This window comes from Zonotrichia leucophrys, chromosome 5 (genome assembly GCF_028769735.1).
Source record: "Zonotrichia leucophrys gambelii isolate GWCS_2022_RI chromosome 5, RI_Zleu_2.0, whole genome shotgun sequence".
In the NCBI taxonomy this organism is placed as follows: domain Eukaryota; kingdom Metazoa; phylum Chordata; class Aves; order Passeriformes; family Passerellidae; genus Zonotrichia; species Zonotrichia leucophrys.
This window is the reverse complement of record NC_088175.1, coordinates 54,175,533-54,313,339: the sequence shown is the minus strand read 5'-3', so window position 1 is coordinate 54,313,339 and position 137,807 is coordinate 54,175,533. Positions and strand designations below refer to the sequence as shown.

At 39.9% G+C, this 137,807-nt stretch overlaps 1 protein-coding gene across 3 annotated transcripts; it reads right to left on the bottom strand.

Moving 5' to 3' along the window:
* Positions 1-46,347: 46,347 nt before the first annotated feature.
* On the bottom strand, positions 46,348-118,452 carry SYT9 (synaptotagmin 9). Of its 3 annotated transcripts, XM_064715686.1 has the most exons (8): positions 118,197-118,451; positions 84,038-84,389; positions 80,403-80,949; positions 54,234-54,354; positions 53,034-53,205; positions 52,313-52,442; positions 51,581-51,737; positions 46,348-50,600 (listed from the first exon to the last, which is right to left on the bottom strand). In XM_064715686.1, exons 1-7 carry the CDS (start codon positions 118,342-118,344, stop codon positions 51,630-51,632), a joined length of 1,578 nt encoding a protein of 525 aa, XP_064571756.1. In that variant the 5' UTR covers positions 118,345-118,451; the 3' UTR covers positions 46,348-50,600; positions 51,581-51,629. The 3 variants fall into 3 exon arrangements, 2 of the variants coding, with proteins under 2 accessions (XP_064571756.1, XP_064571757.1); XM_064715687.1 differs by lacking the exon at positions 51,581-51,737; XR_010440652.1 differs by lacking the exon at positions 51,581-51,737 and having other exon boundaries at positions 50,578-50,600; positions 52,313-52,437; positions 118,197-118,452.
* Positions 118,453-137,807: the final 19,355 nt, after the last annotated feature.

Genomic DNA, 137,807 nt, shown 5'->3' with positions numbered 1-137,807 from the left:
TATTCACTGTTCTAGGTACAAACACAACCCATTCCTTGAGAAGATGAAGGCATAGCAATGTTCTCAGGAGTAATTAGTACCAGAACATTTTGTTTTCTCAGACTCTCGTGTGGTGTTTAATAACCACAATAGGCTGTACATAAATGCACCATGTGACTGTCATTTATAGCTAGGGACCTCAAAATATTTTATGGATGTTAATTGTGAACCTAATCCAGTAACACATGTAGAGAAAGGAAATTTAGTTTAGTTTCATTTCATCTTTCTCTGAGTTTGAAAGTCCTTTTGTTTTTTCACAAGCATCTGGAGGTATTAGGAGCAAGTTTAGTGACTGGGATATTTTTTAAAAGCACTCGTTTGCTTCTCCTCTGTTTTGCTCATGTGGAATGTGTTTGGAAAGTGTTTACCCACAGGTGATTGTTCCATTGGATTCATGTGAGTTGTTTTCACTCTTTGGCCAATGTGTGCCAAACTGTGTCAGGACTCTGGAGAGAGTCACAAGTTTTCATTATTATCTTTTTAGCCTTCTGTAAGTATCCTTTCTGTATTTTTTAGTGTATTTTAGTATAGCATTCTTTAATACAATATAGTATCATAAAATAATAAATTAGCCTTCTGAGAACAGGGAGTTGGATTCCTTCCTTCCTTCCTTCCTTCCTTCCTTCCTTCCTTCCTTCCTTCCTTCCTTCCTTCCTTCCTTCCTTCCTTCCTTCCTTCCTTCCTTCCTTCCTTCCTTCCTTCCTTCCTTCCTTCCTTCCTTCCTTCCTTCCTTCCTTCCTTCCTTCCTTCCTTCCTTCCTTCCTTCCTTCCTTCCTTCCTTCCTTCCTTCCTTCCTTCCTTCCTTCCTTCCTTCCTTCCTTCCCCTTCCTTCCGCCACTTCCTTCCGCCACTTCCTTCCGCCACTTCCTTCCGCCACTTCCTTCTCGCCACTTCCTTCCGCCACTTCCTTTCGCCACTTCCTTCCGCCACTTCCTTCCGCCACTTCCTTCCTTCCGCCACTTCCTTCCTTCCGCCACTTCCTTCCTTCCGCCACTTCCTTCCTTCCTTCCTTCCTTCCTTCCGCCACTTCCTTCCTTCCTTCCTTCCTTCCTTCCTTCCTTCCTTCCTTCCTTCCTTCCTTCCTTCCTTCCTTCCTTCCTTCCTTCCCTTCCTTCCTTCCTTCCTTCCTTCCTTCCTTCCTTCCTTCCTTCCTTCCTTCCTTCCTTCCTTCCTTCCTTCCTTCCTTCCTTCCGCCACTTCCTTCCTTCCTTCCGCCACTTCCTTCCGCCACTTCCTTCCGCCACTTCCTTCCGCCACTTCCTTCCGCCACTTCCTTCCGCCACTTCCTTCCTTCCTTCCGCCACTTCCTTCCTTCCTTCCTTCCTTCCTTCCTTCCTTCCTTCCTTCCTTCCTTCCTTCCTTCCTTCCTTCCTTCCTTCCTTCCTTCCTTCCTTCCTTCCTTCCTTCCTTCCTTCCTTCCTTCTTCCTTCCTTCCTTCCTTCCTTCCTTCCTTCCTTCCTTCCTTCCTTCCTTCCTTCCTTCCTTTCCTTCCTTCCTTCCTTCCTTCCTTCCTTCCTTCCTTCCTTCCTTCCTTCCTTCCTTCCTTCCTTCCTTCCTTCCTTCCTTCCTTCCTTCCCCACTTCCTTCCTTCCTTCCGCCACTTCCTTTCCTTCCTTCCGCCACTTCCTTCCTTCCTTCTCCTTCCGCCACTTCCTTCCTTCCTTCCTTCCTTCCGCCATCTTCCTTCCTTCCTTCCTTCATCCTTCCGCCACTTCCTTCCTTCCTTCCGCCACTTCCTTCCGCCACTTCCTTCCTTCCTTCCGCCACTTCCTTCCTTCCTTCCTTCCTTCCTTCCTTCCGCCACTTCCTTCCTTCCTTCCTTCCTTCCTTCCGCCACTTCCTTCCTTCCTTCCTTCGTCTGGGCACAACCCAAATACAATAACACTGGCAGAATTCTGGGGGAATTGCCCCATGTGGGCACCCAGGGTCATCCAAGGCACCCGAATTTTTACTGACAGACTCTGAGAACTTGGTGTTCCTTTTCTGCAGAAAAATAATAGAAATGGCATGGCTGGCTGAAGATAAAGGATTCAGGGTAGCAGAGACAGAAAAAAAGAGAGGGCTGGAGTCAGCCAAGCTTGAAGAATGTGGGGGTTTTTTTGGTTTGTTCCTTGTGGTTTGAGGGAACAGCTAGTGTCAGCTCTGAAAAGGCAAAATTGAGTGTGGGGGGATATTTTGTTGAAGGTTACACTGATTTGCACATGCCAACAAGGACAGAGCTGGTTTCCTGCACCAAGGCCAGGAAGGTATTTTTCTGGAAATCCCCTAAAATGCACACTGAGTGCAAGACCAGCATTATCTGCACCATTCCCAGCCTTTATGACCTGTACACTCCATTGGAGGGGTAAGTGATTGCTTCTGTGTATGACCAGATGTTTGATTTGCAGACCATTCATCAAGTCTCCCAAGGCAAAAGAAACATTAAGCAATTAATTAAGATACAATACCAGACTTGTGAGAGAGTTCTGACTGCACTAATTAATCAAACCACGTAGGAAAATGTTGTTTAAGCAGCTCTGAAGCACTTTCTGACATACTTCAGAGAAAGGAGCTGGAAGTATTGCAGAGGAGAGCTGAACTATTCAGTACACCCATCTTGTACTCACATCTGCTGCCAATATGATGGATTTTGTGTTTTAAAGTCATGGTGAAATCAAGATTATTCTTTTTGTAGACACAAAGACCTTTGTAATAAGCTGCACTTTGGTGAGACAAGAGAAGCCCACCTTTCCCTCTGCTGAAGCTGAAGATAATTGCTTTGAATTTTGAAGGTGAAGCCAGGCTGCTGTTTGAAGTATTAATATGTAAAAAATATGTAAAGGGGGAAATATGTAAAGAATATACAGTTAGGAAAAGCTACATCATGATTATCCTCATAATTTTTAATGTTTAATGCAACAGCATCTAGGATCTATGATTTAAAGGCCCTCTCTTGGGGACACTGTGCACTTCCTGATGAAGGAAATGTTCCTGTGTCATTAGCAGGATTTTAAAACTGCAGAAGATTTCTTCATGTTTTCTCATGATGGGCGCAGGCAGACTCTTTGAGGTCCTTCAGATTTATATTAACAGGATTCCCACTTTCATTTGGCACTGGAGGCAACAAGAACTGGTCTGTTAGCTGATTCTCATTTGAAAGCCTTTTCAAACCAGCTCTAATTTTAGAACTCCTGTTTTTTGGTCTGTTGTATGAAGGTCCTGGACAAAGACCTCCTGTGGTCAGTCATGCAGGAAATAAAGCAATGGCAATTAGATCAGATGATTCCAAAACTGTATTTAAGAACTGTGACCATTAGGTATGGGAATACATGAGAAAATATCTCTCTTGCCACATTAGCAACTATAGCAAACAGGAAAATTAATGAATTATTGGTGTAAATTTTCAGACTAACAGATAGTAAGTGAATGGATGTATTTTGTTCTTGGTTATTGGAACATATTTTGGTTGGTATGTCCAGAGACTTCCACAAACTGACCTGACTTTTTGGGACAGGTAGTGGCTGGAGAATATGCCTATCTGGAAGGCAGAGAAAAAGTTCATTAATCAAAAAGATGTGTAGCACTTGAAATTGAAAATCGAGAGCCTGCAGTTATTAAAAATTAAGAAGTACAAAGTTTCAATGTCCTGGAAGATCTTTGACAACCGAGGCAGCAGAACGGATGGGGTTTTGCCAGGCTGAGTCAGATGAGAGGGCAGGAGCTGAATTGTGTGGGCTTTGTGTGATGGACTGTGGCTGTCAGCCAGAGGGAGATTTGCAAACTCAATCAAAGCTGAACCAACACCAGCCAGGAACAACAGGCAAGTGGTGGCTGTAGCAGAATTTCTCCAAAACAGGTCAGCATGAGAGTAAAATGTCTTTACAATGGTTAAGAGCAAGATAAAATAAAGGAGCATGACTGGGAGGCTGACTTGGCTATCAGCTTGGGAAAGCAGCCAGATGTATGTTTCCATAGAAACAAAAATGACAGATTTGTTTAAATGGTTGCTTCAGGGCCAGAGCCTTCCTTCCCTCAGTGCCCAGAGAGGGCTCCCTGGCAGTGGATGGAACAGACAGGTGCCAAGCTGATGAAATCATCACTGCTAATGAAACCATTAATTGGGAGGGAAACCTTGCAGGGGAAGCTGGTGCATTTGGAGAAATAAACAAGCAATGCTCATCCATCTCTGCCAGCCTGTCTTTTTGAACTTTGCTAATTGGTCTAATAAAAGGTATTACCTCTGCCCACAACGTTTATCTTTTTGCCATTGATAGATTATCGTGGTCCAAACATTACCATTAACAAAAAAAACGCTTACTATTTAGTTTCAGCTGTTATTTATATAATTCTTTTTTTTCCCTGAGATCTTTAGATCTCTTAGGGAAACTTTGGATAACAATATTCATGAGCCAACTCAAACTGTGACCTGGCTATAGGAGGGCTGTTATAGTTTGTTAGGATATAATTAAAAGAAAACCCAACAAACCACCAAATTTTTTTTATGCAGAAAGATCTCATGCTACCCTTCCTCTCTTTAATATTTAATAGCTTCAGATTTCCAGTCTCAAGCAAGTTTTTTATCTCCTAAATAACAGAATATCAGAGAAATGTTGTACAAGACTGATAGCTGAGAGGGAAGATCATTTTGTGATCATTGTTCAAATTAAATAATGTTGGGGTTTTTTATCACCTATTTCTGCAGTATTTCAAACTTAGGAACATGATAGTGACACATTTGAAGAAGGATTAGGGCATATCTCAAGATAGGAAAGTCTGAAATGAGGGAAGATTGCATCAGGATGTGGTTGGGAAAGTTATTTTCATCACAGCAGACATACACGTCCATACAGCTTACCCCAATTAGTATTTATAAGTTGATTTTTTAAAGGTCATGCATGTTGCATTCTCCTGAAGTTAAATCTTTCATAACATGTATTGGATGGAGCTGCAATGTTCATTATTTCATGTTGAGGCATTAAATTTTTTATATTTTTAATTTAAAGTTTGTGTCACTGGAGTACATTAGTTCTACTGCAGAATATTTATCAGGCTAAAAGGTCAGTATTTTCATATGTTTAAATAGTTTTATTTTTACTCTTCCAAAAATTCTACTTTTTTTTTGGATAAAGTAAAAAATAAATCCATGTAGCACATCTTCAGTAGATATTTATTTCTTTGAAGTGCATGCCATCAAGGAATTACTGCGAATACTTCTCTTTCTGGGTAAAAGGTGGGGCTGAAGGGGAGGAGAAAGAAAACAGGGAAAATCAAATCTGGACTCAGCAAAGTTTGCAGCAAAACTTTCAGTCATGTGACTGGGACCAAAATTTCATGAAAGGTTCTAGGAACATAATGAATAGCTGAATATGATGCCTTTTCATACTGTTTCTATGCTAAATCTGGTCTGCCACCTTGATCCTGTGAGGTTTTTTTTCTGTTATCTTTGATACTACACTGATTTATGTAACACAGTTGACTTTATATTCTTGTACAGTCAAGTTGAATTAATTGATTTTGCTTATAAGTTTAGTAAGCTTTTCCCTCTTACCCTTGCAACATGAAATATTTGTGGCTTTTAAGTGTATACAGCCAATACAAAACCAAAAAACCCACATAAAACAAAAAAAAATTCTAATACAAGAAAAAATTGTTAAGTATAAAAGTTTTTGTGAATTTCATAATGAACATTAAAAAAAAAATTAAAATCTGGTTTATGATTAAAGATTGAGATGATTAAGCCAGAACTACTCTCCTGCTATTTAAATATCCTCCTTCAGTAAGCCTCTTCCATCCTTCTGCAGATATGTTTTTTGTGGTCCTCACTTGAGTAAAAATGGAGATGAAATTTAGTTATATGAAGTTTCTTTCCTTTCATTTTCTCTGATGGCACTGTTGGCACAATTTGTTAGCTCTTTTTTGTTTTTTTACATCCCTTCCCAGCTTTGATGTAAATGAGTGCAGCAGTTGCCACTCAGGTTGGCCCTTCCAGAGGGTGGAGTGTGTAAAGTGAGATGAAAACAGCTCAAATCCCAGTTTTCTCTGGAGGGCCTCTCCAGGAACAATCTTATCAGTCAGATCCTCACCAGCATCCTGACATGTCTAGCAGGACAGCAAATAAATCTGGAATCTCTTCCCTTGTCTCTAGCTGTGAGCTCCGTGCCCCGCGCAGCAGGCCCAGCCTTTCCACCAGGCCGCAGGAGAAACCACAAACCCAAGGGATTTGCATTTCAGTCCCAGTTTGCACACTGGCTTTCTTATGATTTTGGCACACACCAGTCCATTCTGACCTCTCAGCACCTTTCACAAATCCCTGTGAGCACCACAGGCAGATTGCAGAGCAGGAAATGCAGCAGGGCCTTGGCTGGGAAAGGCTCGTGCTTTTGTTATGGCAGATCTCTTTGTGGCCCGCGACTGCCGCCCTGATATTTTCTGAAAAATCCCTTTGCCAAAGTTTCTTCTCATGGGAAGCTGGGAACCTTCAGCTTCTCCCTGTTTTGCTGCTTTGGAGTGTGATTTGGAGAATTCTTTACCCAGCATGTGAATTGTTTTAATTTAATGACCAATCCCAGTCCAGTTGTGTCGGACTCTGGTCAGTCACGGGTTTTTATTACTCATTTTTGTCCAGCCTTCCGGTGTCTCCCTTCTCTTTCTTTAGTATAGTTTTAGCATATAATTTCTTTTAATATAATCAATATCATATCATATCATAACAAATAAGCCTTCTGAGAACATGGAGTCAAATTCTCATCTCTCACCTCATACTAGGGACCTCACAACCCCACACCTGACATCCAGTGCTGACAATTTATTTTGGAGCGAATGAGGCTTCTCTTGGCTCAGTATGTTGGTTCTATTTGGCGCTTTATCCCAATGACTTCCAGCAGATCTTTTCAGGAGGGTAAGCAGAAATCCCCTCTGCACTGGGCTTTGCCTTCTGAGGGCACTTTAGTATGTGCAGGAAACTTCCCAAGATGAGGAAATTCTGGAGTCACTCCCAGTATTCTGTCACTGCAGAAAAAGGAAGCAGTGACAGCCTATGATTTGTCATAAGACAGGAAATTACCTTTGAATATTGGTCTCATTAGGTACAGGCTTGTTGTTATGGTAATGTTATCATCCCAGTTGATGCAGACAACTGAACAGGGTCACAGAACAGTAATTAGAAGACATGTCAGAATGAAAGATTTGGGTAAGAAATAGTCTTTCAGGACGAGATTGCTGGCAGGTTTCCCAGGAAGCTTCTAACACCCAACTCCTGATGCACCCAACTCCTTGATGCAGTCCACAGAGCACAGCAATAATGTGTAATAATAATAAAAAATACAATAGAGATATAAAATTTTACCAAAAATATAATAAACTTTATTAAAAATGATTTTATTTTATAAATTGATAAATAAATAAAATTAATAAAAGTAAAATTATTAATTAAAAAATTGCCTGCTTTCTGAAGGAGGATCTTGGGATCAATAGCATTCACCAGATCCTGAATGCACCATGTTCAGCTAGGAGATTCTTTTCTCTACCTGTCCCATTTAGGAACAGGCAGACTTTAGCCTGCAGGCTCTTGGGGCTCCAATTATGATGCTGAAACCTTTCAAAATGTTCAGAGTTTGTGAATTGGGTGATCACACTGTGTGTATTCAGTGTTTAATACATGCAGAAAGATGGTTGCAGAAGGGAAGATTTTGAAGTTGGTGCTTTTGAAAATCTCAACAGAAGGCATTGAAAAGCAAAAAATAGTTTCTAAAGAGATGGAAGATTAGGGTTGTTAGCATGGGAAAAATCCTTTGCTGTGCTAAGAAGAGCTTTGTTAAATGAAGTAATTTTTTAACCTCATTTAATGAGCAAAGAAAGCATTTAATTAAAACAAACAGCAAGATTTAATTGTTGAGAGTAACATTTATCTGGAAGTTAAATAATATCAGAAATTTGCCAAACAGTCTTGCTCCAGCTCTGTTATGAGCTGTTTTATCTGCTGTTGCAAGAGGCTGTGATGGAATCAGATCTAAGAGTTGTGTGAAAGTTTGGAGATTCTTACAGGCACTAGTTTCAAAGGCAGAGGTGAACAAGCATTTCATGGTTGTGAGGATGCCTCATAAAGCTCAGTGCACTGGTTTTGAAAGTCTACAGCTGGATCCTGGTTAGGTTTGTAGCTAGCCAAAATTAAGAAGCAGCATCCCATTCTCTTCCTGTCCCATTCAGCCTTTCTCCCTTAGAGCAGGCACAAGCAGCATTCACAGCTTCTACAGAGGGCTAAATGCTGCCTAAAATATTTTCCTGACCTTCAGTGAACAAGGAAAATGTTTCTACAGTTTAAAACCAGGCTTAGCTCAACTTTAGGACTTTCTTCTTAGTTTAAAAGAGCTTCATGCCTTGTCTTTCATGCCATTCAAAAGACACAATGATTTGCACCAACAGAACTGGTACAGCAATTTCGGTGCTCTTAGCTGACTGTTTCCTCATTTCCTTAAAAATACCTACATAAAACTCTTATGTGAGGAAACCATGCAGGAGAACTTCTGTGTTGCCACTGTCCCTTTTCCAAGCCTTCCCCATGACACAGGATGTTTAAAATGAAATTTTTAAGCCCCCGGCGTCCCAAACTGACTGAGTCATTGGTTCCTGTGCAACTTCAATTTCAACTAGCAGTGCTTAAATATGTGTAGAACAACACCTGGTGTCGGTGTGCCAAGTACAGGTATTTATCTACAAAAAAACCTTTTTCTCAATTCATGACCACTCAGGATATGTTGATTCTCATAAATTAAACAGTGCCAGGGAACTTCAGTGTTTATCAGAATATTGTTTTCTCTATTGTCACACTTTTCTAAAGGTCTCCTGCTCCCTTTTGGCCTGAGCTCACTGACAGTTTCCCAAACAGGAGCTAGGCAGGATTCAGGCATCAGTGTTGGTCAGGAGCCTTCCCAATCTGCCTGGTTTGGCAGGGAAGGGAGTTTATTAGTGTGACATGAGCCATTCCATGCCAGGTGGCCTGAGGGCCAACCAGCAGGCTTGTGCATATTAATTTATTAGCATAGCAAAGACATTTTTTTCATTTTCTTATTTTTCTTCTTTTTTTAAAAATTAATTGTAATAAAATTCACTTTTAAATTTTCATTTAAAAAAAAAGCATCAAGGCCTTCAGTTTCAAAATGCCAAAATTGAATGTTCCAGCATTAATACACAGCACCTGTCTGTTTTTTTGATGAAATCACTCAAGAATTCATTTGTGTGCAAATAAAAACTCATTTTCTCTGAAATGGCTTGGAAAAATTTTAAGTGCTCAAAAGTCTTTCTAAGTGTGGAAGTGCTTTAGCTCCCACAATCCTTCATGTTCGTAATTTGTTGTATGGAACAAGAAAAAGAGCAGAAATTTTGTATGATTTCCTGTGACATTGATCCTTGGTAAAATGACAAATTCAGAAAGATATGAAAGGATGGAAAAACAGACATGCTGCAGGGGGGAGCAGAAAAACAATCTCCATAACACATTCCACGTGTGCCAAACAACAGGAGCAGCAAATAGAGATAAGAATTGTTTTCTGAGCTTTCTTGCTGCCTTCCCCGTGAAAAATCCTGGAAGAGAGAATTATGTCTCTCTCCGTTCAAAGAGTATGTGAATACCACAGGTTGACAGAAAGATGTGATGGGTTAGGCAAGGTGAAACTCATTAATTTTCATTTTTTTATTAAAACAGCCAGTGAGTCCCTTTGCTCTTGGAATTTGAGGATCTTTAGTGAGCCAGCTCCAAGAGCGTGGCAGAACCTCCCTCTCCAGGGAGCAGAGCAGATTCCTAAATATAGCTGAGTCTGGAAAGTGTTTGGATGTCACTGGGGTAGGGAATGTTTTATGAGGTTTTCATGTATAAATAAAAGATGAATGCAATTAGTCCTCACCATAGGTTACTTCCTTCTATGTGACCCATATTTATTTTTTGCATGGCTTTCAGCAGGAGATGTGCCATCAAATGCTTTTTGAATATCAAAAGGTTTGAATGAGCTGCCATAAGCAGCTCCATAACCTTTTATAACCATCTTTGTGCAGAAAAATTTTCCCTTTGAAATCCATATTGGCCATTCTCTTTCAGGTTATTGCTTCAAATATGCTCTGTAACTCTCTGCTAATTAGTGATTCTAGCCTTTTTGGGTAAGCTGCAGATGAACATGTAAGTCAGGGCTATTTTGGTCCCTCCAGGTCAGGGCTGCAGGCACATTATAAACACTATGGCCTCATCTTTTGGACTCTGCACGCTTTACTTGTGCCAGTGATGGTCTCATGATGATTGCCACAGCCTCTGAATTCAGCCTGGTTTGAATCTGGACCATGGGGTTAATTCAGAGTCCAAGATTTTCATGAAGCTCCTGGTAGCCAGATCTGCTCAATCCCTCCAGTGTCCACGTCTCATTTTCTCCCAGACTGGAATAGGATCAGCAGATTTTTAACATTATTAAACAACTGATGCAAATTCCTGCTTTTACTGCTGTTTAATCATGAAATCACTGGCATTAATTAGAATTGCTTGGAGTCCAAGTGCAAGCCCAGTGTTTTCTCTAGGAGGTAACACTTGGAATGAACACTGAAGGATAATGAGAGCAGTTTGGGGCATGTTCTTACAATTGTGCTCTTCTGTAACCAATCAGTTTTAATAAAATTGTGCACCATCACCCTTCCAGAAGTTCCCAAAGCCCCACTAATGGTATTATTATGCATGAAGTAAAGGACAGCTGCTGGTACCAGAAGGGACATTGACTTCCCTGAAAAGAGCTGGCCTTCCCACTCAATTGCAGAGCTCTGAAATCCATCTTTCTTTGGAATTTCTCTCTTCCTGATGCTAATTCCTTACTTGAAACAATAATTGCCTGTTTCTGGTATTGCCACCTCTGAAGCCTTAAGTAATTATGAGTAAAAAATATAGAGGCAAGGGAGTGTCACATTAAGGAATATTTTTTTTTTCTCTGGATTTATATCCCCCTATAACAGATTGAAGACAGAAATAGCAGGTCAAAACTCAAGCTATCACATGAGAAACAAAGTGGGACATGAATGATTAAGATCCAAAATTTCACTGAAAGGAAGTTTGCATGAGAGCTTTGAAGGAAAATGATGCTGGGTACTGCTGACGCTAGGTGTGGATTTTGGAGTGCCATTATTCAATTTTACAGAGGAAACCCAGAATTTTATGCCATTTTTTGATAAGAAGCAATCTCCATAGAAGCATTACTTAGTGAGGCTGTGCAGTGCAGTAGAAATGCATCACACTGTTTCAGATTCCCAGTAATTGTGCTGCTGCAGTGGAGCAGCTCAGCCTTCATGTCTGTAAATAGTGTTGTCCAATTAATAATCTCAGTGGTTGTGATCCTCCAAAATCCCTCAGGCTGACGGAAAACCAAGCAGAAAAGAATTCCTTCTGTAGTGCTGAATAAAAGAGACTTAAACGGGGGAAATGAAAAAGGCTTTATATAATGTGGAATCATCATCAAGTGCAGAGAGAGCATTTGTCACAATGGAAAAATTTGTATGTGCTGAAGCTTTCAGCCTGTTTCACTCATTGTGTCTCAGCAGTGCTACAAACCCTTAGATACTGCTGAGTAAATTATGAATTTTTATTTGATTTTGCATTTGATTACCATGCACAACATTGTGTATCTCAGTCACCACAATAAAAAGTGGTTCTGGGTATCCACTGAGTCTTCATGTTTTTGAGAAAAGGCAAGAGAGTTGTAGGCTGACACCACTGAACACAGATGAAAAAGTCCGAGTATTTAGACAGGATGGAAACCAGATCAGGATATGCCTTGTGCCTTTTGTGGAAAAAAGAAGAGAAATTGATTATGCAGTCTGTGACTTGCTGAGACAAACTAGTGCTTGTTGCAGAAATAAACAACAAATAAGCCTAAAAACATGCACATTGTAGAGATTCTTTGGAGGTAAAAGCAATTGACCTTCCATAATACCAGTTCTAGCTTGGAAGCACTTGTAAATGACTGAATTTTAACTATCTAATAGACTAGCAAAATATTGTCTTTATTTTTCATCAGTAAAATGGTACTATATTGAGACAAGAATTCACAGCTGAGTGAGATTGTAGCTCAGCTTTGGAGCACAAAGTGTTAACAGTTCCACAACCACTTATTATCTTCACAGACTGTCATATCACTAATTTAATACAATTTATCCAATTTATTTGTATCACCTTGAGTTATGGTCCTGTCACAGCAGTGCTTGAAATTCTGTTTTGTTTCATTAGAACATGTTGGCAGCTTTTGAGAAAAGGTTTGTTTGGAGTGAAGGGAAAGCTTTTTCTTTTTTTGACAAATCCTTTGTGAAATACTGTCAGGCATTTGCTCTTCACTCTCTTGAGGATGAAGCTGGATTTTGCACAAGGGATTCCCACTATATTTTTTCCCCTTTTTTTAATCAATGCAAAGCATTAAATATCTGGAAGCTTCTGGCTTTTTAAAATAAGGTGCTGATTCAAAATGAATTTCTCCTTACCTGCTCTGGGTACAGATTTCAGATTTCCCATTGATTCTGATACAGAGAATGCTTTTCCATTTGACTCTGCTTGAAAAACCTGCGTCCAGTGCTGGTGGGTAGGACTCCCAGCATCTCTACAGTTGTCTGTAATTATTGTATGTTTATGGGAGTTCTTGCAGAAAATCCACCATCAAAACAAAAACACTTTTACATAAAAAGTTCATGTATTTTTCTTTTTTGGATTTTGAACTGAGTGATTGCAATAAGGCCTGTTTTACAGTGGTGAAATTTGTGTCATCATTCCAGTCATTAAAAATGTGCACTTCTGCAAGTTTTCTTCTGCAAGTGACTTCCCAAATTCAATTCCTCCCACATAAACTCAACAGTCTCTTTACAGAATAATTTTTTGTGAGCTTTTAAGAGAGCTACTCCACTGCAGCATTAAACTCTATTCCCACTTTTATTTAAATTAATCCTGATAAATCTAGCTATAATTCCTTCCTGCATCAAGGGGTTTTCTTTCCATTCAATTTATGGCAATTGCAAATTTATATAACTATCTGAATTTCTCTCCCTTAAGGCTGTACTGCTGTTATTGCAATGTTGTAGTCAAATAATTTTGTAGTGTTTTAAATACAAGTCAGCAAGCACTGAGCATCCCTGATTTCCCTCCTTTTTTCTTTTAATTTTGCGTTCTTGTTTGCTCTTTCTCTGCTTTTCAATTTGGGAAGATTCATCACTACCATCATGAGACACCTGCCTTGATTTTTATTTTTTTTTCAGTAAGAAGTTCCAGAATAATTTGCTGAGCAAGTTGTGTGTTTTACATTTATAAATTTTTCTGAGCAATGGTGTGACCATCCTCATTTTGCAAGGCAATGTGCAGTTGAATGGAAGCATCACATATTGGGAATTCTCTCCTAGTGGGAGGTGATTCTGTGTTTGACTGATTGGTACCATCCTGCACATCTAGTCCCTGCAGAGAAGCTTCCTAAACAATCTGGAAAACCTTTTGCTGCCATTTACCAACACAGAATTTCTATTGCCTGATCACACCACTGAACTTGAACTGGTAGATTGAGAGATGTAAATGTGAAAATGAAACCACAGTGAGATAAATAAACTGCTATCATATATATATATATGGCACATATCTTGAGATATATTACCAAAGCACTGTGTTTTTTCATCTGGCATAAATCTGCCACTGCTTTTGCTTTCCCATACTATTTCTAGCATCAGCTGCAGTTAATATGCCTTCCACCACTACTAGATTCCACCAGTGTTCATTCACTTCTGCCTCAAAAAAACCCTGAACAGAAGAAGTGCACTAAGAATCAGAAATGAAACTAATTGAAATGCATGTAAATTAAAAAAGTTAGATTATTAACAACTTTCATCTAAGAAGCAGAAAGAAATGTTTTAAGTTCTGTTCACCAGTGAGAACAGAAATGTAGTTAGCATTTTCCTGTTGTAGCTGTTCTTGATGCTGTCATAAATTATGGGGGCTTTTTTTGGGTCTTTTAAGTGCACATTATAAAGCAAGACAGAGGAGGTTATGCAAGTTAAGCAGCAGAAAGGCTGCTAGCTGTAAAAATCCTGGCACAGAAACTCCCAGGGATTTCAGAGTCAGAGGGGCCAGGAACACAGAGCCTGATCAAATATTTGAGTTAGAAATTCACAGATTGCGGGGCACAAAATCAATGGCTTGATGGCCAAAGTGTGGTCAGAGCAGTTGCATAGAAATCACAGATGAGCAGCTTGATCTCTGAAATTCTTGGCAGCTCCATCACACCTGACAGCATTCCTATGCCCACAAACCTCCTTGCTGTGCATTGCTCTTCAGAATGGAACCCAAACCCAGCCACGCAGTTCATCCTGAAGAGTTTCCTTCAACTCATTTTGATGCCAAAGAGGATCTGTGAAGTAATCAGAGAGCACACATGGATGCTCCTATTTGCCATAAATGGAAAAATTGAAATGATTGGAGGCTGCATTCTACTTTGATTGAGAGCAACGGAGGAAAGAGGCCAAAATTGAAGGGTTCAGTGAGAAACCAATGAGCATGTGCCTGTGTGAGTTAGTCTCTATCTGTCTGAGATAGTCGGCCTCTGGGCACAAAAGAATTGATGCCTTTGTGGCAGGGACCCGAGAAAAGATTCCCTGTTTAAAAATTCATCAGCTGAAAGTAATAGAACATTACATAATCGGATTATTTTCATAAACTATTGATAGCTTAGTGATTATTTAGCTTTTAATGCTGGCTGGCTTTTGTTTACTAAAAATCTGTTAGAAATGCATAGTTCACACCAGTTTCTTTAGTGGCCACAATAATTTTACCCATTCTTTATATTCTGTCTCAATGATGATTAGTAAATGTGCTCTCAGTAATGAGCTTTTGCTGAAGATTGAGACATCACAGAATAATCTTCTGCAATTCTGGATGATGATCTCAGCATTTTCAGAACTGTGAATTCCTTGTCTTTCCCTGCACAACTGTGCTGTTATCTCTGTTCTGGTGAGATAAGGGGAAAAACCAAAGAACATGTCAGTTGAGAGACAGGAAAACTGTGAGGTAACAAGCTTCTTCCCATGGGTTTTTTGCCTCAAAACCACTTTTCCAGCTGACTTCCCCAACATTCACCTGCATCCCTGCCTGCAGGGCTCTGAGACGCTGCACACATCTGTTTTCACATTATCTTACGAGGAGAAGGTGCAGGCTGGCAAATTTTATGTCAATTGTTGAGAACTTCATGGTGGCTGGGGGAAACGGATCCAAAGGAAGGTGTGCTGCTGCAAACGCCCAAAAACTGACCAGGTTTTTTTTTGTGGGTGGCCAGAGCAAAGAGTGCAGTGGTATTTCCGCTGCCTGAGCTTGGCTCTGTGTTGCAGAAAACAGGTAATTAAATTATGGGGCTGTTCAGCACACTGGGTTTCTCAAATGCCTTGGAAGAGATTGGTGGCAGATTGCTATTAGGAGAGCTGCTCCTAAAAATCAATTAGCTGGTCACTGAAAGTGATAGTAAGAGAATGTGAGCCTTTTTTTCCCCCAAAGGCTGTGGATGAAAAAGCCTGGGGACAGCTGTGTTTCTGCAGGTGTCCACCTGGGCAGAGCTAAGGGAAATTGAATTTGGAATTGAGTGCAGGAAACAAGGTCTGGGGTTCGATGTGGTTTGTGAGTATTTTGCAGAAAAGGTAACAAATAGTGGCTTTTAGAGACCTTCCTGAGATCAGATGGAAGGTGACAGCTGTGGTTAGGAGGTGTGATAGATGGTCCCTGTGGAATTTGAGCCTGGGCACCTTCAGAGAACACTGAGGGTTTTGTTCAGCACGTGCCTGTGAGGCAGCTGTAGGTTGCAAACCTCTCTCAGATGTGCTCTGAGCTCCACCAGAGTTGCAGGAGTAGCTGAAGTGAGCCAAACTTATGTGACTGAGAAAAGTGATATCTGAAATAATAAAGTGCTCTCATGGTTAGATAATGAAGCCACCACAGCCAATTCCTCTGGAATGCTTCTTGCACTCAATGGGAATTTATATTGGATACTCCAGGCGTAAGTGCCCAGATGATTTTGATTCCAAATTTAAAGAATGCTTTACGTAATCACTGGAATTCATATGGCCTCTCAACATTTTGGAGGCTATAAAATGCTGGGGTATTCGGTTTTACAAGTACTGTTGAACCTGTTGCAATGAATAGCAATGATTTATGGCTTGGTGTTTGTTGTCCATGTCTAAATGTCCTCGAAGTGAAAGTTTTATTAGAATTCCAAAATCTCTGCCAAAATATGCCTCTGCATGTTTAATTTGAATTTGCTGCTGTGTTATCTCTGTCTATATGTAATCTGCTACGGATTCCCTTAAAATAAAATTTAGAAATAAATTACCTTTATGTCAGGAAGGTCTTGAGGAATAAATCTCATAACACGGTTGAAAGTTTGTCCCACAGAAAACTCTTTCAGAAGCCTTGTATTTGGGAAATCAGTGTCTGGGACCCCAAAAGCAATTTTCATCATTTAGAAATAACTCTGGTAAACAGCAGTGGCTGTCAGAAAAAGTGGCTGGACAAGGCCTGGGGAGGGAGGAGTGCACAGGAACTGCGTGATAAAAAGATTATAAAATGAATCTTAAAGTAAACTGTTTGTATTGCATTTTTTTTGTTTTGTTTTTTTTTTTTTGGTCACGACACTCTGTAATCATTTTTGGTGGTCAGACTCCAGAGTCGAAAAAGCTGGAACTTTTGTCGGATCAGAACCAGCCAGCACCTTCCAGGATCAGCCTGTGAGTTTGCACAGAGCATTCCTGAGCAACTAAAGCAACAAAAAACATTGATGACAGCCTGCAGCAAGTAAATTAATAATACCCATAAACAGTCACATCTATTCCCATGTCCTGTTTTCTAAAGGTTTCTGGTACCATTAATGACAAAGTGATTAGGGCAAGAGAATGAGAGCCATGCCCACTCCTGTGTGCTGCAGGTTTTAATGCTGCAACTCTGAATCACAGTGAAAACAAAAACCACTTTCAAGAAGACAGTGAGGTACTTGGAGTTTTCTGTTCCTGCACCTTTGAGCCTCTTCCCCTCTGTGAAGGTGCTCAGAAAATCACCCTGTAAAGGTTGGTGAGGTGCTCAGAAACCATTGCAATAGGGATTATCTAATTACACCCTCTGAAAACACTCCAGGTCAAAACCATATGGGATATGGGGATGATTTAGATACACACAAAAAGTTTCATGTTGATGCAATATGAACCAAGGGTCCAAGGTTTGGCTGGCTCAAAACTGCTGTCTGCTCTGAAGTTTTCTGTAGTTTGTGCTTTATCCACTTAGAGGCTCAGATGGTCTTTCCATCCTCCTGGACAATGAGGGCTTGTTCATACACAGCCCTGACTTTTGCCGCTGAACCCACAGCGCAAAATCTGCTTTTCAAAGTCTTGTTGAGAGGGAGCGTGTGGATAGAAACAGTGAGAAATTAATCTGGGAAATGGGAAGTTTATTTTAAATGGGAAGTTTATTTTAAAGATAAGGGAGTGTGTACCTGACTAAATACAGAGTGTAAATAATTAATGCTGTATCTGTAGAATAAACAATAATAATGCACATCAGACTGAGCCTGCCTGGGGGTCCTGTAAGAGCTGTGCTCTGTGTGTGTGCCCCATGGGAGCAGGAGAAAACCAGCAGAGGTTCTGCATTTCATTAGAGCTTTTAACAATTTTGTAGACCTCAGGCTTGCTGGGATGAGAGATTGGCCTTACATGACTTTCTCAGATGAGATGTAATGTATACAGGTTTCTTTGGCTGGAGTTCCCTCAGTGTTTTCCATGACACTGGGTGTTCCTGTGCGGATGAGCAGGCAGCTGGCAGCTCGTGTGTGCTCTGAGCAAATGCACTGCAAGGCATCCTCAGCCCTGCTGTAAACTGATAGAGCCCAGGTGTAACAGTGTGCCTTGGTTTGGAAGGACAGGTGTCTGCTAAGGAAGGCAAGAACCTCTCTTGAAATGGAAAATGTAAACCCCCTCCCTCTGAATTGTTATAATTTTGAAATTAAGGGGCTCTCAGGCAAAGATATGGGAGTAGGAATAACAGTTCTTGACTAGTAAAAAACCCCAAACAATTAAAAGAAAATAAAAATGCAGTAATACAAAACAACCCTGCCAGAGTCAGACCCTGCCCTGTCCCTGTGTGTCAGGGGGTGTCCCAGCCCCATCCATGGGGGCTCAGCCCTCCTGCAGTGCCAGCTGTGGCTCTGCTGCAGCAGGGATCCTGCACAAGGGGGGAGTTTTCCTCTGCAGCTCCAGGGCTGCTGCAGATGGGCCTGGGCTCCCTCTGGCCATGCAGGGCAGCAGAAAGCTGCTCCTCTGGCAATGCAGGGGGCAAAGGCTGCTGGGGTGTCCCAAAGCTCAGATTGGATCCAGGTAGGAATGCTTGGCTCCTCCCCTGGGCGGAGCATCTCCCCATGGGATGCTGGGATTGGATCAGCCATGCAGGGACACTCAGTGGCCATTAACCAAAGATAATTAATAATGAATGGCCCATTAACAGCAGAGATCTCCTGGAGGGAGGATTGGCTGTGGGAGAAATAAAGAAAAAACTGCCCCATGAACAGCAGAGAACTGCCCAGTTATGACAGATAGAAATAAAATACACACCCTCAGCTACATCTTGCAACCTAAGACACAATGGTAATATTCTGAGGAAAGTGGATAGAAACTTTATTTTTTGTTTGTTTTGTTTATTTCTGTCCACCCAGGATGCTACAGAGATTATGCCCTGCATTTAGGCAGTTGGAGAAATGTTTCATTTAATTCATGCTCTGGAAACCTGTCAAGCATTGCAGGATCCAGAATCTATAGTCCTCTCTTTGCTGTCTTTTACTTATCTGTTCATCTCATCACTAGAACTTTATACATTTTTCCTGGTCCTGTGTTAGCAGGCCCTGCTGTGCTAAGGAGCTGATCAAGATCAGAAACTCAGGATTAGTTTAGCTAATTTCACTGATTATTTCATGTAGTAATTAAAACCAACTTTTTTTCCAGCAGCAAGAGGAATACAGTGTCAACTCCTATCAGCATTTCATTTTTATAGCAGACAGATGTAGAGGAGACTTTGCTACAGCTTCTGAACATGTTTAAGCTAAAATCTTTGGTTATCTCATTTCAGTTTTCACTCATTCAAAGTCATGATGTGGAAGTTTCTGCCACTGATGATGTCCACAGTGTTAATGTATTCAGCACTGAATAAAGCTAAAATCCTCTTTATGTCTCTCTTTTAGGTGGCTGTAGCTGCTTTTTCATTCTGAGGGAAAGATTCTGTAATTAAGAAATAAATTTTTCATTCTGCTGGTGCACTTTCTTTGGATTTTCTGTTCCTCAAAAGTATGGAATTGCTTGGTAGTGTTTTCAAATTATTGCATCACCCTTTTTTTTTTCTTTTTTAGAGAGATGGTAATAGAGGAATAATTTAAAATTCAGTCATATATATAAATAACACCATTTTAGGTGTTACAACATACCTTTAAACTTTCTGCCAGTGACATACATTTTCGCTTTATTGCTCTGCTCCCTCCTATATGAATTCCCCACGCTTTCAAGGTTCAGAGGGTGGAATTATGCTCTAACAGTGCTCAAGGGGCCCCTGCTAGTCTTTGATTATCTTCTTTTCTGGGTCAGATTAATAATTCATACAATATTTCTCTTGAAAAGAAATATGTTGCCTGTCATCTCCTGTCACCTTTTTAAGGTTTGTTTCAAGCCTCTAACATGACTGAGGCCAGTGTAAGTTCACCAGAGGATTAAATTTCAGGAAAAGGTTAATTACTAGGTTATACAAGCAAAGAGCATTCTTAAGTTGGATTTGTTTTCTGGATCCTCAGCTATCAGATTGTGAAGCATCTTCTCATGGAAAATGATGGAATATCCATTACATGAGGCACTTAAAATGCAATTGATAGCTTCTGATGAGGAAAAAAAATATATCACTGTGGGGAATAAATTTGTTCCACGAGAGAGCTGTAGAGACAAATAAAATTTGCAACATATTTGAGGGAAGCAATGTATTTTTCATGCATCCTTTATCTGGCTGCTTTAGGCCATTTCATTACTCATAAGATCTTGTTCATGTTCTTCGGGTTCCAAAAGTTATTTGATGAAGATTCTATGTGTTTTAGTTTTAAAAGATGGTGTTTGATTTAAGAAATAAAAATTATCAGTTTACCCCAATTTGTAACTAAGTGAGGAAATCCATTTTCAGGAGAGAAGGTAATGTCATCAGCATAGATTTGAACTGAGCACTTTAAATCAGAAGATGATGCTCAGGGATCCTGATTTGGCTCATGGGGTTTTTGGAGTTTGTTTTTTTTTTAATTTTGTTTTTTGTTTTTTTGAGGGTTTTTTGGTTTGTTTATTTGTTTTGTTTGCAGGAAACAGATGAAGAAAAAGGCTTGTCCAGCCCCAGATGTGGCAATGTTGCTGAAATCCTTGTCAAATAATGGAATTTTTTATGACTCTGGGAAAGTCACCATTGTTTTTTATCCCTGCCTACGTGTTTTATATCCCTAACCTATTAATCTGTTCATAACACAAACAAACATAAAGAAATAAAATATTCAAATTAATATCAAGCAGAAGCCTCCATACCAAAATAAACAGATGTTAAAATCACTGCGATCCTATCAGAAGTTTAAACAGAAAATAAGTAGTGAAAACTCTATACCTCCAAAAAAGAAAAAAAACAAAAAGAAATCTCTATTCCCAGAAATATAGTTTTAAAGAAAAATAGTAAAAACATTTACCTTTAAACAACTCATGTTTAAATCAGTACCCATAAGTTAACATTACCCATAAACATGACTGTGAGTAAAACTTATAAATAATAAGAAAAACTTCACAATTACAAATTTCCTCCAAACAACTACTGTTCATAAAAAAATTTTAAAACACATGAAAACTACTCTTTTTTCCTTGTAGAGAAGTCTCCATAACATTAACAAGAGAAACTTCTCTCCCTAAGTAAATTGAAGAAAAACTATTCTAAAAACATTAAACTAACTAAAATTTTAATTTTTGTTTCTTAACAGTATCATTAAGAAAAAGAGAAAAACAGTATTCTAAAAGTTTTATTCTAATTCTTATTTCTCTTTCTTTGAGTTACTGTTTATAAAGTTTTCTTTATGCCCTTTTAAAATTTTAAACCTACTCTAACTTCCCCCTAATCCTACCTCACAACAAAGAATAAATACAATAATAATTAACCAAAGCTAAACCCACCACCCTCATTGATACATTAAGCAAAATATCTCAAAATAAACAAAATCTCACATTAACAAACCAAAACCTCTACAACTCTGTACTAGAAAAATTGGACTGAATGTGTTCTTCTTCTCCTAGCACCATGGCCCTGACATGGCAGAAGACTTCTGCTTCAAAGCTGTCATGCTTCACTCTCTAGTCACAAAAAAAGGCAATTTAACTTCACCTTAAATCTCAATATCCAAGTCTAAAATGATTTGGAGCACTTTGCATCAAATTGAATCAAATAACAGGAGTATGAATAATAATATTGCAAATACCAAGATAAAGTCTTGCTGTCTCTTGTTTGAAAGAGAAATGAATGTATGGAGGGTAATAATGTTAATATTTTCTGCACAGATATGATGAGAACTGTGCTTTTCTTTCACATTCCAACAGCCTGGCAGAGATTAATTTCTAAAATATCAGCATAAAAAATACTGATGTAGGAGGGGCATAGAATTCCTCTCTTTTTAAATGGTGTGGGTATGGCTAAATTGCAGATGAGGGACTGAAACCTTTTAATTTAGCAGTGAGAAAAGGTAGATTGGGCTAAATTACTCTTTGAGGCACAGAGTTCAATAGCACTGCACAATCACACCGAGAGAGTGGCAATAGGACTTGCAAGGGGAGGATTAAGCACAAAGAAATTTCTTGTGGAAACAGAAAGGCCTAATCATATATGTAAGTACTTAATCTGTGCCAGAGCTTGAGACAGCTCTGGAGGAAAAGGAAGTGGCTTTGACATTACGTGTATTACTTTTTTTAAGGAGAACCCAGGAGGTTTTTTTGAGCCCTAACAGCACGTGCTGGTTGGCACGAGCTGGAATTAAAGGAAAACTCAGGAGGTTTTTTTTGAGGATTAAAAACAGGAGCACCTGGTTGGCATGAGCTGGAATGAAAGGAGAACCCAGGAGGTTTTATTGAGCACTGAAAGTAAGAGAACCTGGTTGTCATGAGCTGGAATTAAAGAAGAACCCAGGAGTGTTTTTGAGCACCAAAAGCAGGAGCACCTGGTTGGCATGAACTGGAATTAAAGGAGAACCAAGGAGATTTTTGAGGACTAAAAGCAGGAGCACCTGAGCACCTGGTTGGCATGAGCTGGAATTAAAGGAGAACCCAGGAGATTTTTTGAGGACTAAAAGCAGGAACACCTGGTTGGCATGAGCTGGAATGAAAGGAGAAGTCAGGAGGTTTTTTTGAGCACTAAAAGCTGGAGCACCTGGTTGGCATGAGCTGGAATTAAAGGAGAACCCAGGAGATTTTTGAGCACCAAAAGCAGGAGCACCTGGTTGGCATGAGCTGGAATGAAAGGAGAATCCAGGAGATTTTTTGATGACCCAAAGCAGGAGCACCTGGTTGGCATGAGCTGGAATGAAAGGAGAACCCAGAAGTTTTTTTGAGGAATAAAAGCAGGAGCACCTGGTTGTCATGAGCTGGAATGAAAGGAGAACCCAGGAGATTTTTTTGAGCACCAAAAGCAGGAGCAGCTGGTTGGCATGAGCTGGAATTAAAGGTGTCCTTAACCACAGCCTCCAAAGGATGGATCTGGGTAGAACTGTCCGTGTTTGCTGTGATCCTGGCTCCAAATACTTCCCCCTGTTGTTAATTTCTTACAGTGCTGGGCAGGTGGGGAGCAGCTGCCAGGAGATTTGCTCTGCCCGTGTTGCATCCCCTGAGGATGACTCTGAGCTGGGAGAATCCCATTTCTCAGACAGGTTTGATGCTTTCTGGGGGTGTTTAACCCACACACCTTTGCCTCACACCAAGCAAAACTCTGCCTTGGACTAGATGCAGGAGGAAGGTTCATGTTGGAAACAGTAAAGGATGCTGTGGATGAAATCCCTAGGGATTCATCAAAATGCATGTGTGGGATGGAAAAATGGGAGTTTTTTCACTCTGACCCACCTGTGTCTTTGTTTCCTTCAGTGCCTGTATAGAACTGCAATTATCATAATTTTAAAGTCAGCAAACTCACAGGAAAAGGACAAAACTCTCCCTCTCCCCCCTGCTCTTGGTTCTCTCTTATACAAGTATTTTGGGTTTTATACCAGACATTATAACACTCTTTAGAGGACAGCAACCTAATGATGATTACATGGCTCTCTTGCAGCCACTAAATCTTCTGAATAGATTAGTACAATAATTCCTATAAAAAAAATACAACAGGAGCAAAATAAAGTCAAGCTTTATTACTTTTCTCAGATGACAGCCAGTAAATTACTGAAATCAAGAACCTTGACATTACATAAAAGAGGTGGCTTAGATCACAACTTTCTCCAGTGCATTTTATTCAAAGCACAGTATTTCAGTGAAATACACAAAAGCTTTTACCAGAGCTGCAATTTGTGCGTGTAAAGCTGCACTGAAAAAAAGCTCTGAGCTTTCTCGGTTCTCAGCTTTCTCTTGCCTGAAAATGTGAAAATAAATGAATCAACCTCAGGAGCAATGGCTGAGAGGCCTTCACTCTTTAGAATGCAAAATCCATTTTCAGTAGAGGTGTAATGGTGATCACTACACCACCAATACAAGGAAAGAAAGGAAAAGGAAAAGGAAAAGGAAAAGGAAAAGGAGAAGGAAAAGGAAAAGGAAAAAGGAAAAGGAAAAGGAAAAGGAAAAGGAAAAGGAAAAGGAGAAGGAAGGAAGTGGCGGAAGGAAGTGGCGGAAGGAAGTGGCGGAAGGAAGGAAGTGGCGGAAGGAAGTGGCGGAAGGAAGGAAGGAAGTGGCGGAAGGAAGGAAGTGGCGGAAGGAAGGAAGTGGCGGAAGGAAGTGGCGGAAGGAAGGAAGGAAGTGGCGGAAGGAAGGAAGTGGCGGAAGGAAGGAAGGAAGGAAGGAAGACCACAGGGTTTCTACCCTGCTGCAATTTGTTTTTTCTGACCTGTGCATTTGCTATGCTTCAAGAAGGTTTTGCCATGTGGCCAGTACATCATTTCAGAGTTTCACAGAGTGATCCACAAGGCTCAAACAGTAAATTCACCCCTTAATTGTAATTGTAATGTAGTTTTTCTCTGGAAGAAGCTGCCTTGCTGTGATGTTTAACAAAACTCAGACCATAGAAACAAATAATCCAAAAGAGGTAAAAAAAAACAAGGAATGAGGGGCTGGAGGTGGTTAGAGTTATTTCACAGGAGACCTATAATTTGTGGTTTTGAGTGTAGGCTCAATAGGTTTCTCTGTTTTTAGTCTTTCATTGGTGGCAGTTAAAAAGCAGGTATCTTTTATGAGAGAATATGATCTTATTTCTAATTCTAAAGACTGTCACTCAAACTATGGCTTTGTTTCATTCTAAAATCTATTCTCAGCTTCCACTTGCCTGAAAATGTAAAAATAAAAAAAAAAACCTGAAGAGATGTTCATACCCAATCTTTTTTTGCAGTTGTTAGTGCTTCTGCTTTAGGCTGAGATTCTGGGGTGAGGGTTTTTTTTGGTAAAGGAATAAACTCTGTGTCTGCAGCATTGCAGGGCAGGGAGATGGATGGCAGAATGAAATACATGTGGACCTTCTCTGCTGTGTGATGTTTTGCTTAGTAAAAACATGTTGCTCAAGATCAGTGGGTATAACCCACTCTGCAGAAGAGGAAAAATCAGAATTATTGACTCTCAGCTCTGTCTATTCTTTGATAAATTTATTTGTTGCATGTGTTTATGCTTATTCATAAAACAGGTTTTCCACCCACTCATGATTCAAAAATTCTTGAAATTTAAGTTCTATTTACAAAATTTTATATGAACCTACCAAAAGAGTTAGTTAAGAGAATCCCAGAATAATTAAAAAGTCAATTGATTGTGCACTTGATTTATTAACAAGGAGTACATTTCATAGGTGATGTGCAGTCATAGGTGAAAAAGGAATGCTATTTATTTGGTTGATATTGCTATACTGTAAGGACTGAGCTATGCTCAAAAATTAATTCCTGCTTGAATTTACAGGTTTTGGGTTTTATTTCACTTCACTTAGGATGTGGTTTTGTGAAATTAATTATATTTAATGCTTGCTTTCTATATTTGCACACTCTGTCCTTTGCACACAAGTTTCTGTTTGGACTCACAAGTTGTCTTTTCAAAATTTCACAGCTGTAAGTTTGGGATCAATGATTTAATAGACTTAGACACATGAAAATAAGATATGAATACCTTAAATGCACTTTTAAATTATCTGACACTCTTCATCTCTCCTGGTTTCATTGATGACTAGGTCTGAAAATTTAGCAGATACTTCTTAAAAAAGGATTTGAAATTGCCTTTTAGTTCACATTCTAAAATGATCAGAAGGTTTTCTGGTTTTATGAAGAGCATGTTCAAATGGCAGCAAATTGTGAACAAATTTTAATGATACATTTTAAAAATTGAACTAACCAATAAAGTAAAACAAAATAAGTTCAATAGACTAAGGGGGAATTAGACAGCTCTCCTGTCTAACAGCTAAGAGACAAAAATGTGTATTTTAAAATGTTGGATATAATTTATCTTGGAACACATGTCAGTCGAGAAGAGTTGACACATCTGTGAAAGAGAATATCCAAATTGCTGCTCACAGCATTAAAGCCACAGTTCTGTTCCAGCAAACCTGTTTAATAACTTCCACGAATTATATTTCAGGAAATGTTATGCCCTTATTGATGGTGAATGTTCTGGTGCATAGCTCTGGTCTCCAGGCACTTGGCTTTCATTGACAAAATTTGTTTTGATCCGGTCTTTCCTGTCAAAGAAGAAAATATTTGGTCTCTGACTTCCTGCATGTGTCTGATATGGAAAGGCAAGAAGAAAACAGTGATCATAACGTTGTGTATTTTTATTCTTTACTGAATTTTTCATAAACTTCTATTTTTCTGCCTTCCTGAGCTGCTTATTACCTATTTGATACCATGCTGAAATTTTCTGCAGCTTCTGCTAGGAAGTAGAATAATGTTTAAATTGCAGATTTTGGCGTGGTTGTGATTGTCAGCACTGAAAGCTGAACTCCAGTGCTCTTTGGGGTGCCAGAAGTGGGTAAGTCACAGCAGCACAGACAGAATGTTTGATCATGAAGTAACACACACTCTGATGTGAGTGTGGTTTTGCTTTCTGGTTTTTTAATAATCCTTACTGTTAAACAAACACTGTTAATCATCTTCCGAGATTCTATTTGCCCTTCACAATTAACTGTAGTTAAATCAGGGCAGTTTTCCTGCACAGAACATTTTGTTACCTGACATTTTTTTGCGGTGCGCAAATAGAAAGTTTATCTGTATTTGTCCTAATTAGGATTATTTCTGGAGACCTGTTCTTTTTGCATTCAAATCAGAGCAATATGACCTACTAGCCTGATTTAAAGAAAAGAAAACGGCAGTGGAGTTGCCATTACAGTAAAAACCTCTCAAGAAATACGGGTTTCTTTTGTTTATATGCAATGATATGCAAAGATGCATTGAAGCTAATTGGCTTCCTTTGAGGAGCAGGCTCAGGCGATTAAAGGAAGGTGTAAATTATCAGAAACACAAAGACTTTTGGCAGATCTGACAATCAGGAATGGCTCATTTCATCTGGAGTGTTAAAAGCACATAACAGCTCTTAGCCTGTGTGATTAATCCCTGGAGGTTTCTGTTTGGAAGCACAGGTCCTTCCCAAAAACCTTGCTAATAATAACAATAACAACGTGCCATCCTATCCACACCTCAGCACAGGGATGGGGGCTAAAAAGTTGTTAGAATTATCTCCCCTCACTCCTTAATGAATGCAAGGTGCACAGATAGAAGGGATGGAAGGCTTCAGAAATTCAGAATTCAGCTTCAGCCTGTATAATCAAGCAGAGAGTGGTGTCAAATCAGAAGCAGAGTGTTTGTCTGATGAAACACACTCCTCTCCACAAATCGTTGATTACTCTTTTCTAATGAGAGCTGACTTGGGAGAATAGCCAAAAAAACCCCACTGTTTCCTTCAGTGGAAGTTTAAAGAAAAGCAAATGTCTTTATTCAAACCCATTTGCGGTGCAAGAAAAATTAATTTTTATAGCTGCAAAATCAGAAAGGTTTAAGAGAAAAAAGAGATTTCTTCACTAACTGATGGTGTTTTTTAATCTAGCGGAAAAAAGTCAAAGCCAAAGATTTCCCTTCTATAAATTCAATTTAAAATACCCAAATGAGAGCTATTCCTCCATAATCTTTACTTTTGGACACACATTAATATGTGTTGGCTGAAAAAATAAAAAAAGCAGACAGCACAAAGAATTATTTCACCAGATCACTACACTGCTGAAACTCCAAAAGGTTCAAACTGAAGTGTTTGAAAACCATCCTGTAGGCTAATTGTGTTTCCTCAAACCCCAAGGGAACACATGATGTCTCCATGGCAACTGCTCCTTACTTTTTTATTTAGAAAAGTGTTTGTGCATCATACTTCACATATTGTCAGGTATAGGGAATAACACTGGGGGATTTTAGCAGTAAGCAGCTTTTCTTTTTCCAGTATTGCCCTTAGTGTGGATATTAATGTTGTGTTTTCTGATTACTGTTGTGTTTTCTGACCCTCAGTGCCTTTTGTTAATGAGCTGTTCATTACGTTTTATTTTCGCCTTGCAAAACACTTACCTGATAACAGAAAAAAAAAAAAAAAAGTCTCATTTTCTCATTTCCTTACATTTCTTTCCTCACAAAAGGTGTCTCATTTCCTTATTGCAGTGACAATTCAGCAGGTTTGAAGGGCCCTTCCTGTGTGGCAAGAATTGGCATCGACACCAGATCCCTGCACCTCGAACCAGATTCCTTTTGATTTTTTGATCCATTACCTTGAGATTGGTGCCTGGCTACTTCCCCAACTGCAAACTGGTGCAGAATTAGGTCTAATATGATAATAACTTCCCCTGAAAAGGGAACCCAAGTTCCTGGGAGTGAACAGGAACCTGCTCTCTCTGATGCTCAGGCTGGCATATTCAGGAGATGAACACCCAGAGTCTGTATTTGCCTTTCAAATGAACTCTCAGAATGAATGCAAACAACTCATTTTACCTCTGTAACTCAGCTCCTGCACCCACAGGTGGCATTAATGATTTGTTTTTCCAAAACGCTGCAACATCTGCACTTTTGCAAGGAGATGAATTGCAGCTCCTCTTGCTGAACACGAACCCGCTGGCTTTCTGGAAACGTTTTGCCATCCTCAGTCCTTGCCTGTTAATGTTTATTTACACTGGTGATCCCAGGGCTCTGTGGCCATTTCAGTCACCTGCACAGCTCTGGGAGTCGCAGCCATTCTAGAGACTTGCTCAGCAGTTTCAGTTTTACCTGCTCATTTTCGTCCACCCCCTCCTTTTGCTCCAGCTGCAGAGATGTAGCAGGATTTTATTTCTTTGGGTTTGACTCGGACCAGGTTGAAGAGTTCCTGGCCAGTTGTCACTACCTGGGCTTTAAGTCACAGTTAAAATTGTGCCAGGACAGGCAAGAGATCTATTTAATCTGCTGAGGTCCCCTTCAAACCTATTTTACAGCTTTCTCATACTTTTCAATAAGGAATTATTTTTTTAATTTTTATTTTTAAATTCTTACTTTACTGACAATTTTTTTTCCCCTTCTAACATTTGACTTTGAAGTTTGTGTGCATATACTTAACATAATGACTGGCTTTAAAGCAAGAATTTATTTTTTTTTTATGGAATTGAAGTCTGTCCTCTCAGTGTCCCGTTCTGATTCTTCCCCCTCTCCTTGAGGAATATGATCCCAGAATGATGTGATCATTTCTGTGTGATGACCACACTGCTGTAGTGGTGGTGTTTGGATGCATCAGTGAGGAATATTTTTAAGAACATTTCCTATTCTTTCAGTTAAGCTTCAATAAATCAAGGAACAGCAAAACTGCTGTGTGACCTTGACCAAAAATAACGCACATCAAGGACCTAACACAGAGAAAGCAGTTCCCAGACAGTTTGGAGAGCATAAATTGCTGGTCTAGATTAATCACCCAGTAATGATCACATCTATAAAGAATTTATAATTGTTTTTTTTTGGAAAATATGCAAACAGCACCCTTGCCCCAACTATGCAAGAGTAACAATTAATTTATCAGTGTCATCTGCACAATAACAAGCTGCCAGTTTAAAATCCAGCTTGTCCTGAGAAGAATTTTCAATTCAGAGGAAATCTTGGAAGGCAGATTTAGACACGTATTTTGTGCCAGCTGACCCAGACATTTAAGCTGCCTCCATTCAAACAGGCAAACGACTTGCTTGTGTTTTTTATTTGCACAAAAAGCAGAGTTAAAGGTCTGTGCCTTGCCATGAAACTGAACACCAAGTTACCAGCTGGCAGCAGAGAAAAGTATTGGCTTCCAACATGACTGGTGTAGTATTTTGGATTTATTTTTCCCCAACAGCAGTAATAAGCAAGAAGGTGCTGTGGAGTGACTGCATCCATTCATAATGGCATTGCTTCTCCCAAAACCTAACTGCAACAGCATTGCTGGCGTTTATTGAATGTTTACCTTTAATATCACCAAAGAGATGAGCTATAATTTCCCAGGAATATTACAAACATGTAGTAACAGTCCCTGCTTGAGACTCTCAGACCTTTTAAATCCAATTTTGATTTGTTCATATGCCTGACTTATTGCAGAAGACATTTCTTAATATTTGACATCTCCATTTATGAAGTCTTCCTTTAGATCAGAAGCATTCAGCTTCAGCGTTTGTTTTTTTATTAAAAAAAATAAAGAATGACCTGCTGCAGGAGCTTTTGGGGCTCCTAGAGAAGCCCAAAGAGAACAAGAGAACATTATTTGTCAGATGGGTCAATGTAAAAACCATAATACTGAGTGCACACCTCCTAAAGGCTCATGTCTGCAGGCAGAAAACCTGGCAGGGAAAATCTGGCTGCCTTCTGCTGCATCCTCAGTGCAGAATAACAATAGTGCAAGACAATAATAGAGAATCTGCTCTCAGAGTTAATAGTCATATATCCACTTCAGGTATTTTTAGTGATCCTGATGGGTTCCGCGTCTACAGAAATGCTGGGGCTTGTCCTTTACATTATAGAGGATGTTTCCAAAATGAAAGAAAAAAATTAAATTGTGTAGAAAAGAAGGGAAAATGTGAAGCATTCCAGAATGAATAATCCCCTCCCAGTAACAATTTTAACTCTTTTGGTGAAAATGCAGTCCCAGAAGCACAAACTTGACTTCAGCAAGCACTTCAAGCATTGCTCTTACACTGTACTGAGCCCTCTGGGCCTAACCTGAAACAAAAAGAAGTTGAGTAGTTAATGGAAATCTCCTTTTTTTGAGTAATATTTGTGTCAGGCAGGATTTTTCAAATTAAGAATTTAGATACCAATTATAACATTGGTATGCAAGGTACAAGGAGGAACAATCATTAATGTAAGTACAAATTGAAGGGATGTGAGACACTGAAAAAAATCCAAATTATAATAAATAGGAATATAATAATTTTTTCTAAGCAAAAACTTCTGTGGATTGCAAACAAACAGCACTAAACTTTGGGGCAGTCAATGTGGGAGAGTTGTGAAAGATGGTGACAGGAAAATGCAAAAAATGGACAAGAAAGGGTTGCAGTTTCTTTTATCCATTTATTCGTTTTCTATTCCTTTTGTCCAGGTACAAAATATAAACTGATTTCTATGATTTCCATTGATTGACAAATAGCCTTAAAGAGGCTTGTTAATGTTAGGTTTAAGAGGAGGTTTATGGAAGAAATGTAATTGTGTGGTAACATCTGGATCTTAGCTTGGAAACAGAGCCCCCGAAGGACCTTCACTATTCCTGCCATTATCCCACACAATTCATGGGTGCAGAAACACCAAAGACTAACTCATAAGAAAAAAAAAAAGAAAATCTGTTTTCCATAAATAGACATTCATTTTTTTAAAAATGGCAGAAAAGGAAACACGGAACTCAGAGGAACAGATTGCTTTTTATGGCTGTATTTTTAGCACTTTTCATGAATGACAATTACTGTGGAAAAACAGCTTCTCTAGTACACTTTCCCTCAATATTATGTGTCTGTGAGTACAAATTTACATACAGGGCTAATAGGGAAAGATTTTTAGGGTGGCATCAGTCATTTAGTGCATACAATTAATTCCCACTGAAACTTTATTTGATCATGTCTTTTCATGTCTCTCTAGAAAGTTAATGAAAGATTGTTTTTTTTTCCACTAGTCACAAATATCATCTGCTAATTTAAACCTACCTGGGGTTGTTTATTCTGTACCATGGAGGCACATAAAAGCTGATATTTTTTTGGAAAGAAAGAAGCATATTTCTCCTGGTGTGCCTGGAGATGAAATGGAGAATCAGAAGATCCCATTGACCCCACCTTCCTTTGAAGGTGTCACAGCATCCTGGTGCAGGTCAGGGTTTGGGGAGCACAGCAGAGCCCTCAGTGCAGGATTTGCACTTTTCCCTTCTGAAATGTTCTCCTTTGCCATTGTAGATGTATTGATCAAATGAGAACATTAAGAAGACTTGTTCCTCCTCTTTACCTGCCCAGGAAGAAGCCACTCACATGCTCACTCATTAATTGTATGTAGTCCAGTTAAACCAAGTAAATAATGAATTTGACTGAATCAAGGAGGATGGATAGCATAACATTACAGTGCCCTAGCATCAGAGACCATGGAATCTAAGGGAATTTTCCAGGAGAAACAGACTGGAGATTTTGATGCAGGTTAATCTTTAGAAGCAGTACAGGCTGCATATGTCATAAACTAAAGTAGCATTTTATAAACAGCTATTTTAGTTTATTAGGTAGAGTAGTTTAATTTTGGCATCCTGAAATAACAGATGAGACACTTTGCTCCGTTTCATTTTTATATGAATTGATACGGCTCTGCTTTTTTTGTTTCATTTATTTTGGAGGATTTGCAGATCTTCTTTGACAGCCCATTAAAGCTGTCAGGAATTTTTCTACATCATTGCCTTTAATTCCAGTCCTGTCTCATTTTTTCCCATCACATTTTCCTCCTTTCCTCTCCTCTCCATCTCTCTGGCTGTTGTCTACTTGTTTTCTTTACGGCTCTCTTGCTGCTTTGCTTTCTGATTCATTATTTGAAGTAAAACTTTCTCCACATGATGAAGGATCACAGGCATGAATAACATGATATATTTTTTCCTCCAATGCAGGCATTTATCCCAAATGGCAGCCAGGAGCTTCTGAGTGATGCGGTTTCAGAGCATCTCTTGAATCCCTGTAGCTTCAGCAGAACACTGATTACTTCTCTGATAATGTTGTTCAAACCCAAAAAGACTGTCAGTAATGTAGGAAAGATAAGATAAGTGGAGGACCACTCTGAATTTGATGTGAGGAGAAAGTGCACTGGAACAAAATAAAATCCCTTAAAAGCAAAGCCTCATAAAAACAAACAAGGCTAAAACCGGGCTTGAGTTTATCATGGAGTGTGTTGCAGAGGCTCAAAACTTTGACATTTTTACTCGTGCTCTCTTGAATAGCAGGGAAATGCATCAAATGAATGCTGTTTATATCTGATAGAGACAGACAGATGAATAGATTTCGAATGTCTGGAGCACTGGGAGCTGTTTGCAGTCACGCCCCTGAATTTGCTGCACTTAGATGGGACAAGATTTTCAGAAGTAATGAGTAGCCTTGAGTGCCTACATGCTGATGCCACAAGGGGACCTGCTCTAAGATCTGGCTGTAAATTACATTTGTCTCTTTCCCTACACGTATTCCCAGCTAGGCACCAAAAATAGAAGCCAGCTGGATCAGTAAAACCTGTTAATTTGGCTTTAAAAGGAATTCTTATGGAGAAAATTCTCAATCTCCTCAGCTGGGGATTTCTGATGGGGAAGGGTCAGGATAAGGGGTTTGATCACGAAACAATGGGGCTGGTGAGGAGAACTGGCAGCAGAATTAATGACCATTCCTTCAGTGGTGTCCCTGTGCATTAATAATTTAATGTTATTAAATGTTATTAAATTAATGTTATTAAAACATTCAATAATGTTATCATGGGATAAAGGGACAGAAAGTTGTGCAGTGCAGTTTCCACAGGTATCATTGTTTTTTTAATGAAGGAATGGGACCATTGTTGGCTTAAGCATGATTTATTGCTTAGATAAACATTGGTTTTAGAGGATGTGAGATTTTAAAGGGGTAAGTTGTTGGTTATAGATTAAAGTAGTTATAAGTTTTTTGTTATAAGATAATATATAACTTTCTAGTTTAATGGATAGATGTTGTAAAGTTTATTTTGTTTTTTTAATTTATCTTGATTTTGATTTATTGCAGATACTTTTATTTAATAGGTTGTGGCTGAACATAAACATATATATTTCTATTATAACTTTTAAACTCTTGGCTTACTTTATATAATTTCACTTCTACATTATAAACTTTTCACTATCTTAATATAGATTTTTACTTACTTAAGGTATATTTTTAATTACAACTGTAGAAACATAAGTTTAATTTTTTTTTTTAATACTGAACAAAAAGAAGAACTGCAGCCCTTTGTTAATTTCCTATGTGTTCTGGACCTTGTATTTTAGGTATGAAAATAAATGAACAGGTTAAGCAAAACCATGTGAAGCAACTTGTTGGGTTGTTATTTTATAAGCTGAAGCATCTATTAAACCAGGTTTTATTTTTCTTCATTGTAGTCAATGGCAGTATTCCCAGTAGTGTTATTAAACACAAGAACAGGCAAGAAAGCTGATTATACCTGAATTAAAAGAGGGCAGAATAGATTGTTCTTTCATGAACTTGGAGCTTATTTAAAACATTTTTTTTTTATTTGGGATTTTGTTGTTGGCTTCTGATTTTGTTTTGTTTTTACTGAGATAGCATCGAGCAGTCACTCTTTGCATGAAAAGTGCACTAAAACTTGATTAAAATATTTTAATGAGCCACTGAGGGACTGCAGTGATGCCTTCCTGTGTTAGAGGGACTGTGCCATGCAAACTCAGAGCTCAAATCACAATGTAAAGCTGAAACAGGAATTGTATACATATATATATATATATATATATATATATACCAACAGCAGAAAGGGCAAAGTTTATTAGAAGCACAAATTGAATAATCATAGATCACGTGAAGGGCACACGAAAAGCCTCCTGAAGTCTAAGCACACTAATACAGGTGAGATAATTTACTCTCTCGTCCTGAACATTCTGATTTTCCCAGATGCTTTCTCAGAAACAAAGTGAAAGCTGAGATGCTCACCCAATGTCTTGGTTCTACCTTGACTGTGAGGAAAAATTCTGAACGCACAACACTGATGAAAAAAAAGTGAAATTTTGTTTATTTATTCATTTATTTATATTTATTAATAATAAATTCTTTTATTATTTTAGGATTCTTTTATTATTCAGCAATAAAATTATTATCTAAATTGTCAGTAATTTAGATAATCATACTTGTACAAAATTTTGAAGATTATAAGTTCTTAAGAGATCTTTACAGTCTTATGTAAATGTTCCCTTTTCTAATGTGTTTTTTTTTTTTTTTTTTTTTATAGTGGCTTATTTACAATTGGGAAAATATAATGATGGGTTATTGGAAATATCTCCATTTTCTCTGAATTTGTTTCAGGAGTAATTTAGAAATACGAAAAAGAGGAAACAGTCCTGGATGTTCCTGATTGTACACTGTCAGGTCTTGCTCAAATAATAACAAGTTATACAGGAAATACCATTAAATGACACAAATTCTCTAAAAAAACCATTGCATTTAGTTTTATATGTTTCCAAGTATTTTTAGGATTTCTTTTATTTATTTATTTATTTATAAATTATTTTATTTACTGTATTTACTTATATTTTATTTAATACTTTATTTAATTTTTTTATTTATTATTTATTTATTCATTTATTTATATTTATTAATAATAAATTCTTTTATTATTTTAGGAGTCTTTTATTATTCAGTAATAAAATGATTATCCAAATTGTCAGGAATTCAGATAATCATACTTGTACAAAATTTTGGAGATTAGAAGTTCTTAAGAGATCTTTACAGTCTTATGTAAATGTTCCCTTTTCTAATGTTTTTTTTTTTTTTTTTTTTTTTTATAGTGGCTTATTTACAATTGGGAAAATATAATGATGGGTTATTGGAAATATCTCCATTTTCTCTGAATTTGTTTCAGGAGTAATTTAGAAATACGAGAGAGAGGAAACAGTCCTGGATGTTCCTGATTGTACACTGGCAGGTCTTGCTCAAATAATAACAAGTTATGCAGGAAATACCATAAAATGACACAAATTCTCTAAAAAAACCATTGCATTTAGTTTTATATGTTTCCAAGTATTTTTAGGATTTCTTTTACTTATTCATTTATAAATTATTTTACTTACTTAATTTACTTATATTTTATACTTTATTTACTTTTACTTATTTATTTATTCATTTATTTATGATTTATTTATATTTATTAATAATAAATTATTTTATTATTTTAGGAGTCTTTTATTATTCAGTAATAAAATTATTATCCAAATTGTCAGGAATTCAGATAATCATACTTGTACAAAATGTCAAAGATTTAAACTTCTTAAATGACGTTTATTGTGTTATGTAAATGTTCCCTTTTCTAATGTCTTTTGAAATTTTATAGCGGCTTATTTACAATTGGGGAAACATAATGATGGGTTATCAGGGTAGCAGGGTAGTTATAGATTTAATGGTGTTAGGAATTTACGTTTTAAGAGAGGAACTCGCTGCGGCAAAAAGTCTAAATATGGACAACACTGGACAAATCTAGACTAGCTTTTATTTATTGTTGGCACATCAGTCTCAGAATATTGTTACAATGGAATTAGATGTTAACAGCTCGCTGGCTTACTGAGAAATGACTCAGAAGGTGGGGTAATACAGAATGACATAAAATCATCTCAGTTTAGATTTCAGCCAATCACACAAAAACAAGACATATTGACAAGCTTTCTATCTAACCTTATAAAACATACGTAATGGTAGTTAAAACAAAGACTATTTCATAAGAAAGAAAGAACAGAGTTCTATTCATGCTAACTTTCTAAAGATATACATTAAATAAACTTGTTGCTATCTTAAAGCTAAATCTACAAAGTCTTATTTTTATTTGTCACGTCTACTGCTTGGGAAACTTTTCTGCTGTAACAGAACTTCAGGCCACAGGCTGAGGCCTACATACTCTTTTTTAACTATTTCTTAAAAACTCTCTAACTTTATAGATTCTAACATTGGGTTATTGGAAACATCTCCATTTTGTCTGAATTTGTTTCAGGAGTAATTTAGATTCATGAGGCAAAAATAGCACTTTTAAAATTCATCCTGTGCAGGTGTCATTCTGGGGGACATTTCCTGGCGCATTAGGCAGGAGCAAGGGCAACGATGCTCCTTGCTCAGAAGATGAAATAAATGGCTGATCCTTTGAAATACATTTTTTTTTTCTAGAGAAGATATGATTAGTGGGACGCCTTTTGAATAAATTCTATGTGTCTGAAGGAGAAATACACTTCTAATGAAAAACAGAAATACCCAGGGAAAACCTTCTATGTATGTGCAGCCCAAAGAGTTACAGGAAGGCAGAGGAAGGAGGAAATTGCTTGCAAAAGGATGGATGAAGTAAGATTATTTTGGAGATGAGAAATAGATCTACACTGTACTTTTTTAGCACTTCCCAGGATATGCCCTGTGTTTTTCATTTTATTGGCTTAAGGGAAATGCTTTTATTTCCAGAACACAAACCAAGGCACGCAAAGAGGAATGCCCAGAGTAGGCAGTGCAGAAGGAAATGTCAGGGACTGAAGGCAAAATACTCATATCAGATTGCATTCTTTTGTCCACAGTGATACTGGAATTCATTCATCCAGCTCAGCAAAACCCAAACCTTCGTCTTTCTAAAGCCACCACAGGGCTTTTTCCAGAGACACAGTGAATGATGGGAGGATTCATGATAGAAGAAGTTCATCTTCCTTGGCTGGGCTCGTTCAGCTCCCGCTGCATAATCAGGAGTGATGCCCACCCCTCCTGACACCAGGGTGTTGGAAAAGGTGTTTATGACTTTATTGAATGAAAAAAAAAATACAACACGAAGGAGAATTTGTTTAGAGGATTACCTGGGTTGTGATTTATAGTTAAAGGTAGATCAAAGGAAATACTGCAAAGCTCAATTCATTTTTAAAGATAATATTTCTTGGTCAGGTGGCCTCAAATTAAATATTGCAAAGTCTCATCATTTTCATGTGTAGAAGACACCACACTAGATGGATCTCTATTTTGTCTGGATTTCCCACCCTTTCATTTCTGATGTGTTTACATGAGGGTATTTTTAGGACTTTCTGTTTTCCTGGTTTAGTAGCATCAGAGTGCTGTGAACAGCTTAACAATTCCCTGGAACTTTACAGGACCTTAACCTGAGAGAGCAGCCTCCTAATTATAAACTGATTACTGGGAGGAGATCAAGAGGATACCAAGGATTTGTTTTAAGCTCTTGAAATACACACCAGTCCTTGGATTTTGCCTGACGCACAGCCCTGGGCTGCACAAAAATGTGTTTTTATGCACCCCCCTCTCCTGTCCTGTCCCTTTGGTGAGCAGATCAGAATGAAGAAAGCTCAGGAGTTTTATGAGCGTCTGATGTGTGTGTCTGGTTGCAGGAAAAAAACTTATTGAAAGTCAAAATTGGGATGTCTGGGCAAAATTCTGGAGCAAAAAGGCTCTGCTGCCAGACTGAAGCTGTGATGGCAGATGCAGATTGGTACCCAGAAAATAGGTTTGGGATCAATTAGCTTTTATCCCATGTACCTGCAGTGGCTAAACCAGAATTGAATTTACCCCTCAATCAACAACTTGGTGGTTGTATAGCCCTCCATGAAGAAAAGAGATGAAAGGCCCTGCTTGGAGCTCCAATTTCCATAGAGGAATTATGCTTTCCTTTAGTTATTCAATAAACATGGCAATTTTTCACTTGGAAAAAAATTTTTTGTAGGTTCAGGAATTTAGGAATCTGTGCAATTCCATTTATGAGCAGGATTAGATGGTAATGATTTAATTGATGGTTGAGCATGCAGCCAAACCATGCATAAAAGATCTTTTCAATAATTATATCTTTTCATGGAGCAACAGGCTTTTGTAATTTAGGTTCCAGGCAGTAATTACCAACCAGATGCTATTTTAGGCACAGTCTGCAGCACACCCTTGGTACTTACTAGGAAATTCCAAACAAACACAAAACCACTGCTGGAACACTTGAGGCAGAAAGGTGAATTAAACAGAGGTAACGTGGAGTCACACATGAATTGCTGTGAGAATATTGTATGTATTATTGTGGTAACCTCTATCTTGGGTAGCTGTCATGGAGCTGGTTTGGGTGGAATAATTTTATTTTTAATGTTTTGCATTAAATCTTCTGTGTCAGAAAGTTCAGGTTTTGTTTGCAGGCGTTGGATGTAGAAACAAAGGGATGAATTCTGTCCTGATTTGGAGGTTTGGCCCTGATGGGAGCTCAGGCACCCACAGGAGCTGCTCCCTGCATCTGCCACCACCTTGCCATGCAAACAGAGCACACAGACCAAAACTGAGGCTTGTTTGCAAACTGGGAAAGCCATCCATGTAGCAGGGTGTGAGGGGAGTCTGGGGGAGAGAAATAATGCAGTTTTGGAACAAGGTAATGCCATACTCTGAGAAACATGAGGTGTTTTACTTCTGTGAGGAGCCAGGAACTGTCAGCACTGCATCCAGGGTGTTTTGCACACTGAAGTGCTGCTCACTCCTCTTAAACCCTGAAATGTGGGGTTTACTCAGGCACCCAAAACCAATAATGATTTACAGCTTTCTTTTTTTGCTGTTTTTTTGGTGTTTTGTTCTTTTTATTTTTTGCTTTGTCACAATCAATTACCCTTCTTGAAACTGTTCACAGCAGGTGCCAAAGGGGAAAGGAAATTAATACAGAGCTGTAAGTGCAAATCTCCTTTCTTTAGACATCCTTTCTCTTCAGGACAGCAGCATTAGAGTTTGCCGTGCCTTTGGTTTAAATAAAAATTCCAGAAGATATTTCTCATTTAATTGTTGTCATTTGGACAGCTGGATTGTTGTATCTGTTCCCCGGAATCCTCTGGTAGCTCCTTTTATAAACACAGCTCTCTCACTTGTCTGTTTGCTCTCTGTGTGGCTGAACATTGTATTAGACAGGTGTCACAATGTTCTGACATCTCAGGCTGTGTTATGGCCTCAAACATTTTATTAAGATACGTATTCAAACACCTGAAGACACCAAACGTTTGATGTCTTTAGGAACAGACATGAGTAGCCATTGATTTCGTGATTTGCCGTCACCTTGGATTCTGCAGCATTCATCAAAAGCGTTTCAGGCCTGGCCATTACTATTAACTCATTCAATTGAAAACTGGCAACTTAATTCCATCCTGCCCTCGCGTCCTGCAGCAGCCCTGATGTCCCTGCAATTTTGCACTGTCACCTGAAGGGCAAATCCCACCTTGGTGATGAAGATTGAAGCCCCAAACTGCCCATCCGATCAGCATTTTACTACTGCGCAAGAACATAATTTTGTTATCGAAATGCTTAGGCAGAGCCACAGACTGAAAATCAACCCTGAGCAGTCCTATCCCATTCCCATCCCATTAGCTACTCACGCGACCCCTAACACTGGAGCCATATCCCATATCACCGGCGGGTGGTCTCATGTTAGGTACAAGGGGATTCGCCCCCATCCACACTCAGGAATTGCTGATGATGCTGTATGGCAGGTTATTCATTAATCCGGAAGCAATCCTGGAATTATTGATAATGCTGTATGATAGGTTATTCATTAATCCAGAAGCAATCCTGGTGGATCCTTCTGTTTGAAGTTTGGTAAGCAGGGCAAACAATAAAGAGAGATAGGGATAAGGGAATTGTCGAGCTAAGCATGATCAGAGCTAATAATGTCAAACTGACCCTAAGAGCCGTGCCAATGTCAAACTGACCCTAAGAGCCGTGCCAAGCCATGGGAACCAAGCCAAGTACACCGGGAATTGACCATATTAGGATAGGAGTTCAAAAGTTTAAAGAGGAAGACTCATCAGAAGACCCTCGCCCATGAGGAAGGCAACGAAGGACCACCATGAATAATCCTCAAAATAGATGTCTCCGCCCACGCTCCGCCCACACCACGCCTCTTATGAATATGATGTAACCCTGCACCCAAGACTGTATAAAAGCTTGCTTCTGTCATGAGATAGCTAGAAATCCCTTTGTGATTTCTCCGACGCGTCGTAATAAAATACCTCCTGTCTATGCTGACTTACTTGAGTCTCTTAGGCAGTTATTCTCGCCTTTTGGGGCAAAATTCGGCATCAAGATGTCGTTGCTGTGAGGGGAGTGGCAGATGAAATGTGAGCAAAGGCTGAAGCAGCTCAAGGCCAGCCCTGTCTGCAGGGCCTGGGCTCACACGGGAGGGATGAAAGCAGCAGAACCTGTCCAGCAAAAATCACTCAGGGAAAGGGGGGGAGGGAAAGATTTTGAGGATAGGAGGAGGTAAAACAGCAGGTAGCAGAAGTAAACAACAACAAAACCACCACCACCAACAATAATAATAAGAATAATGAGAATAATGTATTAATAAAGTAATAATAATGTAAATAGATAAATAATAAATAATAGTAATAACAAATAATAATAGTAGCAATAATAACAATAATAAAATAATATATAAACAATAATAAAGTAATATATAATAGTAAATAATAATGATGACAATAATAATGATAACAATAACAATAACAATAACAATAGAGTAATAATAAAAATAATTCTGTAAATAGATAATAGTAATAACAAATAATAATAGTAGCAATAATAACAATAATAAAGTAATATATAATAGTAAATAATAATGATGACAATAATAATGATAACAATAACAATAATACAGTAAATAGATAAATAATAGTAATAACAAATAATAATAGTAGCAATAATAACAATAATAAAATAATATATAATAGTAAATAATAATGATGATGACAATAATAATGATAACAATAACAATAACAATAAAGTAATAATAAAAATAATACTGTAAATAGATAAATAATAGTAATAACAAATAATAATAGTAGCAATAATAATAATAAAATAATATATAATAGTAAATAATAATGATGATGACAATAATAATGATAACAATAACAATAACAATAAAGTAATAATAAAAATAATACTGTAAATAGATAAGTAATAGTAAAACCAAATAATAATAGTAGTAATAATAACAATAATAAAATAATATATAATAGTAAATAATAATGATGATGACAATAATAATAACAATAACAATAACAATAACAATAAAGTAATAATAAAAATAATACAGTAAATAGATAAATAATAGTAATAACAAATAGTAATAGTAGCAATAATAACAATAATAAAATAATATATAATAGTAAATAATAATGATGATGACAATAATAATGATAACAATAACAATAACAATAATACAGTAAATAGATAAATAATAGTAATAACAAATAATAATAGTAGCAATAATAACAATAATAAAATAATATATAATAGTAAATAATAATGATGATGACAATAATAATGATAATAACAATAACAATAACAATAACAATAAAGTAATAATAAAAATAATACAATAAATAGATAAATAATAGTAAAACCAAATAATAATAGTAACAATAACAATAATAAAATAATATATAATAGTAAATAATAATGATGATGACAATAATAATGATAACAATAACAACAATAACAATAACAATAAAGTAATTATAAAAATAATACTGTAAATAGATAAATAATAATAAAAAAATAATAATAGTAGTAATAATAATAATAATAAAATAATATATAAACAATAATAAAATAATATATAATAGTAAATAATAATGATGATGACAATAATAATGATAAGATTAATAATAACAATAACAATAAAGTAATAATAAAAATCATAATGTAAATAGATAAATAATAGTAATAACAAATAATAATAGTAGTAATGATAACAATAATAAAATAATATATAATAGTAAATAATAATGATGATGACAATAATAATGATAATAACAATAACAATAACAATAAAGTAATAATAAAAATAATACTGTAAATAGATAAATAATAGTAAAAAAATAATAATAGTAGTAATAATAATAATAATAAAAATAATATATAATAGTAAATAACAACAATAATAATGATAATAATAATGATAACAATAATAATGATAACAATAACAATAACAATAACAATAACAATAACAATAACAATAACAATAAAGTAATAATAAAAATAATAATGTAAATAGATAAATAATAGTAATAACAAATAATAATAGTAGTAATGATAACAATAATAAAAATAATATATAATAGTAAATATTAATAATAATGAAAATAATAACAATAACAATAAAATAATAACAAAAATAATAATGTAAATCGATAAATAATAGTAAAAACAAATAATAATAGTAGCAATAAGAAGAATAATAAAAATAATTATAATAGTAAATAATAATAATGTCAATAATAAATTATAATAATAACAAGAACAGTAAAGCAATAATAAAAATAACAATGTAAATAGATAATAGTAATAACAAATAATAATAGTAGTAATATTAACAATAATAAAAATATTATATAATGATATATATAATTATATATCATATATATACATATATATCATTATATATATAATGATTATTATATAAATATAATAATAATAAAAATCATGATAACAATAGTAACAAAGTAATAATAGAAAATAATATAAATAGATAAATAATAGTAATAACAAATAATAATAGTAATGCTAACAATAAAAAATATAATAATTATAATAACAATAACAACAACAATAATAACAATATTATTAATATTATTATTATTATTATTAATAATAATAATAATAGTAATAATGCTGCCTCCAGTTGACAGTTAAAATGAAGATCTGTCAGGCACATATCTAGGCACCACTTGGAAGTTATTTCTACTGGCAGTGAAATTTCCAAGGCCAGTGGTCTCAGATCCTGTGGAAAGCTGCAGAAGTTTGGAGGCTCAGCTGAAATTTGCAGGGCAAGGGCAGAAAAGGGAGTGAGTGGGGCAGAGTGGGACTCGAGCTCTCAGGCACATTGGAGGAAATGGAAAAGCAATTCAGCAAAACCCCACACCCAGTCAAAACATGCTCCTGATGAAAGGAAGGATAATTTTTTTTGAGCAATCTCAGCCTATTATTTGGAACAATAAATTTTTATTTAAGATGGATTTATAGTAAGAGTAGGAGGAAGTAACTTCCTGTCCTTCCTCATCAAGGGATGACACAGCTCCAATGTCACACTGGAAATTGCTCCTCCTGTTTCAATCCACTTCAGCTTTTCAAGTAGTTTAAGTAGTATAGAAAGGGAAGAAGTCTTGGGGCATTTACAAACAATTGGGTAAAGATGCAAGAAATGAATTAATTTGGGGCAATCTGACAGAAAGCCTTAGCTCCTGATAAGAATAGCAAAACTTATTTTATTTTATTGTCCAAAATTGTATTTCTAATTGATTCAGGGCCAGACTTAGAAAAGATGTTCTGAGGACTTACTGTTCTTTTCCTGAAACGTGGTCTATGTTAAACCCATTTGAACTGAAAGGAAAATGCCAACATGTTTGGAGAGCTGAGGTTTTGAAGTGAGGAAATACCAATAGCAAAGGTTATCTTCTGGCAGATGGAAGAAATATTTCCACTGGAACAGCAAATATTTGGACTTGAGTTTCACTAAAATACAAAAACTGATTGATGATTTCAGATTTTTTTCTAAGCTATGTGATTATTCTTCAGATGTTATCCAGGGTTTTTTTAAATAATATTTTATATTGGGAATGATATATATTTTTTTAGGAAGACAGAAGTTATGGAAAAGGGTCCAAACTGTTACATTTTGAAAAGATGGTTATTAAAACTATATTCAATTTTCAGGATGGAATGGCTACCTAATGTAGCTGAACTCTATTTAATATATTGCTTTAAAACTGCTTTTGTGTCAGTTACCAGGATATAAATTATAGGATTACAGTGACATTCTTGAAACAGAATTTGCCTGCTAAATTGAAAATTACAAAATAAGGGTTCCATATACAATTTGTTATTGTTATTATTGAGAATGGTTACTCCAACTCAATAAAAATATTTTTATTGAGAGTTTTATCTTTGGGTGAGGATCTAACACTAGGTAGCTTATTGACACTTCTAAATTATTCTTTAATATTAGCTTCATTCAAGCTCTTTGAACCAGACTGTTCAGGCACTTCTGACGTCTTGGAATATTTACAGATTTTCCTACATGTGTTGGTATTGGAACACGAATTCACTGATTGTTTTTTGGCAAGTTATGAAGTGGTTTAAAGCCATGACCTTTGGGATGGCGTGGTGGGCTAGCTTGAAGCGTGTGGTTAATTAATATGGGAATGATAAATGCATGAGTGCACCCAGAGAATTACGTGATTCTGTTTGAATAGCAATGTAAGAATACAAATCAGGGAGAAAAAAACATGTGCTGCTTCCATGAGAAACCTCATGCAAGCAAGAATTGTTTGACCAAAGGTACCTGTGCTTACAGTGATTGGATAGAACTACTGTCAATGTGCTTTTGCTTTGTGTGATTGGGCAAAAAACTTATAAAGTGAGTTGTAATGTTAAGTTCTTGGTCTGCTGCCTGGGATGTGAGCTGATGGCATCTTCCCATTGCCATAACCATGGAATGAGAGTGATGCTGGAAAATAAACCAGCTCAAGGCACGTTCCCAGCAGTCCCATCCTTTTTGTGATTTGCACACAGACCCTGGCCAGCAATAGCTCCTCAGGTTTATGGCTGTGTGGGATGCCTTGCTATTGATCAGGCTTTTCCAGGGAGGATTCCCAAACTTTGGCTTGCAGGCATTAGCAGGCTGGTGCAACCACTGCCCCTTTTCTTTTCAGGCCTCTGGGCTACATATGAAGACTTAAAGGATGATTCTGCTGGAAAAGTGCCTCAGAAGGAGAAACGTGTGGGCCTGTTTTGACAGAGGAAGAGGCTTTTGCTTGCTTAATAACACAGAAGCAGAAACCAGTATTACTGAAAGGCATTAAAAACAATTTTGAAGTTCGTACACCTCCTGTGCTGAGGTGTATTTTATAGTGACATATGGGCCAGAGAGGGATAATTAACACTGCATTCACTGCCAAAATGCCTATAGATGTGTCCCTTGCCAATCATCCATCTCCAATACACCCAGGGCCTAAAGGTGTTCCCACTATTAAAGACAGTACCAAGTTCAAAATTACAGGCATGTTCTCATCTCTTTTCCATGCATCTGTGATATCAGATATTCCCTAGAAGAGAGCAGAATGAAATTAACTTCGTAGTGGCATGGAATATTGTTTTGTGTCTTAGCAGCCCTTTATTAATGTGGTGTGTGCAAGCAGGCCAGATTGCCAAATGAGGAGAGACTGAACTGATCCCTAAAGGCACAAAGAGGTTCTTAATTAGAAGTCATGGACATTTAGGGCTCTTGCTGATGGGTGTATAAGTTCAGTTGGTGTAAAAGAGAAGGAAAAGGACAGGAGTGCTACCTTTTTGGGTGCAGTTTGTGTGGTCATACAAGATATATTTTTGCTCTTTTCCATTTGTTTCTGGGCTCTGCCAGGGAACCTCTCAGAATTTCCTGGAGCTACATGTCAGGTGTTGACAGGAGGACTGCTAATTTTGCCAGCATGCCATGCTAATTACTAATTTTGGTAATTTAACACAATGTCACTTGATAGAAGCACTTCTGTAGCCTCTTGATTTGCTTCTTAATATGAAACACAGATGAGATTCACCACTGACATGTCAAATAATTTTTCTGCCATGATGACTGTGGACATGAGATGAAACATGAGGTTTCAGTATCCAAACTCCTAAATTATGTGTGAGTGCTGTAAAATTAAAAGCTTTTTCTCTCTGGCCTCGTGTACTTTATCAAAACATGTTATCTGCGGAGAAAAACTGAGCAATAACATTTCCAAAGTGTTTTCTGGCTTTCTGAATAATGAATTGAACTTTAATATTTATTAAATACAAAATAGTAATAAATTACAATTGCACAATTTCTTACAGTTTTTATTAAGATCAAAACTTATTTGTTCAGACTAGATTTATATAAATAAATCACAGTACATTTTTACTTGTGTTCAGAAGATTGTAATACATATTACAAAATTAAGAATTTCTTTGTCCCTCGAACCATCACCGCGAAAAGAATCATGCATTATTTCTACTAAACAAACAAAATGCCCACCTAATTGAGAGAGCCTCGATACAGGTACGGCCCTGCTCTCCAAAATTAGACATGAAACATAGAGATACCAGGACTACTTACTGAACAAGAAATAATAAAGTATAGTACAATGCTGATGTGCTACCGAAACCAAAAGGATACCAGAAAACAACACACCTCTCTTCACGCACCTTCGCGACGGGCATCGAGGATGGCAGCTGGCCAGCATGCAAACCCAGCAAAACACCTCAGCTTTACAATGTCTACGTTTGAGCAGAAAGGAGGAGGAACTAAAGAGCCCAGACAAAACAAAGGAGCAAATGAAGAGCCCAGGTGTTGGCAAGTCCTCCTGTCACCTTCCCCTTTGCTCCGCGGGTGATGCTTTCCGCGGTGGGCAGCGCCACTGCCGCGCTCCAAGGAGATGGATGTGCTGCCAGGGAGCTGCAGGGCCCTGCAGAACTCCCAGCTGGGGTTCCCTGCCCAACCCACTGGGCTGGAAAGGAGCTGTGAACGCAGCTCCTGGAGCTAGCCATTCTTGGAATGCAGCTCCTGGAGCTAGCCATTCTTGGAATGCAGCTGGCGCCTGGCGCACGCGCTGCCTGGCTGTCACCTCCAATCGTGTTGGCGCTACCTGCAGCAAGGTTCAAGGTCACCCAGTCTGTCCTGCTGCCCTTTTCTGCAGCACAGGGGGCTCCTGTTAATTTCTACAGTGTTGTGGATTACTTTCACTATATGATTTTTCCCCCCCCTACTAGATAAGAGATCCATTGTTTTCTCTCTTGACACTGAGATGCAATCGTTTGGCAATGCGCTGTTCTAAGGGGAAAAAAGCATTTCATCAATGACACTTCAGATGGAGTCACCTGATCGGCTTGTATCACTTCCTTCTGTTCAAACAAAATGTATTAACAACAAAGTCATTTCTGATGGATTTCTAGCTGGGCCAAACAGATTTTTCGACTGAATTTCCTGGTCCCCCGTTTATTGTTTGTTACTTTTAAACCAAAAGAGTTTTCAGCTATTTTTTTTTCAGTTGCAGACACATCCCCTCAGTGCTGGAATGTTGCTAGGTGATAACCATGTAAATCAATATATCTCTTGTGTCCCTGGCTTTGGGTGCTAATGTTAATATAGCTACATACCATGCTTGGTGTTTAAAACACGTGAACGAAACCAAACTAAACCAAATCAAACCAAACCAAACCAAAGAATAAAAACAACCCAAAAGCCCCCTCAGCAACCATCCCCTCAAGCCAAGAAGGGTGGACTAAAATAACCTCTTTTTTTTTCATTCTTTTGCATTGTCCTTTGCTGTTGTTTCATTTTGTATTGATCCAGGAGTTCCCCTATGAGCAATTGAATTGTACCTCTATGTAACAACTGTCTCACATGTGCTGCTTTTGTGTTTTATGGATCTGCTGGCGTGGAAAACTGAGCCATGCAATGGCTGGTGAGAACAATTTTAACACTGGGCTTTTTATGCTACATATTGTTTTTCTGTTCTGGTAGTCCTTGCTTCCCCAGATTGAGATGAATGTTTGCTTATCCACCGCCAGGGCTTTTTGCAGGGAAAAGCAAAACGAAAGAAAACAGCAATGCTTTTAATGCCCTGTGATTTCAGTGGAAGCAGATACAGAGATATGTGTGCACTCAGCTGCACAGGAGTTGTGCTGTGAGTGTTCTGTCATGGGAATATCAGGGCACTGTCCATGGCACTCGGCCTCACTGTCAGTAACTCTGGAGGTTTTCCCATTGCCACTCACTGCTTTGTCACAGAACAGCACCTGACACAGAGGCTTGTTATGGAAAACTAGAGGTAACAATTTAATAGCAGGTTGTTAAAGAGCAAAATGGGATTAAAATCTTGCTGAGATGCATTTCTGAGCGATTCTCTTTTCTATTTTAGAGTTACGATACTTGCCACACAGTGTAATAATGCATTCACAGCAAATAAGAAAATAAATGAGGGTTTCAGCTTTGAAACCATTCTTGTGAGCCTACTGGTGATTACCACTGAGAATCACAGCTCAGAGAAGAAAGACTGAGCAGCATTGGGACCAGAGCTTTCCCTGGGTTTCCAGTTGAGTTTGTAGCAGAATTATCCAGTCCTTCCAGGCTGTGGTATTATTGTAATACAGCCCAAAGTCAGCAGCAGTCTACTGGCCAACCAGAACCAGAGCAGAAAAATATTTAGGGTCTAGGGAATATCACTGGTTGAGTTTAAAGGTGAAGAGTGAAGTATCCAAATATATAAAATCTCTATCACTCCATAGATGCACTACTATGATAAGGCAGGTATTTGTAAAAAGCACATAGTAATGCCACAGCCTGAGTAACAGTTTGCAAGTCATGAGCAAAAATTAGGAGAATTCAATAAATTTAGCAGGTTTTCCTCATCTCTAAGCCTTTGAAGTCTGCTGGATTCCACTTGAAATGCTCACGGTCACAGAGATATCTTTCTGTGTTTTAGAAGAACTCTGTTCAAAATAATTCTTTTGATACATTAAATAAACTGAGCATTGTAATAAAACAGAAGAACTGCAACCCACTGGCAATTATAATAATGCCACTTTTCAGTTGATGTCCCTTTGAGCTGTTGGCTGATTTATACCTGCAGCATAAATTTACAGCAGATCCAAGATCTCCTGCAAGTTCCAAGATATTCTTCACCCACAAGTAATTCTGATTTTGTGGAAGATCCTCATAGATAGGTTATAAAACTAATTTTTTTAGACTTGAGGCCAAAATGTTAGATATTTCTTCAAATCTGTGCATGCATATTTGTGTCAGCAGAGGTGCAGGTCCAAAATGCTTGGTGAACACTGATCACATACAAGATGTGAAGCAATGTGTGTGCACATAAAATTATCTGAACTCTATCTAATGACCAGGGCTCCCTCTCTGTAAGTACACAGCAGACAGCTGTATTGTATAAAACACACAGATTTTGCATTTGCATCTTTTAAACAAAAAAATTCCCATGTAAAGATGTGAGTCAAGTTCTCTGTAGAAGACACTGGAGGATGAGAGAACTCCATGCATGGCTGAATGAGTGGTGAAAAATTTATTCCAGGGTATCCTGCTTCGGGGTAAAAATTTCATTACGTGACAAAATGCAGCGCTTTGATTCATTTTCTTTTAATGGTCAGAATTTGTCAGAATTTACAATATACCATCATGTAAAACAGCCCTGCTAACTCTACCACAAATAATAAAGGAAGTCTTCACAGGCACTATATATTTGGAACAGCATTTTCAGACGACATGGGGGGGTGTGTGTGTGTGTGTTTGTATGATCCAGCATTGCCACCTGGGACACACTTCCAACAGTCTGCAGTGCCATGGACACGACTCAGAAACGCTGACTGGAAAATCATCCACAAAGGTTGAGGACTAACAACCTCCATGTTATACAGATGGTTATCTCCTCCCTCAAAGAACATGCTGTCATTACAAATACCATATGCATCTTGTTCTCACCCAGCAGAACTTTTTTTACAGTTTTTCAGATTTGAAGGATTTCTGCAAGGAGCCATATTAATTTGTTTTCACGTCAGGTGAAAGGAGGCACCAGCTGAGACTGAGGACGCAACTTGTCATCAAAAAATAAGTATCTGATGGCAATCATTCTTGAAAAAAAAATACTAAGAAAGCTAATCATTCACAATACTGCACCTTTTTTGCAAGTACAAGGACAATATTTGTTGCTGCTTCCCATATTTGTTGGTTTACATTGCTATCATTTTGCTTGTAAACCTGGGTTATTCTACTGAACAGAAATGATGACTCCAATTTGGGTAATGCTTACGACCATACAAATAATCTATCAGTAGCAGTAGTGTCAGCTGGAGAATTAATGCTACAAGTGGATAACATCACGCTATTTGAAACCAATAGCTCTTCACACAGTAGAAGACTGAGGGTCCTATTCAGCAAATATTCAGGGTCCTATGGCTGTGGCCACAGAGGTTCCAGAAGCTCTCGCTGAGTCTAATCCTGATTCAGGAACCAAAATGATATGCTGTGTATGTATTTCTCTGCACAGCCTGGATGCGCTGGACACCCTCCCCCACTTGATTCCTGGGAAGGAAAAAAATATGTCTCTGTTTAGCTTTCAGTGACATGAAAAGCAATCCACAGCAATGAAATCTAAAGAAGTTAGCCAGGCATGTATGAAAAGAACAGGATGCCTGTGAAAAGGGAAGAGCTGTCAAAACCTAATTGTGGGCTCTGGCTGCAATGAAATTTATCAAAGAGGGAAGACAGGTTGGATATAAGGATGTAGACAACTTCTGCTAAGAGACACTTGTTGTGCTCTGGGCGACAGTAACCCTTACACCACACCTCGTGTGCCCTGTCAGGACATTCCTGCCAACACTTGCCTGCAGCAGAGAGCTCCCAAATGCCCAGGTCAGCATTTCAAGCGTGGCACTTCAGCCAGCATCTACCCTGTCACTGGGGGCACAAACACCTGGGCAGAGCTGCCCCACTGCTGGCAGCAGCTGTGCTGAGAAGGCATGGAGCCTTCCTCCTGCCATGGGCACTCCCTGCTCAGCCTGTGCTGCTGTGGCACCAGGAAACACAATTCCCTATGCACACAGGACAAGACTGTGGGATTCTTCCCAGCTTGCAGCATCTTCATAATGCCTGGCAGTCTTTTCTGGAACTGCCTATGGCCAGAGCTCAAAACCAAGCAGGGAAATCTCCAGTGGCCCTGTGGTAGCACAGCTGCACTCTGGTGCAGGAAGGAAGCTCAGAGGGGCTGTGAACTGCCTGCCTCCAAGTATCAGTGCCCACAGCATCACTCCTAAGGGCACTGTGCTCTTTCCTGTCTTTCAACATTGAGTATAGCTCTGGGGCTGTTCATAAACAAGACACTTCCCTTTGACTGGGAGCACTGCCTGACTCAGCCAGTGAGAGTAACAATGGGAGCAAGTCATGGTAACTTTAGGAAGCAATTTAGTTCGATCTTTGATGAATTTCTGTGTCTCATGACTCAGGATTAGTGTTCCCTGTATTGGGGAGAGGATTAGACAGAGGGATTAAAAGGACATCTTTACCCCACTGGACTCTGTGGAATAGCCCCTGAGGATATGGCTAAGAAAGAGTTCAACAGGAATGCCAAATTTCTGCTGAATAGGTTAAAAGGGTGAGGAAGCCTCTTCGGCAGCCATCCAAGCGCAGAAGACCTGCATAACATTCCTGCTGAATAGGGCCCTAAAGACAAAAAACAAAACAAAACAAAACAAAAAAAAAGCCATAGGAACCTTGAAAAGCTTTTCTGATTGTGTCGCTTCTTATGAGTGCCTCAGATCTCCAAAGACACTTAAACATATTTTTGTCACTGCAGTTAGGCATCCTTTGAGATGTGCTAGTGCCATGGATGATATATTGTTACAAGAAAAGAAGTCAAATTAGGTTGTTGTATATAAAAAAAATAAGTCTTGATTGCTCTGTAAACAAGATCCATTTCTTTACATCAATTAACGGTGAAAGTTACCCAAGATCTTATTTCAAAAGCAAAACCAAACCCTCAATCGAGAGTATAATGTTTGGTGTTTTCGTAACTGTATATTACAGACAACAATTACCTTCTGTCTCCCTAAAATTGAAAGCAGCAGACTTAACCTGCGTGTCACATTTCAACTTTAAAGCGTTTCCGAACCCTTTTCTAGCATTCACCTCATGCACGCGGATCTTGGGTTTGCTCATAAAATTTTATCCAACTTCTAAAGCCGTGTGGGAGAACATTTCTGAATCTGCACAGGGGAAGCAATAAATGAGAGCCTTACCTCCACGAGAGGATGCCAGTGAGCGATGGGCTTCCGAGGGTACGAGAGCATTTCGTTCCAGTGGTCGCGACCTAGACTCTCTGCATCGTTGCCTACTTGACAAACTCCAATGACCTCATTGTGACCTACACTGTGAAAATGGTCCATAATATTTTTTTCTTAAAATTTTACCTTTGGAACCACACCAGTTGCATATTTCATTCAGAAACGTTAACCGTGGGGGTTTTAGGATTAATTCTTGCCCGGAGAACAAAAAGCACTAGGAAATACGTAGGCTTGCTCTTTGCACTTCCCACTGCTCAGAACAATTTGAAATATTGAAATATTTCCCCCCTTGTAGCACACAAAAGGTTCTTTGCCTGTGTTCTGTAATTAGCTGCAAAGGCAAACAGGCTCTAAGACACGACTTTATAAATGGAGTGTGTGTATGTAAAGGCTTAGCATAAATGTACAAACTGAACATCAGTGCTTAAATGCCCAGTTACCTCAGTTCTGCCAAACACATCTGCAGCTTAATGATGTCAGTTATGGATGCAAATCTATGTTTTAAAACTTAGTAAGGAAGTTCTGCCTGGTAAAACAAAAAAATTTGGAGACTTCTACCAAGCTCAACCTGACATTAATTCCCCACTTATAGGGAAAAAAAACCACTTTCTTTCTGGGTGCAAATCCAGCGTGCAAGATTCTATCAGCCAATATTTGACAGCTACAGGCATCTCACCGGTCATAATCCATAACAGCTATCGACAAGTTAATTTGGTCAATGTTTTCTGGAGGGACGTCAAAGACTATGGCTTCATTGTAAACGGGATTTAGGGTGTTCCTCTTGGTGGAAGTTTTCCTTTTCTTTAGCCGCCTTCCTTCACACATTAAAGAAACCTTCACGTAGGGATCTGTGTGGGTCATAAGAACAATGTTGATTTTTTTTGACAAATGCAAATGGAAAGTGAAGGGAGAGTTATTGTGTGTCCATACCTGCTTGCAGGATTAATCTCCTGGACCTGACTGGGATTGGAGCTTCTCTGTCAGCATGGAATGCACGGGAGGCAGTGCAGCTTTGAAAGCTTTACCTGGTTGACTGCTCATAATGAACTTTTTAGGATCAAGAAGCTCCTTGTTGTGTACCAACTTCTCAAAGGGTATTAAAATATCCACTGAAGCATGTTATACATGACTATTTTATACAACAGCCTGTGTATCAGCCTATTTATAGCAGCCTAATTACTTGTTAGATTTGTAGGACAGACAGATGATGACAATGTTTTTCACAATGGGATTTACTGATGTATGGTTAAATACAATTCAGAGTGCAACAATTAGTGACTTATATTTCTCAAGAGAATTTTAATTATTTTTAAACTCCTGAATGTATCAGAAAAGAAAGCTATTTCTTTGTAGCTCCTTTCTGAACTCTAAAATTCCCTGCTAGTATTTAAAAGTAATCTATGAAATATTATTTATGTTTACACTTTTTTTTGGTGGGCTTTTGAAAGGGTTGCTGAAAGGATTCTGGGATGATCACCACTTTCTCCATATGCCAGCAACAGCAGAACTGGCTCAGTGGCTCTTGGGGACTGTCAGAGAGGGCCAGTCTGTGTCACAGCTGTAACAGTCTGCTGCACAAACAAATGCCCAGTGTTGGGAATGCATTTTGGCCAGCTTGTTTTACTCTGAATTACAGTGGCATTGGAAATAATAATCTTGCACTCTTTCTGACAGAGCAACTTGTTTTAAACTGTTGCCTGGATCTAAGAGAACTAAAATGTGTTATTTATTTCTCATCAACTCCTGTACTCAAGTAGAGCTCACAGTAAAATCACCCCCCTCTCAAAGACCATTCTGGGATCTGACAGTGTTGAATTCTGTGTCTTCGGAGGGAAACGGGACAGAAATCCACACTGAGCATTTAATTCATTCCTACCTGATGCTCCTGTGATATCCATTGCCTTTAGATTTCTTGCCTTTATTATTGTAATAGTTAGTCTACCAGCTGTTGGAAGGTAGCAGAGCGAAAACATAAGGTCACCAAGATCCACGTTATCCTGTTCCAAGAAAAGAAAGATAATGTGAAGCAATAATAACAATTTTTCTGATCCTAGCAGGATTTAAAGATAAAAATATACCTTTGGGGATCTGCAGTAAAAGCTGAATTCTCATTCTGAAACATATCTGAAAAAGCCAGCCATCCATGTGCATACAAAATTCAAGTCACTCTGTTGCTAGACCACCAAAGTTCTCCAGGGTAAATGAGGTTAAAGTTTCTAGCACTCAGTCCTTGGAGATGACACACATTTAAATGATGAGGTACCCTGTGAGGGACTGGAAAACCTTTGTTCTATTTTATGTATTTCAGTGATTTGCCTGTTTCACTGACAAGCAGCCACAAATGTCTGTGCCTTTCTCTCTGGTCTGCAGGAGGAAAGCCACAGAGACAGTCACAGAAAAAAAACCCCATGGTTTGGGCAGGACAAAGCTTCTTCCAACTCTTAAATCTGCATGAACTCTGGTATGACAGGTCTGAAGTGTCTATGGCAATGGGACAGTCTCCACCAGAAGAAGAGTTAGGGTTATTATTAATTGTTGATCATAATAATTACAATAATAACAATGACAACATCCTGTGCCTCACACAGACAAGCTTCCTTAAGATTTATCCTTCTGTTTCATTGATAGAATAATTTGCAACCCTTTCCTGTGTTGATGGCATCAGGGTTCCAGAAAAATGCTAGAAAATTTACAAACCCTGTTTGCAGCTACAAAGCATCACTGTTTTTTAAGAGGGAAATCCAGCTCCTTAATTAAGAAATTATCAAAGGAAGGATTGCATTAAATTATTTCTTTGTTTTGATTGGCATTTTTTTGACTGAGCAGTGCATTCACACTTTCACAGAACTGCTTCCTGTAACTTAATATTTCATTCTTGACTGCAAAAAAAATAAAATTACCCGATCCTTGCAATTTCAAAGCCATGTTCTAGGTTTTCTAGGGAAGGGAAATGCAGCTGTTGTGGGGTATGTTTATCTTGCTTACTTAGCTTTGTGCAATAGCTTCTCATCTTTCCCAAGCAGGTTCTTTCTCTTTCAGTCACCAAAAGCTGAAGGGTGGTGGGTGACACAGAAGGAAATAAAAATACCTGGAAGGAGCCCCTAGCCTGGGTTTGTGTCTGAGGCAGCTGCTGCCCAGAGCCTGTGCAGTCCCTTTGTGTCACTCCAGGCGTTAGCAGGGGACACAAGCAGGACAGAAAGCATTGCTGGCACACAGCTGTAGAAAAATGTTGTGTCAGAAGGGAGTTCTGCTCAGTGTCCAACCCCTTGCTCAAGAGAGGCACCTTTGCTTCAGCTCACAGCTCATTCAAATTAAAAACCCAACAGGGACAGTCACTCAAAAGTGAGTCCTTTCCTTGTGCTGTTATTTAAGAGATGCGGCCAAAGAAGGAAAAGGCTGATATTATGGGCCATTTGTCAGGAATAACCAGCTTTTAACCTTATCACCTTTTCCATTCTGAAGATCAGTGTTTCAGGGTGGCTGAAAAGTTAATAAAGGCTGGGACAATATCGAGGTGGCTGCTATGACTCAGGCTGTTTAGTGCCTCTTGATAGCTCCCACTTGGAAGCAAACCTGCTGCAACAAATTGTGCCACAGACTCACTTGGTGGGAGGATCAAAGCTGCTTGGGATGCTGAGAGAAGTCCTACAGGTTAAAGAGGTGTCAGCACATCCAGCAGAAATTTCTCTTGGCTAACACCTGCCCTTATCATTACAGGAAAATAACTGACCTCTGAGGTTTTCCCAGTGATCAGCTGGAGCTTGGTACCTATAACCAGGAAAACAGGAAGCAAAGTTTTCACTTGTCCTTCCCAGTGTGAGAGCAACTTCCAACGTGGAAATGTACTTCCCCAGCTCCGAGGGGCTGAGATTCGTAGCTGTGAAATTCTCTCTTGTGCTGCAACTTTAGGGGACCAGAATTTCAAAAGCCATTTAAAGATATTACTGACTGAAGCCGTCTTTTGGGAATTTGTCACTCTTGCAAATATTGATAGGTTGTTTTTCCTGAATTGGTCACTGCCCTTTAGAAGATAGAATCAGTCAGGTTTTCTCTGACCACAAAGGAGCCCATCAAATATCTGTTGTTTTAACTGTGTATTTTGGCATACTTCAATATTGTCAGCTGTGGCATATTTATATGCATAAATATGGACAGCTACTGATTGAGGATTTTACATAACTTTTTTGTAATTTATTTTGTAGCACTTTGCAGTTCATCTGTATTGGATAGGGGTAGGTTTGACTTCAAATGTTTCAGAATGCACTGACACAGTATTTTGGATTTTAGGTAATCACTGAAATAGATATATATGTATTTTATATCTGTATTGCAGAACATCCTTCTTATATATTTTGTACTACATTATGTTAGACATTCAGTACATTACTTGATGCAGATATGTTTTGTGTGTCTGAATACAAAATCCAGAGACATATTCCATATTGAATACTCCATATTCAACTCCAGTGCTCCACATGGTGACTAGGAATTCATTCTGTGAGTACTGTAAATTTACTGCCTCTGCCAAATACAGAAGTTTCCACTCCAACTTGATCATCCTTAATGAACATTTAAAAAAATTATCAATTTTTTATCAAGGAGTTTATAGGTAAATGAATTATTATACATTTGTTTTAGGAACTGAATTCAGATGCCAAGGAAAATCAGAGAATCATAGAATGTCCTGATCTGGAAGGGACCCACGAGGATCACAGAGTCCCATTCCCATCCCTGCACAGAACAACCTGAAGAGTCAAACCCTGCAAACATAACTGCACAAATGAACTGCTTAGGAAAAGAATGGATCACATGTGTTGAATGCAGTGTTAGGAATTAGGCCATAATATACTTACCCAAAAGCTTTGTCTTACAACTGAAAAATAATTGTCACCTGCACGGGGATGGGTTTTTTAGCAAATGCTGTGATATATACAATATACTATATACGATATACTATATATAATATATATATAATATATAATATATAATATATAATATATAATATATAATATATAATATATAATATATAATATATAATATATAATATATAATATATAAATGTGTGATATATATATAATAGTACTTTATTAATGCTTCTTGAAAAACTGCACTGGACATTATATGGGAAAAAACAGAGTTATACTGGAAACAGAGCCTGTGATTTCTTTAGCCTTTTCCAGTTGTACAAGCTGTAGGTGTTGCAGCAATAGGTCACAGATGATTGTGAGAGGGTCTGTTCACAAGCCAATGCCTGAGAATGTGACTGAAGGGCAGCCTGCAGGAAGCAGCAGGGAAAAGACACCTTTTGCCATGTAAATCCTTCTCTCAGTCTGAAAAAGAGGCCTTAACTTCTCATAATTTCATTTCAAAGTCTAGGGAATTAATGACTACTCCATCATACTGGCTATTTGTAAAGGTTTTCTAAAGTTTGGAAAGGATTTTTATGAGAGAGAGAGCCTTGCCCTTTGCCCTGGCTATTCTTCCCTGTTTTCTCTAACCAAAGGGCAACATTGACAATTGTTACAAACAGTGGGTCCTCAAGGTTCATTTAGAAAGGTTTAGCGAGGGAATGTTCTTCAGAGAGCCCCACAAACTTTGTCTGCCCCCTGGGGTGGTGAAACAGCAGCCAAAGGCCTAAAAACAGAATCCTGACTCGAGCCGACATGAGAAAGCTAACAGCTCTTCCTGAGCGTTATCTCTGGCTGATTGATGTATTGTTCTTTGGCTTCTTTATTTACTATTTGTCTTTCTAATGCATCTTGCAATCGCTCTACAAACCGCAAATATGGCTCTGTAGCACCCTGGCTCATGGCTGTGTGGCTTTGAGCTGCTGTGGACACGTCAGCCACTTTCAATATTACCTGCAATCCCAGGGCCCCCAGAATCTGCAGGTGTGTGTTCATCTCTCTGGGGGGATGCAGGCACCATGCTCTGTCACAGGCATCACCCTCACACCCAGCACACACAGGTCTTCCCTGCAAATTCAGCTTTCTAACAGAACCAAAGCCAACGTGTCAGAGCACCGAGAGGATTAGTGCACATCTTCACAAGTTTAGAATCACTGAGCTACACAGCTTAAGCCACGGATTGTCACTAAAGGTGTGCTGTATTAGCAAGGAATCACTTTGAGGAACAGAATTAACAAGGATAGAGGGCAGGATCTTCTGCAAGGATTAGTTCCTGTTTGAATTGAGTGCTTAGGCATTACTGTGTACGCTCCACAAAACGTGGCACTACGGGCATTACACTGCCAGAGGCATTTTGGAATTCCTGCTTAGGAGAAGATTTCATAAATAGTGTAGGTTATCAAGTCATGCACGTTGTACTTTCCAAATTTGTGCCTAACCTCATTCAGTGTGGTCAAAATACCATAATGGGCATGTTACAATGCAACTGTGACAGCCCCAGTATAACCAGACCTAAAGGCTGGTCAACTCAAAAGAAAATAATCAGAAGATAATTAAATTGAAATGCTAATTTACTTACATGTACATGCTCTATATTATTTTTCATTTGGTCCCATTCAGCAGGAAGCATAGCTAAATAAATATCTCTAACAAACATACCACTCTCCCATTGTCCTCAAAACCTGCTCAGGTTCAGAGGTGGAAACACAGCCTTATTTTTAATCTGTATTCTGCCTGTTCCTGTAGTCTAAAAAAAAATGAAACAAGGTTGGGATCAGCTTTGCTTTTGCAGTGCTCCAGGCTTGGGTCCCAGGAGTGCCTTGATGTTGTGAGCTGTGCCTTACAGGGAGCCTCTGATAATCCCACCTGGATTTGTCTCTGAGCCCTTGCCGTGTTCCTGCAGCTCTTTATTCCATGCAGCAAGAGCATGAAGATTCTTCCTTGAAAATGTCCCAGTCTTACCTGGGAGAGTTCAAACCAGAGGTGTAAACCACAAGGTTTGCCTGAAAACTGCAAACAGGATGAATCCCATAATCCATGAAACCACCAGGTAAGTAAGATTGCTGTTAGGAGCATGGAGACATGCCCCCCTCTCATATCAGGCTTCCTTCTTGCTCTGTTCCTGGTGGAAATACTTGATACATTACAAAAGTCATATTTTTTAACAATTTTCTGTGGTTTCTACTGAAAGGGTTATTGTTCCTGCTTTTTCCAGAAAACATTTCAGGTTTTCCCCCCTGTAAAACTACCCCTTTGAAAATGCTGAATTCTAATAGTAACATTATTAGGCTTTTAATCTATAATCACACATGATTTATAGTTTTTAAAACTATTCAATTTTGCTGGAGATTAGCCTGCAGGATAAATCCCTCCCCAGTACTGTGTCAGCAGCTCCATGCTGTTGCTCAGTGAGTATAACTCAGCATATTAAACAGGGCAATGTGCAACCTCAAAGAGGATGGTGACTGAAATGGCCTCACCTTTGATGCCTCTGAGGCTGCATTAAGCAGCTCAGGCTGGATCAAACCTTCCCAGTGAAACCTCCAAGCCACCTGGTTGTTAGGGATATTCTGACAAATGGGAATGGCATCTGGGATCAGAGCTCTCCTCTGCCTCCTCATAAATGCGTTAGAGTGCAGAAAATGGGTATGTAAAGCAGGCAGCAGGGGATGGAAGAAAACAAGACAATTTATATAATTTTGCCTCTGCCTCAGATCTGGAAGGAGATTTGCTGTCCTCGAGTTAGGCATTCATGAGGTTTGTGCTCATTTCTTTGGCAACTTGAGTTTTGTATTTCTGGAGCAGAGAAGCTGTGATGGGCCTGCACCACGCAGTGCCTGTGCCACTCTAATTAAAGCATATGTCTCAATTATACCAGGTTCCTCCCTTCTCCAGCTATAAAAAGACAGACACTACTTTGTCACTTTTCTGCTATGTTGCAAAACTAATTATGGGCTGTGAGGTGCCCACATGTATTTTTATGCATCTCACCAAGCTAACATTAACTGGAGCACTTAGCAGGCACTGATGCCCTTGCTTATTTCCTATTAAGTTGGTAACTCTGTGGAGAGGCTTTTGAGGCAGAAGTGGTTTTAGGGAATTTGCTAAATTTCCTGCTGCTGTGTCAGAGCTGCACAGCTCCATGGCAGCTCTGCATGCTGCCTCCTGCAGCAGCTGCACATGTCTCTGCAAAGGACACAGGAGAGCAGGAACAGAGCAGAGGTGGCATGGAAAGAGAAGGTACCATTTGAATTGCACAGAAAGGACAGTTTGCCACTATTTTATTGAAGGCTCTCTTTCTTCTGGCCCCCAAGCTGAGAAGCACTGGTTGCATTTTAAACAACAATAAAAAAAAATATTCCTAGTTACTTCCAAATCTTTCCTGGAATTAAGGGAATTATACTGTTCCAGTGCAAGATAAGTTTCACTGTACATCATTCTAATATTTGTTAATGAGGGGATTTGACTTTTGCAAGGATTTATTTCAGAGGAGGTTCACTCAGCTAAGGCAAGGATGAGTTAAGTACACTGGGTATATGTGTTAAGCCCAAATGACTTACACATGCTTTAAGTAGTGTTATCTGCTTTTTGGGATATACATTTATTAAATTACTTATCTGTGTTGAGAAGCCTGGAATAAGATTTGAGTGATAAGATACTAATTCTGCTGAGGAACATGGCCAGGACACAAATATTATACAAATGCCATAGACTATAATCTGTTTGGGAATGACAGTAAAACTAAAGTATCTAGCATGAAGAATTTGTGAAGTTAGCTCTACTTTTTTTATAATTTCTTCAGAGTCATTTTGAGTTATATCTATGAGAAATATATACTGATAAAAACTCTTTTGAAATGTTGGATTTTAATTGAATTTGCTTGTGACTAGAAGAGTGCCAGTTGCTTCTCATTACCCATTTTGAGATGAATAGAAAAGATATGACTGGAAAATTCTATTTTCATGACATCTTAAATCAAAGAAATGAACCCTAGTAGAGGAGATATTTATTAATGCCTGAATCAATCCATATCTACAGAGATGTGATTAAGTAAAGTAAGTGGAAAATGGCAATGGCCTATCTTTTAGAATTATTCTTTCAATACATCAATGTCAGGCTATATTTAATGTTTTAAGTTAATTTTCAAGGGGTACCATTTTCTCACTGTAATTTCATTTTTTAAAATTTTGTTTCATTGTCTCAATTTCTTTTCTCTATGCTTTTCTAAAATATGAAAGCACATAAGCAAAGAAGCCTTTTGAGCTTGGTATGTCTGATTTCACTTACTGGGAAAGAACATGAACAAACAATTCAGGAGCTCGTTTTAACTGCAGTGAGGGAATTCAAGAAAGCTGAAGAATTTGATGTAATTCATTCTGGATTTTGCACTCATAGTTTCCTGAGCATTTTGGCAACTTCTCTATAAAGACAGCATCAAAAACAAAGTCAGCACCATATCCTCTGTCTTCTAAATGTGAAGATATTTAATATGGATTTTTAGAGTTTGTATTTTGGGGGTTTTTTTGGTTGTTTCCTCTCCTGATTCCATTATCCTTGTGTCATGACTACTTTTCTTTAATCCAGGCCACATAAGACAACTCTGCTGTCATAATTTATGTCCTAAAAACAAGGTGGCAGTGATTACCTGAAACTTTACAATTGGTGAGCTGCATATCATCCTTGGGATGCATTTACAGGACATATTCGTTCTTAGAGTCATTTAAGACTTCATTGGTAAATTATTCTGTATTAAGATCCTTCTATAAAAGCCTCCATTCCATGGGATAAACTTTATCCCATAGCTGTTCTTAAACATATAAATATATATATGTTCTTAAACATATATATAAACCTAGATATAAAAATATATATATAATGTTCTTAAATCCTGTATGTATTACTGCCTTTGAATCCTTTATGCAGATTTTCAGCTCACAACAAGAACAGTGGTTTGCTGAATCTGGGCCTAACAGTGAATCTAATGAATTATCCTGTAGCTATTGAGATAGAAATAATGTCTTAATTTGTTCCAAACTAAATTGATGAATGGCAGAGATAGTCTGAATTGAGCTAATGAGAATTAGCAGAGACATGACTGCAAAAGCTGCAGCACTTGTCCAGTTTGTGTGTGTCAGAAATTGATTTCATGGGAAAAGCAGAAATGAGGCCTTCTGAAAGTGAAACTTCTGTAGAAAGTTAATAGAAGTAATTTTTAACTCCCTCATCAGTTATTAAGGAAAAAGTATAGAATTGGTTCTGAAGACTTGCTAGATGGCATTGTTGGCCAGAGAGAAAAGTTAATTGAAGAGCAAGTTCCTCCTTGCAAATTAAACTATTCCTCTGAAAGTTCTGTTAGTTTCTTGAACTGTTACTGCCTTTTTAAAAATTATTCTATGACTTATCACTTTCTAGAAAATGAAAATTTCAGTACAGATTTAATCATACACAAATTTCTGCCCTGCCCCTTTTTCTCCAGGCTGCCTTGGATAATTTTGGTTGGTGCTGGGAGGCAGGGTGTGCTTATGGGTGGGCGTAGGACCAGGAAGGCTTGAAAAGTAGAGGAAATAACTGTGCCTTCACGATGGAATGCATGAGAAATGTCATAACCTGTGAGACATGGGTTCACAAGCAAGGTGCTGGGGAGAAATTGGCTCCTCCTTTTCTCCCACCTCGAGGTGCTCACACCTTTGGAACGACACCTCCAGAGCCTCCTGGGGGTGGGGGTTTGGTTTCCCACTCCTGGAGCTCTGGCACAGAGCTGAGTCAGACCTTTCCCTCCGCAGGGAAGGCAGTGGCTGCTCCAGAAATGTTGACAAGCTTGGGAATAGCAATGAAATGCAAATTGCCCTAGACAGGGAAATGTGTTTGGAGGGCATGTGCTTTCTCAAAAGGAAATGAGGAGGGAGCTTCCACGGGGAAAAATAAGAGTGTTGGTGTCAGGTGAAGGTGGTGGACATGGAAGGACAGGTAGGTCAGGCAGACAGGGAATGTTCCACACAGGACAGCGTCACAAACCAGTGGAACGCTGCAATCTGGAAAACTGGGACACTGACTGGATTTGTTCTGAAGCATTCATTGCCTAAATTAAGGACAAAAGTTTTTATGAATGTCCATCAGCATCTGTCACGTGAAACCCAGTAATTTTTCCACAGGCCGTTAGTGATTTGGATTAGAACTCTATTCTTTGTGAAAGAGTGAGACTGAAAAGGCCAAAGTGAAGCAGAGGTTAATGGCATTGTAGTACGCACTACCTTAAACCAGTTTAACCTGGAGGGGACAACCTTGCAGATTAAAAAAGAAAACTTCTAGTGAACATCACAGAGATGGAAAGAGATGAGAAAATAACCCCCCATAGTTTCAAGGCTGAAGGCTGGTTTGCTGTGTGAAGGAGAGGCTAAATTATGTGTTAAGTGTTCAGTATCTCTAGGCAAACATGAGCTTGAAGAAAATGAAGCAGCAAATCCATTCTAATGCATAAAATTATTTCTACCATGAATTATTTGCCAGTTACCCTTCGCTTCCATTCTGACATAAGTTGAAAGATATGTTCAATTATCTCCATATACCACTAATAATGAAAATTTCAAATACATCCAGGAAAAATTGCAAGGGAGGAAGCTGATTTTAAAAGGAAGTTAACTAATCAAAATGTTTTAATCCAAAATGTCTTGCCTGTTAATTTTTTTCCCCCTAGTGTTTTAAAATGAAAATGTCAATTTAAACTAGATCTGTATGCAAATGAATGGATTGGCCTTTCACTCCACCTTGAGTTACAATGGCTGCACGTGAAGTTACAGCTCCACTAAAATGTGAATTTCATTCTGAGTGCAGGCATTTTGTGTTGTGCAAAGCAGCTGTCTGTTCCATCATGTATTCTGAGCACATCACTCTGAGGAGAGAAACTAAGTACCTGGGTAATGCTGCAAAAAGATGGAGAATGTCACAGTATCAGGGGAAAAAAAGTTCTTTTCAGTCTGCAGAAGAACCTGTAATGTGTTGTGGATGTACACATGGTCATTACACTCACATTAGGTGTTCTGTACTGACTTGGCTCCTCAGGCTTAGCAAACTGAGTTCACAAAATGGGTAATAAGGAAAGGCCATTTTCACAAATCTAAATCTACTATTAGTCTAAGTTTTCTCTACAATTTTCCAGAAATCGATACAGAAAAAGAGAGTAGTCCAAATAGCATCGTGCTTGAAAAACAGAAAGTCAACGTCAAACTCTCTGCTGCAGTAGTCTGCCATTCTACACATTTTCTCTGAGTTATGTTTAATTTTTTTATTTAATCAGATGTCTCTTGATAGATTTTTTTCCATCTGCAGTGGAATTCCACTCCAGGTGTGATTTCAGGGGGGAAGATGTGGTGGCCAGTGCAAAGAATGCAGAAGCTGGCGAGGCACATGTGCCTTGCTCCCTGCAAACAGGCAGCAAAGCAGCCCTTGCATCCTGATCCCCTTGGACACACTGTGCTCCCTTCACAGGCCACAAAAATAACTTTAGTGCCATTAATCCATGTTGCAGTGTGTTTTAAACTTTCAGGTCCCTTCCCCAGGTGTACCAATACCCTCTTCCCCTCCCCCCCTCGTCCCTTGCTGAGTGAGTCCTGTCAATCAGGCTTAACATTCCAACAAGGCGTCGTGTGGTTGGTCAAGTTCAAAGGATGCCCCTCAGGCCTGGGGGTCATTGGCCTGTCTAGGTGTCATTCTCCCCTGAGACCCCGCCCCTCTCACCTGGTTGGTGGCTCACCTGTCCCCTCCCCTCCCCCTGCAGCTTAAAAGGTGAATCAGGCCATGCGGCCGGCATTCTGTTGGAGCTGTTCCTAAGATTCAGACCTCTGTAACCATGGAATAAACCTCTGGATATTAAACCCTCCAGCAGAATCCTCTCCTTTTTCTCTTCACCATCGCTTGAAGCCTTCCTCCTGAGGTAAACGGAGTTCCTAACAAGCCTGGACTTGTTTGGCGCCCATCAGCAAGCTAAAGGTGTCTCTGGGGTGATACACCACAGCTGCCGCCTTTGGCTCAGCAGCGAGGGTCAGACTGGCCCAGGCACAATCTAACTGGTAATATTGGGATTCATATTCCAATAAATCCAAACCCTGTTTGATCATTTAAAAATTCTGCTGAGTGGAACAGGCTGCCCAGGGAAGTGAAGGATTTAGAAGACATGGGGATGTGGCACTCAGAGACAGGGATTAGCGGTGGCCTTGGCACTGCTGGGTTAATGGTTGGACTACCTGATCTGCAGGGTCTTTTCCAACCTAAACAATTCTGTGCTATCAGGATATCAAATCCACATTCAATGAAACCCCTGGTGCACCTTTTCTCTGTCTCTCTCTGATCCCTTTTGACTTCTCATCTCACTAAAAAGGTAATACAAGTGTTATTATCTAAGTTGGACTTTACAAAAGCAATATTTTCTGTGAGTAGCTCCTTTTAAGTTCAGTGCCAATTTAGCAGGTGGGGAAAGCAGCATCAGCTTATGAATCTATTTCTCCTACTTTTTATTCCCTATGATTTACAAAGGGATTTTCTTCACTGCTATTAAAAGTTTGGTTTGTTTTTGTTTTTTTATTGTTTTACTTTTCCTAGGCATCCTTGTGATTCTAAAGCAAATAATCAAGTGTCTTTCTGCTGAAATTTCTCCATGTGTTTTGTTTCTCTGGAGACAATTTTGTCACGTTGTGCCATGCATGCCCTCAGGTCAGGCAACAGTGAGGATACTTCACATGAAGAAGTATTTTTTGCTGCCAATAAGCAGCTTCATTTCTGATGCTGAAATTCTGTTACCTTCAACTTCCGTGCTATTAAGTGGTGCCATTAAATACTAAAAAAAAAATAAAAAAAAAAAAAATTCTGATCTGTCACCTGTGTAACAGTAACCTAAATAACAGTAACAGTTATTTAGTGCCAGACTCCAATGCACCATCCACAGAAAGCTTCCTCCACCTGAGAAAAGGTGAAAAGGGATCATTGTGACTCAAAACCAACTCTGAGAGCATTCCATTGGAACAAATGCACAACTAAATTTCACAACATGCATTGTACTAGTGACACTCCTACACAAAATTGCCCACTTTTAAAGACAGAGAAAACGATTTCCACAGAAGTTTCATTTACTTCTTTATATGGGTAATATAGAAAAGAAAATATCTGCAAATTTCAAGGTGAAGCAGCCAAGGTAAAGAGAATACTTCACTGCTGGCAGTATTCTACTAATGGATGGATGCAAAGGCGTGCAGCTGTAGTGCTTTGAGGGTCCTTGCACAGCCATTCCATCTTAACTGCAACTTAAATGGAAGGATAGAATCATGGACTTTAATCCTATAAAACCCACTTTTTAAATATGTCAACATGGATGAAACTCCTACATCTTCAATACTGCAAAATTATCTCATTTCATAACTTAGAATCTCTCTGGTTTCCAAATACAAAAGGAATTAAAGCAGTAGTGGGAGGAAGAAAAGGGATGACAAGAAAATTAATGATGACCAGACAGCATCATTCCAGAAGTGTGGACAAGAGGACAGTTTTCATCCTTTGCTTCTCAAACCATGTTAAAAAGACAATTACACATTTGAATCAGGAGAGATGCTGGGGTTTTGGTGACGGTTTTTTGAGGCATGGGGAGGGATCATGGGAGAGAATGCTCTTCTGTTTCCCTCTAGAGGTGCTACAGACGATTTCATACCAGTCTGCAAAACCTGCAGAGTGCACGTCCTGCTGAGATGATGTGGGTATCTAACCCTGCCTCACCTCCCAAACCACTGCCATGGAACCCATGGTGATCCACTTCCCTCAGGCAGTACCAGGAACATCTCACTGCCTCTTGATCCCTTCACTGCTGGTTCTGCCCAGAACTTCATGCAAATCCTGCTTTTCTACATGGACAGCTCTGGGCCATTGTCATTAAGACACAAATTGACACACGTTGAGATATATGGATCTGGTAATAGAGAATTTATGCTGTTGATGTGTACCATCCCCCTGCCTTACAAATAAACAGAATATTTAAATCATGAAGCTGCTAAGGAGTTTACCAACCCAGCACTACATCTACTTAGCAGTGTGCCGAAAAAAAAAAAAAAAAGAGCTTTAAAGTGAAATAAAAGACTGAGGAAGCTGAAGGAAGGTGAAGAGAGAAGACAGGAATCCATTTTAGAAAATGCAGACTCTGAAATCGAGTGTACCATCCATCCAGGTGTCTGCAGCGTGAGCAGGGGAAGATGTGATTCTGCAGACTGTGATAACAGCTCTTTTTCTGTAGCACTTCTTCTCTATCAGATGTGTTCCTGCCTCCCCATTATATTTAGATGTGCACTGGAGGCAATTTTAGGGCCACCTCAGTGAGCACGTTTTTTCTCCCAAAGAATGCACAGAGGGTAGTGTAAGATGTGAGATAAAGAGAGCACTAAATATAGAAGTGCTTTAGTGCTTTAAGTCCACAAAGATGAGCTGACAGAACCCTCTCCTCCTAGCACATTTTTTTTCCAACTTGTTTTACCTTGCACATGCTACATGTGAAACACACCTAGAGAGGAAAATGAATGTTTTCTGCAGCTTGTTCTGCTGTTCTCCACAGAATTATGAGATGAGTGTGGTGAGCTGCCCAGACTTAGAGATGGTTGTGACTATATTCAGAATAAATGGTATTATTCAGTACATTCTCACTTATGGGTAGGGAAAAAAAGTAGCACTGTTATGCAGCTTGTGACTTAAAATCTCATGGTAACTTAAATGCCTTCTCCAGTTTTCAGTTCATTTGAATCAGTTTGATTCATTTTGTAATTTAAATAATTTGATAGTTTTAGATGAGAGCTGTAAACTGGCTTCTCCTAAATTACAAATATACTTTAGAACTTTGTTAATCTGATTTTGGGTACTCGATCTGATACCTTAAAAGGGCCTAACTTCAAATTTTTTAGGAAGTATAATTTTGAAAGAATTTTGTGTACTTATCTCTGACCTTCCTGACTCAAAACTGTCAGAAAAGAAGGATGTGTGTGCTGATTTAGCACTGAAAGGTTTCCCAAAATAAGTAACTTTTGAGAAGAACATGATGATGGGGATGAAGACAGTGAGCATCTAATGCTATAGATACATTTGTTTTTAAAAATATCTGTATTGTAATGAAAAAGGTATTACTGTTACAGATGGGATGAGAAGCTTTTTATATCTCCTTTTAGGATAAAAGCTCGGTGTCAAATGGAATGTTTTTCATGGCTTCCCCAAGAATGCTGGTGTTCTATAGATTAAGTAAAGTGAAGGAGTTGGGAAAGGAGTTGGAAAATGAGAAACAACGCTGAGCTACCAAGAGAGATGGGTCAGGGTGCTCACAGCAGAAACCTTGGGGGAAAATAATCTGTCTTCATTCCATCAGGATGGCTGCAGCCAGTCAGAAATGAAGAAGCAGATGTTGAACTCAGGTAATTTCTGATGGAGAGAAGCCTATCTGCTTTCTTCAAAACCAAAGCTGATCGCTCACTCACACTTTAATCATCAGATTTTGGGAGAGGAGGACTACCTTCAGATCTCTGTTGAGGAGGTCATTGTCAGATGTTTCTTTTGTAGAGAGGAAGAGAAGGGTGGTAATTTGCTCATAATTCAGTTCTATTGCATTTCCTGATGCACAGCTCAGGCTACCTGTTGACATTATTTCATTTGTCTTTTTGTACTGTTTACAAGATACTATTGCCAGACTACAGCAAGAGGATGTGCATGAAATCTGAGCTTCGGTGGGAATTCTGTCCCTGATTTTACAGTAGAGTCAGGATCTAATCCTGAGCACCACTCATTTCCACCTGCACACAAAGTGTGGTGATCCCAACAGAGTGAAGTTTACAGTTAAATTAGCATTTACTGTAAGATTCTGTGCTCAGTGAAGTGCAGATATTGAAAGGTTCTCATTATTTTAAAGTGATTCCTTTCTTCCTGATGATCATAAATATCTCTCTAGGGTGCTTGAAACCAAAGTCTGCTGTTTTTTCTATCATTTTTGTACACACTTTTGTTTCACTTTACTGCATACATATTTATTTTATTGTTGGGGTTATTCAGAAGAGTTTTCATAATGCAGATCAGATGGTTGATTAAATCACAGCTGGCTTTTAAAAATACTCATAAAACCCCAGCATGCTTTTAAAGAGAAAACATATATAGAGTTCAATGAAATCTGAAAACAGATGTACAAAATACAGTATGGAGAATTGTTCTTTTGTTCTTCAGAGTTAACCTTCAAAGTGTTTCTCCTATTCACTGCTCCTTTCCAAATAATTTTACTGCAGGAAACAGGAGGAGATGTTAGGTAGGGAGGGCAATGACTTTAGACAAACATTATTTCTGAGGATGTCAGTAATTGGTTGCCTGGCAAGAAAGGGGATGTTTCCTGATGTTGTGATAAACTGCTTTTTTTTTAGTTGTCAGGTTTGCCCCAAATACCTGAGTGGGGGATTTTTCCCCAAAAGTTCATATAATCCACTGTGAAAACCACCAGCTGTCAGTTGTTTTCTGCTTCCCTGCCCATCACAAGCAAGATCCCACCATGAGGCAGGAATCCTTTTCCAGATGGTGTATGCAGCTTTAATTTGAAGTTTGCCTGGTGAAGGGAGCAGTGAATGATTGAGCACTCACTAAGGCAAGAGGTAGCTTGTGACTCCTGTTTTCTTGAGTAAATAGAGCAAGGTGTTTAATCAAGCAATGAAGGGCCAGGAGAATGTAGCTACACAAATCTCAAATGTCATGATAGCACAGACATTGCTAATGCATTCCCATCATTTGAGCCTGTCACTTCTCCACAGTACATGGTGTGAAATGCTCACTCTAAATCTCTGTTAGGGAGCCACAGGAAGGCTCAGACACTGCAAAAGCCTCTCTGCCTCATTTACCCCTGTGAATACTTCCAGTAACTTCAGCAAGACTAGCTACAGGGGTCAAAATATCCATGATTTTAGAACTGGAGTGTGCACTGAGCCTACATTGCCTTTGTGAGAACCAGGGCAGAATTCAGAGATTTGTGTGTCTGTCATTTAATCTTCCCCAGGCAAGCACAAAGCGATGCTGCCACGGCCCGTTGGATTTTTTGCGGGCAACATCACACTTTTCACGTTGTTCCTCATACACATGTATTCAGAATGTTTAGAGAAATGAGCACACATGACAGGAAATGAAATGAAACAGTGAATAAAAATGAAGCTCTCTGCTGCAAAGGCGTCATAAGGCTGGGGCTGATAAATCTCCATGAAAAAGCTCTCAGTCAGGTCCTCAGTTCTGCTGTTGTTTCTTTAGCTCAGCTCCCAGAAAAATAGCTCACTTAGCATGAAAGAGTGATGCCTCCTGCCCCTCTTCCCCTGGGTGGTTTGGCTGCCTATTTTTCACAGAGTGAACGAATGGAGGAGCAGAGCTGTGGCTCTTTCTGCAATGACCTGAGCAAGGTTTTCTACAGAGAGAGCCCTCGTGCTCCAAGGGGCTGTGACTGAACACAGCAAAGCTGCCACACACCTCCATGGCCACCCAGGGCCTCCACAATACCTGCAATTCTACTTCTCACAGCATGACAGGGAGTTGGAAAGAACCCACAAGCATCACCCAGCCCAACCCCTCAGTGAACAGCCCTTACAGGGGTTGAATCCACAACCTCAGCATTATCAGCACCCTGCTCTGACCATTGCAGCCAATCTTGCACTAAATATTGGCCTTTGAAGTTCCTACTGTCATTCATGGCAGTTCAAAGTTTCCTGGTGAGGAGAAAAGCTAGAGAATCTACAGATACATATATAGATACATACTGTAGGAGTATTATGTCCTTCTCCTCAGGTCAGCTCCCACTTCAGCTGCAGCTTCTAATGCTTCCCCCCTACAGGGCAGTGGAGAGGCCTGAAGACAGTCCTTGTGTGGTTATTTAGTGTAGGGGCATACAGCATGGGTACATGAAGGTGGTATAGAATGCAATCTCATCCCCTAAAGAGCTGCAGCTGAGCCAATTATTGAGGATTAGGAGCAGGCCTGATGTTAACAGACCACACCTGTAGCCAATAAAAGGAGTGAGATAAAAGACTGGATTGGTGGGAATTGAACTCAGCTGGCTGCTGTGAGGACAAGGAAGAGTCAGTGCCTGGAGGAGCTGCCTACAAGAAACATCAATGAGGTACAAAACTCTGGTAATACGGAACTCTTGCAATGTAATGACAATAGAACTCTTGCAATATAATGACAACAAACAGTGACCCTGATGTGATTCAGGAGAAAGGACTTAAGTACTAAACTATGTGACTTCATGGATTTGGGACTAAAGCTATATGACCCTGTGGATTTGGGAAACAGGACTTAAATACTAAACTATTGGTAAAATATATCAATTGCAGCTATTCATGTTTGTTAAATATGAGTATAAAATATTTTGAAGATAGGTACTTTGTAAACTGAGAAAAGCTGCAAAACTGGACCAACACTCAGAAACATATATATTTGTACTGAAATATGTTGTCTGAGCATCTGTATAACTATTGGTTCTCAATGAAATATATGAATATATCATAATGTTAATTTATTTGAATATGTACTTGTAGAAATGCTGCAACTCCGTAATTAAAAGAAAAAGGGGGAATTGTAAGGGGATACAGTATGGGTAAATGAAAGTGGTATAGAAAGTAATCTTATCCCCTAAAGAGTTGCAATTATTAAGGATTAGGAGCAGGCCTGATTTTAGCAGGCTGCACCTGTAGGCAATAAGAAGAGTGTTATAAATGAGTGGGTTGGTTGGTTGAGGGGAGCTGGACTCAGCTGGCTGCTGTGAGGACAAGGAAGAGTCAGTGTCTGGAGGAGCTGCCTACAAGAAACATCAATGAGGTACAAAGCTCTGGTAATATGGAACCTTTGCAATGTAATGATAATAGAGCTCTTGCACTATATAATGACAACAATTTAGCAAATGGTGCAGTCTTATCGTAATTTTGGCAAGATCTGTAATTTAATCTCATGCCTTCTAGCACTAGTTAGGATCCAGCAATTCCTCCTCTCTGTGCAGCTGATATTTTGTCCTCTGTTACAGATCCTGGAATCCTGAGGGGTGCCATCCTCTAACCAGACTTTGAAGAGGGCCAGACAAAACTTTTGGAGAAAGAAGAGTCTGTGTGCAGTGGCACTTTCTCTCCCACCTGTTTACCTGGGCCACAGGTGAGCTGCAGGAGATGAAGGATGGGCACATCCACATTTCAGGCTGTGTTAGCATGCTGGCTTGCTGGATCTGGAGGTGCTTCCCAAACAGCTCTGCTGTCCCCTGAATAGGGCACCCTTACAGTGAACCCCTAAGGAAACTGGAACAGAAAAAGTCCACTTTCTCTGAAATAAAAAGCCCTGCCAAAATAACATGAGGACTGAGTAAACAGACTGCGCAGAGAGGGAACTGTAAAACTCTGAAATACCCTGTTTGGTGGAGAAAGATGCCTGATGGCTGTGATATCTAGTGGGGATTAAAGGCTAAAAATGGCTTGAGGCTTTTCACATAAGCACAGTATGTTCAGAGGGAAGAATACTTTCAAGTTTGGCTCCAAATATTGAAAGTTAATTTAAAGAGTAGGATTTTGCAGAAATTTTGATAAATCCATAAGCTATTGAAATGCTTTTTGTGACCTCTGCTAGAAAAAAAAAGACGGAGGAAGCATTCCCAAAACTGTTCAATAATTAAATGCGTGTTTGAAATGATTTTTTTCCCCTGCCTGGCTAAATACATGTTTAAATTGAAAGTTATATAACCCTGTAGAAAAAAAGGCTATGGCACAGTCTAATCCTGAATTATGTGCAGAATGGTTACAACCAAGATCCCTTTAATACAGCTATTTTAGTCCCAGCACTGTGCAAATGCTCTTTGCTTGTCTTCAAGAATTGCTGCCTATGAATTGTAAAATACTGGGGGCAAGATTTTTTTTTTTGGTATTTGCAGCACCCACTGACAATTTTGGGTGGTATAATTGAAGGACAGGCTTGGCTGACCGGGATCACAGCCTGACTTTGGTTTATGTGCAGTCAGTGTTGCTGTGAGCTTTTTCTCTCCCAGAGCTTTGCTTGAGAGAGATTTCTGGGGGGGAAAAAAAGGATTGGCAGAGGAGGGTGAGAAGAAAGGAGAAGGGGGACGTGTGGAACAGGGACACTCAGAGACACTTCCACTTGCAAGGAAGCAGGAATTTAGGATGGTGTCTGACCTTTTTCAGCATGCAGCTAATGTGTGGAGGAAATTATTCTTCATACACCACTGCTGTTCTTGGGGCTGTTGTAGCAGGGAAACATGGAGGGTACAGGGACCACGGAGAACTCAAGAAGATGCAGCACTGATGGGCAGGGAAAGTATCAGTTTAGAAAGCAATGTTCTCATCTGATAAGGGATTTTGAGTTGTTTCTGTTTTGAAGCAGAATACCCATCACTTCGCTCAAAACAATTTGCTTTCAAAATATTTTAAAACCTAGTCATAGAAGGGCATTCCAAATGAGAAATCAAAAGAGCTTATTTTGAAATTTCAGTTTTCTCAAAGCACTAACTCTGAAATACCTTTTTTTTCTATTAATTTTTGTTTTAAACTGGAATGATGCCATTTCTACTACAGAGGTTTTGGTTTTATTCTTTTGACTGCTTTAGTTTGCTTGATTTTTTTTGTATGTAGGGTTTTGGTTTTTTTTTTGTAGAGAAATATCCATCCTGAAAAAGCTCCCTTGGAAATTCTGATGGCCACGCTCCTGGGCTCTGTAAACTTCACATGGTGCATACACATGGACACAACTCTCTGAATTATTATTCCTCTAAGCTGCTCCCAAACCCCCAGTAAATGGTAGCTGAAGCCTCAGTGACTTTACAGGATCCATCCTGTTTCTGGCCATGCCTGTGGAATTACAAGGCTGTTTGGAAATGCCTTGCATGAAGCTTCACTCCTTTGAGAGCCAAGCTTGCAGTGCTTGTACCACTGACTTGGGACCAACAGAAAAAAATTCCTTATCAAACCACTGCTCTCCAAGGCACTTAGCTTTTTTTTTTTTTTTTTTTTTTTTTTTTTTTTTTTTGCCCTGACCCTTCCCAAGTTTTGCTGTTTATTACTCTCACCATCACCCATTTGCCCCAGCAGAATTAGGCACATGCTGCCTTTAACTTTCTGAAAAGCTGGGAATATTTTATCTCTACCCTGTGTGATTGGGCATAACTGTGTCCTTTGTTTAGCCACGCTGAGTGCTGGCCCCCAATCATTTAAATGCATGGCATTCCTGACAAATCTTCTCCTACAAAGTAATTATTACAATCATTAAATGTACAAAGAAAAAGCCCCCAAAAGACAAAAGGAAAAGCCCAGTTTTGAAAATTAATGCATATAAATAGTAGTTTAAAAAGTATTTAAAAAGAAAAACACTGTCTGCAGCAGTTCTCTACTGTACACTGAGTACTATACCTGTTGTGCTGATGCTGAAGCCCAATTAATTTCTATTTCCTCCTTACTGTGGTGACCCTTAGGAATTGGAAGGATTAAAGATCTTTGACTTTCCAGCATCTTTTGGCTATGAAATGATTCATTACACATACACTTTCATTTTTTGTCTGCACAGTTGATTAAGAATAGACAGAAAAAATCATGCAACAAAGGGTGACCTTGTGACTCAGGAGAAGATGAATATCCACTAATCTGCCTCTCAAAGGCAATTATGCTTTCTGGTTTTGGTTTTGAGTACTTCTGGTCTTGATTGTGGTTTTTTGTTGTTTTTTTTTTAATTAAAAAAAATCATTAAACAAGGTGAATCTTATCCCGTGTGTTTACTGCCTTAAAATAGCCATAAAATAGTTGTTGTTGCTGCTAAGATTTGCCATGTTTTTAAGATTCATGGGTTTGCAAATCTGTCTCTCCTAAAGAGACTCATATTTGCAAATCAATTAAATAGGTACATCTCCACAACCATAACTGGTTGCTTCCCTGATGCCAAAGCCTAAAGAAATAGAACACCAGGTTAATACAGGATAGGTTTTCCGTATTAAAAAAAAAAAAAAAAAAATTAAAAATCAACTTTTGTTTCTCTTTTACTGACACAGAAAAAGTAGATATGGCACTTGACATTGATGAGTTGGATTCGAATTCATAAACAGAGACTTGGTTTGTTTTTGTTCCTCCTCAAATTCAAAAGTTCTGTTAACCACTGTAAATATTTTAAAGGCTTCTCTGAGCTCTTGCTCGCTGCCATCACTTCTCCAAACCCTGCAAGTTGCCAGAACAGGGATTTCAGAAACACTAGCTAAAACATCTTGACAAGCTAAACAGTTTTTAGAACTGGAGTAGGTGGACTTAGCTGACTTCCTGCCAGCTCCAGAGTCTGCACACTGTCGAGGGAGATAAGCAGCGCAAGCGGAGCGGATTAAGGCTGGTGCCAGCACTCTGCAGATCCTGGGCCTGCTCCCATCCCTGCCATTAGCAGCGCCGTGTCCTGAGCAGGCCCTTCCTCTGTGGGTGAGCTAGGGGCAGGATTTACCTATTTCTTTCAAAGAATGTTTGTTTTCCTCCATTTTTGAGGGTTTAAGCCCTTGGCCTTATGACCTGCACCTATTCATGTGCATTTGGCAGATGCTGAACTGCTCACAGCTCTTAGCAGGAATGGACTTGAGCAATGCAGCCTTTTCCAGTGCAGACTTCAGTATTTTGTGCTTTTATTATGCTTTCCATGAACAACTGACTGAAAAATTTAGCCTCTTTTCATCTCTCTTGCACATATACTGTGGTTGGTATGAACATCTCCAAAACAGGGAACTTGAAACTTCCTTCTGGTGATGTTATGATTCCAGTTGCATCTCAGTTATACAACAGAAATGCCTAAAAATACAAATTCTCAAATCTTTCTTGCTTGGGCAAACTCAAGAACAGCAGCAGTGATCAATTAGCATTTTTTAGAATGCAGAATTTAAAATACTTATAGACACCCTAATTTTTAACTCTCTCCTTGCCAAAACATTAACATGCATTTCAACATGCATCCTAAATTAAATTTTTTTCAATATGCTTTTATTTCCTGAATGTGTGCAGAAGGAATCCAGCATTGTCTGATATACTGTTGTGTTTTTGACCTAGACCCTAAAATAGCTTGAAGATTCTTACAAACAGATCAAATCAATTTCTTGGCTTTGAAATTTCTGGCATACGCCGGTTCTCTCTGGATGTCAAAGTGAACAATTTGATATACAGCTCATGTCTCTTCACAGCTTTGAACTATCCATAACTCTCTTTTGGATTTTAGTAAACACATTTCTTAAAGTCTGTGGCATGTTACTTCTCAAATTCTATCTGCATTACCCAGGGTCTTGTTTCTGTACTCGTTTCTCTCTTAGATTCAGAAATATTTCCCTGTATTTCCATTTCAATTTGCACCTTGATCTATTGAGGCTATTTGAGATGAGACAAAGCTGCCAATGGGGTGTTAGGAATAGGATATTTTTTAAAGTGTATATATGAACTTAAACATTCAGAAAAAAAGGAGCAGTTTTTGTTCCATGCTTAGATATTAAACATAACTATATTTGACAACTGAGAAAATAGCATCAGTGGCAGAAGCTATTACACTCTAAGAGCAAAGCCACAAATTTACCTGCTAAAACGACTTCCTTACTCCAGTTATCCCCCTCATCTAAGTTGAGAAAACTCCTCAAGGAAGTTCACCTGCTTATCTGAGCACTTTGAGAATCCCAAGAGCCAGGAGAAACCAGAGCTGTATTTCCAGCTGGCTCTCTGTGCCTCGCAAGTGATGTTTAACAAGCCACGGATTTTCCTTTCTAGGGACACAGCAAGTTATGAAAGAGGACACTTGGCACCTTCTGAAAGAGAAGGTTTTCCTTTATCTGAAATGGACCCTCTGACACTTTCCTGCTTCTTATCTGACACCTTCTTCTTTCATGGTTTTCCATTTTATCTTGTGACAAAGCCGTGTGGTTTTGCTTGATCCCACTTGAGTTTGGAGATGGCAGCCAAGGAAATACCAACCCCTTGTTTTTTCTCTTCAAACATGCCATCAGTTCGTGAACAAATACAACCAAAAACCCTAACCCTGACTATGTTTTAGATGCTACTAAACAAAACATGCCAACAAGAAAAATTAAGGCTAAAAATCTAAAAATAGAAAGTATCTTTTTTTCTTGATAAGCCAGAAACCAGTGTAATCTGACTGGCAAATAAAAAAAAAAAAACTTATCTTGTTCATTTCATGCTCATGTTACAGTTGATCCACTTAATTATTTCTACCTTTCTACAGCCCACTGCTGCTTTTTTTCTGCTTGGAAAAAGTGTCAGTGTTACAGGAGAGAGATTTTATGTTCAGAGGGCCTTGGATTAGAAGAACAATCATTTTGATATTGGAGATTCGTCTTTGGCACCAGACTGCTTTTAAGCACGTAAAAAATTTTTATGCTGACTTGTGTCTGTGTTACAAAATAATTTCAAACACTGGGATGGAAACAGATGCTATAGGCCAAAGAATGAAAACTGCTGGTTTAGGAAAAAAACATCTTCCAGTGTTATTAGAAAACAGAAGAAAGCACATGGCATAATAGGTCAGTTTAATGGCATTGTTTGCAGTAAAGCTGACATTTCAAGCATAATCTGCAGTGCTCACTTGAAGTAGGACATTTTGCTGGGCAAAGAAGGATTTGATACGTTCTTTTATATTGCTGTGTCAAATTGGATTAGAACACAATAAAATGGAGAATGTAAAATAAAGGCCTTTGGGCTCGCTGCTTAGGAGTGTAATAAGATGCACAAGGAATTAAAATGAATTGTACTCTTCAGAAGTATGTCAAACCTGTCATGTGCAGTTTGTGTGGAGCTTCCCTTTTGCTCATTCATTTCCTAGGAATATCCTTCCTGTGTGCACTTTCTGCTGACCTACATAAAGTGAATTCCCTTCAGTGCCTTTGCCCAGCATTTTTCTGTTCTCCTAATTATTATTTGAAACAAGATGATGTTCAACTATGAATTATTGAAAACCTGTTACAGTTGATACAGTTTTGGTTTCCAACCATAAACTTCCCAATGGGGCTGAAAACTTTGCCAAAATTTCTTTCTGGAGCTGCCTGCTGGCCTGGAGAGCAGCCACAGGAGAATTCACTGCAGCACTGAGTAGCCCTGGATCAGGATCCAGCTCCTGCTGTCAGGCTGAGAGAAATCTCAGCTACACAGACAAGAAAATGGGCTGAAACTTGGTTTCTTAAATGATGCGTGGAGTATTTCTCATAACCTCATGGAATGAATTCTAACCTTTGAAATTTGGGAAATGTTAATTGGTAAGCCGGGTACTCCACATTTTCATTTATCTGCTACTCTTATCTCAGAACTCACATTACCCAAAATTGGATGTGTCTCCTATGTGCCATGAGTCACTTGCTTTGAAAAGGCCTCTGTTAGCTGGAAAGCCAGTGACAAGTCTAGATGGCAGGGCTTGTGTTCTGTTTGGATAAACAGGGTTACACTTCATGGGAGAATTGGTATCAGGAGGAATTAATAAATGACTCATGTTGCAGTCCTGAATTTCATTTCAGATATTACAGAAAATCCGAATGTAAACGATATGCTGCATCGTTTACATTCATTGCATTTTGAAATTTGGAAGAAGTGATTCAAAAGAAAATACCAGAGCCAATCTTCTGCCTAAGTTAAAGCAGGGAAAAATGACCTGTTCACATCAAAGCAGCCCCAGTGTGCGTGCACATTCAGCTTTCAGTTGACTGTGAAAAATGAAGTTGATCTTTGGACACTTAATGCTGTATGAAGGCAGCCTTTCACTTGCAATGACTGTCATCTGCTCTGTCACATCCTTACTTTTCCCTTGCAGCTGAGAAGCAGTAACTTCTACAAAAGCCAGGTTTATCCTTCCTGACACCGAATGTCCGTGCCCCTGCCCTTAACCCCCCAAGCTTGTGCTGCTGCTGCTGCACTTCCATCCTCCTGTGGGACAGGATTGTGCAGAGACTTCTCCTTAAGGCCAGGAAAATATCCATTTTCATAAAGAATTTTCCAAGAAAAAATAATAAATGAATCAATTTGGTCTTTCATACGGCATGTTACCAGGCCACAGAGGTATAAGGTGAGGGTCTGAATTCAGGCAAGCTATTTGTCTCAGAAAATCCTTTCCTTTTCAATGACTTCGTGTTCTCAGCTAAGCAGATGTTTCAGTGCTTTCCTGAACCGAGGTCTAACAAACTTACCCTTTGATCTTACTGCTAATGATGTCTGGTTTATTTGACTCTAAAATGTGCACTGCACTGGAGTGTGGTTTGACGCAGCAAATGAAATGTTTCCTGACACTTGGCACTGGTGGCCTCACCCCTGTGGATTCCTGCAGTGTATCATTCTCACCGAAGGTCTGTCCTCCCGTGGGTGTGTGGGATTCATCTCCAATGGCACTACAAGGGGGTTGGCTCCTGCTCTGAGTAGAAAGCTCCTTCTTTTTTTGGAAGTTATTTCCATGATTTTATACCTAATTCCTGTTTGGATTCCTGCATAGAACTTGATAACAGAGACTTTGAAATACAGACTTCTAAAATACATTCCTCGTTTCCCTGGGAATATAGTGATGCCAAACAAAGAGTTAACCAATTCAGTGTGTTAAACCATTCACTGCTTTCATGGAACAGCACTGTCTGAACTCTGTTTGGCTGGATTGTAGCTCTGGGGTTTTCTGACTTTATGAGAATAAAGTCTTCAGTCTTTTGAAGAACCGAAGATTGCTACATAAGAAATGTTGAATCTGCAGTTCTGGCTGATTAGTGTGCTGTAAGTTACATAAAAAATCATGCAAAACAGGAAGACAGGCAAAATAAGAAAAGTAATATTTCCTTAAGTAAGTTTCAGATTAAGTAAGATTAAAATATTCTCCAGCATTTCTGCCCTATCAGCAGGGCAATGACTAAACCCACTGTCTCCTACATAAAACATTCTTTAATATATCCAAAGAACAAGAAATGAGGACTGAAAATGTACTGTCAATTTCCCTGGATTAAGGTCAAAGCTTGAGAAAGAGAGAGAATAGAGTATTTTCCTTCACAAATTCAACAGACAATTTCAGTTTTAATCAGATTAGGGAAATAAAGTCAGAAACTAATAAAATTCAAAAAGAAGAATTATAATACTTACATTGGTGACATATTCAATATCCTTCCAAATATTACATTCCCTGGGAAAATCTGCCAAATCTAAAAAATTATCCACTACCACTTGGCCAATCAAGTCGTGCCTGGAGAATCTGTCAAAGTCATACACAGAGAAATGGAGTTTCCTCGTGTTGAGATCATTGTAGGGGACAGTAAATAAAAAAACTTCATCAAACACTGGATTTAGGGTCTTTCTGTGCACTTTAGTCTGGTGCTTCGTTTTCCTGTCGGGGAGCAGATAGATCTTCACGTAGGGATCCGAAGTTCCAGAGAAGTCCTTGGCGGGCAGGTTGACGGCCTTGTGGATCTTCACTATCAGCTGCTCCAGGTCACAGTCATACTTGAGGATGAAGTTGAGTTTTCCACAGGCCTTGCTGTTGCTCCTGCGGCCGTCATCCGTGTCCAGGGATCTCTGCTTGTACAGCTCGGGCTTGATGCGGCCGATGCCCGTCAGCTGCTCCTGCTTCTGCACCTGCTGGATGTTGAAGTCAGGGTTGGACAGGTTGAGCTGCCTCCGCAGAGAGTTGTGCCTTAAAGCCAAAGGGAAAGAATTGAAACAGGCTGTGCACACACACACGCTGAAGATCCCGCTCACCTTTGGTGTTTCCGTAACGTGGGGTCGGGTTTCTGACAAAGGGATGAACCAGCTCAGCGTTTGTGGGAGCTGACCTTCAGTGTCTGTTCCCATGTCTCAAGCTGGGCTGAAATGGTTTGCTGATCACCCCAACAATTGTTTTCCTTTTTCCCTCAAACCTGATGTAATAAACTCTGTGGTACTTTAGGCTGAAAAGCTCCTTTACTTTCATTAGCTGAGGATAAGAAAGTTGCTTTTAGCTTTAATAATTCACACTTACTGTGACTGAAATTTCTCCCTCATGGATGGTAACAAAAATCAAATTTTCAATCCCCGTTGAGGTGGGGAGATGGGAAAGCAGAATTAGGTAAAAGCTTAATCTTCTATGAGTTCCATTTTATTGTCCTATTCATATGCAGCAATCACTCAGTGTATTGGAGCACCAGGAGCTCAGGTTGAACACAGAAAGAGCATGTGGAAAATGCCAGCACAGGATTAATCCAAAGCTATCTATATTGAATGTAATCAGCAAGAGTTCCTCTGCTATAATTGTTCATTCATTCCTGGTAAATATCTGTTTACCCATGCTTACAGCAGGAACAGCCTCATATGTGCTATCCTAATTTTTTTTTTCTCTTGTTGCATAATAAATACATAATCTTATGACTCTACATTAGTCATTTCCAGGATAAAATATTATCATGTCACCAAAGGAAAAAGAAAAATTCAACCCTTAAGCTCCTCATGGCAGTGAAAGGCACAGAATATCCTGTGGAGGAATAAAAAGAAGAGGCTAGCAAAGAGCCACTGGGCTAGTGCTGTACCTTCTCCAGCTGAACAGCATCTGCTTTGACTCAGATATTTACTGGCTCTTCACATGCTGATCCTTATTCTTGCTGTATGAAACATAATCCTTTTTTCACCTGCCCCTGCACACACTCTCAGCCTCCCCCTTTCCTCTTCTCTCATGTATTGGTTTTCCAGTTCCCCTGGAGACTTCACTGGCTTGTGCTCAGTCACTCTTCTCCCCAAAGTCATGATTGTGGCTAAAACCTATGAGTTTTTTAATCCTATTTCTAACTCTTGCAAGAGTTTCATTAGCCTGCCCTACTTTTCTTTGGAAAAATCTTTGAGGAGATATTACTGAATGTTCAGCACCAGTGCTAAGTGCAAATGAATATGCTTTACAAGCTAAATCTACGCTGTACTGGTGCTTTTAAAGGATGCAGGGCTCTGTGTTATCCAGCTCCTGAGGGAAAGGCACCAATGAGACAGTAGTTGCGATGTCTTAGCATTTTAGCTTTTATATTTTTCATATATTTGTAATCCTGCAATTCTTTAGTGTGTAACTCTAAACTCTATATCGAGTGTTAGCTACTGTTCTCCCAGTTGGGTCAGGCAAAAAAATTCCTCTCCAGGTCTGGGAATCAAGGACACCTCACCATCTCAGCCCCAAGAGATGTAAAAAAAAGTGAGTTAGGGGCAGCAAACTGGGGGTAAATGGCTTCATTATCTGAAGCTGTAATTGGAAGATTAACCCCCAAAATGCAAATGGACCAAAATTATAAAAGTATGAAAACCTGTGACCTGTCATCCATTTTGGGTATAGGCCCTGAGGGGGGCTTTATCTGCCCAAAATGTACCTGAAGGCCTTTCAATAAATATAACTGCATTTTAGTCCCTTAACTTTGCCTGGCCTCTGTTTTTAGGTAGTCCCAAAAAGGCACCAGTTGTGAGAAGAGTGGAACAGGACTGTGATACAGTCGCTTCCACCTACAAGGTTTGTTGGGAAGGATGAAAGTTTGACAAGAAAGTCTCACAGACATGTGTGCCTAGCAGAAAGATTCTTAAATGTAGAGTCTGATGAAGGAATAGAGTTGGAAGCAAGTTTTGATATAGAAGAAAAGAATTGCTGAGCCAGTCTTACTGGATAACCAAGGAGGCAAAGGGTGTGTTAGTCAGAAGGGGTTTTTATGGCTTAGAGGAAAGGATAAACCCACCCCAAACAAGATGATATTACCGAGCAGAAAGACAGCACAGGGAAACAAGCCTGCTGATGTTGCAAGTAGAAAAAAGGTCTCAGAATTTTCCACTGCAAGAAAACTGAAAAACAACTTCTAGCTTAAACTGTAATGTACTAACTGTTAGTGATTGGAGAACAGTAACATGAATATGGTAATTATGGTAGTGATGACGGGCCATAGATAATAGCTAAGGTATAGATTGGTTCTGCTGTATTAAGATGCTCAGCAAAGAAAATTACATAATGCATTGTAACCTAAAGATAAGTCTATAATGCACTGTAACCAAAACCAAAGGGTCTCCAGGCCTGCCTGCAGCTGGAGCTGACAGCTGTGGGCACAGCTCTGTCACCCACCACCCTGGACTGCTGTAACCTCTTGGATGGAATAAACTGCATTTTGGAGAGCTGCCTGGAGTCCCACATCCCTCATTTTGGCTCTTACAGAGGTTTGTGCCCCTCAGTGAACAACTTATATATATATATATATTTTTGTGTATATATACATATGTCGCAGACATCTTTTATGAAAAATCCTTTCTTTAGGATTTTTCCTCTTGAGAAGCTGAGAGGCCTAAAGAACAAAATGTAAACATCGATTATCTGCTGCTGTGGAATGAAACAAGTAAATCTTTGATTGGCTCACATTAGATGTTTCTAATTAACAGACAATCACAGCCCAACTAGCTCAGACAGTCTGAGACAGAGCCTTTGTTATTGTTCTTTCTTATTCTATTCTTAGCTAGCTTTCTGAAGAAATCTTTTCTTCTATTCTTTTAGTATTGTTTTAATGTAATATATATCATAAAATAACAAATCAAGCCTTCTGAAACATGGAGTCAGATCCTCGTCTCTTCCCTCATCCTAAGACCCCTGTGAATAGCATCACATACATATAAAAAAAAAATCAATATATATTTTTAAAGGAACGTGGCAAGAAAATTAAACCCTTTTTCCGATCAGTGTGCGCCGCGCTTTTTTGGGCCGTATTCACGAACAACAGAGACCAAAGGGAGCTACTGACCGTGCAGACGAGGTGGGCTCGGTGGTCTGGCGCTGCATGCGCGCGTTGGGCACGCAGTTCTCCTTGTCCCCCGCCTGGGTGTCCAGCGGCAGGTCCGGCGAGGTGTGGCTGATCTTCATGGAGGCCTCGGGGAAGGCCGCGGGCTGCCCCAGGAACTCCTCGCTGTAGTCGCGCTCATTGGCCTCCGCGCCCGCGTAGTGCAGCGGCTCCTGCTTGCTGTCCTTGTTCCCGAAGGGCAAGCCCCGCTCCCGCCACGGGATCCAGCACAGCTTCCAGGACACGAACAGGGACACGCCGAACAGGGCCAGGCCGCAGGCGGTGACAACCAGGGACAGCAGGCTTATGGAGATGTCTGCGAACGAGAGAAGCGCATCCCTGTCACTCCGCGTCTCCAGAGCGCCAACGCGGAGCCCAACGCCTCTGGGCTGCAAATTTGCTTTCTAATGAATAATTCTTTCCCCCCAAACAGCTTGGAATTCAGTATAAGACTGTCACTATAGGACACGAAATAACACGACGCGGTCACGCAGCTTTCTCAAGGTGAAGAGAATTTTTAATTTTTGACCCTCTCGGAGTTTAGTTGTTAATTGCAGCCCCGAGATGTGCGAAAGGTCTCTGTTTCGGCCTGCACGTCCAGAGAACGAGTCAGAGCTCTTCAGTTTTCATTCTTAAGTTGTTTATTAATTCTTATCTATTAAATTTTCTTTCTGCCCAGTCAAGATCTGCTCAGGCACTCTGACCGCCCCCAGGGCAGTGTTGTCTTTTTATACTACAAACTACGTATAATGTATTTACACTTAATTCCCAATACCTATCACCCATGTTAGACAGTGCACTTCTACTCTAAACCAATCCCAAGTGCCAACATCACTGCAGAAAATGGAGAAGAACGAGAAGAAAAAACGCTAGACATGCCCAGATTCCTCTATCTTGTCTCTAAAACCCCCATTCCAAAAATCCTAACATCTAAATTTTCACCCTGTGATAATTTTATTATTATACTATTTAAACTTCTGTGACTTTCTGTTAAACTTTTCTGTGACCTCATACAAAGCTGGTAATTTGCTCCACGGGTCATAATCAAACCCCCAGGTGTTCTGGGCTGCGTGCCAGGGTCTCCAAGCCCCTTGGTGGGGTCCTTGGCAACTCTGGACACCCAGAGGGATGCACTGAGTTCTGACATGGCTCCAACATTTACAGATTTCTAAAAGTGACAGTGGATTGGAGGGTGACAGTGCCACCTCTCCAATGACACTGGACAAACCAACAGTGTATCAAATTTCTTTTCTCCCATAAAAGAATGCAAAACAATAAGATATTTGCTGAAAGCGTGTGAGAAAGTTCGTTACAGGAATGTAAACATCAGAAGGCTTAGAAAAACTTAAAAAATCAGGGCGACATAAGACTTGAACCTAGCTTAAAATTACCCTCCACAAACTGGGTGAGATGAAAGGTCATTCTAAATCTGAAAAGGGTTGTTTGCTTGCTCACTCAACTTCCTGTTGATGAAAAAGCTGTGCCTGCAGTACATTTTATCTTTTTGGGTTTTTTTTTTTCTTTTCATATCGGGCATGTCCTCCACCTGTTTTACCAATTCTTACTAGCTTCTCTTCCAGAGCCTGTATTAGGCTTAAACAGCATGAAAATATGCACACAAGCACCTCTGTGACATGAATTTTTAAAGTATTTCACTGCTGTATCTTGGTTTATTATTTTAATTCCATTCCATATAATTTTAGACTCATTCCTACATTTGCAAATTATTTTTGACTATGAATGCATGGCTTGCTCTTCGTAATTTAATTAGGATACCAATATCTCTTCAAAACTGAGGTTTAACTGGATTTTTTAACTCCAAAGGTTCTTTCTTTTCTTTTTCCAAATTTCTGGTATAAAAAGGAATGTGCAGATGAGTTTTCTGTTGTTTTTCCCCACATTTCCAGCATTATCCTACTCCATCAACAGAAATAAGTTACTGGGAGTGGGTTTTGCTATGTTTTGCTTTAAGTTGCAGGTTGGGAAAATGACTCAGTGGAACAGCTGTTTTTGTGGTTACAATGTTTTTGAAATGAATCTCTCTGTGGATTACACAATACATCATGCCTTGAACACAATTAGTGAGGATTCTATTTTACTGCCTTAAATTATAAACACAAGCTGATCAAAGCAATTTTTCACACGGTGTGTAGGTTCAGAGTGTCAGGCTGCATCTCTCTAAGCAAACAGCCAGCCTGAATTCTCAAAGGATGGCAGAAGGTTGAAATGTACTTCTTCTACTAAGACAATTATTTAAAAATGACAATTCAGATGAAACGGCCCGGGTCCATTCCAAAATAAAAATAACATTTTTTTTTAAAAAAAGGGGAAAAGTCAATACCTTCTGCCCCTGCTGTGAGTCTCATTCTCACCAGCCAGCCAGATTAAATTTCCACAGTGGGGGGAGTGACACTGCAATCCATTTCACACAGGAGCTGTCCAGTTTATTTTGCATGCTGCAAACCAATTTCAAACAATTTTAGCCAGCATGGCCCTTTCTGTCCTTCTCCCAGTCATATCAAGGCAAAGCTCATTAAGAGTGGGGACAGCACAGCAGCTGCTTGGAATTAGAGCAAAGAGTTTTTTTAGAGCTAAAATTAATTAAAGAAATTCCTCCCATGCATAAAAGGGAATTTGGGAGAGAGTGGAATGGTAGTTCTTGATAATTTTTGAATATTTATTGGTAAACAAATCTGGCAGTGGAGGCAGAGCACAACCCCTTTTTGATTAAAAAGCTGAGGATCAAGGATGAAGAAGTGAAAGACGGCCTTTAGAATAAAGTAATTTGTCTTGGATTCCCTGGAGAAGAAGCAAGAAATACATGAGAGGTCTGCAAAAAGGCCATTTCTGTCAAAGAACTGATTCAATTAAATGACCCAGCATTGAAAGAAATGAGACATTTGGAGTTATCAGAAGCAGCCAGAAGATTACAAGGTGAGAACAGAAGACTGCCCAATGATAAGGGTGTGTGAATACGAAGGTGAGGAACAATTTGAAAAGCAGACCAGCAGTCCCCTACCCTACCTTGAAGGTGACTTTAGCAGAGAAGTTTTTCTAGAGGATGTGGGATCTCAGCACCTCAGGACTGAGGTGCCGAGTCACCGAGACCACCCTTGGGGGGGCTCGGGAGTCCTGGAATGTTGCCAGAAGTGTCTGGTGGCTGGACTTTGATCCTACACAGGAGACGACACCTGTATGAGGATAGGAGGGTTTCACCGGGGTGAATGGTGAAGGGATTAGTTAATTAGAGAGTGAGACACAGGGTTCAGGATTTCTGTACAGGGGGGTTTAGAGAAGTAAGATGGAGGAATTGGGGCATGTCCTGTCCTTCTTCTTCTTCTTCTTCTTCTTCTTCTTCTCCTCCATCTTCTGTGGTGATGGTGGCACTTTGGGATTGGTCATTACTGAAAGTGCACCGGACAATAAGAATAAAAAGGATTGGGGAAAAATGATAAATATTGTACACGTAACTATGGGTATAAAGATAGGTGACCGCCCGGAGGGCAGGGAGTGTGCTCATGGCTGGCTGCTGAGCAGAGCTCTGTCGGGCCGAGAGAAAATCTTTTAGATAAACAATTAATAAACATAAAAACCGAAAGAAGAACTGAAGCCTCTTCTCGTCCTTTGATACGCGGGCTGCCCCAAGGCCACTCCGGGCCTTTCCAGGCCCTCCAAACAGCCGAAAACCGGACAAGAGAACAGACCCTGAGAGAAGGAACACATGGGGGCAACGTGAACTGTTTTTCATTTGGAGAGTCTGGGGGGCTTTAATAACATCTATAACACCATCATCTCACAGCTTGCTTGTGAGAAGCTGGGCAGTAAGCAGTGCAGTTCACAGCAGGAGAGGGGAGTGTTTATCCATCATCCCGGCTTCACTTCTTCCTGACTCCTTTGTGCCAGGAAGAAGTTTTTGTATGAAATTCTTGTTTCTGTGGGTGGGAAAGAGACCATCACGGATCCATCTTGCTTCTGTGGAAGACAGCAGACTAAAGGGTTGTGCTCCTAGCTTTTCCCTTTCATCAGACAGTAATTTTCACATCCTGTGTGCCTGGCAGGCAATTTTCAACAACAGTGCAGATCCATGGTGAACATCTGAGGTGAGCACAGTCCCACGTGAGGAGATTTTTGGCTGCATCCCTGAGCTGCTTTGCTACTCGCCACTTGTGCTGCTCCATACTGTATTTTCTGTGTAATTTTTACTCCATCTCTCCAGATGTCTCAGTTTTTCTAAGCCTGTTTAGCTGTATTCTCCTGTGGTAGCAGTACTCATCTGATGCCAGTGATTTCCTCTGCTTTGTACTGAGAGCAGGGTAAGGCTTTACTACTTTGTCCTCACAGAAATGAGATCTGCAGCACAGAAAGCGCTCCTCAGAAACCCCTCTGTGAATGCCATGCTGCCAGCCAAGCATCTTGATATGAATCCCAAGTCAAAATTTCATAGTTTTACCTTTGTCATCATGGCTGCACTGAGAGCTGAGCTCCCGAATTCCAGCATGTTGATTATGGCATATTGATTATGGCATGTTGCTGCTGGACAATGTGCTCCCCTCCACCAAAGGAGGCCTCTGAACAGACAGAAAACAAGAGGACAGACCTTTAGGGTGGCCCCAGATGAAACATTCTTGAGATTTGGTAGCTGTCTCTAATCCTTTGTCTGTTGAGGCTGTGGCTTCAGTGTGAGAGGACTCAGGAGGCACTGCCACCATCTCCATGCAGCTCCAACCACCAGGAATTCAGCTATGGTTTCCAGGATGGACAGAGGCTCTCTGAATATCCTACTCATGGCATTTTCTTGCAGATACTCTGACGCAATATTCAATTTTTGACCAGGTTTCCATGTTTCAATCGTTTCAATCCCTCTTATTATTCTCCCTCTTCTTATTCTACTGAATTCCAACTCATTTATCTACTATGCCTATCAGCATAATTTTTTCTGGGTTTTTTTAATCTGTTTGTTTTGTTGTTGTTGTTTGTTCGGTTTTGGTTTGGTTATTTTTTTCTTGTAGCAATCACAAGGTTAAAAATGACGTGGAAAAAACACGCGAAATTGAGTTTTCTACCTGTGGGTCACACCATCAATGGTTACCACAGATTGGAGAGATGAATTTTTTTTCTGTGACAGATTTTATTACAGTCAGTGAGATAAAAAACCCCTCAGCCCTTTTATCAAAAAGACTCAGTTTGGTCATTGCTGAATGCTGAATCTTTTTACATTTTTTTACTTACATTTTAAAGTAGATCTGTTACACAGAAAAGAAAAATCCCAATTTTTCTGTCAAGGAATGTATGATAGGAATATAAATTGCCTTGTCTTCAGATTCTCCTATTAAAGAGAATCACAGAACCTTTGGAGAAGGGACCCTGCAGATCATTTAGTTCAACACTCTGCCCAAGCAAGGTCACCTCACACTGAATATGCCCTGATGAAATTTCTCCAAAAATTCAGACCTCCCCAGCCACTGTGAGCAGCCTGTTCCAATGTCTGAGAGCCACCAAGTAGGTTCATAGCATAATCTCACTTTGGCAGGGATGAAATACTAAGTGGGTAACATTTTTTAGATCACAATTACCAAATGCTGTAAGACACAGCTGCACTTTGCAGATTATCTAGTAAAAAAGGAAATTAAATGATGCTTCTATTTGTATTTCAAAGGTTTTTAGTATAGATCCACTGAACATAAACTTTTATACTGACTTTGAATAAAATCATAGATTGTTCTAGAAGAATTTGAATTGTCTTGAACTTTTACATGGATGGTGCATGAGTGTTGTGTAGATAAGATTAATGTGTAGTGATTCCATTCAAATACTGACAGTACCACACTGCAAGCCTGTGACTTGTTTTTCTGGAATAAATGGTTGTGCTTTACCCTCTAAAACTCTGATGCTGAAAAATCTCACCAAAAAATCAGACAAGCAAAACACACAGAAATGTGTTTGTCTTCTCATATGTGAAACAAGGATTGAAGAATTTTTTTTTCCTTCTTGTATTTATTAAGTTACCATTTGGATTGCTAAATTTTATACAAAATAAAATATCTAAATTAGCCAACAATGGGAAAGGTCAATAGCTAATGCAGATCAATTTATGTGTCTAGACATGCAATTGGAGTTGTGGAGTCAAAAAGCACAAATTATGCTGTTTGGATTTGTCTGCCTCCAAAAGATTCAAATGAGAGCCAACATATGATAAATAAAAAACAACTGAACAGGCAATTTCTCATCATCCAGGCGCAGAGATGACATTTAATCAAAGGAACTGCTGATCAATAATGTAATTATTTAGACAATCAAGTTGTAGGTTGCCTGGATGTGACTGGTGTTCTACCAAATGAACTCCTTTCCCAACAAACTGGCTGTAATTTGGTTTAACTCGAGGTTGAATGAGTTTTACTAGAATCCTAACTGGGAGAGTTCTTTACACATTCTTATCAAAGTACAACAGGCTTTCTTTTCTCTGCTGATTTACTATCATTTTTATTAAAATGACTATTCTAATATTCCAGAAGTATTGTAATACACAGTGGATCTGTTGGGTGAAGTTTGGCTGGCAAGTGGTGAAACAAACCTTAGCAATTCAAAATCTTGCAATACAGATATTTTTAGTCCAAGACAAGCAATCTTTCCCTATTTATACCCAACAAATTGCAAAAGGCATTCAAATAAAAGAATGAAGCTCATTTTTTTTCTGAATAATCATATTACTAGAATATAGGATATATTGAGACAGATCAATCTTTGCAAATATGATTCCATCCAAATTCAGTGGAAATTTCAAGCTGTCATTTTCTGAAGGAAAAAAATACTCTTCTCATTACCTTTTTGTTGTTTGGGGGGAGGCTTTAAGCAATATGTTCAGAAGTCCAGTTTCTTGAAAAACAATGAAAACATCAGCGCCTACTTCTGAAATCCTAGCTGTGCTTTTGACAATCTAAATTGTTTTTCTTTTGTGCAAATACATCCATGGAGGGCTAGTAGCCATCATTCAGCTCAGTAGTTGTACAGCAGCAACAACTGGAGAGGTTTTTTAAACCTAAAACCCTAAGGTTTTAAACCTAAAACCCCAAGTTTTCCATTGGAGAAGGGTTAGGATCAAGTACCCGAAGCAGTTTTAGCCTGGTATTGCACTGTAGTTTCCTCTGTGCTTCACAAGTTTTCCTTAATTAACATAACTGGCATTTGTTCAGGATGGAAGGTGTCCCTTGGCAAAGACTCCTGGGACAGAGGAATAATTCCCAGCCAATGTATTCTTCTCTGAAATGCTGTTAATTATCCTTAATACCACGTTTAGAAACTTTCAGGGCAATTCTTTAAAGGAAGGCAGCTGAAAACCAGGGGAAGGAATCTCAGATTAAATTCATTTTGTAACCCGTACATGCTCCACCTGCGTGTGACCCTGACATTTATGAGTGTGGACCAACAAAGCTGGCCTCAATGAGATCAGTGTCAGGGCTTCACATGGCAGTGACATTCTCCATGCTCTGAAAATGTATTTGTAGCTGGGTCTCACTGGTATTTGAGGCTGTTATTAGCTTTTAGTGATTTTTTTTTATTCCCTGGTTGTGTGTTCTACATCTTCTAGGTAGGCTTTAGGGTATGTAAAGCTCTTGTGTTGGTTAAGACACTGTTCTAATCCTCTGAGTGGCTTGCATGTCTTTTTATTCCTGAAAAGTGTTACAAATTCCACTTTATCAGTGTGTGCCTTCTCTTCATCTGCTTTGCTATGGTTACAAATTTAATGTTTTTTGCAGGTACTGTTTAACATTAACTAAGCCTCATAAATATAATCCTGGACTTCACTAAGGTACTTGTCAATCAGTTTAAATCTACATAAATTTCACAGCACAATTTCAATATGAAATCAGAGTTACTAAATGGCCATACAAAATATTCACAATAAAAAGGGCAAAAAGAGTGAAAGATTTGTTTGTGCAGAGTATTTTTCTAGCAGGAATCACTGTGATACAACTCCAAACTGACATAAGATTGACATAACAGTTTATTGATAAGGTCAGAAGACTAAATCTTTATGCAAAAAAACAAAACCAAAACCAAAAACCAAAATAAACAAACCAACAAAACCTAAAGCAAATTGTTCAATGGACATTAAGTAACAAGAAAAAAGTACTCAAAACACAGTAAATTACACCTTTTTTTGTTTTGCAAAATAAAAGTTTTGCTTATTAAGATGAAAAGTTACGTAAGCAGAATGTCTTGTTTGTAATTCAGGTAAGGTCATTTCACACTCAGATAGTTGATTAATTACAATTGAAATTGTATGTGAACTTGTTCTAAGAAGAATTTATTACTGTTTACACAGCGGATCTCTAATATATTTAGTCTGCATTAATGTGAATATCTTTGACAACTTAGCTGACACATAATACTGTGCTTCAGTTTGTAAGTGACAAAAAAGCCTTCCCTAATCAGACAGCTGGCTGCATGAACAGTGAATTTTGAAGACAGACTTGAGAGGAGTCGTATGTCCAAGGGCTTGCATTCTTCCCTGCCATCCTGCAGGGGTATCTACTGACAAGGAATGATGCTGTTCCTCTGGTGGAAATGAAATCTTCTGCTCCACAAGTGACATGGTCACAAAGTGCAGTAGAAAAAAGAATTTTTCATGTCTGCAGTAAGATTTTCCCAGGTTCCCATGCCTCATTCTTGCTTCTTGTTGCTTATTATTGATTTCTCTTTCAATACACACTTCACACAACTGATAAAATGTGCAAAATTACTGTATACCTGGGGTTTTGTAATGCTGAGTGTAAAAAATTATAAACTGGGGGAAAAAAAATCTATAAATTAAAATATAACAGAAGAGAGGGCAGCAGTTCTAAAGACACCACGTGAGATTTTCAAGTCCTCTGTGTATGGAGATGGCTTTAATGGCTCTATTTTACCCTGTTAGGAAAAATCATGGGGAGTGATGCATCTGCAGGACAGGAAAAGTAGCTGGAGCAAAGGAACACGAAATCTTCTAAAAGCCATTTGGCATTTGAGGCATGGTTATGTTTTAGCTAAAAGGGAAAGCTGGTGATATTGATAGTGGAAAAGAAATTTTGGGGGTAGACACTCACACTGCAAATTCCTGTGACCATCAGTCCTGTGAGGTCCTTCACAGTGAGAAGTTGTGCTTTGTAGGACTTTGTAAAGTTCCTGTGACTTTTTCTGCTTCTTCTTTGCACGTGTTAAATCACAGAATCAGATTATTTATTCCAAGAAAACAATTACTATGATACACTTTGACTTTTCTTTTTCTTGCAGGATCCTTCACAAAGTGAAGCAGAGATGGTAATTAATGTTTAGCAAGTGTTTATCCTGGCTTTTTTTATGGAATGCAAAGTAGAAGTTCCTGCAGTAATTGAAGAATTTAACTTCTCATCTAGTCGAACAAAATGACTAGTCACTTTTGGCAAATACTGTGTATGCTCCCTCATTAGCAAAATGAAAGGTTTTAATAGCAAAATGAATGATGGAGAATGAATAAAGAATAACCTACGAGAAATTTTCCAGTAGAAATTTTTTTTTTGACAAATTGCGCATGTTAAAAATTATGAAACCATCAAGATTTGTGAATATTTTAATGACTAAGCCATCTGAGCTCACATTAATCTTGAATATTATGACCCTATGAATAATAATGAAGAGAAATTGCCATTTATTTCTGTATATATTGCCAGCAGCAGGAAGCCCCCAGGTTATGGAAGAGCAAACAGCTCATTTGAACCATGCCAAAAAGCTCCAGGTTCCATTATAGTCCTTGAAAGCCCAGTAAGCTGCAATAATAGTAAAGTGTTTTAGAGTACTAGAGGAAATGACAGAGCAACATTTCACTTCCCATTTGTATGAAAGTGTACAGTAATATTCTCCCAAAGTGCTCAAAACAACAGCGAGAGAGATCATAAAATCATAGCATGGTTTGGGATCATCCCATCCAACCCCTCTGCCATGGGCAGGGCCACCTTCCAAAATTTGGGAAATTAAACTGATTCAAAGGACTGGGAGATGTAGACAGAGCACTAAAGAATATGAAGGGCTGTTTGAGCTTCCACAACATTTAAGTTTCACATTAATACCTGAAACCTAAATATATACACACAAGCCTATAACCTGATTAATATGATCAACAGATACTTTCTCAGAGACAAATAGTTAATAGGAGCTCTGTTGCTCATACACTTCTAGTCAAAATCTGTATTTTTCTTTCAAACTTCCAATTTTTTTCCTACTAGAAACACTGAATTTAATATACCAGTGGTCTCTCCTCCATAATCTTATTAAGTCTAGTGGAAACCCTTAGCCTTTCTGATTTTGAATAACCTAAAAAAATATCTATTTTTGAACCTTTCTTAATTTTTAGGTGTATTTTGGTTTTGGGGTTTTCAAAATAAATATGTAAGAAATAAGACAGTATTACTTTTCTGGACAATTTACATAGAGTAGAAGTGCAAGCTTCTCTTTAAAGTCAGATTGCTTGCAATGGAAACGAGGTCAATTATTTCATTAGCTTCCTTTTCAGAATCAACGACTCTAAGCCTACATTATGGGAGTCTGGCACTCCACAGTGCTTCAATATTTACAATACTTGCTTTACATTGAAGGAAGAGCCAAAATTCATTTGCTTTCTCTGTACTGACAGATCATAAAAAGGTTGTCACGAGTGTTGAAACCTCACAAGGGACTTCAAGAAAGTTGCCTGTATAGACTGAGATGGATAAGGAGGAACATAATTGCTTGTTGCCATCACAAATCACTAACATCTTAAGCTGATTAAACATCTTAGCCTGATTTTTCTTTTAAGAGGAGGTTGCTGGCACAAAGGGAAATAAAGGCAGCCTTGAAAGCATTTATCTTTCTCAGATGAGGAGCCAGATGTACTGCAATACTCGCATTGACTTCTGTTAAAAATATTTCAGCCACGGCTAATGTATTCTGGGTCTGTTGTTTTTTTGTGAATTAAGGGTTCCCACTTTATAAAAGGAAGATTTTTGGGCTGATCCATAAGTATTAGGGTGTGATGAAAGCCTTACTGGCAGGGATATTTACTACTAGAAAAGATAATGAATTAATAATGTACCATTAAATCATGTCTACTATGAATTCACTGTTAGAAAAAAAATATGGAATATATTTTTTTTTCAATTCATACTCCACTGATAGAGAGCAAAAGAAATAGCTTAAGACTTTCAGAATTATGAGTGGGTAATTCTGGAAGTCATAAAATCATAGAATCATTCGGGTTGGAAAAGATCCTTAAGATCAAGTCCAAATGTCTTGTCTGTCAACAGCACTGTCTAAGAGAAAACTGCAGAACAGATATGAAAACAGAGAAAATCAAGAGAAATCTGAAGTGAAACATCTTAGGAATGCAGCAGCTAAAGAACAGAACTGAGAAACAGATTTGATAATATTATCATTCAGACTGCTCTTCTTCTTTTTCATTCCTAGACATGGATTATTTTAAAGCTAAGATGCTCTTGGAAGCCTTCCTAATTTTGGCAAATCTGAATACAGAAAAGAACTTCAACTTGCTTATTTTTGCAAAGCATATACTAAAGAATGTATGCTTTGAGTAAGATTTGAATATATCTGGATTGCTGTTTTCTTGGGTTTAATTGTACAGCCATGCAAGACATTTTATTTAAAAGCAATCTGTAGAAAGAACAAGAAGCAACAACTCTTGTAAACAGAGCAATTTCTTATGAACTCAATCATTTCATGTTGTATTTAGTAGTGAATATAAAATTGCAACTGGAAAGCTTGAGGGGTTTTTCTTCTTGTGTTTCTCATTCCAATTCTGCAGCTTTCTCAGGCAACAGCAAACTGAAGGTACTGTAGCTCACTGAGGGATGAATTCAGGGCTTTACTCTCTACAGCTGCTGATTTAAGCACTTTGAGCTGTGATAGATTAAAAAGAGGAAGAAAAAAATCAAGATGACAATAAATCTGAGCCATGCACTTCAGCACCAGTGAAGCAACCATGGGATTGCTGCTCTCCAACATAAACGTCAGAGTTCACGGATGGGATGCAAAACTTCTGTCAGTGACTCAGGAAGATTAGAGTATTAATATGCCCTTAAATTCCCTACGTGTATGAATATGCTTTTAAATTTCCTGGGTGAAACTGGGCACCTCTACCTGGGGAAACATGGCCCTGCCACACTCAACAAATCACTCACTGGGAAAAGGGCAGGAGCTGCTGAGAACCTGCTGGATTCATGAGGAAAACGAATCTTTACAAGGAGACAGGTGGGGGACAAGGGACAAAGATGAGACTTGGGTATAACCCCACATGCTGTCAACCCTGATCCCTCTGGTACCTTCCTGTTAGCAACACCCATAGCTTTGGACCCACAGAATAATAAACCAGAAATGCCACACAACAATATCAATCACTAATTCTTTAAGGCTAGAACTCCTGGCAAGTATCAAGATGAAGATATTTCAGCATTTATGAAAAACAGCCCACTTTTGCCTTTCTGCCTCTATGTAAAACCAGACATTTTCCAACAAATGCAGCCCTGCAGAAGGGCCTGCTGTCCTAGAAGTTAATTTATTTTTCATTCATCTTGACATAAAGGTCAAGATAGTAATGCTTCAGCATTTCAGGGTTTAAGGCTGATAGTAGCTTCACCAAGCACATCAGCCTTGCATGTCTCTGGAGGTTTCAAAAGCTGCAAGGGGCCTTGTGGTAGATTTTGCACCTAAGAAAAGCAGGAGGTGTTTTTATTTCAGATATTTAAAATCACTGTGAGCCACAACTCAGGAAACCTCTGAACACCAGAGACTAAGGCCAGAGAAAGGATCAGAAGCTGTTGTGCTCATACAAAAAGTCATTTACAGCAATGGCTGCATGTTGAACTCTATTTAAGGGTATCAACCACTTTAAAGAAGTGCATTAATTTGATGCATGTAAAAATATCCAGCCATTAAAATATGAATTGTTAATATCTTAAAACTGTCCTGAAGATTTTGATCTATTTCCCTCTATGACAATGAACAGGCAGACTTCATACACTCCATTTTTCCAACAATGCAGATGGATCCACACCCATTTACTTTGCTTTGTGTGTTGAGAAGTTTCCCCTTCTCTTTCTATTCTTCTCCCTTTTTCCATCCCTCCCCTCTGCCATACACACTCACACAAGACCATCCCAAGTCTAAGATACATCAGCATGGGTGGAAAGATAAGATTCTGAAGTATGTATTAAATACATATAAAACGACCACTGGCATAAGCTTAATAAATAATATCTATTAACATAAGCCTGGAGGGCTTTGGTGGTCTAAAAAATGACTAATGCTGAGTAGGATGGCTGGAGCCACAGGCCCTTGCTGTGTTTTGATGGAGCTGAAAGGAGCTGAGAGAGAAAGCCAAATGCAATCTTCCCTCCTTGACCTTACAGGGGCTGAGTCTCCCTCCCTGGAGGGGTTTGAAAGGTGTCCAGGGCACCTTGGCACTCAGGGCCAGGTTTTTGTGGAATTCCCAGGGCTGGCTTAAGAGTTGGACTCAATGATCCTAAAGGGGCTTTTCCACCCTTAAATATTCTATGCTGATTCAATGAAGATGTCATCAGTCATCAGTGAGCTCAGAATTACAAAGGTAAACCATCTAAAGCACCTACGAGAGCCCAATTTAAGGACTCATTTAATTACTCTTCAGGAGTGATTAAGAGGAGTTGACACTTTCTTGTCCAAGTCTCCAGACCACCTCTCTGATGCACAGTTACTTCATTAATGTCCATCAATTTACAATATTGACCTCCAGGATTATGACAGGAAGGTCCATTAAAAATATTTTTCTCCGGTGCTTTCAAATATCATACTAATAGGAAAAGATATGAAAATTCAGATTTCTCATCAGAAAGATGTAATTTATAATGTTTTAAAGAGCAATTTGCAAGCTATTTTTTTTCAGTCTTTGTTTAAGTTTAGTGACCTCTGCTATTTATCTGGGACATAAGTGATAGCCTTCTGTCCTTATTTAAATAATCAATGAATCTGCTGTTGTTGATAGGGTAATTATTTTTTTTTAATCAAGATTTACTCATGAAAGCTGTGAGAATGCATAAGAATGTGTCTGGACAGACACAGTTAAAACCACTGTGAATAAATCTGTTTCAGTAGAATGTTAATGGAATGCAAACAGCACAGAAATGTGTTCAGAAACCCTAGTGGATATTTGAAGAATTGTTTGTTTTTCTATTCACAATACCAAGTAGGCCATAGAACAAAGCTGTTAAATTATCTCAGTGATTAAACTGTTAATCACTAAGCAGCTTTTCCATTTATAATTGTCCAAGTTACTTAAACATCTTTTTAGAAACAGGCAAACCAAGACACGGAATGGAAACCCACGACACAGCACAGCTCTCAAGGTGAGCCTCTGGAAAAGAGGCTGAAAAGTTAAAAATGGAACCTGGATCTTCTCACTCCTCACTGTGAGTCTAGCAGCTTTCCAGTTGCTTCTAGAGAAGCGTGATGCAACTGAAGAGAAGGGAGGCAGGGAGCCTGACAAGCACTGCTCAGCCCACAAGCAAGGTATTGACCGCCAGACAGCTGGGACAGCTTTTCCAAATAAAAAATCCGGTTAAAAAGGAGTTAATTAAATAACTGAGTCCTGAGAAAGCTGCCATTTCTCCAAATGCACCTGCTTTCAGCAGGCACACGGCCAACACGTGAAGGACTGAGAGGATGAACAGATTTTGGAGAAGGAAGGTGATACAGGCAGCTGAAAAGCCACGTCACCAACCCTGCAGAGTAAAAAAACCTCATGCTGAGAATCATTTCTTAGGTTGTAAAGCAGAAGGATTTCTCTTTTTTTCCAGACTAGATTCTAGGAAGACTGAAATACCATGAATCACTGATATCACTGAATCATGAAGACTGAAATATCATGAATAGAATGGTTTGGGTTTGGAAGAGACCTTAAAAACCATCTACTTCCAAGCCATCTGCCAAGGGCAGGGACACTTTCCAACAGACCAGGTTGCTCAGAGCTCCATCCAACCTGGCCTGGGACAATTCCAGGGATGAGTCACCCACAACTTCTCTGGTCCTCACCACCCTCACAGCAAAGAAATTTTTCCTAATATCTAATGTAAACCCACAGTCATTCAGTGTGGAGACATTTCCCTTTGTCCTGTCACCACAGGCCCTTGTGAAAAGTCCCTCTCCCTCTTTCTTGTGGGCTCCCTTCAGGTACTGGAAGGCCACATTTAGGTCACCTTCTCTTTTCTGGGCTGAAAAACCCCAATTTTCTCAGTTTTAACTTGTAGGAGAGATGCTCCATCTCTCTAATCATCTTGTTGGCCTTTGGTTCATATCATTCCTGTGCAAACTACAAAGCTCCAAATCAGTTATAATCAACATCGGTAATAAAAACTAAGAAATAGAGGTTTTGATAAGTGTAGCAATTCTGGAAGATCTAAGCAAAAAATCCAAGGAATGGTATTTATGTACAATCTTTAATGATTCCTGCAGTTAAGATTTGTAGTTGTCTTCCATGCCCCAAGTGATACACCCCATTTTCTTGTGGAATATGCAACTGTGTTGCTACATGCAATTGCTGTCAAAGTTAACAGCCTCTTTCAAGTTGGAATTCTGCAGATTTCAATCTTGCTGTGCTTTCTTCTGAAGCAAACTGCAGCACTTCTTTTATAATCTTTTACAATCAAAAGACCATTTTACATATTACATAAGAACCTTAATCTGATAATTAATTGAATGGAGAATAGCAAAATAATTAACAGGATGAAAAGTAAGATCTAAACTAGTTTGAATATCCTGGAAATCAGTTCATGGTATTTAGGCTTGCTTTTTTTCAATTTGCAAGAGTTGAAAAAAAATTCCTTTTTCATCCAGCATTCTGATAAAAGATATTTTTAATGTTTTACATGTACAATTATTGCCACTATTTGTCAAATCCAGACTCTTGGAGATATTTTGTGCTTGCAGCAAGCAGAATCTATACTCCCTACTATAAAATGCATTAGACTGGATTTACATTTTCTTTAATTAAGTTGGATCTGTATCTTGCCTCCTGAAATTATTTTCTCCAGAAAAAATTAGAACAGCTAGTTTCTTAACATGAAGAATTGAAGAGTATCCTCTGCTTTGGCAAGGATAGCAATGAAATTTCTGATTAGAAATTTCCAACCAATCCACTACCACATGAAAAGAGCAGGTGCCCTCATCCTAAAGCTGAGAACCAGACCCGTCCTCCAGCATCCAGCCTCTGGATGAGAGCAGGAGACAACGCAGCTCTTCAGTCCTGGGAAGGAAAATTTTGCAGATTCCTGTTGTTGATCTGTGAGAACGGCTTCCCTTTTTTTTTTTTTTTTTTTTTTTTTTTTTTTTGCTGCCCTAGACTGTTTCTTGGCAAAGCTCTTCATTTTATTGAGGTTTCTAGACAGTCCATGCTAATTCTGGAGCCTTGGCTGCTTAAATAGCAAATATTGCCAGGATAAACTGGCAGAGGAATTCATGTGAGCCATTCAGTGCTGCTTCTACCTTGTGACCTCGAGGATGTGGAGCAAATACATTGCTTTAAAGAACTCCAGTTCCACATGCAGAAGGAATTGCTCTGTCTTACAGACAGCACAAGAACTCGTTAACTTTGGTCCTGGTGTGCAGAGAATCCAGCTCCTCTTGCTGTGTCCCACAGTTTGGTGATGGAGATGGACTTGTCCTGCCTTTATGCACAAGCTCCTGTCCCTGAAGTCAGGGAGATTTCAAGTATAGGAGGGCTGTGAGTTTGGAACGTGGATGGTAGCTAAGTCTCTGTAATTTTCTACTCTGAAGAAAAGTCCCTTACCACAAAGGTCCCCTTATTTTGAGTTGTGTTTTTGTAAGCAATTAACTCACCATTTTTGAGAAGCAAACATCAAACCAGCAATGTGCTGTGTGCCTCAGAATAAATACAGTATAGCAATTATGGTTAATTGCATATGAGATTCTCAACGAGACTGGGGATGAAACAAGGGTGACAAGCAATTTACCAGACTGCACTTTCAGTGCCAAAATCAATTACAACATTCCAAATCCTGTAAACATTAATAGCAAACTATGTGTCATTGTGCAATGTCCAGCATGTACTGTCTGGCTGTGGGGAAGATGCAGTAACAGCTCCTTTAAAAGACAGCCAACAGCACATATTTATAGAGGAAGAACAAAATATCTCCATGTACATAAAAATATCTGCATGTACATATATTGCTCCAGAGTGTTTAGGCCAGCCTCTGGATGTCATTGACAGCATAAATACAGAGTAATAATTAATTAATTTCTAAGCAATGCTAAGCAATGCAGAATGAGGCTGAGCATGAGGCTGAATTCATAGCACCGAGCTCATTATTCAATTTGGCTCACTACTGGATGGTAGTACCAGGGGATTACAAATCCCTCTGGGGGTTATTCTGCAGTGAAATACCACCAGTTGCACAGTATCCTACTTCTAAAACAGAATTTCAAATGTGCTAGCTTCACTCAAGCAATAAACAAGAAAGAGAAGATAAACAACCTTACCAGAGAGAGAAATTATAATCACAGGGTATGGCACAGATTTTTAAGATGAGTTCAATTACAATCAGTGGTACCCTTCTCACATGATGCACGCACCAGGCTCTCCAGGTGGATGCACACAAACAAATGGGATGTAGGGAAGGGATCACCAGCCCTGAAACCTCCTTCCTGCAGACTGCTCTTCCTTGGGCCTGTTCCAAGGGGAGAACCCCTGCTCTCCTCATCTCCCTGCCAGAATTACAAGGAGTGTGAAGGAGATGTTGGTGTCAGCCCCTTGTTCCTAAAAACCACGACACCACTGCTGTGGGATGCTTAAGAGAAGTGGAAACACTTGAGCTTTCATGTCTTCTCTCCTCCTCCAAGACTTTCTCAGCTGGATTGCTCTCAAATCTGGGGTTTTCCTTGCCTTCCAAGAACTTAAAAAGTTCTGCTGCTTGTAAGGGAAAAACAAACACAATGGACGGTAAATTTATAGCCACAGTGTCTTCAACTTCTGGTCTCTAAAAATAGCAATGGGGATTCTCATTTCTCCAGAGATACACCCCACTTTTCTTCCTAGCCGGAATACACTGATGGGATTTGCTAACTTTTCAGCCACTTCAGCGGAATGATTTTAGGATAGCTTTGGGAACTTGGTACTTTTTTCTTTGTCAGCCAACACAGGTAGATAAGGCACCCACCAATATCTACTTCTTGTTCTGGTTCTACATGGCCCCTCAAAATAAATGAAGAAATGAGGTTGAAAGAAGAAAAGAACATCACTCATCTTGATTATATTAGGGGAAACAATACCTAAAACTGAATTACAGGAACAGTACTGTAAATATTTCCTTTAGACTCAGGTGCTTGTACACATCCTTCTCTCAAGAAGTCCTTGTGATCCCATGTCCTTAAAATCAACACAATTCCCATCATTGGGTTGACTCAGATGATTGCAAGAAAAAAAAAAGGAATAATTTTTTGACTAAATGCGAATGTTAAGAAAATAGGAAACTTTTCACTTGTAGGCATGACATTACATTCATTAAGAAAAAAACTGACAAAAAAGAAGGGAAAAGGACCAAGCACTTCCAAGAACTGCATGTTCCAAACCTCCAGACTTGTGGAAGTTTGCTGTTAGTGGGTTGTTGAGAAGAGTTACCCACTGTAATTCCTCTGGAGCACTTTCATGTAAGGGGTGGGTAATTAATTCTGTATGTTTCCTAAACATGAGCACAACATACATTGAGGCATCCTGAAATGAATAAACAAATAGATATCCTTAAGAACAAGTAAACAGAGCCAGTAAAAAGACACTCTTTAATTCCAAATGGGAAGGGGACCCAAACTGGAAATGGGGCATGTTAGAAACATGTCTCTCTCCAAGAAAAAATATGTTTTATTCTGCATTTCTGCTGCAATAATGTGAACAGGATTACCATGACCATATTCCTTTCAGTTTCAGTCTCAAATGGTGTCACACCAAGATGTGCATTTGTAATCCAAGCCGGGCCATGAAAGCAAACACTCAAAACTCTGAAATTATGCTGAAAATGGGGCAGTAAACAGCAAAATGCTGGAATATGCAAAAGATTACCTAAAGTTACCCTGTTAGAGCTGTTGTGGTGTCAGATACAGGCTGGAGCAAGAGGCATGATTTGAGTCTGAGAATGTAAATCCAAATTTACAAAAAGGTTATCATAAATAAATTCCATAGCTGAACAGATGAAACCCAGCACTGAAATAGAAGTTTTGAAATCCTCCTCATGCTTTTATTTAGTCCCATTTGAATGTGTATTCCACAAAATCACTGCCTCTCAATTATGGCTTCCTTGCTGATAACAGAGGCACATTTCTATTTGCTAACCCACACAGAAGGAAAATGTATTCTGTTTATTATTTATAAGAGTAAAGTGCTGAGAGGCCCCAGCAAAGCCCAGGCTCTTATTTCGTGTTTGCTATGAAAATAGAGTGAGCCATATTCAGGCTGGCTACTTTCCACCTAAATCCTTGGGCCCACAGTTTTCTCTTGGCTGCTTTTTTGGCCGTTTTCTGCTCAACGCTTTACTGACATCACACTTGAGACATGCCCTGCTTTCTCTGCTGATTACAGACAGGGCATTAGATGGAATTTTTACTGCATATCACTACTGAAAAAGCAGCTGAAAGGGTAGGGAAAACCAGCACTGAGAGATTTCTACAAGATCACATCTCAAGTGCACAATTCAAAAAAAACACTGAGTATTAGTTTTCACAGTCTCCAGCTAGTAATCTATGGCAGCCAACTAAAGCATGACTCCTGTCTCTAAAAAACATCCCTGAGTCAAACACATTTGTATTAACAGATTGGTGAGTAATACTTGATTAGCAGGCTTTACAGGCAGGCACCTCCTGGGCTGTTTTGTGTGTTCACAGCTCTCCTCAGCTGGGGTGAAGTCCTTCCATTACCTTGAACCAAGTGCGTCAGCATCGCTCCCTCCATCCAACTGCTGAGTCAGGAAATACTCTGTCAAAAGTTGCTTTTTCCCCCCCCCTTTTTTTTTTTTTTTTTTTTTTTTCCAGAGGCTAACAGGTAAGAGAATAAGCAACATTTGAGTTTGTGAAAAAAAACAGTGGTATTAATATTTATCTCAGGATGACCTAGGGTCTATTTGCTGTCATTTACTGGGAACAGTACTTCTTGAATGCTGCAGGAGGGGAGCTTCCCTGCTCATCAAGGCTGGTTATGCAACACTTCTGTATCTAATGTGTGTTTTCTTTTCCTGTCTTAATAAAACTATTTTTATTTATTAGCAACATCTGCAAATTTAAGAACCCCAGCACGTGCTATACTACGTACAAGGAATCCAAGATCTTATGTGAATACCCACTGTGAGGTGATGTTTCCTTTAACGTCAATGAATCTATCCTTGCAATTATTAGTTGCCAACTATGTTTCAAACCACTGGGACTGCCACAAAAGAGAAAGAATTGCTCTTCTTTTACAGCTTGGGAAGTTTTATACTGCTGGAGTCCAAGGACTTACATATTTCCCAGATGAAGGACTTACATATTTCCCAGATGCAGCTGGCTGTTCCTGCTGTCATGCAACCCACTACCCTCCTTTACTGATTGCTTTATCACATCCAGTTTGCTCACATATCTTTGAGATAGCATTTTAAGGCACTAATTTTTCAGCTTTCTCATCTGCTGTGCTTGGTGAGAAAATAAAAAGGGATTTTCACTGGCCTTGATGCAGCAGTGAAGACTTGAGAAAGGAAAAGAGAAGAGGATGGAGGGACTGCACAGTTTCCTTGTCTCTCCATCTCCTGTACAGCATATGTCACAGCAGATACTGTCAACAGGGCTGGGGAAAAGAAGCAAACAATGGAGAAAGAAAGGCAAAAGGAAGAGAGCTGTTAAATTTACCCTTGGCAAAAACACCCCACAAAGGCAGCAAGATCAACCTGAGAGGAAATCCAGAGTGGGAGAAAATTTGGGATGCTGCTCAAGAGAATAAGACCTGGTGAAATAAAAGGCAGTCCTGATTTGGGGTTTTGAATTCCCTAATTCCCCTCCTCCCTGGCTCTCATGATTTTGAATGAAACATTAATACTGCTTCAGATGCTTCTTCCCTCCAAGGCCAATCAGCTGCTCGGCAGGGCGTGAAGCGGTTGTTCATTTGAACAGCTAACGAGGGACTGGAAGGACAGAGCTCATTCTGAGGCTTTTCCAGCACCGCTGAAGCTCACATTTGTCTTGACACACAGGGAATGACCTGAAGAGCCTCTGAAGAAGAGGAGTGGTGTGTTAATTCTGAGTAAACAACCCCGAGTTGTCAGCAGGGATGATTTTTCACGATAGGGCCGTAAACATTCAGTTTTGAGGCTGGAGTAGACACCTCGTCCTGCTTAGTGCCATGGCAACAACTACCACTGTAAATCTTCCACAGAGAGAGAGGTGCAGAAAAAAGGGAGGTAAAACTGCCAAATGACCAAAAAATGTTAGATCCCAAGCTTTCCATTATAACAAAATTACTGCTTCATCTCTCAGTGCGCCGAGCCTTTAGGATAAGAAGTGAATCCCGAGACTGAATTTTGGATGTTCCTGAGGGTGAAAAACTGCTTCCCCCTAATCTGGGAAGGAAAGAAAAGTTGAAGTGGCTGAAGATGCTGCCGGTCCTGTTGCAATTAAGGTCTGCTCTGGTTTCCAGCTCCCAAGAAAATGAGAAAAAAAAGGAAGAAAAATCCATCAAAAGAAGAAAGAGCAGTTTTTGTTCACAGTGCTGGGTCTGACTTGTAACACTACAGAAGGACCTATAGAGTAATCACCATCCAATCTCTCTGGCAAACCTATACCTGTGCACTGCTATTTTGGGAACTGCTTTTAGCCATTTTATCATCACTGGCTCCTAGCAGCAGCAGGAAAGAAATCATCTTGACTAGTCAATTTGCTCTTTATAACACAATGACAACAGAACAAGAGACAGGTACAGAACGAATAAGGTAGGCAGGAACAAGACATTAACTTGAGAATGAGAGCAGATATAAAAATGTTACACCTTCTGCAGCTCAGAAAAGCTGGCAGGAACAGTGATGCTGCTGCACAGGGAAGAGTCAAGGTGACAGCTTTTCCAAAATAGGGGAAGCCAAAATGGCCAAGCCTTCTCTTTCCTCATTAGCCACAGCTCAAATGTCAGCAGCAAATCCTGATTTCTCAGGCTGGCTTAGAAAGCTACTGAACCCACAAAAAACCCACCAGCCAACAAACAAACCTGTGAGAGGACCCCAAGACAGACAAAGAATTTGGACAGATCTGCTTTATGTATTTTTTTTCCTACATCAAACTCCACAAAGAAGCTCAAAAGGCTTCAAAAATCAGCTCAAAAAAAAGGCAAGTTCTAGTGTAATATAAAACAGAAATAGAAATTCTTACAACAGAGGTATAACACAGCCTTTCTTGTCCACTATGTCCCCCCAGGCAGGTCCCCAGAACCCCAGACTTCAACTCTGCTAACTAATTTCCAGGTGACAGCAAGTCTGCTTGGTGCTCTTTGTTCCCTTAGGAATATGAGTTTTATCTCTCTCCTCAGAGGCCTGGATGCCTCTTCTGCTCCTCAGTTCCATCTCCTGAGCAGAACAGGTAACAGGCACCAATCCTGTGCCTGCTGCACCTTTGTGAAACATCCCTGAACTTGGAAAAAACCCCAAACTAATGGACAAAACTGGGACAGCCCCTCAACTTCTGTTTACCTGCTAAGCCTAATTTTTCACCTCTGCTTTTTTTTTTTTTTTAACTCATTAGTCATCTTTAATGTTTGTCAGCTTAAAATGAAAACAAAAAGGAAGAAAGGTTTACATTAGAGTTTTGTTATCATGCCTTAGTGGCATCTGGAGAAATAGTACCCTTTCTTGATGCATGATCTACTGCAGGAGAGAGCACAATCACAAAAGAAAACAAAATTTGAGCAACTGATTAAGATTTGTATCTTGTATTACCCTGAGTAAATTGGTATAGCTTAAAAAAACCCCCAGAATTGTACTGATAAGAGAATTTGCTCTTTAGAGTTTTATATATTTTTGAAGCAATACCAGCTCTGTTTTCTCTTGTATTTAGTTGCTAATGGACCTAAAATCTCTTTACAGCAGGTAATGCCACTGCTACACATATTTTACATCAGCCCTACTAGGGGGAATAGGAGAGCACTCAGCAAGAACAACTCAATCCCTGCTGCATTTCCCTGCAGCCAGGCTCAGGAAACTCTCTTTTACTTTCTGCTGTGCAGAGAGAACTTAGCATAATGAACACTTGAGATCAGCCTGTTCAGGGTAGGCTTCCCAAAAAGAGATGGAATAACTCGGCATCAATCTTATCCATTTCACTTCTCCAGGGGGAAAAAAAGATAAACTCCTCTTTTAAATGGGTAAAACATCTGCTACAAATGCAAACAGAAGATCATAAGACTGCTGGTCTCATTGATCATTTCCTAATTTGCATTGTACATTCCTTTCTGTAATAGTGGGATAATTTGTACAGAATTACAAGTTGCAATTATTTGTAAAATTGGATAGATGTGAGAAACAGCTTTTGGAATGTCTTAATGGGTACTGGTGAAACCATGAACTCCATAGCCATGAACCTCCTGCAAACAACAAAAGAAGCAGAAAGTTTTAAAAAAGAGCTGTAAAGGAATTGTATATACAGACAGATGCCCAATGAAACAAGAGGTGTGTAAGATGGGTCAAACTTTATGTACTGATTGCACAGCTACTGAAGCTCTCACTGCATTCTGAAATTTTACTAAATGTGAGAAGAAAAACAAACTATTTTGCTGAAGTCAGACAACTAAAACAGAGATCAATTAAAGAGATTAAAAACAGGGCTGTAAATAAAATGAGATGCTGCTTGAGAAAAAGAGTGGGAACACCCCAAGGGGCAAACACATGGAACATTGGTGTATATACACATATAATTTCAAAAAGGGATGGAGAAACCAGGCACAAAGTAACCTGGATGGGAGTGATGAAGATTGGTTTACCAGAAGAAATTTTCAGAGATAAATATTAAGTGTTTTGTATACACACAGGAAAGGTCCATCACAGCTGGAAAGGAAATATTTAGGGAGTTTCACAGACTGTGAGATAGAATAAGGATATTCCAAACAACTCCCTGATGAACATGTAATGAACTGAAGGAATTTATATCCAAGGGAAGTCAGCAAGACTTTCTTGTGTGCATGTGAAACTCAACAGGAACAAAAAGAAAGTGAGAAAATATCCTGGCAGGAATTATCCTATTTCAAATCCTCATTATTCTTATTTTAAAAAGAAATCTGGAAGGTTTTTGAAAAAGCCCTTTGAAAGTTTTAACTCCAAAATCATTTGTGCCTGACATTTTTTTTGTCAGCATGGTGGATTTACAGCAATAATCTGGAAGCTTTTTCTGACAGAATTATGGCCTGTTCCAACCTTTAGCTTTGGTAGACACATATCACCCGTAAATTGGCTTAAACATACACACACATGCCAGTTTTGACTGCATCTGCTGCATTTGTGAATTCCAGCTAACCTTGGGAGATGCACAGGATCAAATCCTGCGGTGCACGTGCCTGCCAAAGGAAGCCAAGCTGATCTCACTGGGCTAATGAATGCCTAAATCCAAAAACAGAGAGGCAGCTGAACGTCTTGAGCAGCTTAAGCCACACAATACCCAGCGTGACCACAACAGCAAATGTAAGAAATGTGCAAACCACCACCTGTTATGCACAACACTTTATTTCTGTACTCTCCAAATTAGTGGATCGTGTACTCCCTACTTAACAACACTACAAAGCATGCAGAAAAGATTGATCTTGTAAAATGATGAACTTTAAAAACTGCAGTTGCAACTGACAGCATCTGTAATTAATTATTCTAAATTTTTATCCCTTGGACTAAAATTTTGTTAGCAATATGAAAGAGACATAAAGCTTTAGGTCAAAATAATCTCTCTTTATCTCTCTGGTCCAAATAAAGCCACAGAAGAGCTTAAATGAATGACAAAATACAGCAAAAAAATGCACAGTGCAATGTTCTTAAGTACAGCTTTGCACTACATCAACAATGATCATTATTTTCAGTGGGGGAAGAGCTAAACCCTAGAAATGTGGTTTTAAACAAAAATACGTAAATTGCAGTTTGTGCTCAGCCTCTACATATTGCACATCAAAGCTGGTACAGAGCTGCACAGCCTCGAGACTGAGTTTAAGCAGATCTGCTGTTATGACAGCAATAATTTTGGACTTACATTTCTAGGTCTCTGAATTGTCAGTGTAATTAAACTCACACAAATTAGTTTGGAAAGGAATTTTCCAGAAAGCTATCTGGGGCAACATGTGGCTGATCATTTGTACTTGGGGCACTAAATGTGTGGATCACAAAAATACCTAACAATTCAGTATTCTACCATAGTAAAACCCTAAAAATGTCATTATTGTAGCACAGGTTCATGGGGGTTTTAGGATTAATAACCCATAAATCTCTTACAGCAACACCTCTGCTTAAGCAGTCAGAGCTTCTGGTGACAAATGTAAACTGTGGCCTGTACAAAGATTTTGGGTAAGCATAAGGAAAGCATAATTAGAAAATTATTTTCCCTCTCCCCCCATCTAGGAGAAATGTGCAAACCCCATTGAAATAGGAGGTGTGACAAATGCAGTGATCAAGATTTAGTGGCAAAACCAGTCTGTATGTATAAGGCCTTAATTAACCTACTGCTCTTCATCAGCAAAACTGGCACTTAGGACAAGAATTCAGGTATAAGGCAGACTGTATTCAGTCTAGGCATCCTAATTTTCCAAGGTCATTACTCTTCAGGCCGTTTTCAATGACAGATATTTTTGTTATTCCCAGTTGAAAATAACCTGTTTTCCTTATTGTTCACTGGACACTTGCATGAACTGTGTGGCTGCAGAGATAACTGATTCCTGATTCAGTTAGCATGTTATTCTAACTTGCAGCATGTCTTTACAAATGGACTTGCAACGACTTCAGGAAATAAGTATTATATTTATATATGTGTCGTATTTGAGTAAAAACTTTTATATATATGTCATATTTCAGTAAACACATTTTTTTCTGTTAAATACAAAGAGGTGTAGTTGGCATGAGTCTACTTAACACAGCGTTACACATTGTTGTAGTTCCAGGGTATGAGGCAGACCATAAACAACAAACATTTGGTGAAATTCCCACATAAGGGAGGACTAAAACCAAAATGGGAATGGAAGCTGCCACTTTCCACGCCTGTGGTGAATCTGGATGCAGAGGCCAAGAAGGGCTGGGAACCACCTTCCCCTGGCCTTTTTCTCATAGGCTTGAACCATTTCTGCTCCCCACAGTGTGCAGGGGCAGCCGTGGGACAGCAGGGGAGTGAGGTTTGGTCACAGAAAATCTCATTTTTGGCTGCTCAAGGCAAAGTGCAGCTGCTCTGCATGTCTGGAAAATAGAAACTGATCTCAGCGGAGCAGGGCTCTTTCATATCTGAAGAGTATTTAACATGACTGTGTTCCAGCCTGATCAAAGCTCAGTTTTATCATGAGGAAAATCTTTGTAGTTGTCCTTTTCTCTGGTTCTGAGGAGTAAGTCATAACTTAACACCTATAATTCTTTAGGTTAGCTGCAAAAGAGCAAAAATGCATTCCAGGAAAATGTTACATGTGGTTATAATAAATTAAAATCTTTACTTTTATTTAAATTGATTTATCTTAATTATAGTTTCAAGTCATTATTAAGTGCACAGGTAGTCCCTTTGCTGTGAACATGATTTGCTCTTTTCTACAATTTGTTTCAAAATTTAGTTATCTGTTTAAAACAGATTTCCAAGGAGAAAAACAACATTAAACTCCTCCAGTACGACAGAAAAATCTCTGAGAGCCTCTTTGTTTAGAGGGAATTAAACTAGCAGAGCATTTTAGAATTCAAGCAACAGGAAGTAATTGTTTTTACCTTCTTCAAACTTGTTCTTGACTTTTCAAAAGAGAAAATGAATACCTACTTTTAGTCTTAAATACATGACATCACTGTATTTTTTTCAACTCTTGAAAAAGCACTTTGGTTCTCAAAACCTAAAGGAACTTGGGCCTCACATTTGCTCATTCATTTCACCTCAAAAGAGGAAATATGATTTACACTTGTCCTCTATCCTACAAAGTCTTGCACTAGCAGGGTACATTGAATACTATCAGGAAAAGAAAATTTAAAAATATGGAGAGCAACAGCTCACAGTGAGGAAAATAAAATGAAAAAACACACTGGAAGTTATTTCACCCACTCAAATGTTTTTCATGTCTTTAAAACTTGCAAATGCTTTTTAAATTTATCTAGATGAATCGAGATGTATTTAACATCCTGATGAAACTCCACAGCTTGTTATGCTCCTGGAAAATTTGGGGAGTGAGGTGGGAATAAATCAGGAAGCAATTTAAGGTATAAAAATTTTAAAACACCTTTTCAAGGAACCAAACTACTTACTGAAGACAGGTTTTGTTTTTCAAGTCAGTTCTGAATTAAAGGGAAACTTTCTGAGGTACAATTTAATTGCAAGTGTTAACTTTCTAGGCAATGAGCAGCCTACTGGAACAGCCCTCCACAGAAAACCTGGGCTCTCACATCCCACCAGAGGGATGGGAGGCCACGCTAAAGCCTCTTTGCCTTTCTTTTCTTTGTGCTTTTCTCTGTCCTGAAGCTGAAAGCAGACATGAAAAAGTAAAGTACTGATTCATAAAATGCTTAAATTCTATTGCAAGACAATAACTGCAGTTTCTCATACATTTTTTTCTTCAATATCCATCCCATTTCCACTCACAGATTTTTTAATTTCTTGACTGTCAACTATCTTCACCTCCTTCAAGTACTTAAATCTGGCTTTCTATCACTGTGAAATAATTATCTCATACTTATGACCTGTAAAGCACTTTATGCCATCACTATGCCCACAATGTTCTTCATGTATTCTGTTTTAGCATCTATTAGTCAATTTTAAAGAATGTAATTAAGAGTATTATAAGACCTTGATGGCTCATCCTCAAAATGTGCAACCCAAAGCAACAGAAAACTTTACTTTTTATTTATATTTATATAATTTTTCCACTACAAAATTAATGAAAAATTCACTATGATTAGTAAATTTTGTTAGAACCTTTATTTCATAAACAGCTTTTTTGTCCTTAATCTCCTTTTAATGGTCAGTCTCTCTATCAAGATTTTCTGCTTTCACGATTTTGCTGTTGTTTTTTTTGGTTTACTGGATTTCTCTTTTTTGACACATTCAAGAAATTCTTCTGCTCATTCCTCCTCCACAATATTTGCTTTATCATGTATCATGGGGTGATATTGCGTGATCTTGAGTGATTGTTTTCAAATGCCCATATGATAAACATTGTTTTTACTTGAATCTCTCTGAGAGGTCCATCTGACTCTCCCTTATGAATGTATTACATACCTGATGTGTTCAGACTTTGCAATTCCCCCTCACAAAGCCCTTCAGTGATACAGAAATATTATTGACATTTTACAATGGAACAGAAAACGAGTCAGCTTATTAAGGTATCTAAATGCTTAAGGGTGCCTTTTGGGGATTTTCAAGGTTGCTCTGACATATAACTCTTATTGAACTAATTGAAGATTTTTCACTAAATGCCTAATTTGCATTTTTAGTTTTCTGAAAAGCTTTAAAATCTGACTCACTCGTGTCACCCTTGAAATCCAGTGGACCAGCCTGTTAAACCCAGATCTCATTAACCCTTAAACTCGTGCCCGAAGCACGTGCAGCACTCCCCAACACAGGGGAAAAACACTGAAATACCCTGGAGAACTGAAAATTAAAGATGCGGCACACACCACAGGCACGCACACAGCCAAGGGCATCAGATATCAGGAGAGGATCTCCAGGGATCTGGCTGCTCCGTGCTGGGGCTGAGGGGCACCAGGAGGCTGAGCTTGGGCACAGATGCTGGCACCAGCCTCAGCAGCCCCTCAGCTCCCTCCTTCCCCACCTAGGGCTGGGATTTTCCAGCGTGTCCTGACAGGGGCCAGAGCCAACATCCATGAATGGCTTCAGCCAAGGGTGCTGCAGAACTCTCTGTACCCACCACAGATCCAGGCAAGTGCCTACTTCAGTTCAGAAACACTTTTCAAAGCACATCCCCATGCTCTAATTCCTGCACAACACCTGGTCATGTACCTCATCAGCCACTTAATCATGCACTCTTCTCCACTCTGATGCTGCAGATCTTTTTAGATTGCTGTTTTGGGTGGCCTAAGAGCCAGTTACTCAGTTTGACTCTGGCACATCACCTTCACAGGTGCAGGGAGCTGGAGCAAGGGAAAGCTGCATCTTTTGCCCAGTTCTCCACAATCATGCCAGTTCCCCACAGTCATGCACTTTTCTCCACTTTGATGCTGTAGATCTTTTCGGATTGCTGTTGTGGGTGGCCTAAGAGCCAGTTACTCAAGCACATCCCCTTCACAGCTCGGGGTTGGGAGCTGGAGCAAGGACAGCTCCATCCTTCGCCCAGTTCTCCACAATCATGCACTTTTCTCCTCTCCTTCTCCACTCTGAGCAAGGACAGCTTCATCTTTTGCCCAGCTCTCCACAATCATGCCAGTTCTCCACAATCATGCACTTTTGCCCAGTTCTCCACAATCATGCCAGTTCTCCTCTCCTTCTCCACTCTGAGCAAGGACAGCTGCATCTTTTGCCCAGGTCTCCACAATCTTGCCAGTTCTCCACAATCATGCACTTTTGCCCAGTTCCCCACAATCATGCCAGTTCCCCACAATCATGCACTTTTGCCCAGTTCTCCACAATCATGCCAGTTCCCCACAATCATGCACTTTTGCCCAGTTCCCCACAGTCATGCACTTTTCTCCACTCTGATGCTGTAGATCTTTTCAGATTGCTGTTGTGGGCGGCCTAAGAGCCAGTTACTCAAGCACATCCCCTTCACAGCTCGGGGTTGGGAGCTGGAGCAAGGACAACTCCATCCTTCACCCAGTTCTCCACAATCATGCACTTTTCTCCTCTCCTTCTCCACTCTGAGCAAGGACAGCTTCATCTTTTGCCCAGTTCTCCACAATCATGCCAGTTCCCCACAATCATGCACTTTTGCCCAGTTCTCCACAATCATGCCAGTTCTCCACAATCATGCCAGTTCTCCTCTCCTTCTCCACTCTGAGCAAGGACAGCTTCATCTTTTGCCCAGTTCTCCACAATCATGCACTTTTGCCCAGTTCCCCACAATCATGCACTTTTCTCCACTCCTTCTCCACTCTGAGCAAGGACAGCTGCATCTTTTGCCCAGGTCTCCACAATCATGCCAGTTCTCCACAACCATGCCAGTTCTCCACAATCATGCACTTTGCCCAGTTCTCCACAATCATGCCAGTTCTCCACAATCATGCACTTTTGCCCAGTTCTCCACAATCATGCACTTTTCTCCACTCTGATGCTGTAGATCTTTTCAGATTGCTGTTGTGGGCGGCCTAAGAGCCAGTTACTCAAGCACATCCCCTTCACAGATCCATCCTTCACCCATCCAAGGAAGCTCCATCCTTCATCTTTTGCCCAGTTCTCCACAATCATGCCAGTTCTCCTCTCCTTCTCCACTCTGAGCAAGGACAGCTGCATCTTTTGCCCAGTTCTCCACAATCATGCCAGTTCTCCACAATCATGCACTTTTGCCCAGTTCCCCACAATCATGCACTTTTGCCCAGTTCTCCACAATCATGCCAGTTCCCCACAATCATGCACTTTTGCCCAGTTCCCCACAATCATGCACTTTTCTCCACTCTGATGCTGTAGATCTTTTCAGATTGCTGTTGTGGGCGGCCTAAGAGCCAGTTACTCAAGCACATCCCCTTCACAGCTCCATCCTTCACCCATCCAAGGAAGCTCCATCCTTCATATTTTGCCCAGTTCTCCACAATCATGCCAGTTCTCCTCTCCTTCTCCACTCTGAGCAAGGACAGCTGCATCTTTTGCCCAGTTCTCCACAATCATGCCAGTTCCCCACAATCATGCACTTTGCCGAGTTCCCCACAGTCATGCACTTTTCTCCACTCTGATGCTGTAGATCTTTTCAGATTGCTCTTCTGGGCGGCCTAAGAGCCAGTTACTCAAGCACATCCCCTTCACAGCTCAGGGTTGGGAGCTGGAGCAAGGACAGTTCCATCTTTCACCCAGTTCTCCACAATCATGCACTTTTCTTCACTCCTTCTCCACTCTGAGCAAGGACAACATCATCTTTTGCCCAGTTCTCCACAATCATGCCAGTTCTCCACAATCATGCACTTTTGCCCAGTTCTCCACAATCATGCCAGTTCTCCACAGTCATGCCAGTTCCCCACAATCATGCACTTTTGCCCAGTTCTCCACAATCATGCCAGTTCTCCACAATCATGCACTTTTGCCCAGTTCTCCACAATCATGCCAGTTCCCCACAATCATGCACTTTGCCCAGTTCCCCACAGTCATGCACTTTTCTCCACTCTGATGCTGTAGATCTTTTCAGATTGCTGTTGTGGGCGGCCTAAGAGCCAGTTACTCAAGCACATCCCCTTCACAGCTCAGGGTGGGAGCTGGAGCAAGGACAGCTCCATCCTTCACCCAGTTCTCCACAATCATGCCAGTTCTCCTCTCCTTCTCCACTCTGAGCAAGGACAGCTTCATCTTTTGCCCAGTTCCCCACAGTCATGCACTTTTCTCCACTCTGATGCTGTAGATCTTTTCAGACTGCTGTTGTGGGCGGCCTAAGAGCCAGTTACTCAAGCACATCCCCTTCACAGCTCAGGGTGGGAGCTGGAGCAAGGACAGCTCCATCCTTCACCCAGTTCTGCTAAGGAGACGCTGTCCTTCAGCACCACTTTTCTCCACATCCCTGTTCAGGCCTCTAGTGGCTGGAAAGGGAATGGATCAGCTGCCAGCCCTTTTTAAAGGCCGTTTTGCCGTTGTTAAGTCAATGAAACTCACTACAGACAGCAAGCCGGCTCTGGTCAGTGTTATTTATATTATTATTCCCTTTCACTGCGAGTCGTGTTGCTACATTTTGGAAGTCATGTGCACTCCCTTCTTACAGCCCAGCTAAACAAACCACGTGCACAGCCATACTGGGGTAAGAAACATTTTAATCAAAGAAATAGGAGATTAGGTAAATTAACAAATCCCCGACGCGGCCACCTCACAGATCCATTTCCCAAGTCAGGGTTTATGGGTTACATGTTGCCTGCCAGACCCTCTGAGACCGGCTGCAGCTGCAAAAAATAAAAACGTTCAGATGGAGGCCAATGGGAAGATGCTGCCTGCAGCGTAATTGCTCAGTGTTGTTGCACATTGGCTGGCAAAGGTTAGGGACTGCTGCTCTGTGTAATCGAGCAGGTTCACAACAACACCGGAAGGCTGTTGTGTAATAACAGTTCAAGCAAAACAGGTAGAAATAAACACATTTTTTCTTTTTTTTTTTTTCCTTTCTTTTTTTTTTTTTTTTTTTTAATCATCATTAGGTAGAGGTGAAAAATTTTTACTGAGCACGCCGTGTTTTAAAATCACTCCCAAACAGATGCCAGGTATTCTTTTTGCCTGAGGCTGATGAAAAAAAAAAAAAAAAGAAAAGAAAAAGAACCAGGTAGCTTCTGAAAGAAATCTGAAAAGCTATTATCAAGTGGTGGGGGTTAAAGTCTCCATATGCATTTCAAGTAGTTTTGTATCCAAAGCGAGCACTGATTTAAGCAGATGGCTTTGGAATCATGACCTGATACACAAATACATGACTGATCCTTTAGTAAATGAAAATTACAGAAAATCACAGGTGTCTGTCCTAAAATTACTGCTTATATGAACAAAGTAATTAAATCTGCCTATATGAACCAAACAATTAAGTTTGTCTACTTTTAAAGAAACCCTATCAAACATTGCATGAATCACTCCAATTTGAATATTTTAAGTAGTGAAAAGCCAGAATGGCTGCAAATAGCTTTGGATACAAGCAAACTGAATGATGGAAAATTCCTCATTCATTTGTTGTGACAGCACATCTTTTTCCTCCCTTGAGTATTTTTTTATTTAGTTTTACTTGTTTTCTCCAGGCCTCCAGCATATCCAAGGATTTGTCAGGAAGTTGCACTCTGAGTGTTACTTCGGAATACTGAATTACAGAAAAGAGTGCCATTAGACTGCCCTGTGCTAAATGGACTGATTTATTTCAGAGAATAATGAAGCAAGGATGACTGTGCTGTGATGACTTGCTGATCTAACAGCAAGGCTTCCCAGTAGTGCAAACGTTTATCAACTTCTCTCTTAACTCACTAAATTTCTCCCCATACTTAGCAACCTCAACTTGATGATGTAAAAATAAATATAATAAACGCAATTTGCCCTTCCCTGGCATCCAGAGACAAATCCTCAATCTTTTCTGCTTTTGTCCAGCTGGAGCTCAGCCTCCTTATGAGAAAGCTTCCTTAAGTTAAAGTTTTTAAGTAAGGCTGTTATGCCACGATGTGGAAGCCATAACCCTGACAAACACACACAAACCAACCCAGCGCGCATCCTGTGGGACCCGCAGCCAGCCCCACGTCTGCCACAGGAACGCGAGGAACACTCTTGTTAGCTTGCGACACACGGAACCGGCGAGTTGCGCTGAGCCGCGTTCCAGTCAGACCGAGCTGCGAGGCGCCCGGCCGCTTCACCCCGAGCTGCGGGAGGGCCGGGGGAGCGGCGGGGGAACGGCGGGGCAGCCCCGGCCCGCCGGCACTGCAGCAGAGCCCCGGCGGCGCCGGCCAGGGCGGCTCCGACCCGCTCCGGGCGCGAAGTTGCGCGCCCGCCCCCCGCGCTGCCGCACCCGCCGCGGGCTGGGGCTCGGGCTAAAACCCAGCCCGGCGGCACCGAGCCCGCACCGGGCACCGGCGTCCTCCCCTGGCAAACCCGCCCGGCAAACCCGCGGCCCCGGAGCATCCTCCCCGCCACCTCCTTCCTTCCCTGCGCCGGCAGGCCTCTCCCCGCGGCTCCGGCAGCCCGGGGATGCTCGGGGGAGCTCGCCCTCCTCCCGCAGCCGAGGCCGGAGGGAGGCCGCCGGTGCCCGCGCCCCCGAGGGCGGCGGCCGTACCTGAGTCGCTGAGGCGGGGCCGGGCTCTGTCCCGCAGGTAGTAGATGAAATCGCGGCAGTTCTCGTTCTCCACCGCCCCGACGGAGCACAGCTCGGCCAGCAGCTGCAGCGCTTTCTGGCAGATCTCGTCCTCCCTGTCGCCGGGCATCGCCCCGCAGCATCCTCGGGAGCGGAGCGGAGCCCTGCGGTCAGGCGCCGCGCCGCTGCCCGCCGCCCGCCTGCGGCCGCCGCGCCGCCGCCCGCATCCTCCTCAGCCGGCGGCGCCCGCCCCGCCGGGCCGAGCCGGGCCGGGCCGGGCCGGGCCGCCCGCCGCTCCCCGCGGTGCCGCGGCCGGGGGCGCACGGGGGTCCCACCAGTTGAACGCGAGGGCGGGGAGCGCCGGCGCCGCGGCCGCCCAGCCGCGCTGGCGCAGCGCTGCCGCCGGGGGAGCGGGCGGGGGCCGCCGCGCCCCTCTCCGCCCCGGGGGCAGGACCGGCCCGGGCCCCCAGCGCGCACGCTGCTCGGGGGAAACTTCAGAGGCGGCGCCGGGGCTGGCGGAGCGCGGGTCCTGACGGACAGCGCCCCGTCCCCCGCCTCCCCATGGCGGGCAGGCCCGGCCCTCTCCGCCCGCTCGTCCCGGGCCGGGCGCCCTTGCGGCTCGGTGCCCGCTCCCGCTCCGGAGCCGGCGGAGTGCGAGCGAACGCCTCGCTATCCGGAACGCGCGCTCTCGCAGCCGGCAGGGGAAAGTGTTAGAGATGCTCTTAGCCCGGGCGGAGCGGCGATCTTCGTTCCGCGGATTCGTACGGACGGGTTAATAAGAGTTAAAGCACGGCTGAGAAAGCTGAGGCACCTGAGAGCCAGGCAGAGCCGGAGGGGAGGGCAGGAGAGCCTTGGCGGAGGAGGAGGGGGCTGAGGAGATGTCTGCCATTAGGCATGTTTATCCTGACAAGTAGGAGATCCGTAAGGTGCTGCTTCGCTTTCTGGGTTTGTAGGCTGGGAGGCTGGTGGGTGTCATGAGGGGAAAAGCTGAGAAACTGGCTGCTCCATTTAACTTCATTCCTTTTTTTCTCTCTCTCTCCCTTTTATAATACTTCAGGCAAATATCAAAGGCCACGGTAAGCTCGGGAAGTTCAGACTGGTGTGGATGTTCAGCCTCCTGTTTAAAGACTGCTGATAACGGTTCTAGAAATAGCATCATCTTCTAGTAGACGCTTTTTTTCTTCTTAAAGAAAATGAATATCATCGAAATGAGATGCATTTTGGGAAAGGAGAGGGTATTAATAAGAAAAGTTGTTTACTAATATAACTTGACTCCTAGTGCTTTGGCAACAGTGCTTATGTCTGAAAGGCATTCCCTCCTCCACCTCCCCACCCTTTTTAATACAAAAATTATATCTGTAAAACATGATTGTATAAACCAGGCACAATTCCACCAGTAACCAGGCCACTCGCTCAGGCTGGCTTGTCATTGTTAAGAATTAATAGTAGATAATAAAATAGTGTATAGCTGTTACAGTTGTTACCATTGAAATCATATTTTTGAGGGCCAGAGATTTTGGTGCCATCAGTATGTGTTTTTACATCTAACTGTGTGAAAGTGTCTCTGCTAGTCTCAATAAATGCTGCACAAATGCTCATCTTGGTGCTGGATGAACCAATGTCATTTGTTTGTTTCTCCAAGCATGCAGGGAGAAGGACAATTCATAAGAGGTACTGTCAGTCAGAGCTCTTCCTCTGAAACTAGACTACTGCCATCCTGCTCCTTCTGCAGTGAAGAAGGGGCAAATTTTAAAGAACTTCGTAAACCTAGAGGCACCAGAAGGTCTTTTAGGGAAAAAACAGGTTCAAGAGGACTATCAGATTATTTGTATGTAGGTAAACCCTCAAAGCTGTCAAAGCTATCAGAGATATCTGTATACAAAGCCCAGTGATTGTGTGTGACCAGATTTTTAATTACTGTAAACAATTTGCCTATAATTTTTATTTTATTTTTCATATTATTTAGCTATAATTTGGTAGTTTGGCATTGACCAAGACACTGTGCTGTTCTATAGCTTGACCTCTCTCCAGGACAGACAAATATATCAACTGCAAAGGGATATTAATGCCAGAGTGTGGTTTTTATCCTGTGGGACCACAAGGCCATTGCTAGCTTGGGATTCAGGCTTGCTGCAGAGTGAGCTCTGGGCAGCCTGGTGATCAAGTGGTAATTTCTTTATCCTTCTCCTATAACAAAAATCTTGCTTCATTTTTTTGAATAGCAGCAATTTGAAGGTGCTGAAATGTTTGTAATGCAGGTGCTTGGAGATGGAAATTTTTCAGTCTGGTGGAGGAGACAAACTATTTGGACATCACTGCTTGTAAACAAAGGCATCTATTCTCCAAAGCTCTGAGCTCTAAGTGCACTGTGTGAGAAAATGCCCATGTCTCTGGAGATAACAGCAGTAAATGTAATCAGCTCTGTCTCAGAGCAAGTGCAACATTTCCTTCCTGATCTTGCCTCTGAGAACCGGTTGTATCTGCCATTGTGTTATCATTGATTGCATGTTTGTCTTCTTGCAGGCACTCCTGGTTTGCTCCTGTGTCAGCAGCAGATTTCCCCAGTCAAGGTGACCATGTTACATTTGAGATGCCTAATGAGTGCTGCACTAATTAACTTTGGTCCTAGAAGGTCAATGAAAGTGATGCAGTGGGATGCTCTTATTAACCTTATCCCGAGAGTTACAATCTGCACTGACACAGTAAGTCTATTTTGTTTTTTCCTGTTTAGCTCAACCTGCCCTCACACAACACAGTGTAATCAAAAAAATCCCCAAGCCTGCTACACACGGAGTCAGAATAAGTTTAACTGTTTGACCTACAACAGTTCTGTCATCATCAATTGACACATTCGTCTTTCTTTTCCTGAAATAAAGCTTTTCCCCAGTGTTCTGGCAGCAGCACAAGGATTGCTGGCAATGAAGTCACCTTCAAAGCTGAGGCATTCATGAAACAAATGCATTTCTGGAAGCAAGTAAGGCAGCTTGCATCAGAATTTTTGTTATGGCTGTGCTGCAACCAGAACTTATCAAGTGTTTGTGCTGAGTGTTTGTAATTGCTGGACTTAGATTTGCCCATTTGGGCACGGCTTATCATGGGAGTACCTTTTTCTTTAAAAAAAGGGAGGAAGGGAGGCCAGGGTTGTTTCAGGAAATCAAGAAAACACGTAGAACAGCTAAGTCACTAATGGAACACAACAAGCAAGGCTTTTTATTCATCCCAAGAATTCAAAGTTTGTCATTATACAGAAGGACAAAATGGCTGAAAGCAAGGAGAACATTGCTGTGGTTAAAGGAGGCCATTCCACCAAAGGCAGTCACCTCTAGTCCAGGCTGGAGAAGGGAAATGCCATTGTAGGCCCAAGGATTAATATATCTGTCAAAAATGTTTCTGTTATTGGCTGTGCCAGACTCTCTGGCTCATTCTCCTTCTTATTTACAGTCACCCTTCTTTTCTTAATGGATATATCTTCTGCTGCTGCTGAAACGTAGAAAATGCTTAGGTAAACATACAAGAGAATGGAATTCTGAGTGACTACAACTGGTTGTTGTTTTGAGATGATGTTTTCTGAGCAGTGTCGTTCTTCAGATGAGTTAGTTATTCTTCACAGAAGGTTTTAGGAATGCTTTTAAGGGGAGGTTAGTTAGAAAATAGATATGTTCCCCATATGGGCTTTCCCTCATCATTGACTTCTAGAGGTCATATGGAAACAAGTTAGTGTTACCTGAAAGGAAGGTGGTATCATCCCTTTGATGGTGTTAACCTGAAAAAATAGCTGTCCTTGAGTATAATGGAGTCATTTGAAGATTTTGTGATCAGAATTACATACTCTGATGACAGAAGGGATAGTAGTGTATCTTCCTTATGGTTTTTATAAAATCTTAGGGCTTTTTATTTGAACTCACATGTCATTTATTGATGTGTGCTCACGTTTTTAAAATGTAATGCATAAACCCAGTGTTAAATGCTAGGATAGTACCAATCTTTGTACTTTCCTCTGCAGGAGGCCTGTGAGCTATTCCCGTGTCAGAACGAGTAAAATGTCATTTTGGGGTTTTCTGAATGATGGGAGGGAGCTTTCTCACAGCAGGTCCTGAAGGAAGAGCCAAGTGTCCCTCCTGAGCAGAGGAAAAGTGTGTCAAATGTCTGAGATGCCATCAAGTGTCACTAGAAGCTGTGCTGTACCAGAGCATTAGGAGTGTACATCTGACAGCCAGTGTCCTGCTACAGCTGGGACTCAGATATGTTCCACAGAGTGAGCTGAAGGGGTATGGTTAAAGAATGAGTTGTCTGAATGGAGGTTATCAGCAAAAACAAGACTGCAGCTCATCAGTGAGATTTTTTTATGGTTCCTTTTTTTGTTGTTGTTGTTGTTCAGTTGTTCTTTTCCCCATGCTGCCATTGGACTAAATTTTGCTGCCTAAGGAAAAGTTGCAAGCTCAGAGTAGGAGACACTGCACAGAAGGCTGTAAACAGCTCAACGTGAACACAAGCTTTTTGGTATGATGGACTACTTTCATGGCCTCTTTATAACAGATTACCATTTTTTTCTTGATCTTTCTACCATTCACATTGTTAACAAAGAGTACTCTGGGTGCTGTAGCATGTCACATGCAATTTTAATCTGTTTTAAGAAAGCTTCCTTAAAACCTGAGAAAGAGGGAGGAAAACACATCTCTTCTGATTTGCCTTCTAATTTGACAATCTCTTCCTTGACAGCTTTTGCAAACTCTACTGGGAGAACAAAAAGAAGTGTACTGAATAATTCAGCCTTGAGAGTGAATTGAGCTTGAGGAGAATTGTTGCATTCCCAAGTCTGTGGTTTGTGGTTTCTGTTATTGACTGCTCACATGGATTGAAAGTCTTGTCTCTGCAGTCAGTGGTTTTTAGCTCCCCTTCGGATTCTGCAATTTTATCTGGCTTTCCATCCCTGAACACCAGCTCTCTGTTCTTGCAAATAAACACAAAAAAACCATTGAAGGACCTTTCTGCTTCCAAGGGGAGCCATAGATAGCCTGCTACACTAATAAATCAGAATTTAACTTTGGATCTGAATGTTGAGGATAGTCCAGTGAAAGTTAATGGAGTCATCGTGCTGAGTATGAGGCACTCTTCCTGCTCTCCTCCCCTCACGTGCTGGAATATCCAAATCCTCAGGGAAGGTGAAAGTTTGATGTCAGAAAAGAACCTCCTGAGAATGAGGTATCTTAACTCACCCTGAAATTGGTTATTTATGTTAAAATGCTTATGGAAGCCAGACAATAACAATAGGAGCTGGTCCTGCATTTTATGCATTGGCAGCCAATAAGTAAAAAAACCCCAAGTTAATATCATTTGAGAATTTGTAAATGTATAAAATATAGAGCCCATTTTCTGCAAGGTGAAATGATGATGCAATACCTGTCACTGGAAGTAGCTTGCCCAGAAAAATGTTATAATTGTGAAAATCTAGCCAGTATTCAGGACTCTATATAAAACCTGAACCATGCTCATCATTTCTTAAAGCCACTGAATAAAATAAATGTTATTACCTCTAAAGCATTTTTACCTAGTCCAAAAAGCAGATCCATCTGCAGAAAAAAAAAATATAGCCTGAAAATTGTTGTCACACTGTCTAGTAGAACTTTTATTTAATTAACTCTTATTGACAATCTCACTGAGTGGTATAGTTCATATAAGTAAATATCTGAGCTCAGTCATAATGTGGACTGCTGGAAAGCTCTGCTAATGTATTTCAACTCAGCTGCTTACAGCTACAAATTAACATTTCCTAACCAAAAGAAAGAAATTAAAATGTTTGCTGGTTTTATGATGAATTTTTAAGAGAATGCTAAGGAAGTAACTTTCAGTGAGGAGGATATGGTCCCTTATCCTTGAACTTTAAGAGATAACAGAACCTTAACCTAAAAAAGGAAAAAACCCAAACCAAACTGAAGGTCACACCAAATTCTTAATATTCAAGAAAAAAAACCTCCTTTTTGATTCATGGAAAATTAATGCTTTGTAAAGAGTGGGTTGGTTGGATGAGGAGAACTGGACTCGGTTGGCTGCTGTGAGGACAAGGAGGAGTCAGTGCCTGGAGGAGCTGGCTATGAGAAACATCAAGGAGGTACAAAACTCTGGTAATATGGAACCCTTGCAGTGTAAGGACAATAGAACTCTTGTGATATAATGACAACAGGTGATGACCCTGGCGTGATTTGGGAGAAAAAGGACTTTAATATTAAACTATATGACCCGCAGTGATTTGGGGAAAAAGAACTTGAATATATGACCATGTGGATTTGGGGAAACTGGACTTGAATACTAAACTATTGGTAAAATATATCAATTGCAGCTATTAGTGTTTGTTAAATATGAGTATAAAAGATTTTGAAGATAGGTACTTTGTAAATTGAGAAAAGCTGTAAAACTGAACCAACACTCAGAAATATATATATTTGTATTATAATATGTTGTCTGAACATTTGTATGGCTCTTGGTTCTGAATGAAATATATGAATCTGTCATAATGGTAATTTATTTGAATATGTCCTTCTAGAAATGCTGCAACTCTGTAATTAAAAGAAAAAGGGGGAATTGTATGGGGCTAGAACATAAGTAAATAAAGGTGGCATAGAAAGTAATCTTACCCCCTAAAGAGTTGCAGCTGAGCCAATTATTAGGGGTTGGGAATAGGCTTGACTTTAACAGGCCACAGCTGTAGGCAATAAAAGAAGAGTGTTATAAAAGAGTGGGTTGGTTGAGGGGACTGGACTTAGTTGGCTGCCATGAAGACAAGGAAGAGTCAGTGCCTGGAGGAGCTGCCTACAAGACACATCAATGAGGTACAAAACTCTGGTAATATGGAACCCTTGGAATGTAATGACAATAGAACTCTTGCAGTATAATGAACATGTGCAGGAGTCCTGGAATGCTGCTGTGAGGATCCTGAGCCAGAATCCTTTCCTCAAATCTCTGGCTAAGGATGACAAACTTAACTTGAATCTGCCCAGCTTTTATTTTAGCTGACTTGGGCACAGCCTTGTTTCTGGGCAAGGGAATGACAGGAATAACAAATCCCTCTCATCCTGGTGAAGGAGGAGAGGAAGGAAGCCTGGGGAGCAATAACAAATCCCCCTTATGCAGGTGAAGGAGGAGAGGAAGGAATCCAGGGGAGCTATAACAAATCCCCCTTATGCAGGTGAAGGAGGAGAGCAAGGAATCCTGAGGAACAATAACAAATCCCTCTCATCCAGGTGAAGGAGGAGAGGGATGCTTTGGCCACATTGTGGTACCTCGGTGCAATGTGTGCCAGCCTCCTGCTCCTGTGCAGCCACAGCACCCAGGGCTGTGCATCAATCTGCACAAGGACAAGGAGAATTTTATGGCATCTTGGGCATCTCCCTTCCCAACAGGCTAGCAAACAGCTCCTCTGACCTATTGCAGTTGGAGCACTGGGGGAATAAATGAACTGTGCTGCTCTGTGAGGTTCTTTTGAGGGAGAACCAGGTAAGCTGTTTCTTTGGCAGAGGCAGAATTTAAACTTGTGACTGAGTCCCTTGTGTAAATGAGTTTTTTCAATACATTATAAACACTTCCATCAGCAGAATTGTGTTTTTTTAGAAATGTATCTCTTTGTGATGCTGAGGCAAAAGACACTGCAGTTGACTTTATTTGTTGTAATAATATAACTTATACCTTAGAACAGCTTTTTCTTCCACCCTGTGATCACATCCCCAAACAGCTAGGAGCTATTTTTCCTTCTCTGAGGATGTTCTGATGAAGCTGATGCTGTGTGTGGTAGGTCCTGGCCACCTGCTTTACTTGGTCATGTGAATGTTTTCCTGAGTCATACTCCCAAAATACATTGTTGCCTAAATCTAGGGAAAACTGACAATCGGTAGCGGTTGAACTTTCATATTACAGCAGAACTTGTGTTAAAAATAAATTTTCACAAGTGATTACTTTCTGGAATACATGAGTTGCTTGCTAAGAAACCAGGTAAGCACCTAGTTCACTGTGTGAGAAGGCTTTCTCTTGCCATTAATTACTCCAGGAATTAAACTCCACACCAAAACACTCCATAGGAAATTGAGATAAATGTTCCATACTTTTCTGGCTAAATATTGTAGCTGTCAAAGAAACGTTCACCAGCCTGTGTCAGCTCCTGTCAGCTCTCAGAGCTCATTCTTCTTCAGGCACTGAGGTTTCCTGCTCTGTTCAACCCAGGAATATCCCTGCAGCCAGAAGAGTTAAGGTTGCTTTAGCAAGGCAGAGGGCACAGGCCTCACCTATAAGTTGTTCTCTGAGCCAGAACCTGTGGGGAAAAATATTTTCTGTGATGAAATTACTCCTGGCCTCACCTTTTCCAATGTGATCTGTGTGAGGTGATGTTTTACTGAAATCCTGCTGTTCTGGCTGCTATGAATTTTGATTTTTGGAACAGTGCCTGCCTTTGGGAGAGGGTGCTGGACAGCATTCCAGGTGGCTGCTGGAGCCCACCTTTGAGGGGAAATGTAAAGTGTGGTGCTGGTCCTATTATTCCCTAGGGCTGTCTTCTGCAGTGGTGCTTGGAGTGGTTGATGCCAGCAATCTCCTTGGTCAGGAACAGAGCTGGTTTGAATTCTGCTGAGGTGTGTGCCTGACTCCATGGATGTTGCGTGAAAGTCAGTGGCCTCTTTCCCCCGTATCAGAAAATAAAAGGTGAAGAATGCATAATCCACCCTGTACTTGTGCTGGCTGGAGCAGGGTTTGGATGCTTGTGGGCATAAACAAACAGAGTGAGTTGACAATGTGAGGCTATTGCAAAAAGAGAGAAATGTGACTCTGCAGTTTATGGTGAGGAATATATTGCATGAAAGACAAAGAACATAGTTGTTCTGATTTGAAATTGCTGATGCTTCATCTAACACAAGTTTTGGATACTGCAATTTCAGATATAGATGAGTTGAAGAGTCTCCAGAAAAAAAAGAAAGAAAAAATAATCTTACAAAGCAATGATTTGTAAGCATTTTCTGTGAGAAAAAGCTAAAAGAAATAGGTTTCATAAGCTTTTCTAAAAGAAAATGATGTTGTGACTGTGGAAAAAATTGTTGGCTTTGTAGCCAGATTTTCTGGCTTCTTCAAATAGAAATTGAGTATGATTACACAGAAAAATGGGGCAAAATATAATCAACACAACATATAGGAAAGTAAATGCAGTTTTCTATTCAATAAAAAGTGATCTAACCAAATAAGAAAAGAATTTAAGTGAGAATGCATTTTTGTCTCAAATGAAAATCATGCAAAAGTATTTTTACATTGATGTCTTAAAAGTGGTTTAGTTTAGTAAAATTTTATTTTGATTTAAAATATTTTTTCTTGAGATTCATAAGCATGCCTTGCTGTTGAATGTGTATTGAGTTCAGAAAAAAACCATAAAAGGTTTTTCTTACTGTTCCAAATGCAGCCCATCTCAGGTTATTCAATATCCAGTGCCACTCCCACCAAATTCCTTGGGAAGGCTTGTGGTGATTTTTTTCCACACTGTAAAACAGCCTTTCCTCCCAAAGCTGGGTAAAAGCAGAGTGACCTGGGAGGGTGGCTGTGTTTGGGGTATTTCAGTACATGGCAGCAGCCAGCTCTGAGATTTGTTTTCTGTGTGGGGTCTGGGGGTTTTAGTTCAAGGTGGATCTCAACTTGTTCTCTACATTTGAAGTTCCCACTGTAAATTTTGGGCTCACTTCAGCACTGAAGTTCTGCATAGAACCAAGGGATTAGAAGATGAAACCTTTACAGTTCTTTCTTCTGAATCACACAGTGGACTTCACTTTTCACACTTTCTCTTTTTTTGCTTTTACTCCAAAAATGCGAAATGATTAAACCAGACAGGTATGTCTACTTCTCAGTGTATACTTTATCAAAGCACAGATGTGAGCAAACTGAGGAATGTGTGATATGATTTTTTTTAATTAGTAGTTCTCTTCACTGAACTGTCAATGGTGACTTAAATTTCTCTGTGTTACATCAGAGATGTTATTGGTAATAACTTTGCTCTTCCTTGGCAGACATGCCAAATATCAAGGGTACAGAAATTTAATCTCATTATCGATAGCAACTAGACATTTTTAAGATATCCATCAAAAAGATCTTTGAAACTTTTTGTTCTGTCCAACAACTTTATACTCAGAGAACAAGGAGAAATTATACTTAAATGTGATCACTGCGTTTTTCCAAATGCTCATCTGTCTCTCACAGGAGATTTTAACCTTTGATCAAAGTATCTAAAACTACACAGTAAAGACCTTGATAATTAACAAGTGAAGATTTACACTCAGTTATTTCTCACAACATAAGCCGTATTCGTGTGAATGTGAGACAGTCTCTTCTGACTGGATTTTCTGTTTTTCACATCGAAACCAACATTGATTAAAAAATTTTAATTAACTTACCGTAGCCTTACATAATCAGAGTGTAATTTCTTAAGCTGAGAGTTTCTGACCTGAAAGTTATATTTACAGTTTGTATCTGAATATAACTTTCCTTTTGTTCATTAATGAGATTAATGAGAAGTATATTTCCAATTAATTGAAATTTGGAGGACTTTTATGATAGCTCCTGTTCTAGCATGGGCAGAAAACATGGTTTTTCTCAGAGTGTCTTGGAGTTTTTTGGTTTTGCTGATAAAAGTGGAACTGTCTTCATTGACCAAAGACTGTCCTCTTGGGAAAAGAGCCCCCTGAACCAAGTGCTTGATACCTCCTTCTACGTGAGTTTGCTTCCATTGCTTTATCTAGATGGGAGGAAGGAACAAAATTTTAAATTCTTTTCTCCTTGACTCTCTCAGAAAGTTTATTTTTCTTATTAGCATGCCTGAACCAAATGAAGACACTGGGATTTGCTGACAGGAACCTGTTCAGTTAAAGCCTTCCTGGCAGTTTGTGTTGCTGCCTCTGGAAGCCTTTGGCAGAGCGAGTGGTGAGTGGGACTTCTCTGTTTTGGTCCCAGCATCTGGATTAGGGCTTGCTAACAAGATTCTTCTTCCTCCCTTGAGACCTCAGATGCCTTCCCATTTCTCTGTATCTCTTGTTGTTGGATTTTTTTTGCCTGTGGGTTTTTTTTCATTTTTCTGTGATTGTTTATTTTTTCTCTTGTGTAGCTCATAAAGTCTTTACTCACAGACATGAGGGGTTGGATTACTCGCTTTCCCCAGGAGTCTGAGCTCTTCAGTCCAGGCTCCTTGTTGCCATTAGGTCAGCAGACTGGTACCAGCCTGCTTACTGCAGAATGCCCTCACCCAGTGCAGCCAGCTATTTTTCCCTCAAACCATGTGGAAAAGGAGAAATGATCCATAGCCAGCCATAGTCTTTGTTTTTTTCCCTGCTGTTCTGTTTCTGTTCATGTGCAGGCTTTTCAATTTCATGAAGCAGCTTTACATGGAAGCTGAAATGTAATTGCATCCTCCTGAGTAAAATGGACAATTTCTGTGCTAACCATGTTTTTAAAAACAAGATTACAGTATTCACTCTGCTGTATGCTTTCTCTGCAAGCGAATCCCTTTGCTGATGTAAAGGGATTAAATATTCTAAGACACCAGCCAGACCAATTCTTTATAATTCCATAAGTGTGAAGAAGATCACCTTCATTATTTTTGTCAGGGGAAGAAGAAAACATAACAGGGAGGCCTCTTTCAATACACCTTGCTTTACTCTAGCAAATACAAGTGAGGATTCATTTCAGCCTACATCGTGCTTGCTGTTCCTCTCAGCTCTCCATGTTAACTTACACTATAATTTCCTTGAGGAGTTTTTGGCTTTCTGGTAGGCCTTGTAGAGCTGAGGCAACAAAATAAATATTGTACAGTTTTCAGTTTTTGCTTCTTTGTTTTAAACTGAAGCCCTGGAGTATGATAACATTTGTTATCCTAGGGAAACAAAAATAAAAGGGTGAAGGGCTGCAAATGAAACAATTTCAAATATCTTTTTATGGCCTACTTTTATAGTTTCTAGTACTCTTTGTCTTGCTCATAATATCTTTATATGGCTGTAGGAAACAGGTGGTTTTCAGTATTTTGTCTTTCATTGATTGCACTTGGTAAGATTTCCAGGCTCTACTCATGCATTTTATGTTTGACTATGGGCAGCCATAAAATAGTTTCCTCATAGTTATGTTGTGAGCATGACAGTGGTGCTGCATCTCTCTGTCTTGGAATAATGGATGGATTTCTGTTCTCCCTGCCACATGATGTTGCAGACTTACCAGAAAGAATACTTGATATGAAGATTATGCAGTGTAGTTCTTGTTACCAAAATTTGGATTCCCCATCTCAAACCTGCACCATCCTGCCCTTAACATTTATTCTCTCAAAGCCATCTCTGATATCTCTGAGTGTTGCCAACAGCCTAATGAGGAGAGGCTAGGAAAAATTGCACTCTGGCTGCTTTAGGAGAGGTTTTATTTGCAAAGGTGGGAGGAGTTCCTAAACTCAGAACAACCTGAACTCAAGAGAGGCTGGGCTATCTGGGGCGATACAGTTCCACTTTGGGCACAGCAAAGATAATTGGAGGTATGGTTAAATTGTGAAATCTGGGAGCTGCTGGAGGGCTGGTTCCCATTGCTGGACAGCCCAGCAGATTCAGCAGATGTTCTGTGCCGTGGGGTGAGGGGGTGACAAGCTGCTTCTCCTCTGGTCACAGTCATCCCTCCTTGCTGCTGATTGCAGGACAGACCCTGTGGTGCCACAGCAGTGACTTTGGGAGCGCTGTGTGCTCATCCCAGGCAAACATCAACAGCCAGACAAACCCCAAGGAGCCATTAGAGCCCACGCCTATAAAATAAGATTATGTTCTGAAAGATGCTGAGCATCAACTCTGGAAAAAAAACAGCAAGAGCAGAGAGTGTGCAGGGTGACACAGAGGAACACAGAGGAGGCTCTGTGAGTCTTAGAGCATTGGAACTATGAAACTGTTATGAAATTAAAACCAGTGAGATGCATTTAACTACAGTGCAGTAGATTGGATTATATACCAATGAGAACACTGCTGCTGAGGGGCTTGGGGGAAGAGAATTTGGGTGGGTCATCAGAAGAGCTGAAAATGCTGAGAGAAAGAACTAAAACATCCTAATCCATGTCCTCATGTGATGTCAGACTAATGAGTGAAACTTTAGGATGAGATTGTCATCATTGTGTGTCTGCTTCTGTATGTGGAAATCTAAAGGGTTCTGACAGCCTTCTTTTTAAGGGAATTCTGTAATTCCGTCTTTTTAAGGGAATTCTGTAATTCCTTCTTTTTAAGGGAATTCTGTAATTCCTTCTTTTTAAGGGAATTCTGTAATTCCTTCTTTTTAAGGGAATTCTGTAATTCCTTCTTTTTCTCCATGAGTAATCGTAGAAATTTTCTTTCTGAAATGTAAGGTGCTACAAATGCCATGATTTTTTTCCTTTCTCATTGCAAAGCACAAAAAGTCTGCATTTTCAGAGAACAGCTGGCTATTACTGTGTGTTTACTCACTGTTAACCTTACAAAATCCTGAGAGAAGTAACCATGACTAACCTAATTTTAGCCAAATTGAAGCTACCTTACTCTTCAGTCTCTGACTGAACAAAAGCATGCATCAATCATCCTCATGAGTTCACAGAATCCTAAGATTACAGGCAACTCTTCAATCTTGAGCCATTGTTGTGTAACCAATGCCAGATGTCCTTTAACAGAGGCCCCTGCCTAAAACAAAAATGGTTCAATGCTGTTGTATTTTCTGTTTTCCTTTTCCAAGGCAAGCAGTTCCCTTCTTTCTTCTTAGTCCAAGCCTGTAGCTACTTCAGCCTCACAAGGTCTGCCTTTCAAGAGATGCTTAAAAATTCCAGAGAGGTAGTACTTGAAACCTGAAGCCAATGATTTTCCACCACCTGCACTACTTGTGATGCATGAAGACCTGTGTTAGCTGGTAAAAAGAAGAGTGCTTTATTGGAGACCGCTGGTGATTGCTTGCTCTTTTAGGAAGCACTGATTTTGTGCGATATTTGTGTGGAGCGTTACTTGAGTCTAAAGTTTAGTCTTTGATGGCAGATATTTCTGTCAGGCCTTTAGACCTTTTGCATTGTACTTGATTTTTGAGAAGGCAGAGCCTATGCTGTTGGACAAATGCAAACTGAATTGGCTGTGCTCAGCACTCAAAGAGCAATAGCAGCCTTCTGGGGGCTCTTATTTCTAAATCCAGCCTTTTTTTGCTGCCATAAATTGGTATCTGTCTTAAACAGAATGATAGATAAATCCCCTCTTCTCCCTCCAGTCCTCATTTTTTTCCGTGTGAGGTTTTAAACAATCACCATCAATTTCAGCTTTCCAGCTCTGCATTCCTAACTTTAAACCAGCCTAACCTCTCCTTTGGATTATTGCCAGAGGCTCTGTACCTGCCGTAGCAGTACTAATTCCTCTATGATTTCATTCCTGTGTCTTCATTTCCCATCTTTGACAGTCCGTGGCTGTTTTCACCTCTGGGCTCTCTCTGTGCCTGACCAGCCCCAGCCCGAGCTGCACCCACGAGTCTCACACCAGCTTCAAAAGCAGTGACATGACATTGCTTCCTGCTTCTTCAAGCTTATTTTAGCTGTGTGAGCATGTCAAGCTCCATCAGCTGCATATGCTGTGCTTTTCCAAGCTCTATCCTTAACCTAAATTCCATCTTTCTGCTGCTGGATTATTAAGACCCACAGAGCTAAAATGAGGCAGGTACAAGTCATATTTCAGGTGTAGCTTCTGCCTTACTTATGTATTTTTAACATAGTTTTACTTGTGGTCTTGCTTGTCACAGACATCTTTTATTTAAAAAATCCTTTCCTCAGGATTTTTCCTCCTGAGAAGCTGAGGGGCCTCAGGAACAAAATGTAAACATTGATTATCTGCTGCTGTGGAATGCAACAGGTGCATCTGTCATTGGTCTCATGTTGGTTGTTTCTAATTAATGGCCAATCACAGCCCAGCTGGCTCAGACAGCTGAGCCACAAGACTTTGTCATTCTTTCCTATTCTATTCTTAGCTAGCCTTCTGATGAAATCCTTTCTTCCATTCTTTTAGTATAGTTTTAACATAATATATATCACAAAATAATAAATCAAGCCTTCTGAAACCTGGAGTCAGATCCTTTTCCCTCATCCCCAGACCCCTGTGAACACCACCACGCTTGTCTTTTATGATTTAATGCCTGTTTCAGCTTCATGAGCTCTCCTTTCCTCAGCCATCCCTGACTACAGTCTCAGCTGTGACCATGATCTAGTCCTGAAGATTTTTTTTCCCCTCATCCCTTATTATATCCCTGGCCATGTGACTTTCACTTTCCATTTAAATTATAAATCATTAATTAATCATTAACTTGTGCTTACACCATAATTGTATCAGATGGAGGAAAGATGCATCTCTTACTCAGGTTGAAACTGAGGAATTTGAGTTACGTTTTGGAAAACCATCCTCTGTAAGGAGCAACGAGTCCAGATTACGTTCCTATACAAAGAGAGATTTTTATCTCATTTATCATAGCTAGAATCAAGCATGAGCTTAGAGCTTCAGGCCCAGCTTTCCTGATGCCTGTTCATAACCTGAGCCTTATTCCAAGTAATAAACCTAGCCAAGTGATACCAGCCTGATTCTCTAGGCAGCCAGTCAAGTGATGTTTGCCCAAAATAGAGGTTTTCCTCTATTTGTTTATTTTAATATGTTTACAGGCCTTCCTATGGTGATCCTTAGTACTATTTAGTCCACCTGCTCTTCTTCCCAACCTTCAGGCATCTGTGTATGGATTACTGAATTTAGTTCTTTATTCTGTTTCCTGGACTTCAGACTTTCTGCTTGACACCTCTAGCCTAGAAGCATATAACTGTTAATTTCTGTGCTGTGTTTACTTTGGTAGATAAATTGAGTTTATACCTAAGCAGGGGAAATCATAACTAAAATTTTGATTGCAAGCCTGTTGAAATAATGCATTTACATGAGCAACTCAGTATACACACACACGTTTTCACTCCCAGAGGTGGCTATTCTACAGCAAGCTGTCCTACTCACTAATGGCACTAGAAGTGTTTAGGTGCAGCCTTTTCCTGTGCAATTAAATTACATTTGGAGGGTGTAAGGAGAAAGGCTCAAGCTCCCCAGCCATCCCTAACCTTCCCTTTGGGCTAGATTTTTCCAAGGAGAAGCACAGGGAGTACTTTGTGTGCTGTGCTCTCTAGAAAAATGTGTCAACCTGCTCTGATCTCTTGGAAAGCCTGGCTCCCATCCAGGTGAGCCAGCATGGGTGTGTGTGGTGAAGCCTTCCTCACCATGAGACTGTTGAAAAAGCCGTGCACATGATTCTTCAGGCTGATTAAATTCAGTCCAAGCACATTTGCACTGCTGCATTCCAGTGCTTCTCAGGAAGGGATGTCTCTAGGCAGCTGCCAAAGTGTGTTTCTTCAGCCATTTGAATGGTAGAATTTTAAAAATATTTATCCCTTTTGATGAAGAAGGATGTTTATCAAATATATTCTCTCTTGAAAAAATGAAATGTGTCCATTTTATCATGAAATCACTGTGAATTTAATGCAATATCGTACCTGTAAATAGCAGAATTTAGTTTGGAAGGTTGATGTTGTCAAAGCAGATTGGGAGCAGAAAACCCAGATTAAGATGAGTTTTTAAACACAGTTTGCTAATATGACATCAGTAATGGAAAAATCAGTCTTCAGGTCTTGAATTTTCAGAATCAGTTTGAAGATCTTTTTAGACTGAATGAGATCTTATCAGAATTGAATGAAAACTGGTTTTTTTTTTGGTTTTATTGAGAGATTTCAGGAAATGCTTTACATCAAGGCTAACTGCATGCACAATGGTTATTGTCAGCTTTAAACTCTTTTCCAAAAGGTACGGAGGAGCAGAGTAAAAGAAGGCTGGCAACACCTAAGATTCCTGGAGTGCTCCAGATGTTCTGAGTGCTGAGGCCCTGCCAGCATCCTGCTGCCTGGAAAGATCATCAGGCTGGTGGTTGAAGGCAATGATGTTCAGTGATGTTAAGCTAAGTGCTTACAGCCAGCAGCTGTGAGCCTCTGGAAAAATTCCTGCTGCAGGCACCCTGTGCTCTCCTGTGATAAATTACAGATAGAATAGCCAATTCCATAATAAATTTACATTGTGGCAAGTAAAGTAGATCCTTTACTTCCCTCGAATTAAGATTGAGCAACAGCAAATAAAAATCACCTGGTTATTGAAAAGTCACAAAGGGCACAGACCTGAAGGGCTTTGATTGTAGTAAAAAAAAATGAAACTCGTACACTCAGCCAAATTATACTGCAGCTTTTTGATTTCCAGCTCTTTGACATACTTGTGGTTTTGAAACTGTTACTTTGCTTTTAGTTGAGGACTTTTGAACAGTCCAATGCTTTGTTGTTTGCCAGTGGGAGAGGGAAGACCTTTTGTAAAAGCGGCAGTTTTAGTGAGAATTCCATGGCTAAGGTTTATAATAGTCAGACCTTTCTTTAAATTGTCAGCAACAGTCTTTTTTTTTTTCATTTCTGATGAAAAGAGAAGATTTGATAACCCTGCTTAGCCTTTCTCCATGCTAGGTGATTTACTTTAATAAAACACCACTTTGCCTTGGGCTTTCTGCTGACTGCGCTGTGATTCTTGTACCCCAAAACGTCTTTGCCAATCACTGCCACATCTTTCCCTTATCTACCTTCATCTCTCTGCCTATTTATGCAACCTTCTGTATCATCCAATGCTTATCAGCACAGGAATTCTGGAAAGCACCCTGCCACACAGAGCTCCCAGTGTGGGAGGCCTGTGTTTCTCCTCTTGCTTCTGAAAGGATGCTGCACGCCTGTGTCACGTTGCACCACGCAGCTGGGAGTGCTGAGGGCCTTGCAATTAGGTGAGGAGAGGGAGGAGCAAGCACAGGGCTGTGAATGCTCCACACTTGATTTCTGATTCATTTTCTTTTCTCTCCCTGGAGCGAGAGCTTGCAGCGCCGGGGAGATGCTCTGTGAATGAGCTGCGCAAATTTCTCAGAGAACCTCTGAGATGAGGAAGCTCAAAAGTGGTAACTTCAGCACTTTTTCTATAAATAAGTTTCTGTGTGTACTGATTCTATTTGTCCCATAGGAAGTGAAGCACCATCCTCTATGTAAACAGGGGATTACAAACCAAATGAGTGCAAGGCATGCTTGACTGGTCAAGGGGTAGAATATGATAGAGCAGTGTGTATACGGCAACAAAAGGATGTGAAAATGTAGAAATCTGTGGGAGAAAGAAGCCTGGATTACAGCTGGTTGCCTGTAAAACTCACCAGAAATAGCAGTGAGTAAAAAGCCTGAGTGACAATTCTGCTGTTGAGTTGGGAGGGGATTAAAGCCCTGCACCTGAGCATTTACCAGGCCCTTGCCATGTGGGTTTTCTTCTGTTACTTTCTCTTCTGTGTGTTTTTTCAACTGCAGGATCCAGGGAAATAGAACAACTAGATCAATTCTCCAGCAGGGTACCCTTATCGTGTATGTTGGAATTTTCTGTGGTATTGGGATTTTGCTGGTTTTAAAATCTTTTTCTTATTTTGTTTTCTTTTATCACCAACTGTGCTCAATATCTGGTGTCTGTCTTCTCGGAAGATTAAGCAAAACAGGTATTGAACATGTTTGGGGAGTTCTGCATTTGCAATTTGTCTTATTGGAGAAATCCTTGTATTTGTCTAGTTCTAGTTTTTTTATTGCTATTTGTGTCTTTCCACAAATCCATTTCACACTGCAGCCCCCAATTCTGGCATTAAATGGTGATGTTTTTTTTCCCCATGTTTGTTGGTATCTGATGCACCTGTGAGTTTGACCTGGAGCTGTCTTGCTCCTGTTCAGCTTTTCTCACTTCTTATTTTCTGCAGCATCACTGGCGCTGTCTCTCATGATCTCATCCAAAACACCTTCACACATTTATATTCCCAAACGCTTCATTAGTCAGGTCTGAAATAACAGTTTCTTCCACCTGATTTTTTTTTTTTTCTGTCTCCTGAATCAAAACTTTTCCTCATCATTTCTCCTGAGTTCTTGGTTAGCCTGTGCCCAGGTGGATGTTTAGGATGCAGGAACTTGCCAACAACACCTTGAATCCCTCAAGGGCACTTTCCCAGCCCTACCTTACAAGTAATGCAAAGCTCTAAAGCTGATCTTGGAATTACCACAGAGACCCATCAATCTGCTGCACAATTACAATGTGGAACTGCTGTCTAGGCTTTTCATATATTTTAATGATTTTTTTTTTTTTTTACATCCTTTTATTGCTGTCAGCTGAGCTAGATCAGGACAGGCTGAAATGAGTGAGAAGTTTCCCCAGGCATGCTCTTTGCTCCCAGCAGCATCCTGAAGTCCTGCAGATCCCCATCTCCATAGCATTCTGCCTGAAGTGAACACATGGAGGAGCAACAGCAGGAAAATGGGGGTGAGCCACACAAGGAAGCCAAAATACCTGCAGGTACTTGGGGATGGATGGTAAATTTTAAATTGAGAACTTGAAGCAATTTCTCCAAGAAAAAGTGGGTTCAGTGTTTCCCCAGTGTGTTGAGCATGTGTGAGGGACAATAGGGACCTGGGGAAAGACAGGGAATCTCTTTTAACTGTGCACT

Excerpts from the sequence above, each read along its gene's own strand:
- SYT9 (XM_064715686.1), bottom strand. The coding sequence starts at position 118,344 with ATGCCCGGCGACAGGGAGGACGAGATCTGCCAGAAAGCGCTGCAGCTG. Across the intron at positions 84,390-118,196 it reads GCCCCGCCTCAGCGACTCAG|ACATCTCCATAAGCCTGCTG; the intron begins GTACGGCCGCCG and ends TCTCGTTCGCAG. Across the intron at positions 80,950-84,037 it reads GAGCCCACCTCGTCTGCACG|GCACAACTCTCTGCGGAGGC; the intron begins GTCAGTAGCTCC and ends TTTGGCTTTAAG.